The sequence below is a fragment of the Eubalaena glacialis genome, chromosome 17 (assembly GCF_028564815.1).
Source record: "Eubalaena glacialis isolate mEubGla1 chromosome 17, mEubGla1.1.hap2.+ XY, whole genome shotgun sequence".
Classification (NCBI taxonomy): Eukaryota; Metazoa; Chordata; class Mammalia; order Artiodactyla; family Balaenidae; genus Eubalaena; species Eubalaena glacialis.
In genome coordinates, this window is record NC_083732.1 from 45,368,541 (window position 1) to 45,512,719 (window position 144,179).

Below are 144,179 nucleotides of genomic sequence, written 5' to 3' on the forward strand. Positions count from 1 at the left end.
TGAGGTTCACTGTACTATTCTCTCTAGTTTTGCATAATACCTGTGGTTAGTGACAGATGAAAAAGAAAGCAGGTAAGAAGTAAGAGACAGTAGAAAAAATAGGTGAGGATCAATGATGATTCTAAGTAAAACAGTAGATAGAGGCAGTTAATATAGTAAGCACATAGTTAAGTATTACAAAGTACAAGTGAGGTTCACACAAACAGAGAAGGAATGTTCGAGATTGCTGAGAATTTAGAATTGAGGCACATATGTGAAGAGTAGGAGAAATGAGCAAGAGAACTCAAATAAGACGCCTAGAAGGGCACTCACTATCTGAATCACAAATGTTTAGGAACTAGTGTAATAAATGAGTTTTTAATGTCTGGATTATTTCTCTTTGGTCCACCAACTCCACCCACACTCTTGTTTTATGTAAAGCATACTAATAAGGGCTAAGACTATGACCTCCATCTCATGGTCATTATAACAAGAGTTATATTTGGCCATGTTTATTTATAAAATCTTCTTTTAAAAAACTGAAATTTAAGAGACTTTTAAAAATGTTTTTAACCTCACTTTATAAATATGAGAACAACAACAAAAAACCTCTGAATTTTGTATTATCCTAGGATGTACAGAGAAGGCAATCCAATAAGACCTGCCTTGTCACATTCAATAGAGCAACTGCAGAAGCAATTTGTTACAAGCAGATGGATAGTTGAACACTGAAAAGGATGATAAACTAGAACAAAATTAGATATTGAAATCAATTTCTTTTAGGCTCACCATGAAACTTCAGATTTACACAAACAATTGTATTTGAAGAAATCAGAAAAAAATGCCATACTAAGATGGGTGCCCATGAAAACAGAACTTTACACATGCTATAGCCTTTATAGCCATCATTTACTTGGTTGGTCCAAATATTTATAGTTCATTGTTATGACTGCCAAAACTGGCAACCACAAGGATTGTTGTCTCAATTAGGACAGTAAACAGATTGTCTCTTTTTTTAATGAAAAAATCTAAAATGTAATACTTCACAGTTTAACATGTTTATTCATCTAAACGAGCTAAAAAATAATGGTGCGACATCTGTTCGAGAGGCATTGGTACCTCAAATTTTGGCTGCCGCCCCACCATTTTGGTTGTTGTTTTAAAAAATGAAGAATAGGAGGGGGTACTGTCATCAAAAAATCTTCTGGCATGTAAAGTATCTTATTTTTCTTGAAATAAGGATCTCATGTCTGTTGCTAGGGATAAAAAAAAAAAAAAATGTTTAACAAAGAGGCACAATGCTGAATACGACAGCAGTTCAATTGTTTTAAATACATTTACTGACCCACTATAGATATTTCCACACTGGTATAGTTCTTGAAGTGACTCTCCCAGTTCCCTCTATACTTACCTGTATAGCTAAAACCTATACAAAATAGTAAAGTGTTTCTGTAGGCACTGAATTCATCTGCTACAATTTTTACTGTAGGTTGCACTGATTTTAGATATGGTGTCAGTGGAACAAAATCTAGCAAACATTCTATCCAGGCCGCATTGGAGCAATTCTAATAAAAGAAGGCAGTGCTGCTAAGGGAAAAGTGGTGAGAATCTCCCCAGAGAAGCCTCAGGTAAGTGTAAAGAAACCTAATTGTTGGTAAGAAAAAAATAAAAGTTTATCTTAGATAGTCTCTGGCTCAATAACCTTATGTTATGGATGAAATACATTAAAATTTAAGTTTAATTTCTAGAAGTTTATTTCTGAAGCTTATCTAAAGCATAACTTGATCTACTGAATTATCAATGACTATATAATTTTAGACTCTGGAAAATATAACACTTTAGTTTTCACATAAATATAAGCATTATAATGAAAATTTAGTTTTATTTTCAATGGAAGTGAAGATTTAGACTAAGTTAAATTTAAAACAATGAGTATGATTTTTAACAATACTAAGGTGAAAATAGCATATTTGATTTCCTAGAAAAGAGCAACATTTCTGTTCTGTAGCAAATGTAATGCTAGTTGTCTTGATCTTAAAGAGAACCAGGATTAAATGTGTATGTGTCCCAATACAACCAAAGACCATAAATGCTAAATGCTGAGTTGATCAATATTGTGATTTTTAAGTTTTATTTATTAAATGCAAATAATTTTTGATCATCTGTTACATGCAAGAACTGTGCCAGGCTCTGAGAGGACTGAAAGAGATTAACTTAAATTCTAACATGCATTTATTAAAAATGTGCAGACCACTACACTACTGGAATTACACAAATGAATAAGAACATATTCTCAGGATTTTGTAATCCTTGGTTGGAGTGGGAGTATTTCACCTACATTTACAAAAAATTGGAAAAGATTGGAAAATCTTCAAGTATTTTGTCACCTTAAAACAACAGCAAACCTCATTCTGGTACTAAAATAGGCTTTTAGCACATTTGTTTTAAAAGAAATTCTAGATGAGGTTATATTTTTACAACATCGCCTCTCAAATGAATTTACATATTCTGTATTTTTCATGCAATATAAGAACCAGCAACCACTCAAGCTTCATTCACAGTATTCTATAGGTTGTACGTTAAGTCCAGCTGCATTAGTTGAAATTTCTTCTGCAGAAAGAGTATGTTAACAGATAGATTCTAACATTCTGAAAAGTCATTAATTTTTTTTTGTTTTTGTCTTCTGAATTACTCTGAGCAGTGAATTATTGGAGGGAAAAAACCCATGCTTAAAATTTGTATGGTGCCAGTCTCAGATTTATGCCAAATACCACTCACTATTTAAAAGTGTAGTCCCCTGAAACTGCAGGCCGGATATCACCTCTCTGTCTTCAAAGATTCAAACCAGACTTCAACTTGGGATTTCTCTACAGAGGATTGGCTGCTTCCCAGTTAATGTGAGTTTGAAAAATGTGCATTTCACGAAAACATTATTTTGTAAGCATACATTGTCTCACTTTACCTGCTATTTACTAAAATCAGAGTTTAGCCTTTGGGACTTACCATAAGTTAATCAGTTAAGTTAGTTATGTTGTGTTTAGGCTAATATTCATTACTATCAGAAACAATATTTTTCCTCCAAAGAATACCTCAAGAGTAGAACAGGATAGTAAAGTTGTTTTTTTCTTTTTTTTCAGGGTAATGAATTTTCAAACATTTCCAAGAGTATAATCATCTATTTTAAATACTGTAAATTCTGTTATATCTCACTTGGATAGGTATCTAATAGACAATTATTACTTATCCTTGCATTTAAATTACCACTGAAATTAGAAATAATCTTTATTTTATATGACTGTATTTAACACCAGATGGGAGGGGAAATAACTAAATGAAGATTGTTCACATAAATGTGATAGGAGTGGGGGAAAGCAGTATTTCTTGACATGTGGCATGTCACTCAGGAAAGTAAAAGACCCATCATATCCAAAATGCCAGCTTGGATATTCTCTTGCCACCCACTTCACAAACAGACATACCACATGGCATTAAATGCTGCAACCTTTCCTAAAAATGCCACTTGGATTTGTCCACTGTGGTGAGTGTATAGGAACTCTTGGTCTGTCTCTTAAGTTTGTGATTTCAAGGGGAAGAATCCAGGAAATAACACTGGTTAAATTTTGCCCTCAGATGTTTGGCATAAATGATCTGTGAGGATACTGGAACTTTTGGCTGTTTTCACACTGATGAAATAAGTTATGCTACTTGAAAAAATTCTACAGAACATAATGCTACACAACCACATTCAACTATCTGCAAAAGTCTCAAAGACTATCTAGGATATTTATCAATACTTTCTTCTCTTGGAGAGTATGGAAACAATCTTAACATTTTATTTACTCTTTATAAATACAATGTATTTACTATGAAACACCTTATACACATGTTGCAAGCTATTCATTTTCTATACATATTTATGTAAGGTAGTAACTAACAACTCTGCTGTGGACACATATTTTTCCATTTTCTAATCTTTATGTATTCATGTGTTATAAAATTATTTAAAAATTCCATTACCAGTAAAAAATACTGAATACATTAGTTGTTATACTCCAACAAATGTAAAATACCTTGAAAAATCATATAAACAAAAAACTCCATATGTGAGTAATATAAGACATATATTTTCTTCTATTACTTTTCATGAAAGGGTTCTAATTGATTTAATTCCCAAGAGACAATATACAATTTTGTAAAACAAGTTTGTATTGTTCAGATATAAGAGACAACCCAAGAAAATGACTTAATTGATTTAATTCCCAAGAGACAAAATACAATTTTGTAAAACAAGTTTGTATTGTTCAGATATAAGAGACAACCCAAGAAAATGACTCTGAGTAGGTAGGACTTCTGCTATTACCCTTGTGTGAAAAAGACTGCACAATTAGACAACAGATTGCTACATATCTCCTTAACAAGAAGGGCAAACTGATACTGCAAGCAGCCAGGACAACATAATTAAAATAGAATTCCAAGTTTATATTAATAGAGTAATAAGTTAATTAAAATCAAGATCAACTGAACTTTCTATTTACACCAGTTCAGACAGCCCAAGAGGAAAGCAACTCTATTTTAGAGACATATGTGACTCTTTGAGCTTCTGTCATCCAGGTGCCATTTCTGATGGAGCACATGTGCACTGAACAGTTGGCAAAGAAGGAAAAAGATTACTGTAGATGTATGTGCAGATTGTCTCTCTAATGATATAAACTACGTCTGGAAAGAAAGCAGGGCTTCTCGGTAAAATGAAAAATTTCCCATGACTTTTCATTCCTTCTTAGGCTCTGAATGTGACTAGAGAATGTTTCTGTAAATGAGGATATATACTTTTACTTAGAATGTATATGGAACAAAAATAGATTTAGTAATCTGTAAGTGATGGAGTTATACACATAAATTGCCTAAGACATCTGAAGAATTTAGGATCTGTTTTTCACTTTATCTAAATGTACCATGAATAGGTTGCCTGTCAAAGTAGAAAGATTTATAAAAGTATCTGGTAGCACACATACTACATTACTAGGTAAGGTTCTTTTCTTGATATCCTATGCAACATTTTAAAAGATATTTCTACAAACTGAAAATACCAGCAGAAAAAAATCAAGATCTTGCTGTCTCAGTACTTCAGAAAGTATTGGTCCCTAGAGGTGCTTTTATAAAATTATATCCTTTTCATGCATTGATTGCTGCTCAACTAATCTTCATCTGGTTCCAGATCAGGGTCGACATCTGTGGACAGTCTGAGATAAAAGAAAGCATAGAAAGCCAGTAGGAGGGCCAATATAGCTGCAAGTAGAAGGCCAACTTCCTGAGGAAGGAAAAAAAAAGTAGATTTGAAATTCATGAAATGAGGTTGGTTAACGTTATCAGCTTCACGAGATAAAAAACCACAGTCTAGAATTAATAATCACATTCTTTTTGTTTAACACTTCCTGTCATTAAGCAAAGAAACTTTTGTGCTTGACAATACCTAATATAATGGCAGGTACATCAGTGGGTATAATAATAGATGTATATTATTATTTTTATTTAAATTTGTGTTTTTCTCATAGTAAAATTAACATTTATAATTTTAATATATTTTCATAGTTTGGATATCAAACTGTTGGATGTAAGCAATGTAGTTTGTGCCTACACAGTTTATCTTTCTCTATTTGAGAAAGAAATAACATTTGAGAAAGAAATAACATTATTTCTTGCTTCAATACATTTATTATTAGCTATAGCATTTGGACACAGATTCTTTTTTAAATTATCATTCCTTTTCTAATAGGAAGAAACTATTATAACCAGTTTCTAGATTATGTCTCTGTAAACATCCTTATTAAATATTATTTTTTTAAACTCATTTTTAAATTCTAAATTCTATAGTTTACAATGTGGCAGAACAAAACTAAGTACTCTTGGCTCATGAGGCATGATATGATATAATTAACACAACTATGAAGGATGGTCCTGGATACTTCATTTGGTGTTTTGATATGGATTATATTAATCAATTATGTTGAAATAATAGCCAAAAAATTAACACATATCCAATGGCAAAAATCATATTATTTTTCAAAGTCTATAAACTTATATATATATATATATATATATATATATATATACACACACACACACACATACCATGAAGGAATTTTCTCAATATTAACATATCATTTGGCTAAACAGAAAGAAGAATAAATAGTGCCAGTACAGTATCCTAAAGGGCTTAAATATTCCCTTGTAATTCCCACTTGCATATCACACCCCTTCCTGACATTATTTTATGGAGAAGCAATTTATTTGCACTTACACAAATGTAGTTTACATTTCAAAAGAATGCAAAATTAATAATTCAACATATGCTACCTAATAAACTTTAAAAACATTAAAATAAATTTGGTTTATAATCAACATGTAATTTTTACCTGGGTGTTGAAATTACAAATGGACATTTTATACAGATTTTTAGCTTTATAATTATATTTTTTTAGATTTGCAAACTATAAAAATAAATATTAATAAAAAACATGGGGTTGAAAGATTTAGTGTCAACTATTTTTGTAAGATTTGATTTCTCAATCTACTCTATCAATATAATGTCAAATTAAAGTGAATTTTTCTCTGTTGCAGTTGGAATACTTTGGCATCTCAAAAGGGCATGGCAGCATCAGACAGGTTTCATTTATTTTCTTGTATCCACAGCTGTGCTCCCAGACCCATCTGGTTACACAGCTACTAATTTTAAGAGGATGTAATAAACAAGTGACACACAACTGCAAACTCCATCTGTTCTGTACAGTGGACAAAAAACTGTTCAACAGCAGTCACCATTCCCATAAGCTTAACACAAGACTAAAGTTTTTACTCTTGATTAGAGTCTGTGATTCTCGTCTCATTGATAATCACCTCTAATTGCTATTTTTCAACTCCTTCCTATCCTTTCAAACAGCCCTGTATCATCTTCATTGTACATTTTCAGAATATTCAGAGGCATGAAAAAGGGGTTTAAGGGTAGGAAGCAGAGAACATTCATAGAATACAACTTCAGAAGATCCATTAATTCAATTAAGTCTATTCAACATACTATGGTGTGGGGAGTGAGGCTTCCGAAGTATTGGACGAGGAGGTACAGCAAATCATTTGTTTCAGAATGTCCCTATTCTGTTAAGGAGATAAGTATTGTGGGGATTGCATGCTTGGAGGGTTAAAACTATGGTAAAATTTGAAAATACTGCTTTCAGAATTCTGGTCACACTAACCATAACTTAGAGACCTACAGGCATTTATGACTCTCCCCACCCTTGGCCATTTTTAGTTTTAGATCAGAAATAACAAAGAGAACAAAAATAATGCTTCCAGCTGGCTCATCCCAAGGGGTTGTTAGCAGGATCTGGTTGCCATTTGAATATTTTATTTATGTAACAGATAAATCAAATTTCTGATCCTTATTTTTTATTATAATCACTTGTTTCAAATAAACTACTTAATAAACAAATATAGATTATCTTTTTCCTTCTAAATACTAGGAAACACAGGTATTTGCATTCTAAAAAATTTTTCCCTGATGTTGCAACTCTTGAAAAATAATCTTCAAATTGAACAGCAACCAAATAGTAAATATTAGTTGTGCAAATATTTTTTTTAGGTGGTACTCATTACTGGGTCATAAATTATGACATTTTGTTTATATTGGTAAAAGACACGAACTAAAAATAGCACCTCAATAGAAATAATTCCACATTTTGAAGAAGTGATATTCATATCTTATTCTGAATCATTACTGTTCCCTGAAATTTTCTATCACTAAACATACATTTATAAAAAAAAGCACTAGAAGCCCCTGAGGGTAAGTACCCTACTGTGTAATTTTTATATCTCTAATCCATGATTTCTCAATCATGCGATTTCTTGTAGAAATTCCTCCAAGACAATTTTGTCTTATTCATCATTTTTTCCACAGGTTCTACAACATTGTAATGCTCATAGCAATTTCTAAATAAATGAAGGATTGAGTCAGATTTATATAATTTATGTACAAGGTATATTAAAATTATGTAATGTTTTGAAAACTTTACAGCAATAATATCCATAATACTATCTTCACAGCAAAACTAAAAACATTTTGTAATACGTAGTATAGTCACACAAAGCAGACTTAGTTGAAGTAGGGGATCTTTAGGCCAATGACAAACATCCAAGGACAGTCTTATTTATGCAAACCAGTAATAGCTAATTCAAAGAAATATTTATGTTAAGTGTATTATTTAAATCTTCTGACTATACTGTGAGGTAAATGGCATAAAATCCATTTTACAAATGTGCCAGTTTAGACTCAGCTAGATCATTGTAACAGTAAGAGGAGTCATGTGATTCTAGGCCTCTTTCGTGTTCAGTTTTATCATTGCTGTTATTTTTCTATTCCTTGCAGCTGTTCATATTTTCTGTAGATTTAAATTATTTTAAGAGCATAGCAATGATTCATTCTAAAAAATAAGTAGTAAAGTGATAAAATATTATAACATTATGGTCATCCTGTATTAACTAGATAAGAGTCAAACATGTTTGATGTTCATTAATCCTTAGTTGCTTCTCTGACATTATCAACATGGATAAAATCACTCACTGGGGAAATTAAATAGCATTAAATGGCAATTGCTGAAAGAAACTTCGTTATTTAAAATACTATGCTAAAATGACAAGGCAATCAAAGTTTGACAGGGCAAACTAATTAGTATGCCAGATTTGAAATGTAAAACACCTCCATGGTTCTGATTCTAAAAAGTTTCCTATTATTTTAATGGGCTCTTTACATAAATTTTCAAGCAAAGTAAACAGTGTTTAAAGATAAGGTTTTTGTTTTTCACAGGTTTGCAAATCAAAATGGTATGCTAGTTTATTAAAAAGGAGCTGTTTTTGATGTCAGAAACTTTTCTGTACATACTTTAAATCATAAATGAAATCTAAGAACAATGTTTTTCTCATAAAAGATAAACAAATTCTATATTGTTTTTAAAAAGACATTAGATTGCACTATAAGGTAGACTTATACTAGGAATATGGTTATTTCCTCAAGTTAAAACCATAGCAAAAATGATAAGAGCAAATGAAATAGAGGATATATACAGGAAAGTGGTATATATCAATAAATGCATGGCTGCACTATTTTTCAAATTCTAATTTGCAGCTGCTCATTATACTGTGCCACAAGTGGAGTGTGCTACCCCAATATTCTTCTAACAAGACAAAAACAAAGCCCTGTATTGTGAAAGATAAAAATAAGTGACATATTGCTTTCCTGGAAAATGACAGACAGTGCTCTCATTACAAGAGACAATCATCAGGTAACTAACTGCAAAATAAGAAACTAACCACTGGTTTTAGAAAGTTTGTGTCATGGAAATAATTTTAAAGATGAATGAAATTTCACATGAAATTAGAAGAAACTTCAAAAGATTAATCATCTCTCTTTCAAACAAAAAGGCAATTCACTTTTTTTTTTTTTTTTTTTTCCTTTAAAAACTGACACACAGCACTAACTGAGGAGATTGTGCTGTGAAAACATACCACAGTACACAGCAATGCTTGATCAAAATCAGTAAGCAGGAGTAAAAAGAAAGCAGTGTTTCGTGATCATAATAGCAAATTCTGGAAGACAACCAAATATATCATCTGGCAGTTCAACAGCTGTTACAGCTTGGTAGTAATACCTTGGCATTTGCTATAAGCTATAACTTAGAAAAATTGATTTTTCATCTGCCAGATAAAACCCAAAATCTCCTTTTAACATTTTAATATTTAAATAAAATATATGTACTAGTCACTTTACTTTTGCACATTTGACAGTAGAGCCGTCAAATTAATTTTTCTATTTATAGTTTAATTTTACTCTAAACACTTGGCAGAGTTGACATGGGTAATAATGTAAATGTAATTTTGTTGAACTTCATTGTGCTAGCACATTGGATTAACATCTGCTAACATCATTCTCAGTTGCTTTTATCCCTCTTAAGCAGTTAAAACACTGGTTTTCTAAAAGAACAAGTTTGGGAACATCATTAGAATTTCATCATAGAGAGTACTGACAACAAAAATAATACATGTGTAAAATTACATATATTAACGATCTAAGTATATACAATTATAATTAAAAGTTAAACAACCATAACATGAAACTTATTGCAAGTGAGAAAAGTTTTTGATCCAGGCCACATATATCGCTGAAGTGTTTGAACAATAAATACAGTAGCTAGAGAAAAAGTAAGTTGCAACTTTAAGTGTAACTGTTTCTCTTAAGTGACATTAGGTCTTATTCTAAGACCTAATAAAATCTTAGAATGGGAAGGATGTTTCTCATTAAGTAAATTCTCTTTAAAAGCCTTTGATCCTGGCATTTGACTTAGATTTTGAAATGTCATAAAACATTTAGAATTCAACATTTATGCAATCCAGTTTTAGAAAATGAGATGGCATGCAATATAACAAATTTTAAAGTTATCAAATACAGGTACCTTTATGCCTATTGCTGTTTTCTTTGCTTCTGCTTTTAATTTGGTTGCTCGTAAAATAGGTTTGTTTTTTTTATAATCCTGTTTACCTAGAAAGAATAATTTCAGACAATGAGCTATAATTTAAGTTTAACAGCCATCTGAAATGTCAAAGAACCTTTAAATAGAGTAAAACTGGGAGACAAAGTTGCAAAGTAATTCCCAGTTATGGAAACCATAAACTGATCACCCTAAGGTCAATTTTTCCTTCTCTCTTACTTTTTCAGGAAGAAGATTTGACAGACATCTTTGATTTGCTGTGCAGTGAATATCAACAAAGATAAAAAAATTCTTCTAGAGAATAAGATGTTTAAAGCAAAGACAGTAAACCTTTAGAAGCATTTGGAGACAAATGCGGAAATAAATGAAATTACATAAGAGTCCATTAAATAGGTAAGGTTAACTCTGTCTTCATAATTGAAGAATAACAGTTCATTAGAAATTTATTTTATTATGGATATATTAAGTATTCAATAATCAATCTGAGAAGTATCCTCAAAGTTTCTCTAAGTAAGAAACTAAAGACTGATCTGTAAAAAATTAACTTTCAGTTGCTGAATTCTTTAGAAAAAAGTATTTAACTTTTGTTTGCTCTCTGCGGAGGAGAGAATAAATATGGCTAGATAAATGATGTAGGATAGCTATATTTAGACATTAGTTTCAATGTTCTTTACCACATTTAACAACCAAAAATGAACAAAACTGAGTTAGTGTCACCAAATGTGCTTTTTTTGTGTATACCACCTGGTGACCCCACTAATGAGTAACAAAAGAGCTATTACACACCCTGTGAGGAAAACAGATTTAACAATAACAACAACAAAAGCATTGACTAGAATAATATACTTTTTTTGCTAACCAAACTGTTAGCTAAGAATTGGGTCAAATGAGTCTCAAATATAATCATATGTCACTCTGAGTAGGAGTTAACATTTGACCATATCATCTCTTCAACTATTTTATATTCTCCTATTTGGCCTTGTTGTTTCCATTTTATTCCCTTTCCTTTCAATGATCAATTACTTTCCAAAAACTTATCCCTGTAGTCTATCAAAATAATACAACTGCTAACTTTAATTTCCACATCTTCCTCACACTGAAGTAAATCTGAAAGCAGTTTATCTAAAGTATACCATCAAAATTTAATGTGCAATATATTTTTTAATGTGTTTGCTAATGATTCAAAAGTACCTTTAAAATTCTATGTAGATTTTTAGAATTAGAAATGCCAGGGAGAAGTGAGACAAATGGATGGGAGGATGAAGAAATGCTATATCTGTGTTCATTAGACACATAAAAGTATTTATTTGGCTGAAGAGCTATTTTTTTTTTTAAGAAGTGTGTATGCTATTTCCTTAACTTCAATGGTATAGCAGTCATTCTGGATCTATGAGCATGCAGCAGCTTAATAAATATTATTTGATGATGGGGTTTAATGATCCAGAAATGAGCCAATTGTAAAAATGTATATCAAATGATCTAAATTTAAATTATGGAATGAACAAATACAGAAAAATATTACTCTGACCCATTTTAAATTAGCAACATTTAATTTTGCTGAAAAAATCTTGACAAGTGTTCACTCTGATTTCACACCTCAACAGTCAAACTATTCATGTCATTATTCCTGCTGAGATATAAACAGTTCAGAGCAATGAAACTGGTGACACATCAAATGTCTCCACTCAGGGTTACAAAGCAAATTTCTAATGAGAATCTAAAAAGAAATTTCAATATTATAGATTTGAAGCCAAGAAGTCATTTCTTAAGGTATATATGCCCTATAATAAACTCTGGGTGCAACGGGGACAAAATAAACAACAAAAAAAGATTATCTTAACCAATCTGTTTTTGTAGACATATGCAATATTCTGGATGATATGTCTGTCATAAAGCAGATTCAAATATGCTTAAAAGAGTCAATGTTAAAGTGAGATTTTATCATTCTACTTCACTTGCCATTGGTTAAATAATGTGCTCTATTTCAATTTAAGTCCTATAATCTCTTAAAGAATAATACTTCTAAATTTATATTAAAGTTGATATGAACATTTGAAGCAGTATTTATAATAAATAGACAGTTTTAAAAATTATTACACACCTCATACTTCTCCAAAAAGTGCATCTGTCATTAATGTAGCATTCTCCTTGCTGACTATGATATCCAAAAGTATATATTGCAAAACGTGATTTCAGTCTACTAAGTGAAAATGTTTACAGGGGCATTTGTTAAGTTCTTTATAACTAAAACCAGATCTCTCCATTATACCCAAAAAGATATTTAACATTTTAATTTTTTATGGCTTCAAGAAAAATACCTATACCCACATGATTGTAAAAAAAAATATAAAATAAGAAGCGCCTGCCTTCTGAGTACTTACACCCAGGAAAAAACACATTTATGTAATCTAGATTTTATATGTAGACAGCTTTTTAAATACAACTGGATATGATTTTGGTTATATCAATAATACAACAACAAAAGTAGCAATTTAGCAATTGCTTATTACATTTTATATGAGAGAAATTCAAGCCTATGAAGCCAATATGGGGCCTCAATCATCTCGTTTCTCTCTTCTCAATTATACCATTCACCACAGTTCTGTATTTTAATTTCCTATGACATAGTTTAAGTAATAAAAGCTTTCTCCCCCATCTCCACACTTTCTGATGGACTGATTTATGCTTCCTCCCTCCAATATGATCCTATTATATTATTTCATTATATTTTATTTTTTACTTATACAGTGAATATAACATTTTCTTTCCTTTTGGTATACAGTTCTATGAATTTTAATGCTTATGTATAGATCATGTAATTACTACTATAATCAGGATATAGAAAAGTTATATCATTTCAAAAAACTCCCTGGCACTAACTTTCTAAACTCACCCTCCTTCCTACCATAATTCCTGGCAACCACTGATATATTGTCCATTTCTATAGCTTTGTCTTTTCAATAATGCAGCAATAATGTGACAAGGGCTTCTTTTATTCAGCATAAGGCCTTTAAATTTCACCCAAGTTGTATGTATCAGCATTTTATTCTTCGCTATTGCTGGTTAGTATTCCATTATAGGAAGGTACCAGAACTTGTTTATCCATTCACTCATTGAAGTACATTTGGGTTATGTCCAGTGTTTGGTAAGTATGACAAGAGCTACTATAAACACAGGTATGCAGGTTTTCATGTGAACATAAGTTTTCATTTATCTAGGGTAAGATTGCTGAGTCATATGGTAAGTATATATTTAACTTTGTAAGAAATTGCCAAACCATTTTTCAGAGTGTTTGCATTCCCACCAGCAACGAATAAGAGTTCTGATTAGCTTCGCATCATCACTAGCATTTGGTATTATTGTATCTAGGTTATCTAATTTTTTAGTGTACAATTGTTCATAGTATTCTCTTATAATCCATGTTATATGTGTAAGGTTGATAGTAGTGTACACTGTTTTATTACCGGTATTAGTAATTTGTTCTTTTTTTTTTTTCCATAGTCTTAACTACAGGTTTTTCAATTTCATCGATCTTTCTAAATAACACATTTTGGGTTTTGTCGATTTTTTTCTACCATTTTTCTGTTTTGTATTTTGTTTATTTCCACTCTAATCTTTCTTATTTCCTTCCCTCAGATAGCTTTGAGTTTAGTTTGCTCTTTTTTTTCTAATTTTTTTAGATAGAAATTTAGGTTATTGATTTGAAACCTTTCTTCTTTATTAATATAGTCATTAACAGGTATAAATCTCCATCTAAGTACTGCTTTATCATCATTTCATAAGTCAGCAAGGAGAAGAAGAAAGTTATACACAAAAACACTTGTAGATATATTTACCTATGCAGTTACTTTTACTGGTGTTAACTTATTTTTTCTGTTTGTGGATTCTAGTAACTGCCTTATGTACTTTCATTTTAGCCTGGAGGACTTCTTTTAGTGTTTCTTATAGGGAAGGTGTACTATTGACAAATTTTCTGGTTTTGTTTACCCAAGAACATCTTGATTTCTCGCTTTTTTGAAGGACAGTTGTGCTAGATGTAGAATTTTTGGTTGACGCTCTTTTGCTTTCATCACATCATATATAATGAATTACTTTTTACTTTCTGCTTTCAAGATTTACTCTTTATGTTTGACTTTCAGCAGTTTGACTATGATGTGGCCAGGTGTGGATCTTTGAGTTTATCCTTCTCAAAATTTTGTGAGGTTCTTGGATATACAAATTAAAGTTTTTCATCATATTTCAAGAAGGTTTTTATCTTTTAAATATTCTTGTGACACTCTCTCTTCCTTTTCTCATTCTGGAACTATTATTATGCATAGACTGGTATGCTAGATAGAGTCCTATAGGCATCTATGGCTCTGTTCATTTTTTGTCATATCTCATTCATTATTTTTTATTCATGTTCCTCAGACTGGATAATCTCAGTTAACCTCTCTTCATGTTCCCTGTTTCTCCTATAAGTTCAAATCTACTGTGAAGCCCTTCTAGTGAAATTTTTATCTTGGTTATTATATTTTTTGAAGTCCAGAATTTCTATTTTTTATATACATAATTTACATTTATATAATAATATTTTCTATTTGTTGATACATCATTCTCATACTTTAATTCTTTAGACATGGTTTTCTTTATTTTTTGAACATATTTTAAATGGCTGATTTAAAGTCTTTGTCTAGTAAGTCCAAGGTCTGAACTTGCTATTCTTTTTCTGTGTATGGACTGTAATTTGCTGATTTTTTGGTGTGTTTCATAATTTTGTAGAAAACAGTTTTCTACAAAATAACGTTATTTAGCAACAGTTAAATAACATAATATGGCAACTCTGCCAAACAGATCTTCCCTAGGATTTGTTGTTGCTGCTCTTTGTTCTTCTTTTGTTGGTGTTACTGTTTGTTTGTTTAGTGACTTTTATGGTCTAATTCTGTAGAGTCTGTATTCTTTGTTATATGGAGTCACTTAGCTTAATGTTCATCTAATAACTGGACAGGTATTTTCTTAAATGTCTTTAACCAATAAATCTTCCAGGTTTGTTGAACAGGTGTTCCATACTTTGACAGGACTTTATAGTTCTGCGTTAGCCTTCACTTCCTGCTAGCTTCCTCAAGGTCAGCAAAAAGTGAGAGCTTATGGCCTTTCCAGGTCTTTACTGGACATGGCATAGTCCTGCACAGGTTCATGACTTTCTAGATTCCCGAGAATCTATGTCAGGGATTTAAAAAGGCACTATGAACATCTCATTGCCCAGTTTTAAAAACAATTTTAGGTCAGCCTTATGCTAGCCCCAACTAGTAATGCTGCCTCAGGTAGTCGTGACGTTAAATGCTTGCCACTGATTGTTTTTGCCAAATGCCATCAGGAAAGGACTCTTCACACAGAATGAGCTCTAAGTCAGGTCAAATAAAGACAACTTCTGAGAATGGGGATTTTCAGTGAGCTCCCAGATACGTCAAATAGTGACAGTTCTCAGAGGATGGGATTTGGGGTAGCTCCAAACCCATTCTGCCTCTCCAGTGACTGCAGGCTGCTGTTTTTCATGATTACTATTGTTGCAAAGCTGAGGAGAGGAAGATAGGATTAAGGCAAGTTGAACAAAACAAAGCTTGATGTTCTTACTCAGAGTTAGCTGTTTTTCTCAAATAAACACTCTTTGCACTGTTTTAAATTTTTTGAAAATTTGTAGATTTCTGAAAAAGTTGATTTTGACAATTTTTTGTCATTCTTCTTGCTTTTATGGAAGAGCAGACTTTTGAGGTCCTTACTTTCCATTCAAGACTTTTGAGGTCCTTACTTTCCATTTCCTTTTACCTTTAATCTCATTATATTTGAAGTGAATTTCTTATCTACAGCCTATATTTATGTCAGTTTATAAAATTTCAACCTGAAAATCCTCTGTCCTTTCATTGGTATGTTTAAACATATACATTTAATGAAACTATTAATGTATTTTTATTTAGGTCTACCATTTTATCTTTGTTTTCTTTTTGTTTGCTTTGATTTGTTTCTGTTTCACTTTTCATGCCTTTTTAAGTTATTTGAACATTTTTTAATATTTTGTTTAAATCATATATTGTATTTTGATATATCTCTTAGAATAATGTTTCAATAGTTTCCCAAGAGATTACAAAATATACATTTAACTTTTAAGAGTCTAATTCAAATCAATATTTTATTGAATTTCCTATTTTTAAAGATATTCTACATTTAAAAAAAATTTAACATGCACAATCCAATACATTTCACATTCTAATATAATGGAAACAAGCAGTACATTGCTTTGCAGTGCTAGTTTTACTAGTTGTTGTTTATCTCTTCTGACTTTGTTGTACTTATATTTGATCTTCTTGGACATGTGTCATAGGTTAGGAAAGTTGTTTCTATACAGTTGACTTTTAATAATTCAGGACTTTAAATGTCCACAGACAAAGAATTATACACGTGAATATACTATTGTAGCACAGATGCATTTTCCTTAAAAATGCTAGACAAGATACTGGTGTTCCTATTTGATGCATGTTTTTATTATAGCTTAACTGTTTTGCAATAAAAAGTGAAAGGCACATGCATAGTTAGAAGGACTATTATACTTTGGTTACTGAAACTTTATATTCATGATAAAAACTGCAGGTTGTCCTTAGATAATACCTGTGTTTTAGTTCTGGAATAACATTTCTAACTACTCTTCTCTAGAGTTTTGTGTTCAGTTTAGTTGAAGAGTATCCTTAAATTGCTAGATCTGTACTATTAAAAAGTTACATTAATATTTTAACTATTAATTTGTATTAATAGAATTTTCTTGATACCGTAAAACCAAAACAAAGTACAGGAATAAAACAAAGTTCAGGTTGATAAATGATGACAAATGTCACTCTTAATCCTCAATCTCAATTACCTTCATCAAAACAGCCATAACATTCTGTTTGATTTTCTCTAAAATAACTACATATTATATCTTAAACTTATGAGACATATTTATAATAATGAAATGCCACCTTTTGTATGTTTAAAATAAAGTTGCAAAATTAATATTCTAGTAAAAATTCCATGATATGGAAAACTGTTTTTATGGCTTAGTAAGAATATAGATTCTATTATCCATTATGTATAGGTCTTAATAATAAATATATATTTAGATGACTGCGCTATTAATATTGCCAATACAAATAGAAAATTTCTCTGAAATCATGACATTGAAAGTTAAAATTCCTTCAATACAATTTGAGATTCTTAATAGAGAGTGTGTGTTTCTGTCAATATCTCATTATAAAGCTTCTCCCTTTGCATGTAAAATCCAAGATCATTTTGGGGAAGAAATATAAAAGGCCTTCCCCAAATATGTTAATGATACAGTTAAGTAAGGCACTTGGAACAATAAAACATATTAACTTTCATGTTAATGCCTGGACTTACCATAACTTATATAAGGGAAAAATACACTTAGAATGTGTGAACTTTGCTATTTATTCTATAATAGAATTTAGTAATTTTTTTTTCAAAATTAATCTGGACTTAATGCTGAAAACTGGGCATTTCAAAATAAGAAACATTAAAACTTGCATTTTCACACAGGAAATCTGTATTATAAAATTGCTCTTTGAACAAATATTAGCAACTGATTATCAAACCTCTATGAGTATATACACATAGTTATTGAGTACATTGTGTAATCTCTGACATAAGGTTACTTTGGCTAGCAAGTAACAAAATATTGTTATCCATAAGGAAACAAAAAAGTTACACCTATGTGTTTATATATCTATATATAGATGTATTATTACTACTATTATTATTATTAGTTTCACCTGTATCCAAGCTCTTAATTGCATGAGACATTATTTTTTATGGTTAGCAGATAGAGTTGCTAGAATCTCTGAGAATAGTATTGTAAGTAGTATAACATCAGGACATATAACCAATTATAATTTTTCTTAGTTAACCTTGTGCCTAAGCATAACTGAAAATGTTCACTTATTGTCATAAGAATTCTTATATCTTATTTTCTTAAACAGTGCTTTCATTCATTCATTAAAAATTATTGAGCACTTACACTATATAGAAACAGTGTTCAAGGTACTGAAAATAAAATAGTTTGGCAAAACAGACCAAATGCCTATTATCTTGAACCTTGTAAAAAGATGGATAATAAGCAAACAAAAATAATGGTTCAATTTGCCAGGTAATGAAAAGCACTAAAAAGAAGAATACATTTGGCAAGTGGCAGAAAACAAAGGAGAGAGATATATTGTTTCAGATAGAGTGGTTAGGGAAGGTCTTGTTGGTAATATCACTTGACATTATCATTTGATGTCACTTAACCAGATACTTGAATGACGTCAGGGAGGAAGTCATGTGGATAACTGGTGGAAGCAATTCCAAATACTGGGAACATATTAAGTATAAAGAGTCAGAAAACACTAACTTCTGTAGGAGGCCAAAATGTCACTGAAGTCTCCCAAGTCAGAAAGAGAGCTTAATAGGTAATAAAAGTAAGAAGTTCAATTTCTGATGTCAGGCTCAGTGGTCCAGAACCAACTGTCAATATCTGAGTATATAGGTTCAAATGATAACCTTGGAAATAGGCAGGATCTTCAGCTTGGTTCCCTGATATGTGATGTGAGAGCTTTTGAAAGTAAGAGTGAAGTAGAAATATTAATCTCCTTGCTTACTAGAATGGTAAATCAAAGGGAATGCATACTCCTGGAGAAGTTTCAGAAACTGAGTATATCATCAAAAACAAAATATGCAGTTACACTGATTATTTTCGCAGATCTATTTATTTCCTCACTGCGGCTAGTTGGTCTTGGAGACCGAGTACAATTAAATATAAACTTATGGTAGAATTTTTTTACTGTACTTACTGTAGAAGAATATAAATGTCCTTTGCACATGGTCACAACTAGCTAATTAATCTAGCCAATGCATCTTTCTAAATTCTGATCACAGATACCACAAGAGACTATCTGCCTTTACTGGAAGGGACAGCAGTATACTTACAAACCTGCTTTTAAACTATATCAACTCTCCATCTAATGCTATAATCTGATTCCAATAGACTAACTGCCTCACCAACCTGCAATATATCACAATGACAATAAGACATAAGCCCTGGAGAAGATATGAAAACTGCCTGAGATGCCTCATTCATAGCTATATCTATATCTATATCTATACCTATATCTATCTATATCTATATCTGGGAGAAGAAAGAACATTCTGTCAAAAATACAGAGACTTATCAACTAAATCTGATTCATGGAAGTCCACTGATTTAGAGCATGTCAAGATTATCTCCAAGAAGAAAAGGTCAACTTGCTGAGCTTTGTGCTCTATCTACCATTAAGAAGGGAACATAGGTACAACTTCTTAAGAAATTGGCATTACTTGATAATGTCACATATCCATACCTATAATCCAACATTTTTCTACTGGGTATATATTGTAGAGAAAAACTCTTGCACATGTGAACCAAAGAACAGACATGTCTGAAAATATTTATAGAATCCTCATAATAGCATTCATAGGAAAAAAAACTGAGAATCATGCAATTGTCAAAATGAGTAGAATAGACAGAAAAATATTGGTATAGTCATATAATGGAATGCTATAATGCATAGAAAATGAATGAACTATATCAACATTCATCAATAAGAATAAAACTCAAAAATATGTTCAATAAGAGCAAGTTACATAACAATATATACAGCATGATTTCATTTATATAAAATTCATAAACTAAAAAATATATTGTTTAACACATATCTAGGTAGAAAATTCATAAAGGAAGTGAATACAAAATCAAGATATTGGTTATCTCTCACAGGTATAGAGGCATAGAGGGTGTAGCAATTGGGAAGGTGCATAAAGAGGCATCTAAGCTACTAGTATATGTCTAATATTTAACCTAGATGATGGATACATGGTTGCTCATGTTGTTAATTTTTTTAATCCACATGCATATTTTATATATGTAAAGAACCTGAAAAGCTGCTAAGACATGGTACAATAAAAGGTTCTCCAGTAGATTGCTGTATAAGCTCCTCTACTTCTTAGAACTCATGACATGGCATAGTCAAAGGAGCCTGAAGTGCTTTAAACTAACTGAGACATAGAAACAAGCCTTTAGCAGGTCCCAATTAAAAAGAAGTGGCAGTCTCTAGGGTTTTGGAACAACGCCATACATCCTTCAACAGGTAACAGCTGCTAAGAAACAACTCCTGGATTGCTACCAAGCTCTGATGAAGACTGACTACCTGGTCATGAGACTCAGGGACCATCTGGCCTGAGCTACCAGTCATGAATTGGGGGTTATCTAATTCAACAATCATAAAATTGTGTGTACTGTTTTAGTAGTTAAAAAATAATGTATGTGGATGGTTCATTATAATATGCTGCACCAGCTGGAAGTATACTGCTATCTTTGGAGGTGGTCCTAAAACACAATTTATAAGGGAAATCCTCCCAGTGCCCAAAGTTTAAGTAGTACATTTTGTTGTGTACTTTACCTAGAAAGAGAGGTAACCTAAAAAAATACACAATATTAGTTTTCCTGAATTGGAAGCTGAGTCTGCTACCCAGTCAGTTTGGATTATTCATGCCTACGAGTAAACAGTAAAATGGGGACTCACAGTGTTGGCTGGGATAATTGATGCTGGTCATCAAGGAGAAAATGGTTTGTTAATACATAGTGAGGGCCAAAATGAATATGGAAAGATGTGAAGGAACTCCTTGGTTAATCCCATGTACTACCATGACCAATGGTAGAATTTAATGAAATTTATATACAGTCAACTGTAATCTAGAAATGATTTAAAGTATACAGGAAAATGTGCGTAGGTTATACACAAATACAGTTGACCCTTGAAAAATGCAGGGGTTGGGGCACTGACCCTCTGCACAGTCAAAAATCTAGTACAACTTTATAGTCAGCCTGCTGTATCTCCAGTTCCACATCCATGGATTCAGCTAACCCAGGATCTTGTAGTACTCTAGTATATATTTATTGGGGAAAAAAAGTGTGTGTATAAGTGGGCCCGAGCAGTTCAAACACATGTTGTTCAAGTGTCAACTGTATTTCACCATTTTACTTATATAAGGGATGTGAGTATCAGGATTTTGGTATCCATGGGGGTCCTGGAACCAATCTCCCATGGATACCAAGGGTCAACTGTGTGGTATATAAATACACATCTAGCATAAGCCCCATTTGGAAGATGGCAGAAGAATAAGACGTGGAGATCACCTTCCTCCCCACAAATACATCAGAAATACATCTACATGTGGAACAACTCCTACAGAACACCTACTGAAGGCCGGCAGAAGACCTCAGATGTCCCAAAAGGCAAGAAACTCCCCACGTACCCGAGTACGGCAAAAGAAAAAAGAAAAAACAGAGACAAAAGAATAGGGACGGGACCTGCACCAGTGGGAGGGAGCTGTGAAGGAGGAAAGGTTTCCACACACTAGGAAGGCCCTTCGCGGGCGGAGACTGTGGGTGGCAGAGTGGGGAAGATTTGGAGCCATGGAGGAGAGCACAGCAACAGGGGTGCAGAGGGCAAAGCGGAGAGATTCCCGCACAGAGGATCGCTGCCAACAAGCACTCACCAGCCCGAGAGGCATGTCTGCATACCCGCCGGGGCGGGCGGGGGCTGGGAGCTGAGGCTCTGGCTTCGGTCGGATCGCAGGGAGAGGACTGGGATTGGCTGCGTGAACACAGACTTAAGGGGTTAGTGCACCACGGCTAGCCGGGAGGGAGTCCGGGAAAAGGTCTGGAACTGCTGAAGAGGCAAGAGACTTTTTCTTGCCTCTTTGTTTCCTGGTGCGCAAGGAGAGGGGATTAAGAGTACTGCTTAAAAGAGCTCCAGAGACGGGTTGAGCCGCGGCTATCAATGCGGACCCCAGAGACGGGCATGAGACGCTAAAGCTGCTGCTGCAGCCACCAAGAAGCCTGTGTGCAAGCACAGGTCACTATCCACACCTCTCCTCCTGGGAGCCTGTGCAGCCCACCACTGCCAGGGTGCCGTGATCCAGGGTCAACTTCCCTGGGAGAACACACGGTGCGCATCAGGCTGGTGCAACGTCATGTTGGCCTCTGCCACTGCAGGCTCGCCCCGCACTCCGTACTCCTCCCTCCCCCACCGGCCTCAGTGAGCCTGAGCCCCCGAAGCAGCTGCTACTTTAACCCCATCCTATCTGGGTGAAGAACAGATGACCTCAGGCGACCTACACGCAGAGGAGGGGCCAAATCCAAATCTGAACCCCAGGAGCTGTGTGAACAAAGAAGAGAAAGGGAAATCTCTCCCAGCAGCCTCATTAAATCCCAGCAGCGGATTAAATCTCCACAATCAACTTGATGTACCCTGCATCTGAGGAATACCTGAATACACAACGAATCATCCCAAATTGAGAAATGGATTTTGGGAACAACGATATATATATATATATATATATATATATATTTTTTTTTTTTTCCCCATTTTCTCTTTTTGTGAGTGTGTAGGCGTATGCTTCTGTGTGTGATTTTCTCTGTATCGCTTTGCTTTTACCATTTGTCCTGGGTTCTGTCTGTCCGTTTTTTTTAGTTTGTTTGTGTTTTTGGTATAGTTTTCAGTGCTTGTTATCATTGGTGGATTTGTTTTTTGGTTTGGTTGTTCTCTTCTCTTTTTCTTTTTTCTTAATTACTTAAAAATGTTTAATAATTAATTTTTGTTTTTATTTTAATAACATTTTTATTTATTTATTTTATTCTATTTTATATTATTTTATTTATTTTATTTTATCTTTTTCTTTCTTTCTTTCTTTTTTTCTCCCTTTTATTCTGAGCCGTGTGGAGGACAGGCTCTTGGTGCTCCAGCCAGGTGTCAGGGCTGTGCCTCTGAGGTGGGAGAGCCAAGTTCAGGACATTGGTCCTAAAGAAACCTCCCAGCTCCACGTAATATCAAATGGCAAAAATCTCCCAGAGATCTCCATCACAACGCCAAGACCCAGCTCCACTCTACGAACAGCAACCTACAGTGCTGGACACCCTATGCCAAACAACTAATAAGAGAGGAACACAACCCCACCGACTAGCAGAAAGGCTGCCTGAAATCATAATAAGGTCACAGACAGCCCAAAACACACCACCAGACGTGGACCTGCCCACCAGAAAGACAAGATCCAGCCTCATCCACCAGAACACAGGCACTAGTCCCCTCCACCAGGAAGCCTACACAACCCACTGAACCAACCTTAGCCAATGGGGGCAGACACCAAAAACAAAGGTAACTATGAACATGCAGCCTGTGAAAAGGAAACCCCAAACACAGTAAGTTAAGCAAAATGAGAAGACAAAGAAACACACAGCAGATGAAGGAGCAAGGTAAAAACCCATCAGGCCTAACAAATTAAGAGGAAATAGGCAGTCTACCTGAAAAAGAATTCAGAATAATGATAGTAAAGATGATCCAAAATCTTGGAAGTAGAATGGAGAAAATATATGAAACATTTAACAAGGACTTAGAAGAACTAAACAGCAAACAAACAATCATGAACAACACAATAAATGAAATTAAAAATTCTCTAGAAGGGAAAAATAGCAGAATAACTGAGGCAGAAGAACGGGTAAGTGACCTGGAATATAAAATAGTGGAAATAACTACTGCAGACCAGAATAAAGAAAAAAGAATGAAAAGAATTGAGGATAGTCTCAGAGAGCTCTGGGACAATACTAAACACACCAACATTCGAACTATAGGGGTCCCAGAAGAAGAAGAGAAAAAGAAAGGGACTGAGAAATATTTGAAGAGATTATAGTTGAAAACTTTCCTAATATGGGTAAGGAAATAAGTAATCAAGTCCAGGAAGCACAGAGAGTCCCATACAGGATAAATCCAAGGAAAAACACAAGACACATATTAATCAAACTATCAAAAATTAAATGCAAAGAACAAATATTAAAAGCAGCAAGGGAAAAACAACAAATAACATACAAGGGAACCCCCATAAGTTTATCAGCTGATCTTTCAGCAGAAACTCTGCAAGCCAGAAGGGAGTGGCAGGACATATTTAAAGTGATGAAAGGGAAAAACCTACAACCAATATTACTCTATCCAGCAAGGATCTCATTCAGATTTGATGGAGAAATTTAAAACTTTACAGACAAGCAAAAGCTAAGAGAATTCAGCACAAACAAACCAGCTTTACAACAAATGCTAAAGGAACTTCAATAGGCATGAAACACAAGAGAAGGAAAAGACCTACAATAACAAACCCAAAACAACATACATATCGATAATTACCTTAAATGTAAATGGATTAAATGCTCCAACCAAAAGACATAGACTGGCTGAATGGATACAAAAACAAGACCCATATGTATGCTGTCTATAAGAGACCCACTTCAGAACTAGGGACTCATACAGACTGAAAATGAGGGGACGGAAAAAGATACTCAATGCAAATGGAAATCAAAAGAAAGCTGGAGTAGCAATTCCCATATTAGACAAAATAGACTTTAAAATAAAGACTATTACAAGAGACAAAGAAGGACACTACATAATGATCAAGAGATCAATCCAAGCAGAAGATATAACAATTGTAAATATTTATGCACCCAACATAGGAGCACCTCAATACATAAGGAAAATACTAACAGCCATGAAAGGGGAAATGGACAGTAACACAATCATAGTAGGGGAATTTAACACCCCAGTTTCACCAATGGACAGATCATCCAAAATGAAAATGAATAAGGAAACACAAGCTTCAAGTGATACATTAAACAATATGGACTTAATTGATATTTATAGGACATTCCATCCAAAAACAACAGAATACACTTTCTTCTCAAGTGCTCATGGAACATTCTCTAGGATAGATCATATCTTGGGTCACAAGTCAAGCCTTGGTAAATTTAAGAAAATTGAAATCATATCAAGTATCTTTTCTGACCAAAACGCTGTAAGACTAGATATCAATTACAGGAAAAAATCTGTAAAAAATACGAACACATGGAGGCTAAACAATACACTAGTTAATAACCAAGAGATCACTGAAGAAATCAAAGAGGAAATGAAAAAATACTTAGAAACAAATGACCATGAAAACATAACGACCCAAAACCTATGGGATGCAGCAAAAGCAGTTCTAAGAGGGAAGTTTATAGCAATACAATCCTACCTTAAGAAACAAGAAACATCTCAAATGAACAACCTAACCTTACACCTAAAACAATTAGAAAAAAGGAACAAAAAAATCCCAAAGTTAGTAGAAGGAAAGAAATCATGAAGATCAGATCAGAAATTAATGAAAAATAAATGAAGGAAACAATCGCAAAGATCAATAAAGCTAAAAGCTGGTTCTTTGAGAAGATAAACAAAATTGATAAACCAGTAGCCAGACTCATCAAGAAAAAAAGGGAGAAGACTCAAATCAATATTATTAGAAATGAAAAAGGGGAAGTAACAACTGACACTGAAGAAATACAAAGGATGATGAGAGATTACTACAAGCAACTATAGGCCAATAAAATGGACAACCTGGAAGAAATGGACAAATTCTTAGAAAAGCATAACCTTCCGAAACTGAACCAGGAAGAAATAGAAAATATCAACAGACCAATCACAAGCACTGAAATTGAAGATGTGATTAAAAACCTTCCAACAAACAGAAGCCCAGGACCAGATGGCTTCACAGGCGAATTCTATCAAACATTTAGAGAAGAGATAACACCTATCCTTCTCAAACTCTGCCAAAATATAGCAGAGGGAGGAACACTCCCAAACTCATTCTATGAGGCCACCATCACCCTGATACCAAAACCAGACAAAGATGTCACAAAGAAAGAAAACTACAGGCCAATATCACTGATGAACATAGATGTAAAAATCCTCAACAAAATACTAGCAAACAGAATCCAACAGCACATTAAAAGGATCATACACCATGATCAAGTGGGGTTTATCCCAGGAATGCAAGGATTCTTCAATATACACAAATCAATCAATGTGATACGCCATACTAACAAATTGAAGGAGAAAAACCATATGATCTTCTCAATAGATGCAGAGTAAGCTTTCGACAAAATTCAACACCCATTTATGATAAAAACCCTCTAGAAAGTAGGCATGGAGGGAACTTACCTCAACATAATAAAGGTCATATATGACAAACCCACAGCCAACATCATCCTCAATGGTGAAAAACTGAAACCATTTCCACTAAGATCAGCAACAAGACAAGGTTGCCCACTCTCAACACTATTATTCAACATAGTTTTGGAAGTCTTAGTCACAGCAATCAGAGAAGAAAAATGAATAAAAGGAATCCAAATCGGAAAAGAAGAAGTAAAGCTGTCACTGTTTGCAGATGACATGATACTATACATAGAGAATCCTAAAGATGCTACCAGAAAAGTACTATAGCTCATCAGTGAATTTGGTAAAGTAGCAGGATACAAAATTAATGCAGAGAAATCTCTTGCATTCCTATACACTAATGATGAACAATCTGAAAGTGAAATTAAGAAAACAATCCCATTTACCACTGCAACAAAAAGAATAAAATACCTAGGAATTAACCTACCTAAGGAGACAAAATACCTGTATGCAGAAAACTATAAGACACTGATGAAAGAAATTAAAGATGATACATATAGATGGAGAGATATACCATGTCCTTGGATTGGAAGAATCAACATTGTGAAAATGACTATACTACCCAAAGCAGTCTACAGATTCAATGCAATCCCTATCAAACTACCACTGGCATTTTTCACAGAAGTAAAACAAAACATTTCAAAATTTGTATGGAAACACAAAAGACCCCGAATAGCCAAAGCAATCTTGAGAAAGAAAAACGGAGCTGGAGGAATCAGGCTCCCAGTCTTCAGACTATACTACAAAGCTACAGTAATCAAGACAGTGTGGTACTGGCACAATAACAGAAATATAGATGAATGGAACAGGATAGAAAGCCCAGAGATAAATGCATGTGCATATGTTCACCTTATCTTTGATAAAGGAGCCAAGAATATACAATGGAGAAAAGCAGCCTCCTCAACAAGTGGTGCTGGGAAAACCGGACAGCTACATGTAAAAGAATGAAATTAGAACATTCCCTAACACCATACACAAAAATAAACTCAAAATGGATTAAAGACCTAAATGTAAGGCCAGACACTATCAAACTGTTAGAGGAAAACCTAGGCAGAACACTCTATGAAATAAATCACAGCAAGATCCTTTTTGACCCACCTCCTAGAGAAATGGAAATAAAAACAAAAATAAACAAGTGGGACCTAATGAAACTTAAAAGCTTTTGCACAGCAGTGGAAACCATAAACAAGACGAAAAGACAACCCTCAGAATGGGAGAAAATATTTGCAAATGAAGCAACTGACAAAGGATTTATCTCCAAAGTATACAAGCAACTCATGCAGCTCAATATCAAAAAAAACAAACAACCCAATCCAAAAATGGGCAAAGACCTAAATAGACATTTCTCCAAAGAAGATATACAGATTGCCAACAAACACATGAAAGAATGCTCAACGTCATTACTCATTAGAGAAATGCAAATCAAAACTACAATGTGATATCATCTCACACCAGTCAGAACGGCCATCATCAAAAAATCTACAAACAATAAATGTTGGAGAGGGTGTGGAGAAAAGGGAACCCTCATACACTGTTGGTGGGAAAGTAAATTGATACAGCCATTATGGAGAACAGTATAGAGGTTTCTTAAAAAACTAAAAATAGAACTACCATACGACCCAGCAATCCCAGTACTGGGTATATATCCTGAGAAAACCATAATTCAAAAAGAGTCATGTACCACAATGTTCATTGCAGCTCTATTTATAATAGCCAGGACAGGGAAGCAACCTAAGTGGCCATCAACTGATGAATGGATAAAGAAGATGTGGCACATATATACAATGGAATATTGCTCGCCATAAAAAGAAATGAAATTGAGTTATTTGTAGTGAGGTGGATGGACCTAGAGCCTGTCATACAGAGTGAAGTAAGTCAGAAAGAGAAAAACAAATACTGTATGCTAACACATATATATGGAATCTAAGAAAAAAAAAAAAGGTCATGAAGAACCTAGGGGCAAGATGGGAATATAGGCGCAGACCTACTAGACTTGAGGACACTGGGAGGGGGAAGGGTAAGCTGTGACAAAGTGAGAGAGTGGTAGTGTATATATGGACATATATACACTACAAAATGTAAAATAGATAGCTAGTGGGAAGCAGTCACACAGCACAGGGAGATCAGCTCGTTGCTTTGTGACCAGCTGGAAGGGTGGGATAGGGACTTTGGGAGGGAGGGAGATGCAAGAGGGCATAGATATGGGGATATATGTATATGTATAACTGATTCATTTTGTTATAAAGCAGAAACTAACACACCATTGTAAAGTAATTAGACTCCAATAAAAATGTTAAAAATAAATAAATATACATCTATATCTATATAAAAAAAAAAAGGTCAACTGTGTGACTTTATAACAAGAAGAATCACTTAGAACCTTCAGGAACGAAGATTTGTGTTACCCATTAATGGCAAAGGGCTCATCAAACTAAGATTCTTGCTAGAGATAAGAAGATCTGGAATGAATATTGGAGAAGGAAGGTCATAAATTATAACTACTATGACCAGCTAGAATACTGACAATGATAACCTGAACCTATAGTTCTTCACTTGTTCCTAGAGTGTACTGCCCATCCTCTCTACACAACCAATTTCTCCTTAAAACAGCATTATAAAAATTTAAATATTTCTTTTAGGCTGGATCATAATAGAAAAAAGAAGAAAAAATAAAAAGACTAAATATCACTTAAGATCCTAGACTTGGAGAGTAACAGTCCCTGTCTTGGTTGGAAAATATCTGGGTAGTTTTTGAGGATCTTCTTAGATACTCTTCAGGATTATTTTCATGATATAGGACAGAAAGCCAACTTGAAATAACATGAAAATGAGAGAGAGAGGTTAATTGATTACTTCTTGATTCCAGGAGATAAGAGAACAATAAGAGTTTATTTCTTGTTTCACTCTGGATTCACGGCTATTTCCAGCCCTGGCTCACACTTTATAAAACTAAGAGCAAAGTGGAATGGATACTTTTCTTTGGGATCATTTTAATCATCCTTATGCCCCAAAAGATTATCTCTCAAGTTACTTCTAATGACAGAAAACTAAGATTTACCTAATAATATGTGTGTAGTTCCCAATTCAAGAAACTTTAACAAAACAAACTAGTCTGTCTCTGATTTCTCCTGTTAAATATAAATTGAAAACATATACTTGACAACTCATTGTACATAATCACCAGAATTTCCTGTTTCAAGTCTTAAACAGGGATTATAAATATAAACTAAGAGCAAAATAATAACTAAAAAGAAAACATTGATGCAAAAGAATTTTTGAATTATGCCTGAATTTTTTGATAGCAAAGATAATACCTACATTCTCATAATTTTTATTTATATATACTTTGCAAACAATCTGTGTAGTGTCTGCTTTTTTAAACAGAATACTTTAAAAAGCCATTTTCATTTACAATTTCTGATCAGTAGGTATTATATATGTTAAAAATTCCTTTCTTATTCAGTATAATTAAAATATATTTAACTTTAGCATGGGCACTGTTTCTATAAAGAATCACGGGTAGATATAAGAATATATGTTTAATAAAGATCATATTTTGGTATCTCAATATTATCATTTTCCATTCCTCATATTAAATTAATTTAGGAAAGAATAGAGTAATTTATATGCTCTATTTAATTCGACATAAAAACCTACATTTATGCCATGAATTATTTTATATTTAAAATAATAGTCTGTGTTTACTGTGCCACAGTTTTGCTGACAGTTTCCTTAGTTTAATAAAAGAATAGATTACTTAACTGCTTTTGGCTTTTTGCTTTTTAATTCCTTAGCTTTGCCCAGAAACAAGACTGCATCTTTGCCCTTTGTTGATATTGAGGTCTAAGCTCATTATCATGTGAATATCTGGTTATTGTTTTATAAATGTTCATTTTTCAGAAGCTCACTTTTTTTTTCTTTCTTAGAACAGTAGACTTTACACTAGCCACACTCATTATCATCATGTGGCAGTACTGCTCTTCCTCTGCCTTTGCTGCTTTAAAAATTAATGCACTGTTATTTTCTGAATACTGCGTAAGCTGCTTATGAGTACATTATGCTATCAAGCAAGCACATGCAGAAAAGCTTCCTCAACTGTTATTCTTTCAATGAAAATACAGCTGGTTCTGCTTCAAAGGCACATCTTTTCACCTGCAAATGGACTTGCTCCTACACTTATTCCTCAATTCATTGTCTTTTATTTGTGTCTGGAAATCTTTAATTGCCTTTAATTAGAAAAAAGTAAATTCAGTGCTTTAATCTTGCAAACACATTCAATCATAATTCTGTCTGGGATGAATACCAAGTTCTAGTCACTGTCTGATCTCTATAACAAAGATATATAATTTATTGTCCATTTATATAGACCACACCAATTAAGATACAATAGAAAAGCGAAGAGATAAGAGTCAAAATATTTGAAAAGAAAAATTTGCAATCTAAATTTAATTACACAAATGAATTATTGGAAGATGAGTTATTTACAGCATGCCCAAAATACTGACAAATAATAAAATTTGCTAATCAACAATAAAGACTTTTATATTTCCTATAACATCTTTAGAATAATTTCTCAACTGCTTCAAATCCATCCTCCCTTCCTTAAAAAGCAAATGCTATTTGAAATCTTACTTTTCTCATATTACCATAATTACACATAAAAGAACAATACTATTTGGCATATAAAGTAATTTTCCAACTACTATATGAACACAATTTTTAGTTACTATATTACAAACTACAAATAACTATAGAAAACTCTTTGCAAAAGCAAGGGTCAATAGTCTTTCTTATGGAACTCTATAGCAAGCTCCAGTAGCTATGCCAGTAAACAAAAAGTCTGCATTTTGATAGCTGCAAGATGAATAAAATCACAAATTGCATGGTCACAGGCAAAATATAATTAAAATTTTAATCAATCAAGTTGATAAAAAGAAAATTATTACAAAACCAGAAACACAATAAAAAATACAGATCTAATGGATTCTCATCAGCATTGTACACTTTTATACTTAGCTAGTCATACAAAATGATGCCACATATTTACTTAGAAAAAGGAGGTATCTACAAAAGTAAATTTGAAAAAAGTATTTTTCTTAAAATTATTGAGGGGTATCTAGGCTATAGAGAGGAAGCTGGTAAATTAATACTCAGAAACAAAAATCTCACGCAAACTTTTAAAATTATGTTATAGAGGCAACTCAAACAATGATAATTTTTCAATGCTTGCACAGAACAACTTAACATTAATCATACATTAATCAACTTAACATTAATCATCACCATTTAACAGCACATTAAGTCATTAAGTACTAAGAAACAAGTACTTTACTTTGGGTTGCTACAAAGATAATGCAACAAGTTGCTTATGAGATATAAATTAACTTCCCAGAAAAATACATTAAAAATGCTAACCAAGCAACAATTTCATATATGGAGAGCAACTTATACATGTAGGGGAGCAAAATTTGCCACCTCGAAATGTCTCTTTGGCATGCAGATTATTTTGAGCTTAAAACAATCAAGGCCCAAAAAGACTCAGGAAGAAACTTTGACCTTCTCCTGTTTAAAAAATTTAGGTAGAGAGCTTGTTCTAAGAATAGAGTTATCACCAGAGATATCTGCAAGAATAGGGGCTGGGTGTGGTGGGTGAAACTCAGCAGTGCCTACAGATCAGAGTGAACTCTGTGTTTCATTATCTCTGCAGGGCCCAGCAAACATTTGTTTACCAAAAGTTTGCTTTCCATCTGCATGTGAATTACCTTCCTTTCTTTTAAAATTCCAAACTACTACCCCCAAGTCCTCCTTTATTTTTAGCTGAAGATGGTATTTAAGGTGAGGGTTTCAGCCATTTTGGTGAGTTAATCAGTTTTTGCTGGGTCTTTCCTATGTATACATGTTATTTAAACTTTTGTTTGATTTTTCTCCTATTAATCTGTCTCATATCAATTTAATTCTTAGACCAGCCAGAAGAACCTAGATGGATAGAGGAAAGTTTCTTCCTCCCCAACAGAGGGAAATGTAGTTAAGTAAGAGGTATTATAAAGTATCTCAATCTTTAGTTTGTATTTAACCACCACTCCCCCCCTCAAAAAAAAAATCAACAAACATTTTTTTAAGTAGCTGCTATGTGTAAAGTGCCCTTGGGGATACAGAGATAAAATTAAAGGAAAACAACAAAAAGTATCACACAGAAGATAAAAAACAAATTCCAGAAAAATTAAATAACAGCATATATCAATGAGTTTTCAAGTTAGTTAAAGATACTGCTTATTATTTCAAGAGGAATTACAAAACAATAAATAATATAAACAGAGTAGGTTAAACAAAGGGCATATAGAATTTTAATTACCTAAGAATTAGGGAGATTGTTTTATTGATTATTTTAACAAATAATTATTAAGTACCTTCTATCATTAGGGATGATCATTAAGGATGCAAAAATTAGATAGAGCTTCTGCCTGCAAAAATGTTTAAATCCTAGTAGATACAAATAAAAATATAAATACTTAAACAAGGTAGAAAGGAAGCAGTATGTGCAATCAGCAAAGTTAAATGTTAAAAGGACTTCCAGTTCTGAAAACATGGTAGAATGGGCTGAGATGGACCCTTCTCTGATATAAGTACATAGAAACAGTAGGAAAAAAACAAACAAACAAACAAACATTCTATAAAGCTCTTAATATTAGATGTACACATATTTACATACACACATACATACATATATTTATAATAAAATAAAGGAAATAGAGAAAATGTTCAAATGCCAGAAACAAGGAAAAAACTCAAAGCAAGACAGCTAGTTCCAGCTGATGTCCTGGTGGTCCTGGGTGCAGAAGTCGGGGTGGTCATATTAGTGCCTGTATTAGACGTCAAGAGGCTTGCACATTAGATTTTAAAGGCCCAGGCCTGTATAGTGCCACTGTGAGATATATGGATAAAGTTGAGGTTCTCAAAGGACTGACCAAAACATACAAAAAATAATTCTGTGCTTGTTTGGAGAAATAGCAAGGAATCTTTCTGCTTCCTCTAAGTTCTGGGTGTGGAAGATAGATGTGTCTCCTGTGAGAAATACAAATCTTAATACTGTTAGACCCAAAACAAGGTATGAGGTCCAAATTGTGGGAATCCTAGGCCAAGAAATAAGTCCAAAATAATAGTCCAAAATCTATAAAATCCCCATTGTCAATAAATAAATAGAACACTGTTCCATAAGAATATTTCATAATTCAGACTGCTGGGACTCTCACAGAGGGAGAAAACAGAAACAAAAACAAACCTCTGTTGAAGCTGAATACATACACACAAACTCAGAACCATAAAGCACAAAGAGATCAAAAAAAAGAAAGAAAAAGAAGAAAATAGCATGACATAGAATAAATAAGCCAATACAACAAATGGGAAAGTTGGTACCATAAGAAGAAGGAATAATTAAAAAAAACCTGAAAGAATATATAAAATTGGTATTTAAAATAATTAAAGAGGAAAAAATTAAGGAACAGAATGATTTTTTAAAATGATTAAATAGACCTTTTACCTAGGACAAAAATGTCAGTGAAATGATACATCTATGGGTGCAAGTTAGTCATAGTAATAAATAAATGAGAGAGAGAAAAAGAAGGAATTTGTGAATGCTAGTCAAAGGGAAGGTAGATCTGAGAAGTAACCCAGAGTAGGACAGTGATATAAAATATAAAAATGATTTTAAGACATATGGATGCTATAATGTGAAGACTGAACTTATATATAATAGGAATTCCAGAAGGAGAGATTAGAGAGGAGGAAAGTCATTAAAAAAAAAAAAAAAAAATCAGAGATTGAAGTCCTTCTGATACTTAAGAAAGACGAGAATCCCCAGGATGAAGAATCACACCAATTCTGAAACCCACCCCCTTTCTTTCTTTTTACCAATAAAAATAAACATTTGCATTAAATTAAAGTTGAAAAATATGTTAAAAAATTCTTAATGACAGGAAAAAAAATACACCAAAAAGAAATGACAATTAGCCTAATGGATGAGTTCTCATCAAAAACACCTGAAACAATAATTCAAGTGTGAGTACAATGTAACAATATTGTCTTTTAAGCAGAGACAGAGGAATTTTTCCCTAATAGATATTTGCATTCAGGCAAAAGGAACAAGGAAACTTCACCAGGAGGAAGATGTAAAATATGAGGTAGTGGTTAGTAAAGAGAGCAAACATAAAGTTAGATCTAAGTAATTATTGGTGATTAAAAAGTTAAAAATAATAACTATTATCCTGTTAAAAACAAGAGAGCAAGTAATACATACAACAACATGAACAACAGGAAAAAGTAATCAGATATAAAGAGTTAAAAATCTTTATATTGTTTAGGATAAATAAACATATTGATACACTTTAGCTTTCACTAAGTCAAATATACCAGATAACATTTGAAGGATGAAAAAATTAAACAAACAAACAAACAAAAAAAGAAAATAGAGAAAGAAATGGAAAGTAAAACTTTAAAATTTGAAAGAAAAAAAAAAAAGACAATCCAATTTTTTTTGGAAAGAAGGTTAGGGTAGAGATTAGCAAGGAAAAACCACCACAGATAAAAAATATAAAATAAAATTGTGGAAATATATTTAGATTTTTTATTCACAGTAAATAATATACGATTAAATTTGCTTGCCCCAAAACAAAGATTCTTAGGCTGTATCAAAATCATAAAATATAACATTAAAGTCTAGATGAAAGTAAAAGGGTAGGAACAAAAATGTCAATCAGAATACTAAACAAGAGAAAGGTCTTTACCAACATTAATTTAAGACAAAAAAAGATTCTCTGAAAAAAAAATTAATAGCACTTTATAAAGACCAGCATTTAATAGAAAAGGGGGAATAATTATCAGAAATATATACCAATTTAGAAATGCTATGCAACAAAAACATAACCTCAAAATATACAAAGTAAAAAATGACAGAATTACAAGAATTGACAGCTTCATGGAATTAGTGAGAATATTTTAATTATTCTTTCTCACAGAATGACAGCTCATACATTCATATTAAGTACAAAATAGATTTGAACACCACAATTAATATAAGCAGTACTGCATCCCAATATTAGAGGATACCTATCCTTTGCAAGCACAGAGAGAATGTTAACAAAATTGACCATATATATAGTAAGCAATAGAGAAGAGCTTAATATCAAAAACTAACATTATTCTAAAAACATTTTCTGAACAGACAACAATAAGGTTAAAAATCAATTTGAAATGCATATATATATACACAGTTGACCCTTGAACAACATGGGTTTGAACCATGCAGGTCCACTTTTAGAAAGATTTTTTTCCAGTAAATACAGACAGTACCACACAATTCAAGGTTGGTTGAATCCATAGATGCAGAGCCATTAATACGAAGGTCAACTATGGGACTTGAGCATCCATGGATTTTGGTACCTGCAGAGGGTCCTGGAACCAATCCCTGGCAGATACTGAGGGATAACTGTATATAACTCAAGAAAGCTCTAAAATAATATAATAGAGCCAATAATGTAGTGAAGAAAACTGATCCATTAAATGAATACATTAGTAAAAAATGTTTGAAAAGCAAATAGCGAAGAATTCAACTGAAATAATTATAAAAGAAAGAGACAAGTTAAAGAATTACAATGAAAGAAATCAGAGACAACAGTAGAATTATGGAAAAGGAAATAATAAAATCTAGTAACAAAAGCTAATTCTTTAAAGTGTCTAAAAAATTGAAACAAATCTCAAGTGATGATGAAAAAAGAGATAGAGTAAAATTAAATAACATCAATTAAAAATAGAAATTACAGTTATAATTTTAAAATATTAAGAGAATTTTATGCATAACTGTTTATGAGTATATTTGAAATTTTCCATTCAACTTTATCACTGAATATGTTACCCAAATTGGCTGAAGAAAATATAGATCTATTAACTGATGGAAAAAAAAGGTAGTTAAAAGTCTACTCACCTAAAAAGCTTCAGACAGGGGTTTTGCTAGGGAGTTTTATAAACATTCCAGAAAGTCATATTTCCAAATTTATATAACCTATCCTGGTGCATATAAAAAAGATATTTCTCCAATTCATTATAGAACTCTTATATGACTCTGAAACTAAAACTGAACAAAGATGGCAAGAGAATGGAAAGTTATGTGCCAATTTCATGCATGAAGAAGGATGTTAAAAAAAATCTTAAATTATTAGTAAACTAAATTCAGCTGTGTATTAAAAAATATCAAGACAAAGTAGGATATATATCAGTAATACAAGGATAGTTTAACATTTGAAAATCTATAAATACAATTTGCCAAAATAACAAAAATATCCTTCCAACAGATACAGAAAAAAATTCAATAAAATTCAACATACTTTATTATTTTAAAAAAGAAAAACAAACTCTTAGCAAACTAAGAACAAAGGGGAATTTCCTTAGTCCAACAAAAAGTATGTACCAAAACCCTAGAGCTGTATTATACATAATGGCAAAACGACTGAAGTGTTTTCTTAAAAGTCAGTAATTTATATCCACTACTTGAAAAGCACAACATAACAAGATATGAAAGATAAAATACAAAGGTTAAAAAAAATTTAATTATGTCTATTAGAAAATCATCTATATAGAAAATAAAAAGAAATTACAAATTATTATTACTACTAATAAAATGCAGTCAGGCTGCTTAGTACAAGATTAATAATTAAAACTCATTACCATGTTTATATAGCAGCAAGAGCCAATTACAAAATATAATTTTATATTAGCAAAAAAATTACACAATAATAGCAAATAAATTATGTATCACTTCTGTTTAGCTCAAAAATACTCAATAACTTTATGAAGAAAATAATAAAAAATTATTGAATTTACCAGCCATAGGATCATTTCAAAAGATAAAATTGATATGAATTTTCACATATAAAGACATAAATTCTCTGCAAAGTAATCTACAAATCCCATGGAATTCAAATTTGACTACCAGTGGCCTTTTTCATGACTATTTAAAGTTAATTTTAAAATTCACATGAGTGGATAGAGGACCAAGAGTAGTTGAGACAAGTTTTAAAAACAACAAATAAGGGTGAGGATTTGTCCTACCACTTCAAAGACTATAAAAAAAAGTATAAAAGTATAAAAGCTATAGTAACTAAACAAGTAAGGTATTTCCAAAGCAAGAAGCAAATTGGATAATGGAATAAAGTAACAGAGAATTATTATCAGTATAAATAAAGAAATGAAACAATGCAATGAGAGAAAAACAACTCAGTAGATTTCATTCAGCTTCATCCCAGGATGTTACACAAATTGGTTCAAGAAAATATAGATCTATTAACAGATGAAAAAAAGAATGAAAGAAAAGAATAGTAGTTAAAAGTCTACTCACACAAAAAAAAGAAAAAGAAAAATGGCAGCAATAGATTTGCCAAAGAGAGAAATCAAAAGATCAATAAATATATTAGATGATTAATCTTAGTAAGTAATAAAATGAAAACTAAAATAAGAATGAATACAGTTTCATGTGTATGAGATTGGCAAAAATTTTAAGTCTAAAAAGTAACAAAGAGATATGGAGAAATAGACAACATTTTACATCGTTTCTGTGACTGTAAAATAGTGAGTGCATCCACTTTAGAGAGTAATTTACCAGCATTTAGTAAAGCTGAAAATGCACCTTTCTATTGTACAGCAATAGAATATCTGGTATTTGCCAAAAATGAGAGAAAAAGAATGAAACTGGGGTAATATTTTCAGGAAAAAATGGATAAGAATATTCAAGAACATATTTAAAAAAATGAATCTACAACAACAGGAAGCCCAGTAAACCCCAAATAGAATAAATGAAATCAAACCTATACTTAGACTCATCTTAGTGAAACTGCAGAAATCCAAAGACACAGAAAATCTTAAAAGGAGGTTAAAAAAAAAAAAGATTATTTTTAAAGAAGTAACATTTTGATTGAGTTCCTAGGAGTAAAAATAATAGACAAAATGCAAAGGAGTGATATTTTCATATATTGAAAGAACACACAATGAAATAAAAACAAAATCTTCCAAATGCAAATTCTATAGCCAGAGATAACATATTTCAGAAATAATGGTATATCAATATCATTTTTTAAAAAAAGAAACTGAGAATTTGCCACAAGCAGGCATATATTCTAGGAAATTCTAAAAAATGATGTCTACCAGGCACAAAAGAAAATGATTTTAGATAGAAAGTCTGGGACATAAAACAGAATTAGGAATAGAGGAAATAGTAAATACGTATATCATTATATACGAATTTTTACTAAATAAACTACAGTAATAACATTAGGAGTTTTAAAAACATAGAGAGAATTAAGAAATACCAGAATTTATTTCGGACTTTGTATTTCTAAATTATGACCATAGTTTCCTCAGACAGTCATAACAGCCATAGTGCTATTATACTGCCAATTCCATGAACTCAGATCTTATGACTTAATTATTTTTGCATCTGCCAGTACCTAATATAGTCTTTGGCCCCAGGGAAGCAGTATAGTGAAGGGATTCTGTGGTCAGTTTCTTGGAACGGAGTCCTGGCTCTACCTCTTACCAAATGTAGCACCTTGAGAAAGTTCTTTAACCCATTTGTGCTGTATTTTCCTGATCTGTAAAAAATGAAGCTAACAATAGCTCCTATAGGACTACTATGAGGATGAAATAAGATATGCGTGGCACAAGATGCCTATAATACTTCTGTTATATAAGAAAATAGGAATTTATAAGTAAATTAGTTATAATTTTTATATGATTTACCTAGCACATGTATTATTTGGCCTCATATATTTAATAATATCTATTTATAAAATATCTTAATTATGTTAGAAGTTTTAAAAATTCTATTCTTTTCCAATTTTGAAATAATTTATCTCTAGAATAATACATGTAATATTAGCCAGTCTCACACTATCTATTTTTAAAACATTATTTCTGAAGAAATGTAAGGCCCAAACCAATTTATTTCCCCTTGCAGTCAGCAATATTTCAGAATATTCAGTTTTTCTTAGTTTACTGCCTTGAAAGTGAGAAGGGTATTCCATCTCAGTTCACTACACATTTCAAGATCATGATACAGTAATTAACGTAGTGTCCATTTAATGTGAAAATTCTCTATCTACGAGGTGTTTCCAGTCACATTGTCAGCTCATTTGATTCTTACCTGAGCAAAGACTACTGTAAGAAAGGCTTTTTGTGAAAGCCATTAATCACTGTCATTTATTACATAATTAAAAAGGCAAAACTTTTAGTGGAAGACAAATATTAAACAGTGATATTGAAATCATCATTCAAAAATGGCACTGGTTTTGCCAAGTACAGTTACAGACTGACCATACAAAAATTACGTAAATAAATGAGATTTAGTAACAAGTGAACACTGCACACATACAATGCCTCTATTCATTGTGAAACTTTATTAGCAATCTAAATTAGCTTACTAACAGCTTGAATACTAAAAAAAAACACTGTGATACTCAGTTTATTTGCTATTTGTACTTCGTTTTTTACCACCAATACTGAAATATCTTCTTAAAATAATTCTAGTTGCTTTATTCCCTCCTCACATTTTGGATCGTATCTGGGAAAACGTCTACATAGAACTCCATGTAAGGAAGACAGTGTCGGTGATAGACCATCTATCATCATTAGTATGAGTTGAGGCTTCTGGTACTTTCTAACTCTGACACATTAAGTGAGAAAAAAAAATCTTTCCTTGAGAAAATTCTCGAATTAGTTAATATCCTAATTAATTAACTAATTAATATCTTTTCTATTTCATTTTTTCTCTCTTTACAAAATCTTACATATTATTATTATTTACATAATATTACTATATTATTCTCTAGTATATACATGAAAATCTAAACACTGCAGTGCATTATCCTTAAAAAGAGTAAACAAAAGTATACCCTCGCTATTTTAATTTTAGTATATTTTGTTTGATCATGATTACTGTATTTGCAAAGTATACCCAGGATAACTCATGTCCATGCAACACTCTAGTTTATAAACTGCTCTAACACTTTTTATGGATCTCACAAGCATCCTGTGAGAAGGGTGGATCTTGTGCCTGCTTATATTTTCAAGAGGAAGTGAAACAGGAAAGAGAACTCTATATGGGAACATAATGCATAACACAGAATCCTCAGAACAATTTAGTATAAGAGGGCTGAGACTTTACAATTATATTACTTTCTCTGTCCTATTCTTTCTTGGCTCTTATATGTATGAATAGAACTAAATCAAAGGAAAGATATGCAATGTTTATAGAACAGAATACTTTAGATTTTTAGGATGTCTATTCTCAAAAATTGATCATTAGATACAATTCAATTTCAATAAAAATCTTAGCTGATGCTTTATTTTATTTTTCTGTCATCAGTGATGATAGAAATCAGAACAGTGGTTGCATATGGGGGGTGTGGGTAAGGACTGACTAGAACTATCTGAGAAGATGGAAATGTTCTATATTTTGATTGGCATATGTGGTTACATGGATATATACACTCGTCAAAATTCTAAGAATTGTTTATTTAAGAGTTGGATGTGGATTGATCCCCAATATGGTTATTCTTTATTTATGTGGTTTAGCACATCCCATTTGATCACACTTCAATCTGGTAAGTCAGTCCTTCTGTTTAAACACATAAATAATATAACAACCCACACTATTTACTCATGCTGCATCCTATAAGTGAAGGAAAATATATACAAAAGAAATCAAATATCATAAACCTTCTCCTAAGAAATAATATAGTCAGAAATACTGTTTTTTAATTTGCATTATCCATCAGTTAGGTGAGTTAAATCTTTCATAAGATTTTTTTGATTGCATTTTTTTTTGTAATAGTTGTTTGGTTTTGTGTATTTTGATTTCCTCTTTTATGAATTGCCTGCTCATATTTTTTGCACATTTTACTATTGGATTTCCAGGTTATTTTCTTTATAGTAGGGCTTTATTTTTCTACATGTAAATTTTTAATTGGTTACATATTTTAAATATTTTTCACTTTGTTTTCATCTTCTTTGTTTTGCAGAAACATCTTTTCCCTTATGGAGTGTACCTTATGTATCATATTTATAAAACAGGTATATACTCTATTGTTATCAATTACTTCTACTTATTTTCTGACTTGTAACTTCTTTGTTTATCTGTCAGTTATTTACAAGAGGTTTTATTATTATTATTATTTTAATTTCCAAAAGAATGGGAACAGGTGGCAACAGGAAGGAACATGTAAGAAGAGAGGGTAGCAGGTGGGGAAGGGGAGGTTAACTTTTTGGCTTCCAACTGATTTCTAATTTACTACACTTTGTTCAAAGTTGTGGTTGCAGGATATTGATTCTTTAAAATTGAGGGGACTTGGTTTGTGACGTAGTATGGAGGTAATTTTTTGTAAATACTCCATGCATCCTTGAAAAGATTGGGTAGGGAATCCTGCACATAGAGCATAGTCTAAAACAGAGCAGCTTCCTGTTATCTTCCTTTGCTGTTGACTGGACTTCTCTCTAGTCCACCATTTTACAAAGTTAAAATTTTAATGGAGAATTTTGAGGTTATCACATTATTGTCACTAAGAGTCAAAAGAACTGAAAGATTTTATAAGGATAAAAATAAATAATTAAACAGATGTTAATATTAAAAATACTGATTATACACAAGCACCTTGCCTTAAGAATAACAATAAAAGTATTTTTGCTTTACCAAATTAAATAAATCTATAAGAGCTTTGAAAAATCATAAGTACAAAAAAGGTATTTCTTCATAGGTAAACAGGGCTGCACTGATTTTTGTTCCTTAAAAATTCTGTGCAGTCCTTTGTTATTCATATTCTGTGCATCATATGTATTAGGGAAAAGTTATTTTCTTAATATCACACATAATTGCTTTTTTTCTTCATCTTAATTCACAAGAATGTATCAAAGGGAATTCATTGCTTACCAATTTGCTTTCTGTACTGATCAACAGGAAGTTTTATAGTGGAGGCATCTTTTCTCCCCATCTTTGATCTCCAAAATGCCTGCTGCAAAGAAAGAAAATAATTATGATGAAGTCCTAAAAACTCAAAAGAACTATCTACAAACTTCAGGAATAATTTATTTCACAAAATCCATTTTTAAAGCAACAGGTAAAAATGCATTTGACTTATTCCCATTAGATATTGGTAAAGAATATAAAATTCGAGAGACCTTCAAGATGGCAGAGGAGTAAGACGTGGAGATCACCTTCCTCCCAACAAATACATCAGAAATACATCTACATGTGGAACAACTCTTACAGAACACCTACTGAACGCTGGCAGAAGACCTCAGACTTCCCAAAAGGCAAGAAACTCCCCACGTACCTGAGTAGGGCAAAAGAAAAAAGAAAAAACAGAGACAAAAGAATAGGGACAGGACCTGCACCAGTGGGAGGGAGCTGTGAAGGAGGAAAGGTTTCCACACACTAGGAAGGCCCTTTGCGGGCAGAGACTGCGGATGGCGGAGGGGGGAAGCTTCGGAGCCATGGAGGAGAGCGCAGCCACAGGGGTGCGGAGGGCAAAGTGGAGAGATTCCCGCACAGAGAATCGGTGCCGACCAGCACTCACCAGCCCAAGAGGCTTGTCTGCTCACCCGCCAGGGTGGGCCGGGGCTGGGAGCTGAGGCTCGGGCTTCGGAGGTCAGATCTCAGGGAGAGGACTGGGGTTGGTTGTGTGAACACAGCCTGAAGGGGGCTAATGCACCACAGTTAGCCAGGAGGGAGTCCAGGAAAAAGTCTGGAACTGCCTAAGAGGCAAGAGACCAATGTTTTGGAGTGAGCAAGGAGAAGGGAATCAGAGCACAGCCTAAATGAGATCCAGGAATGGGCACAAGCTGTGGCTATCAGCACAGACACCAGAGACGGGCATGAGATGCTAAGGTTGCTGCTACAGCTACCAAGAAGTCTGTGTGCAAGCAGAGGTCACTATCCACCCCCCCACCCCTGGGAGCCTGTGCAGCCCGCCACTGCCAGGGTCCCATGATCCAGGGACAACTTCCCCGGGAGAACACACAGTGTGCCTCAGGCTGTTGCAACGTCACACTGGCCTCTGCCCCGCATTACATACCCCTCCCTCCCCCCCAGCCTGAATGAGCCAGAGCCCCTGAATAAGGTGCTACTTTAACCCCGTCCTGTCTAAGGGAAGAACAGACGCCCTCAGGCAACCTACACACAGAGGCGGGGCCAAATCCAAAGCTGAATGCCAGGAGCTGTGCAAACAAAGAAGAGAAAGGGAAATTTCTCCCAGCAGCCTCAGGAGCAGCTGATTAAAACTCCACAATCAACTTGATGAACCCTGCATCTCTGGAATACCTAAATAGAGAATGAATCATCCCAAAATTGAGGCGGTAAACTTTGGGAGCAACTGTAGACTTGGGGTTTGATTTCTGCATCTAATTTGTTTCTGGTTTTATGTTTATCTTAGTTTAGTATTTAGAGTTTATTATCTTTGGTAGATTTATTTATTGATTTGGTTGCTCGTTTCCTATTTTTTTTTTTTATATAGATATATATATATTTTTTCCTTTTTCTCTTTTTGTCAGTGTGTATGTGTATGCTTCTTTGCGTGATTTTATCTGTATAGCTTTGCTTTTACCATTGTCCTAGGGTTCTGCCTGTCTGGATATTTTTGATTGTTTTGTTTGGTTTTTGTATAATGTTTAGTGCTTGTTATCATTGGTGGATTTGTTTTTTGGTTTGATTGCTCTCTTCTTTCTTTCTTTCTTTCTTTTTATTATGTTTTATTTTTATTTTTAATAATTTTTAAAATTTATTTTATTTTATGCAGTTTTCTTTCTTTTTTCTCCCTTTTCTTCTGAGCTGTGTGGCTTACAAGGTCTTGGTGCTCCGGCTGTGTGTCAGGCCTGTGTCTCTGAGGTGGGAGTGCCGAGTTCAGGACATTGGTCCACCGGAGACCTCCCAGCTCCACATAAAATCAAATGGCAAAAGCTCTTCCCGAGATCTCCATCTCAATGCTAAGACCCAGCTCCACTCAACGAACAGCAAGCTGGACACAATATGCCAAACAATTAGCAAGACAAGAACAAAATCACACCCATTAGCAGAGAGGTTGAGTAAAATCATAATAAGGTCACAGACACCTCTTAACACACCACTGGACGTGGTCCTGCCCACCAGGAAGACAAGATCCAGCCTCATCCACCAAACATAGGCACCAGTTACCTCCACCAGGAAGCCTACACAACCCACTGAACCAACCTTAGCCACTGCGGGCAGACACCAAAAACAATGGAAACTACGAACGTGCACCTCAGAAAAGGAGACCCCAAACACAGTAAGTGAAGCAAAATGAGAAGACAGAGAAACACACAGCAGATGAAGGAGCAAGGTAAAAACCCACCAGACCAAACAAATGAAGAGGAAACAGGCAGTCTACATGAAAAAGAATTCAGAGTAATGATAGTAAAGATGATCCAAAATTTTGGAAATAGAATCGAGAAAATACAAAAAACGTTTAACAAGGACCTAGAAGAACTAAAGAGTAAACAAACAATGATGGACAACACAATAAATGAAATTAAAAATTCTCTAGAAGGAATCAATAGCTGAATAACTGAGGCAGAAGAATGGATAAGTGACCTGGAAGATAAAATAGTGGAAATAACTACCGCAGAGCAGAATAAAGAAAAAAGAATGAAAAGAATTGAGGACAATCTCAGAGAACTCTGGGACAACATTAAACGCACCAACATTCGAAATATAGGGGTCCCAGAAGAAGAAGAGAAAAAGAAAGGGAATGAGAAAATATTTGAAAAGATTATAGTTGAAAACTTTCCTAATATGGGAAAGGAAATAGTCAATCAGGTCCACTTCTCACAGAGAGTCCCATACAGGATAAATCCAAGGAGAAACAGGCCAAGACACATATTAATCAAACTATCAAAAATTAAATACAAAGAAAACATATTAAAACCAGCAAGGAAAAACAACAAATAACATACAAGGGAGTCCCCATAAGGTTAACAGCTGATCTTTCAGCAGAAACTCTGCAAAGCAGAAGGGCATGGCAGGACATATCTAAAGTGATGAAAGAGAAAAACCCACAACAAAGATTACTCTATCCAGCAAGGATCTCATTCATATTTGAGGGGGAAATTAAAATATTTACAGAAGAGCAAAAACTAAGAGAATTCAGCATCACCAAACCAGGTTTACAACAAATGCTAAAGGAGCTTCTCTAGGCAGGAAATATAAGAGAAGGAAAAGACCGACAATAACAAACCCAAAACAATTAAGAAAATGGTAATGGGAACATACATATCGATAATTACCTTAAAAGTAAATGGATTTAATGCTCCAATCAAAAGACATAGACTGGCTGAAAGAATACAAAAAAAATACCCATATATATGTTGCCTACAAGCGACCCACTTCAGAGCTAGGGACACATACAGACTGAAAGTGAGGGGATGGAAAAAGATATTCCATGCAAATGGAAATCAAAAGAAAGCTGGAGTAGCAATTCTCATATCAGACAAAATAGACTTTAAAACAAACATTATCACAAGATACAAAGAAGGACACTACATAATGATCAAGGGATCAATCCAAGAAGAAGACATAACAATTGTAAATATTTATGCACCCAATACAGGAGCACCTCAATACATAAGGCAAATGCTAACAGCCATAAAAGAGGAAATCGACAGTAACACAATCATAGAGGGGACTTTAACAGCCCACTTTCACCAATGGATAGATCATCCAAAATGAAAATAAATAAGGAAACACAAGCTTTAAATGATACATTAAACAAGATGGACTTAATTGATATTTATAGGACATTCCATCCAAAAACAACAGAATACAATTTCTTCTCAAGTGCTCATGGAACATTCTCCAGGATAGATCATATCTTCGGTCACAAATCAAGCCTTGGTAAATTTAACAAAATTGAAATCATATCAAGTATCTTTTCTGACCACAACACTGTGAGACTAGATATCAATTACAAGAAAAAATCTGTAAAAAATACAAACACATGGAGGCTAAACAATACACCACTCAATAACCAAGAGATCACTGAAGAAATCAAAGAGAAAATCAAAATATACCTAGAAACAAATGACAATGAAAACATGACCACCCAAAACCTATGGGATGCAGCAAAAGCAATTTTAAGAGGGAAGTTTATAGCAATACAATCTTACCTCAAGAAACAAGAAACATCTCAAATAAACAACCTAAACTTACACCAAAAGCAATTAGAGAAAGAACAATAAAATAACTCCAAAGTTAACAGAAAAGAAGAAATAATAAAGATCATATCAGAAATAAAAGAAAAAGAAATAAAGGAAACCATAGCAAAGCTCAGTAAAACTAAAAGCTGGTTTTTTGGGAAGATAAACAAAATTGATAAACCATTAGCCAGACTCATCAAGAAAAAAAGGGAGAAGACTCAAATCAATAGAATTAGAAATGAAAAAGGAGAAGTAACAACTGACACTGCAGAAATAAAAAGGATCATGAGAGATTACTACAAGCAACTATATGTCAATAAAATGGACAACCTGGAAGAAATGGACAAATTCTCAGAAAAGTACAACATTCTGAGACTGTACCAGGAAGAAATAGAAAATATAAACAGACCAATCACAAGCAATGAAATTGAGACTGTGATTAAAAATCTTTCAACAAACAAAAGCCCAGGACCAGGTGGCTTCACAGGCAAATTCTATCAAACATTTAGAGAAGAGTTAACACCTATCCTTCTCAAAATCTTCCAAAATATAGCAGAGGGAGGAACACTCCCAAACTCATTCTATGAGGCCACCATCACCCTGATACCAAAGCCAGAAAAAGATGTCACAAAGAAAGAAAACTACAGGCCAATATCACTGATGAACATAGATGCAAGGATCCTCCACAAAATACTAGCAAACAGAATCCAACGGCACATTAAAAGGCTCATACACCATGATCAAGTGGGGTTTATCCCAGGAATGCAAGGGTTCTTCAATACACACAAATCAATCAATGTGATAAACCATATTAACAAATTGAAGGAGAAAAACCATATGATCATCTCAATAGATGCAGAAAAATCTTTCGACAAAATTCAACACCCATTTATGATAAAAACCCTCCAGAAAGTAGGCATAGAGGGAATCTACCTCAACATAATAAAGGCCATATATGACAAACCAACAGCCAACATCATTCTCAATGGTGAAAAACTGAAACCATTTCCTCTAAGATCCGGAACAAGACAAGGTTGTCCACTCTCACTACTATTATTCAACATAGTTTTGGAAGTTTTAGCCACAGCCATCAGACAAGAAAAATAAATAAAAGGAATCCAAATCAGAAAAGAAAAAGTAAAGCGTCACTGTTTGCAGATAACATGATACTATGCATAGAGATCCTAAAGATGCTCCCAGAAAACTACTAGAGCTAATCAATGAATTTGGTAAAGTAGCAGGATACAAAATTAATGCACAGAAATCTCTTGCTTTCCTATACACTAATGATGAAAAATCTGAAAGAGAAATTAAGGAAACACTCCCATTTACCACTGCAACAAAAAGAATAAATTACCTAGGAATAAACCCATCTAAGGAGACAAGACCTGTATGCAGAAATTATAAGACACAGATGAAAGAAATTAAAGATGATACAAACAGATGGAGAGATATACCATGTTTTCTGATTGGAGGAATCAACATTGTGAAAATGACTATACTACTCAAAGCAATCTACAGATTCAATGCAATCCTTATCTAACTACCACTGGCATTTTTCACAGAACTAGAACAAAAAATTTCACAATTTGTATGGAAACACTGAAGACCCTGAAGAGCCAAAGCAATCTTGAGAAAGAAATACAGAGCTGGAGGAATCAGGGTCCCTGATGTCAGACTATACTACAAAGCTACAGTAATCAAGACAGTATGGTACTGGCACAAAAACAGAAATATAGATCAATGGAACAGGATAGAAAGCCCAGAGATTAACCCATGCACCTATGGTCAACTAATCTATGACAAAGGAGGCAAGGATATACGATGGAGAAAAGACAGCCTCTTCAATAAGTGGTGCTGGGAAAACTGAACAGCTACATGTAAAAGAATGAAATTAGAACATTCCCTAACACCATACACAAAAATAAACTCAAAATGGATTAAAGACCTAAATATAAGGTCAGACACTATAAAACCCTTAGAGGAAAACATAGGCAGAACACTCTATGACATAAATCACGGCAAGATCCCTTTTGACCCACCTCCTAGAGAAATGGACATAAAAACAAAAATAAACAAATGGGACCTATTGAACCTTAAAACCTTTTGCATAGCAAAGAAAACCATAAACAAGATGAAAAGACAACCCTCAGAATGGGAGAATTTTTTTTCAAATGAAGCAACTGACAAAGGATTAATCTCTAAAATTTACAAGCAGCTCATGCAGCTCAATATCAAATAAACAAACAATATCAAATAAACAAACAACCCAATTCAAAAATGGGTGGAAGACCTAAACAGACATTTCTCCAAAGAAGATATACAGATTGCCAAGAAACACATGAAAGGATGCTCAACATCACTAATCATTAGAGAAATGCAAATCAAAACTACAATGAGGTATCACCTCACACCAGTCAGAATGGCCATCATCCAAAAATCAACCAACAATAAATGCTGGCGAGGGTGTGGAGAAAAGGGAACCCTCTTGCACTGTTGGTGGGAACGTAAATTGATACAGCCACTATGGAGAACAGTATGGAGGCTCCTTAAAAAACTAAAGATAGAGCTACCATATGACCCAGCAATCCCACTACTGGGCATATACCCTGAGAAAACCATAATTCAAAAAGAGTCATGTATCACAATGTTCATTGCAGCTCTATTTACAATAGCCAGGATATGGAAGCAACCTAAGTGTCCATCAACAGATGAATATATAAAGAAGATATGGCATATATATATATATATATATATATATATATATATATATATATATCTCCAATGTAATAGTACTCAGCCATAAAAAGAAATGAAATTGAGTTATTTGTAGTGAGGTGGATGGACCTAGAGTCTGTCATACAGAGTGAAGTAAGTCAGAAAGAGAAAAACAAATACCGTATGCCAGCACATATATATGGAATCTAAAAAAAATAAAATAAAATAGTTCTGAAGAACCTAAGCGTATGACAGGAATAAAGATGCAGACATAGAGAATGCACTTGAGGACAAGGAGAAGGGGTAGGGTAAGCTGGGACAAAGTGAGAGAGTGGCATGGACATATATACACTACCAAATGTAAAATAGATAGCTAGTGGGAAGCCGCCAATAGCACAGGGAGATCAGCTCGGTGTTTTGTGACCACCTAGAGGGGTGGGATAGGGAGGGTGGGAGGGAGATGCAAGAGGGAGGAGATATGGGGATATATGTATATGTATAGCTGATTCACTTTTTTGGAAAGCAGAAACTAACACACCATTGTAAAACAATTATACTCCAATAAAGATGTAAAAAAATAAAAAAGAATATAAAATTCTTTCAAATAAATTATCAAGGATACAATTGTTGATGCAAATAAATACAATTAAATACAATTAAATTTCCCAATTATTCATTCTTGGTAACATTCATTTTATCAAGTACTATTAATGCTCAATGAAAGCACACTGTTACAGAGCTGGAGATCAGGGTATTTAAGGTGAGGGTTTCAGCCATTTTGATGAGTCACTCTGTTTTCCTCGGTGTCTCCCATGTATACATGTTATTAAAGTTCTGTTTGATTTTCTCCTGTTAATCTGTCTCATGTCAACTTAATTCTTAGACCAGCCAGAAGAACCTAGAAGGGTAGAAGAAAATTTCTTCCCCCCCCACACTACATTATATGCACTGTTTGTTTTAATCCACAAAATATCTTTCAAATCCTATTTTTTTTTACTGAATTTAGGTACTGTAGCGGAGACTGCAACCTACTAACCAAAATCCATATTGTCCTTTTCTTCCTGGCACTATTTTTCCTAGCCTGAAATCAAACATTTAATTGAATTCTTGTCAACAGAATATGAATGGAAGTGATGTGTGCCACTTCCAGACCCGAACACTAAAAATCTCCCTTGTTGAATCCTGTGTTCTTTTTCCCCTTCCAATTGGCTAGAATGGGAATAATCCCCAGAGAAACCGTAAGGGTATCTTTGTAAGAACACAGAATCTTGATCTGCCTGGGATGGAGGAGGGTATTCTGTAACTTATTTACTATTGTCGGCTGAAAAAACTGCACAACCTAAAAGTTGAGAGTTATGTTTTATTCAGCAAACATTCTTAGGACTTCAAGCCTGGGAGGAAGCATCTCAAATAACTCTGAGAGACTGCTCAAAGAGGCAAGGGGGGAAGCCAGGATATACAGGAGTTTCTGCAACAAAGACCAGGTAGTTGGAACATCAAAAGATTACTATTAATTAAAGAAAACCAGATGGCTCAGCTTAAGGAATTTAGCTCTTTTCTAGGTATGGGAAGATGCAAGAGTCTGGGCTCACTGAAATCATTCCTTTGATATGCACTTCAGCTATCTGGGGCCAGTATCCTGTGTTTTCTCATCCTGAGTTTCCTCTGTTGCACTATCACAGGTGGCTACAGTGGCTGACTGCTAGATGGGCTTGGCAGTGGGCAGCCTGTTTGTCTCCATCCTGAGTTTCCTCAGGGCTCACCATCCAGTGTCTGTAATGTGATAGCTTGATGGCTGCAACATCCTTTGTTTACTGACATGGCAGGCAATATTTTAGTTCAAACTATCATTGTACTCTATTGAAAAAGAAATGAAATTCTACTGTGATTGAATCATGTATGTTGGTGGGGTCTATTACAGACCTAAGTGTTCCCCAGAGGGTGCCTGGAAGTGTTCCTCAATGCTTCGAGGAAGGAGCTACAAGATAAAGATGAAGTCAGGTAAGAACTGGCCAGTTCACAAGCAAAACGATGAGGGAATAGAGAGCCCAGTAATTTGGGAACAAGATTGGAAAAGCCAACTTCTAAATGCCAAATAGCAGTAAATGAAAGTTAAAGAGAAGCATTGAATCTATAGATTGCTTTGGGTAGTATAGTCATTTTCACAATATTGATTTTTCCAGTCCAAGAACATGGTATATCTCTCCATTTGTTTGTGTCGTCTTTGATTTCTTTCATCAGTATCTTATAGTTTTCTGCGTACAGGTCTTTTGCCTCCTTAGGTAGGTTTATTCCTAGATATTTTATTATTTTTGTTGCAGTAGTGAATGGGATTGTTTCCTTAATTTCTCTTTCTGATCTTTCATTGTTATTATATGGGAATGCAAGAGATTTCTGTGTATTAATTTTGTATCCTGCAACTTTACAAAATTCATTGATTAGCTCTTGTAGTTTTCTGGTAGCATCTTTAGGATTTTCTACATATAGTATCATGTCATCTGCAAACAGTGACAATTTTACTTCTTCTTTGCCAATTTGGATTCTTTTTATTTCTTTTTCTTCTCTAATTGCCATGGCTAGGACTTCCAAATCTTTGTTGAATAATAGTAGCGAGAGTGGGCACCCTTGCCTTGTTCCTGATTTTAGAGGAAATGCCTTCAGTTTTCCACCATTGAGAATAATGTTTGCTGTGGGTTTGTCATATATGGCCTTTTTTATGTTGAGGTAGGCTCCCTCTATGCCCACTTTCAATAAAAAATAAAATTAAAAAAAATGCAATGAGGTACCACCTCACACCAGTCAGAATGGCCATCATTAAAAAGTCTACAAATAATAGATGCTGGAGAGGATGTGGAGAAAAAGGAAACCTCCTATATGTTGGTGGGAGTGTAAGCTGGTACAGCCACTTTGCAAAACAGTATGGAGCTTCCTCAGAAAACTAAAAATAGAATTACCATATGATCCAGCAATCCCACTACCTGGCATATACCCAGACGAAACTATAATTCAAAAAGATACATGCACCCCTATGTTCATAGCAACACTATTCACAATAGTCAAGACATGTTAACAACCTAAATGTCCATCAATAGGTGAATGGATAAAGAAGATGATGAGATATCTATCTATCTATCTATCTATCTATCTATCTATACACACACACAAAGTGGAACATTACCCACCCATAAAAAAAGAATGAAATAATACCATTTGCAGCAACATGGATGCAACTAGAGATAATCGCACTAAGGGAAGTCAGAAAGAGAAAGACAAATACCATATGATATCACTTACATGTTGAATCTACAATATGACACAAATGAAACTATCTATGAAACAGAAACAGACTCAGAGGGGGTTGGGGGAGGGATGGAGTGGGAGGTTGGGGTTAGCAGATGTAAACTATTATATATAGAATGGCTAAAACAACAAGGTCCTACTGTAGAGCACAGAGAACTATATTCAATATCCTATGATAAACCATAATGGAAAAAATATTTTAAAAAAAGAATGTATATATATGTATAACAGAATCACTTTGCTGTACAGCAGAAATTAACGCAGCATTGTAAATCAACTATACTTCAATAAAACTTTTTAAAAATTTTTGAAAAAAGTTAAACAGATTTTGAAGAACAAATGCTCATTAAGACATCTCAGTTAAAAAAGAGAGAGAGGGGCAAAGAGCAGATCAAGGATGTTCCTTTCTCACCTGAACGTAATGTTCCAGATCACCTAGAGGCAGCCACTATAGAAAGAGAGGCGTAGGAGATCTGATGTTTATAAAGAAAGCAGACTTGAGAACCATGTCTAGGAAAGAAATCGCAGTATGATTACTGGCACATGGAACTAACTAGAAATGATAAGAAGCTTACTAAAATATGAAGGAACTATATTTACAGGGAAACCAGAAATTCTGTTTAAAAAATTCTGTGAATGAAAACCAATCCTTGGGCCTCTAAACTTAAACCAGCAGAGTGTTGTCCCCAAAGAAGGCAAACTTTGTGGATTTGTAACACTCACTTCATATGTGACCAGGAAGGAGAACCATCCAGAAGGCAGAGCCATGACAAGGGAATTTCTCTAAAAAAGACCATAACTAGGGTCTAAGCAAGAAACTTCTACTGTCAGTATAATGGGCCTTCTCAGCGGTATCCTGCACAGCATGGATCAATGACCCCTGTGTGTTTCCCATTCTTCCCTTTCTAAATGGGAGTGATTATTGGAGCTATGAGGCAGTTATCCTTTGCTTTGCTGTTATTTATTAGAGGCCTGGTGAGGCTGGGAAACAGTAGGTAAATTTCATAGTCTGTAAACCTCAAGGAACCACAGACTGTGCATTGGCTTGAGATCCTTGACTTTGTGCGGGATTCAGTAAGTGGGGAACTTTAGGATCTCCCTACTGGGGAGGCAGGAAAAAGGATGTGCATGGCTATATCATGACCAGAAAGGTGGAATGTAGGAAAAGCTGTTTCCTAAATTACATGCTCTCCTTTTTTTTTCCTGGTCACACTCAATTACATTTTCCAGCCTCCTTTGCTGTTAGTTGTGGGCATGTGACTGAGTTTCAATTAATGGAATATGAATAAATTAATGTTTGCTACTTCTATAACTAACCTATAAAAACTTTTCATATGTACTCATTCATCTGGCTGGAATGGAGATGACCTCCAGAATGACCCTGTTAATAATGTGATGAAGATGGCAGAGCCCATGACATCCTGGATCCTGAATGACTGCATGGAGGACAGCTATTCAACCAACTTGTTTTCCCTTTCATACTGCTATGAGCACAAGAAATAAACTTGTAGCATTTGAGCCTCTATACATTTTGCATCTATTTGTCACAGTAGGTAGTATCACCCTAACTAAAACAAATAGATGTATAGATTTCTCCATATAAACTGATGCAATTATCAAACTGTAAATGAGCATTATTAACAATGCCAAACACATTTGAAATCTGTTCAGACCAAACTGTATTGTTTATTTATATTTATGGTCACCCAGATAGAGCAATGATAACAATGATCCCACTTTATACAGTAAAAGGCATTTCCAAAGTAATAATTTCTACTTATATATAAGAAAATTATAAATTCAGCTAAAAATTTATTTTTATATTCATAATAATCTTCAGATTTAATATTATGGTAATATCTAGGAATGTACAAAGCAAGACAAAAAGTCAAATAAATTGTCTTCATCTCTCATAAACCATGTAGTTATTACATCTAACATAACACACCCTTAAAATTTCAGAATTGAAACCAAGACATCACCTAATCCTATATTCTCACTTGTTGTAATTCAGAATATCAAAAATAAATCTGATAATACAAGTACCATAAATAATGTCAACAGATATATTATAATGTATTCATATAGCAATTCCATTTGCATACTGTTTTGCATTTGTTAATTGTAGAGAGGAGTCAAGTTATTTTAATCTTGATTGTGTGGGACTAGACAAGATATCACTACATTTTAGGAGAGAAGTTAGTTTAAATGAATAAATACACAAGATATTATTCTCTCTTCAATTTGGTTTTGTTTTTTTACCTTTATGGAATAGCTTACATGTTTAAAAAGCAAGTTACTAAGGTGACCTACCAAAACAGTCACTAACTATGTTTCCCCCAATTCCTTCCTGGTCATTTAAACAAACAACCAAACAGAGATAACACTTTAGACGCCAGTATTTTATTCATTCATTATCTGTAGTAAATAAAAAAGTCAGGAACTCATAGAGAATCTTTTCACCAAAGTAAACTGGACTTTATTTACTTTAAAATGTACTTTAAATACACAAAATTATATCAAAAAAAAAAAAAAAGCTAAAGAACCTAAAGGTTTATAAGGGCCTACACTCTATAAATGACACATTTTATGTGTATAATAACCTGTGAATATAAAAACTTTAAGAGAATTTCAACCTAGGAGATACATTAAAGAGGAACTAGTTTTAAATGTTTGTTCCTAATTATTTTGGTGATTGATAACCCTTACGCAAAATTTCAAAAATTTAAACTTTATTCTTATCTTTGAAATTATTATATTCTATTTTTTAAGCAAGGTTACATTTTAACAAATGTTGAAACAAACAAAAAAATGCCTAGAGAACACACACATGCACAAATGACTCACATTTTATTAGTTGCAACAAACACAAGAAGGTAGAAAATATTTTACTTTCCTAATAAACACATTGGGGCTATTTTAAATGATCTAAAGAGAAACCCATTCATGTGTATGGTGCAAACTGTCAATGCCTCAGACATCTAGAACCTCTAAAATGCTCTGACTTTTCTTTGTTCTTCAAAGCCTTGCAGTAATCATCATTCATTTCTATTGCTTTGATGGTTAGAGAGCAAACCCCCAAGAAATCCAGGGAGACATTAGCACATACAGCCACGATTTCTAATAAGACAGCTATTTGCATACAAGATCAGCCACAATTTAAAATGTGTTGTGATAGATGCAGAAAGGGAATAACAGATTTATATTAGCATGTACAATACCAAGACTGTTTTCACAATTTAATTCCTTGGAGATTATACCTCATCACCTTCTTTTATAAAGAAGACTACATTCCCTGAGGAACTAACTTGCTCTGAGACCCAGCTAAACTAAAATATGGATTAATAAGATAATATTTATTATTTATGAATTTTGCCGTAAGAATTATTTTGGATTAAATCATCAGAGAAGTTTTTAACATTCTTGAAACTTTATAACACATTCTTAAGGAAGAAAAAAAAGTTAATTTTATTTAATACCTAAATTGCATATTAAAATAATTCATAATTAATTTTTACTCCATTAAAACTGTACACTCTTTAGGACTTTTAAAATTAAAGAGAATACTTTTGTTTTTAATATCCTTTCTTAACCTGAATTTTGTACAGCAATTTGCCATACATATTTTTAAGCATAATATGTGACCTTTAAAAAAGAAAACAAAGGTAGTGTTATATTTAATCACATTCCAACCAACTTATTTTATTGCTCATTTATACCTTTTTTATGAAATCCAAAAAGAACATGTAAAGAAATAAGAAACCTGAAGAATTCACATATGTCTCTGCTTCCAGAAAAAGCATTCAATCCAGACTGTGACATTTAAATACAGATCGAAACACAGGTTATTAAAAAAAAAATCAACCCATAACCACAAAAAATTAACCATCTCAGTTTTTAAGGCTACAAGATAGACCCTCACTTAAAAAAAAAACAAAAAAAAAACCTCTTACCTAAGTATTAAGTTATAAACAGGCAAAAAAGATGTTTGGCTATGGCTTGATCAGAATTGAGAACCAATCATGAAAATACAATCTTATGCTAGAAGCTGAATTGAAGAAAGTAGTAAACGAAGAAGATAAGGGTCCCTGATCTAACATTCCAGAGTAATGTTTTAAAAATTCAAAGCTGATCATGTAACTAACATACTTAAGTCATCCAAATGATGGCCTTTTTCCTATATAAAGCAAAAATCCTTGGTATAAAGAAGCATTAATGATCCAAGTTTGTCATTTGTTTCCTACTCATGTTCCAGTGCACTATCAAATTCAGCTTTTAGGTCCATGATTTTGAAACTCTGCAATTTACTTTAAATGTCACTTCCATACCCCGCCCCCCCCCCCCACTCATGGAATCTATATTTTAATATTTCAAGCAAGGGTACATGATTCAGATCTCCAGAGATAATTCTCCACAATTGAGGAAATGAAAAATAGGTAATTAAAAGACTATCAAAATGTGACACAGCATCCAAGTAGACAATGTATACCTTGACATAAGTGTAAGAGTGAGATAAGTCTGTAATAGGAACAAATTCCTATTGTATAAAACTGGAGAGCTAAACAGTGGTCTTCCTTATATTTTCAAGGATCAAAGTGACCATTTCGTCTTTACTTTGCCAAATTAATTTCCTTTGTAGCTGCAGAAAGAGTATGTAAAAACTCGAATGTGTGAAAATGTGATTTCCAAAATCCTGATCACTTGCCAACATTGATATAAAAATTCATTAGAAAGGTAACTACAAGACAGTAATCTGTATGACTCCAAAAAGTCATGTTCCAAAAGAGGAATCTTAGTGATTGGGACTACTCTTCATCTATACTTAGAACTAAAGTAATTACAGTATCAACAAATAGTGCTGGAACAACTGTATATCCTTATGGGGAAAAAGAAAAAAAAAAACAGACCCCTATCTCATACCACACACAAAACTCAATTGAGGATAGACCATAGACCTAAACAAAAGAGAAAAACAATAAAACAATGAAGCTGCTAGGAAAAAAGAAGATTATTTTCATGACCTTGGGGTAGGCAAATAACACTTAGAGAGAACACAGATGGTATGCACCATAAAAGCAAAAAGAAAAGGATGTACTGAACTTCAACAAGTAAGAAAATAAGTAGGTGAGTTACCTATAGGAAGTAAATATTCATAATACCTATATCTGACAAAAAGAACTTGCATCCAGAATGTATAAAGAACTACTCAATAATATAAGACATACAACTCAACAAAAAATGGGTAAAAGACTTGAACAGAGACTTCACCAAAGAAGATATGTAAATAACAAACAAGCACACGAAAAAGTTCTCAACACCATTAGTAATCAGCAAAATGCAAATTAAAATTAGAATTGAAATATCACTATACCCCCACTAGAATGATTCAAATAAAGATTTACCCTACGAAATATTGGGAGGATGTGGAGCAACTGAAACTCTCATGTATGTAAGTTGTAAAATCATACAACCACTTTGGAAAATTGTTTAGCAATTTCTTACAAAATTAACTACCAACAATTCTACTCCTATGTATTTATCTAAGAGAAATAAATACATATGCCTACAAAAAAAGCTTTGTACAAGGATGTTCATAGCATTTTTATTCATAGTAGCCAAAAAGTGGAAACAGCTCCAATGTTGATCAATAGAAAAACTGATAAACTGCGGTTTATTCATAAAATGAGATACTACCCAGCAAAAAACTACTGATAGTATGCAACAATGGAAATAAATCTCAAAAATAGTATGCTGAGCAAAAGAAGCAATGTCTCCTTTGGACCTAAATTGAATGGGCATTCATCAGTTTCATTATAAGTGGCCTTATAATATGATTTAACAATGGTCATCCCTGCTTCTTCCCTGACACATACACTGAAACACTTAATTCCTATGGTCTAAGGAATATGTACAAGGTGAGAAAGCAGAGATGGAAAGCCTAGACAAATCTATTACAAAATAAGTAAAAGGAAGGAGAGATATAGGATAGTAAGTAGAGAGGAACTGAGGTTGAGGGAGTTTTTTTGTTATGCTTTGCTTTGTTTTACTCTTGAGGGCATGTTTGTTTTTGAATACAGATGGAAATTTGAGTTGGTCTAAATAGTAAGTAGACGGAACCAGCACAAAGTGAGGAGGTGAAGACACAGGAAAAAAACCAGAAAATGATTGAGGTTTCCAAGTAGATAGGAAGGGACAGAATTCAGTGTACACTTGAAGGAATAATCATAGCAGACTACCTATTTCACTTCACAGCAGGAAAGAGGAAAAAGGATGAGTAAAAATCTATGTAAGTTTTGAGGTTTGGCTGCCAAAAGCAGAGGGAGCTCTAAGTGGTAGCTCTCCTTTCACTATGAATTAGGAAGCAAGGTTATCTCCTAAGAGTGAAACAGAAGGTGGGAAGTTTGGAGATTTGAGAGTGCAGAGGCTGGAATTTCTGCTGTGGAGAAATGGAAAGAGGTGTCTAGGGAAAACCGGATTAATGAGAAACACTAAGAGACCACACTAATTTGGTAACCATGAATCCACGGTAGCAGCAAGCTACATGATTGCAAATAATACATTTCTGAGTGTTCAGCTGTGCATTGCTGGTCTAGGGAAGGGGGTAGAGAGCTGGATTAAGCAAAGTTTCATTTTTCCCGGACAGGCATAACAGAAGGGCAGTAGGGCAAAAAGATTAGGGTACTATAAAAAGTGGGTGAAATGATGTACCATGGAGTTTAAAGATAGAGAAAGAAGTGGAGACAGTGGGGATTTAAGAGTTAAGCAGAAAATAGATCGATTTTTGGACTTAAAGATTTGTATGAGGTCCAATAACCAAAGTCTTCTTTTACTCTAGAAGAACTAAAGGTTATTAATAGAAAGTGTGAGGTGATTGATGTTATTATTGGGATGAAGCACGTTAGTCACCCATCATGGAGGGTGACTAAAATGATAGAAAAACAATATGGCAGAGAAGGAAACGAGAGACCAGAATAATATATACTTCATACATATGAATAGTGAAGGCACTCAGGAGGGTGTAAAGATTTGGGGTAGGATGGAAAGAAAACTCTAAGTTAGGGAAACTCTGTGACCTGAATGTCCACAGATAACAGCTAAGAAGAGAGGTAAAGGGCACTACAGTCTAATGCAATGAACCACAAAGGAGCTGTTTTTTTTTGTTTCATTTGTCATTCTATATGCATGGAAAAAGAAATGATCTGAAAGTGGTAATAAGGAAATGAAAAGATAACCACCAAAATCTTGATCCATGGGTATGTGGAGGGTTAAAGGAAGAACAGTCTCCACTGAAGAAAGCTTCAGGGAAATGGTGTCTCTGAGAAGAATAAGGTTTCAATTAATGCCAAGAGGTAAAAGTAATAATCAATTTCTTGAGAATGGATGGGGTTCAAGAGGGACATAAAGAAAAATATAGGAACATAAGGGAACAGCAAAAGAGTGGTCCATGAAAAACAAAAACAAAACCAAAAAAACCCACAAAATAATGGGGAGCATAAGTGTTAAGGGGAGGAAAAATGGCCAAATAGGTCATCTTAAAAAGTGAATGAATATAACAGGAATGTGTAATATCTCGAACCAGCTTAACTCATAACTGCATGGAGTACTCAGGCGTCCCTCTCAGGAGGCAGCTGTGGCCTGGGTAAAATGGGGAGATCCCAGTCCCTGTGGAAAGGGTCAGCTGCCCAGAACTGAGCATCTCAGTTCCAGAGGAAAAGGCTCAGGTTTCCTGTTTTCCACAGGAAACCATAAAAGGGTATTGTGCAGTGAGGTAACCAAATCAGACACTTTCTAATGATATTAGAAAGACTGGAAGGTTTGAACATAATTAATACGTTTAAAAAAAAATTTAGTTATGTTCAAAGGCAATCCACTAAGGGAGGAATGCAGCAAGTAGAAAGGAAGTGACGTTTTGGTGCTTGACTTTTAGAATTTGGGAACATCCTGGATGGGGGTATGGGGCAAAGGAAGAGTTGAAGATGACTATGCTTTTAAACTGAGTCATAATTAAAATACAAAGTCCCAGGTCTTACTCTTCAGAGACAGCATGTCAGCAATGTCGGGGTGGGTCCAAGGAAGCTGCATTTTAAACAAGCACCAGCTCCCTGCCACAGTTTTCAAACTCAGGTGGTTCATGGCCCATACTTGCAAAATACTGGGTTAGCGAGATGGTAATGTCATTAACAGAAATAGGTAATATAGCGGGAGAAGAAGGTATGGGCTAGGCGATGAGGATAGAGCAGTAGTATAAATCCACACCATAAAATGTTTAAAATTGCTGTAAGAAAACAATGCACTTGTTTTTCCTGAAACTTAATAGAATTAGTTAATCCAAACATAATTGTATCACAAATTCCCAGGTCTTCATAAAAAAAATACCTACAAATATTTTACTTACTTTTATTTTAATGCCTTTTTAATTCACAGATTGTTGTGGCATCTGGACACATGGCATACTTGAAAACAACACATTAAATTTATACTGCCCAGAATAGACAAAAAGCTGCCTGCATGTACCATCAACAACGCTCATCATTTTGGGGTGGGGGAGTTACATTAGCTGGGTCCCATGGAATTATTTTTTAGAATTCTGAATTTCGCATAAATATCAAAGGAATAGGCACTTCAAATCTGACAGGGAGAGGATTTCTCTCTGGACCATGTTCCTAAGCAGAAAAATGATCATTACGATTTGCAGGGTTTAAATTCAGCAAAACGGGAAATGCACTTCAGTTAATTTCTCGTATTACATTTGCAAAAGAAGATAGGTTAATTAAGCTAGGATTGGCCTATGATATAACTTTTAATAGTTAATTAAAAAGTCATAAACTACACTCTTTCAAATAAGGGGTTTTTTGATTGTAAACTGTACTTTCAAAAAGTTTTTATAGGTTACAATAATATGGTACCAAATAAATAAAACTCCAGACCCTGTTTTTACTATTACAAAGTGCTGATAAAAGAAGAGACACATATCCAACCATGTAAAAAGAGCAAAGACACCTACAGTTCTAGTATAAAATCAGTAAGTCAGGCAACGTGTACACTGCATGCTAAGAGCTACTAACAGTCAAGAGGAATGAGAGGAAGCAAGGCTATATTTGGCTTCAGGGACTCAAGCAGAGAAAAGGCAGTTTCATATCTTTGACCTTTGACCAACACACCTACAGACTGTTTTTCCTGAAGAGACGAAGAGTAATTAAAAATAGGGTTCTAGCTCTAAAGGTCACAAACTTTGATTTTTCAATACTTATAATCCCTTTACACGAGGGATTATTTTAAGGGAATTTTATGAAACCCAAGATTGTTTCAATTATCATATCAATAACAAAAAACTTTATTCCATCCAGATGCTATCAAAAACTGGTAGCTAAAAGATGAGGGAAAACAATAAGCTCTAAATGCAAACATCTCAGATGGCATCTATTCTTATCTCTGAAATTCCTAAGTAAACAGATGTATATCTATTTTATCATAATTCCTCAATATGAACTCCCTTTCCTTGGTTCTGAAGTAATATTAGCAAATTCTTATTCAGAGCTTTCAATAAGTTACCTGAGACAAAGGTTTACTAGCAAAAAGTACGTTTTTTTATGTTTAGCCCAAAATAATATGTATCTGTGTAGATGAAGTGTTCTGATTCACTCTTAATCTATCAAAATCACTATTTATAACCAAGTTTGGCTTATTTCAAACAAAGTTAAAATTTTTATTTTTCTTAATTTACATGTATTTTACATTGAAGTAAACGTGAACCAAGTTCCCAAAATGTGGTAGTTTTAGGACAAGTTTACTGCAAAGCTTTACATGTGTCTTGTCACATGTGTCTTGTCAATCTCTGAGAGGACGTGAAACTATGTTTCCAATGTTACTTGTCCAACTTTTCAAATTTTGCACATTATCATCCCATAAAACCTCTTTTTCATGTAAAGTTTGTTGAATTAAAGGGATTATTGGAAAGTTGATTTAGAAGGATTATAAGGGAAGGGAATAAGCATCTGGTCAATGAATAAAAGATATTAAGAACTGGTTAAGAGACATGCTTATCAATCAGCTCCCCAGCTTCAGATGTGAAAGGAATATTGGAGGAAAAGAAAATCCTTAACAAGCTAGATCAGATATATAATAAGCTATTTTGAAAAATACAAATAGGCACTATAAGGACATTATGAGAGTGAAAAATCATAAGCCAATCTCAATTATGAAGAGAGATATAAAAATCCTAAATATAACATTATAAACTAAACCCAGTATGTATAATCATAATAACAAAATTCACCATGAAGAAGCTGGGCCAATAACAAAAATGGAAGGATAGTTTAATATTAGATAACACATTAATAATATTCTGCATGTAACTGTTTAAAGAAGAGAAAAAAAATGAAAGTCCTCAATCAATAGATGCAAAAATAAAAGTTACATCTACTACCCATTGATTGTTAAAGAGAGAGAGAAAGAAAATAAAGAAGAGTTGGGTGGGAGCAGGGGAGAAAGGGAGGGAGGAAACAGGAATAGAAAAGAACTTTCTCACTCTGCTTATAAATAGGCAAACAGATAAAGATTATCCTTAATAGTGAAAATCATAAACAAGACAAATATAGTCATTGTACTGAGAAATCCAGGTAATATAGTGAGACAAGGGGAGAGAGGATACAGGGATTGGAAAGAAAAAAAAAAAACTTATTATTCACAAATAATATGACTGGGGAGAGAGAAAGGAAACTACAGGCAAATTATTAGAATGTGTACAACATTCTTTACAAGGGCTCAGCAAGACTACTGTATATTAAATGTAGGTACAAGGATCATAATTACTGTAACAGTAAAATCTATAAAATACCTGTAAATACTATGAATACCTCTAAAATGCATGCAAGATCACTTACAGAACTTTTTAAAGAAAATAGATTACTGTAATAAAATAAGAGCAGTAACTAATGAGTATTTTGGGGAGTGATGCAGCAATATCTAGTAAAATTTAAGATATGCATTCACCAGAATCATCAATTCCTCTGCTAGTTATATGAATTAGAAAAACAATTCTATATTTACATGCACAAAAACACTAGAAAGAATGTTCAGTGCAACATTTTTAATAACAGCAAAAAAAGAAAAAAGCCCTGCATGTACATCACAATTTATTCATCAATGAAATATAAGGCAGTTAAAACATATGGACAAAATACATGTGTTAATACATTTATATAACATTTTAAAACATTCAAATCAATAGCTAATATTATTTAGGTAATATATATACAATATTATATATATGTATATTCATGCTTCCTAATAATAAACACCAAAACACCAAATTCTTTAGTTATTTGGTGGGAACGAGGAAGGAAGATAACAATTGAGATAGCTTGCACAGAGGTATTTAATTATATCTGTTGATAGCATATAGTTGCAGCTTGTCTTTTTACCCAGGCTGAAAATACCTGTTTCAAATGGAGTTTTAAGATAATTTTGTTTATTGGACTTCATATATTTCTGTTTATACCTACTATCATGCAATTTGTTCTTTATTTGTTCCATCTGTTCTTTTCCTTGTTCTTCTTTACCTGCCTTTTTGGGATTAACTGAACATTTTTTAATATTCTATCTTCACTTTTAATTTATTAGTTATTCCTCTTTATTTTACATTGTCAGTGGTTACTCCAGAATTTATAACCCACATATATAACTAATCACAGTCTATCTTCAAATAGCATTCTACTACTTAACATAGTATAAGGCCTTGCAACAGTACACTCCAAGTCATAGTTAATATGTTTGCTTTAAACAAGCATCTTTTTAAAAATTTATGAAATGAGAAAAATACATTTTATATTTACCAACATATTTACTATTTCCAGTTCTCTTTATTCCTTGTACAGATTGAGGTTTCATTTTCATTTTTCCAAAGAACTATCTATCTTTAATATTCCTTGTAATGCAAGTGTTTGGGTAACAAATTCTCTAAGATTTTTTTTACATACAGAAGTATTTTTTTGTGTTTCACTTTTGAAGAATATTTTTGTTGGGTATAGAATTCTAGGGTCACAATATTTTTTCAGTTTTCTGGCTGGCATAGTTTTGATGAACACTCTTCAAATTCACCATTTTTTCTTTGCTTCATATTCCTCCCCTGATCTAGCTAATTTAGAAGATTTCTTAAATCCTTGTTTTCAGCAATTTGATGTGTTTGGGTGTCTGTCTAATTTTTTTTTTTTTTTTTTAATCCTGGTTAGGATTCCTTGAGTTCTTAGATCTGTGCGTTTAAAGTTTTCATCAAATTTTAAAATTTTTCTGCCATGATTTCTACAAATATTTTTCTGCCCCCCACTTTCTAGGACTTCAGCTACATATATATTTGACTACTTCATATTGTCTCATAAGTCACTGAGGCTCTGTGGGGTTTTTTGTTTGTTGTTTTGTTTTTAAGCAATCATTTTCTCTCTATTTTCCATTTGGGGCTTATTTTACTACAATATGTTCAAACTGATCTTGTCTTCTACAGTGTCTAATCTATTAATATCATACAGTAAAATTTTTAATTCATAAACTGTATTTTCTATCACTAGAACTTTCTTTGATTCTTTCTAATACCTTCCATTTTTCTATGTTCATGTTTTCCTCCAAAAATTTAAAAATATTCATAATAACTAATTAAATTCCTTGCTGGTAGGTCCACCAAATCTGTCATTTATGAGTCTGTTTCTATTGACTGTTTTTTATCCTGGTTGTGGATCACATTTTCCTGCACCTTGACATGTCTAGTAATTTTTATTGGATGATGAACATTATAAATGTTACATTGTTGAGTATCTGGATATCATTTTCTTCCTTTGAAACATTTTGGGTTTTTTTTTTAGGGGGAGGATGGGAAAGCAGTTAAGTTACAAATCAGTTTGATCAGGTTTTATTTAAGTTTTTCTAGGCTGGGTCTGGCACAGCCTTCACTCAGATCAGTCCTACTTCTAAGGCATTATAATCTCTAGAGTCCCACTAAATGCCCTACTTGACAATGAGGTCCCCCCATTCTGACTGGCCAAAGCTCTAATCTTCCCACTCTGTGTAAGCTCTCATAATTGTCCAATTTAACACACCCTTCCCATGCTATGCCCAGCCAAATAGAGTTACATACTACACATGTATGGCATAGCACACAATAAAGATGCAAGGGAACCCCTATGTAGATTTCTGAAATGCTCTGACTGCATAGCTCCATCCAGAACTCTGCCCCACAATATATAGCCCACTCAGCTTCTCCAAACTCCAATCCGTATCAGCTAAATTCAGTGAGGTGGCTGGGTTCTGTTTGGGTTCCTCCTCTCTATACCCACAAGCAGGAAATTAATTCCAGGAAGAAATCCAGTGCTCACCTTGTTTGTCTTCCTTCTCTTAGGAATCACAATTCTACTGTCTGTTGTCCAATGTTTAAAATTGTTGAAATATATCAGTTTGTTATTGATAGTTGTTTAAAGCAGGCAAAGTGTGGCCCATATTCCTCCGCCATGGCCGTAAGAGGAAGCTTTCAATTTGTAATTGTATTTCTTAATCTTGGGTGTGAGACATAGATATTTATAACATTGTTTTATAACATTTCATTTGATAATGAAATATTTCATTATAAAACAGATAATATGCTTTTCATGTACAATTGATAATGAAAAGGTACTTGAATTATACAAACTTAGTTTGGTTTGTTTGTTCACTCAATCAACCACAAAATTTAGAGAGCTATTATTTTCTTCATAGTTAGAATTTTCCAAAAGTCAATCAAAATATAGTCCCAGAGATTAATATTTGAGGTTAGTTTGAAAGAAAAAAAAATCTGGGACGAACATGGTAGTTAAAACCACAGAACTTAACTAAAAGATATATGAATATACCTCAATTTTTGAATGAGAATGGTAGTATTAAAGCCATGGAACTTACCTTAAATATATAAAAGGAAGGATCTGAGTGTAACTAGCCAGCACAACAGTTTATTTAGTACAACAGAATCACAGAATCAGAAGAAACCTCAGAGATTAAATACATCTATTTGTCCTTAACCTTTATACCTTGGACAGTCCAACAAGCCTTATCAGAGAACCTGGGTTCAATCCTACCCTGATCCTAATAATAATAACAGAAAATAAATAATAACAAAATCTTTGTCTAAGAAGACCACGTAAATGTTAATCTGAATTCTGCTGTTACAGTAATGGTGTGAAAATTAGACAATTGGCTTTTGTAAAGAATATTGACCTGGTTGAATACTCATATTTGAAAGGTAACAAATCCACAAGATCAATGACTTTCGGTATAACTCTAGGACTCAATTAACAATGGATATCCAAAGGAATGATATCTATTGCTACTCACATTAATTATGCTTGATTATTTCCCCATCTATTAAAAAATAAACTATCTAAATTTTGAAAAGACTATCTGATGACCAAGGAGACGATGTTATCTAAAAATTAAGCTTCATAAACATTTAATGAGTTTTAACTGTGACATAGGTACTATCAAAGGCACATTTACATATTATAAGGAATCTTTAAAGAAACTGACCAGATGCAATCACTACATGTCATTCTATGTTAGACCCAATTTATGTACTTCCGCAGATTCACTGCCTCCTGGATCTTCAGTCACTTGCCCAATAGCACCAGCCATTAACCTCAACTAATCTTCTAATACCACTGGCTGACTTGGCTTCCTCTGGGGGTGAAGGTGAAGGTACAGCTTTCAACACTACCTCCACAGCTACAACAATACCTACACCTAGACCCATAGGAAGCTTGGCTCCTCCTGCCACTTCCAAATCCCAAGCCCATAGCACAACAACAATCTGAAAAGTACAGGGATAGTAATAAACCATGAGGTGAGCTTTGACCAATGAAAAATAAGAGATAGGAAGATGCTGGCAGATAAATTACTTTCTTCTCCTCAACCCAACTAATTGGTTCTATACAGCTGGCCTGGAGAAGTCCCACATGACTACACAAAAGTCTACATTTTCTCTTGCACCTATGGCCAGCTTAGTAACCACCTTGTATTTGTTTTTCCTCCTTATCTAAAGTTTTTCTTTCTTCCATTTTTCACTCACTCTTATCCCACTAGTATTGCACTCAAGGTTAAGCTGTGCCTCAGAATTTGTTGTCTGGGGAACCTGTGATAATATATATAATTCATTACTCTATTTCTGCCCCATCAATTCCTAAATACATTACAGCTTTTTGCAATTAACTGTGTTTTCTCAAAACAGTTTTGAATGTCCAAAAGAGACCCAGAATAACTCTCCCTAGGAATTCATTAGCTGCTTTTTAAAAGTAGAAATCTCAATGTGTGGGTTCCATGTCTCACCTGTTCTAAACACAGATAAGAAGAAAACTATGATAATGCAGCAGAGATGTAGGAAGTAAAATGTTAGATGTAAATACAAAAATTTTAAGTGAGCAGAGCAAGAAAGACCTGGTATTAGCTACAAAAATAATGAGGTAATCCTGGAGCACACCGTCGATTAAAAGTTATCCATACACTCATATTGATAAGTAATGCCTACATCAAATGTGATTGATAGAATTCTAAGATGACCTCCAATATGGTCTTCTTTGCAAATCTCTTCCCCTCCTTAAGTGTGGGTGGAATCTGTGAATATGATAAAATATAACTCCTGTGATTATGTTACATTAACAACAAAGGGGTTTCACATATGAGCATTTTAAATCTTGGTCTAGAGGTCAAAGCCAGAGAAGTCAGAGAAATTCAAAGTCAAAGGAATTCTGTGTATAAGAAATTCTCCATTGATGGAGGGGGCTATGTGGCAAAAAATAAGGCTGACCTGAAATAGAGCAGTTAGCCAAGAAGGAAATGAGGATTTCAGTCCTACAACCAGAAGAATCTAAATCCTGCCAAGAACATATAAGAGGTTAGAAGTGGATTCTTTCACAGAGCCTTGAACAGCCTGGTTGGCATTTGATTTCAGGTTTGTAAGACCCTGAGCAGAAAATCCATCAGGCCATGTCGGACTTCTGACCCACAAAATTGGGAGCTAATAAATGGTTGTTGTTGCAAGCCACTAAGTTTATGGTAATTTGTTAGGCATCAATAGAAAACTAATACATACCTGGAAATTAATTATCTAATATCTAGTTTATTGAATCAGTTAAACATAGCCATGTTGGTTATTATTAGTAATTATTATTTTATTTATTGTTTGTTTGTTTGTTTTTTGTTTTTATGGCTGCGCCACACAGCTTACAGGATCTTAGTTCCCCAACCAGTGATCGAACCTGGTCCCCACAGTGAAAACGCCAAGTCCTAACCATTGGACCACCAGGGAATTCCCAGTAATTATTTTTAAAGACAAAAGAATGTGTAACCTTTGTTAGATCCTTCCTAAACTACATTCTTATTAAGAAATTAAAGTGTCATTATATTTAGAATCAATTTTTATTCACTATAAAATGGCATTACTACTCTACAAGCTTTCTCTCTCTCCCCCTGGTCAATTTTCAACTGTTAATTAAATCCTCCTTCACATAAGCTAACATTTTACCTTGCAATCAGGTCCTCTAGAAGGATATTTCAAAAAAAAAGGGTGATTATTGTGAGCAGTTTGCTATTTTCCCCATGAACTAATAGAATAATGATCACTAATGTTCAAAATGAAAGGCTGCAAGCCTGGGAAACACATAAATGCTTTCTGAATTAAAATTTCAATTATTTTAATATAGTTTATAAATATATTTTACTTCGCTTTCTTTTATACACTACTACTTCTACATGACTAAACACAACATCTCCTTCAGCCATATCATATAATAAAAGAATGTATTTTATTTCTGCCCTATCTCTTTGTATTTGAACTTATGTGAGATTTAGATGTATAAGGTACTGATTGAAAGAACACCCTTTTATCTTTATTATTTTTATTATTTTCAAAGAATTTGAGAAATATATACTTTGGATCTCCTGGCTAAAGAAGTAGAAAATGAATATAGACAACCCCAGGTCACAGGATCCTTAAATGCTCACTCATATGGTATCCATTGGGAACATGCAGCAATAATAATAAAACCAGGAATAGTAAGGTAAAAGACTTTTGTTTGCAGTTTCATACATTTTGTAGAATCATTTGCTTTGTTACATGGTGAGAGTACAGAATAATAGAATGCTAGCAGCTTTCACTAAGTGTTTCAAGTCAATTTGTTTATTTTGAGAATTCCATTTAAATTTTTACTAAACCCACATTAGGCAAACATTCATGCAAGGAAAAAATGGCATTTGTACAATGAACTAACATACTAGAGTGAAAAGCATTCCTTACAAAAAGATAGGGAGAGAGGTGACACACCAATAAAGAGTTCACATATTCTTCACTTAACACTTTTAACTGTGATTATCATTATAAAGAATAAAGGAAGAATAAAGGGAGGTGTGGAATAAACTGAACTGATAAAATCTACTAAAGTTACTCATGTTCTATGTGATTAAAGAGAGAGATTGATTATTTTATGGATCAAAGATTGAAGTTTAAAGGGTTTATTCAGAAAACAGCCAGAAACTCTCTGGAAATAAACTGTTTACTACTAATAATGGTTGGGATTTTGTAAATTTAAGCAATATGCTGGTTTTCATGATATTAAATAGTTTAATTGTGAGTGCTGATAAACACTAACAACTTTTAAATAAAAGTTTCAGCTTTAATTATTAAAAAGGAAAAATATATGCCTGACATAATCATAATTTGCATAATATTTCATATTCAAGAAGTTAATCTTTATGAAAATAGTGGGGCTTGCTTTAACTTGACAAGCCAGCTATGTAAGTTATGTCCACTTAAATCAATAATCACATTTATTCACAATAAATCAACATATATATTGATAAAATATCCTTCTTTATGGAAAATTTTGTACATGTGGGTACATAATAAGAACACATATGAACAAAGATTATGTGTGTGTATAAGCTTAGATATTCATTCTAGTGTCATCACATGCCCAAAAAGATAGCTCCATGTATTAAGTTTAGAGTTTAAAATATAATTAATTTTCTATTAAATTATAAAAGAAAGCTTCTAAAATATGTTCAGAGAAAAATAGCAGCATTTATAATTGAAAATAGAAACAAAGAATAGAAAGTAAGAAAGAAAAACATATCTTACAGAAAATACTATAACTATTAAAAAAGAACAGAAAAAGTTGATTTCCCAATGAAAAATATACTCACTCTGGGCAGAAAGAAAATGACTAACATATCAAAATGGACAGTTAGAAAATAGTTTGTTTAATAATAAAGGCTAACTCAGCGAAAATCTACTACACTTCCTAGAATACTTTGATGATAGGAAAAAGATGAGTAAATTATTTCTCAAGTGTGATGTATCTAGGAAATAGATCAGTGAAACAAAAAGAGTAATATCATCACAGCATACAAACAGAAAATCACATATAGAAGCAAAAAATCACAGTTTACATTGCATTCATGTTTAAAATCAAACATCACTTTTTCACATTCTGAAGATCCCCCCCCCCAAATATGGAAAGAAAAACAAGCCAGGGCTTTAATATAATATTTTTTTCAACCTGGAACAGCTGCAAAAAACAAATCTTGCTGGAGATAAGCTTGGTTATAAATATCAACATTCCCTTTAAATAAGGGAGTCCAGTTTTCATACCATCTGCCTCTTTCTAAAAGGGAAAAAGATATGAAAATCATAAACCAGGGCATTCTCTTTCAAATAAGGCATTTAGAAATGAATGTAGTGAAAGGGCTGTGAACTGTTCTGAGTCCCTGCCTTTAAACTTGCCTTGTTTAGTTCAGATCGGAAAATGGAATTTTATGAAAGTAAACAACTCTTAGTGCATGAATAAACTGATGAAGCAATTAATAAAGAAAAAAATATTGTTTTCCAAATTTTTCACATTATTGGCCATAATCACAATCTCTGGTTGGTCCAAAATTCTCCCTAATGAATCATATTCCTTACTGCTTATTTTTTAACTACACTTGTCACTTTTGTTACCTTTACTTTTTCCAAAACTTTTTCACAGCCTGTTCCAAAGACTTTCATGTTATCTCATTCAGTACAAAAGTCTAGTTCCTAACAGAACTGGACTTTTAATACAGATTATATCCTCTGCAAAAATCTTTCCTATGCCTCTCTCAACACAGTGGTCTTTTCATACTTGAGTTTCGATTTTATCTTAAAACCTTTTTTCATCTTTTGCCCTTAATTATTTTTCATTCTTTGTTAATGACCTTGTGATTGAACATTTTAATTTTTCACTGTACCACATCATTACTACTTCAATAATGAAGTTCATAAACTATATCCATTTTTTAACTCCTTAAAGCATACACAAGAAAGAATAGATGTAAGATGGTCTACCAAGTAGATACGGAGCGGTATACTAGAGACAGCTACATAAAAGAATATCCAGTATAGTAATACTGAGACCACTTGAGAGAAAATAGAAGAAACATAGAACAGAGAAATGGCATCCTTTACTTTAACAATATATGTAAATGTGTAGTCAATTCCCTGAATTATAGAGGTAGAATTCTGAGAAGCTACTAAAACAAAAGCACCTAGGGAGCTTTGGCATTATTCATTCTCATTCTCATGTTTATTCTTTCCCTTCCTCTTTTTCTCATACACACATAAACATACCCCTATATATTGCAAACAAAAAGATGATGACAGTTATTTTGGTGCTAAAATGCACTTAAATGTGTCCTTCATAGGAAAAATATGTCCTAAGATTTTCACTTTCATTCTGTTTAAGCCATGGAGCACTGAGTTCTGTAATTATATAAAATAAAGTTCTTTTACAAATGACATTTAATTGTTTTCTTGGAATGTTGCATCTTCAGTGTGTAAGGAGGGAGGAAAGGGAGAGATTTCTTCAAAGTAATGGTCAATAATATTTAAAATAAATAACCATATTATAGCAATCAATATTTCACCTTTTTCATGATTTGATGTAGGCATATAAAATATGAACAATTAGATGATCAGTGTTGAAACAGAAAAGTTATTTTTACCTTAGACCTATCAACTATTACTTTTAAAATGTTAAAAAGCTCTTTTCATATTAAATTTAGTCTATTGCTTATTTTCTGATTTCCCTCCACTAGAAGGTAGTACCACAATTGTTTGTACACTAAATAATCTCAAACAATTAGAACACTGTGGACATAGTAGACAGTATATTTTTGAGTAGATATTTTTCAGAAGACTGTTACGTTAAGTTAAAACATCCACATTTTATGCTTAATTATTATAAACTTAATTTTAAAATGCTTTGAGTTTTAAAACATTACTATAAGTTCTCTATCTTTTATAAGAATATGAGCCTGATAAAGTATGGGTTAACTCTTCCCTGTTTTAACTCGTTTCCTTTCTGGTTCTGTTACTTTTTAGTTATTTACGAAGCTAAGCTCATTTACCATTTTTTAAAATCAGTACAGTAAGAATTCCTATCTCATGTGGCTGCTGTTAAGCATTAAATTAAATAGCTAGTTCATTTAAAGTACTTAACATGGTGCTTCTCACATAGTAAGTGCTCAATAAATGTTGTTAGTATCATTACAACATTCTGGCTTAATCAGTTACTCACTGTTGAGGCACCATACAGTCCAAATAAGTTTTTTTAGACAAAAAAAAAATCACCTGACGTTGATGACCTCACATTCATTTAAAAGGCCAATGAGATACAAAAAGAAAAGAATGGTCTCATAATATGTATCTTATGTGTAACTTAATTACATATAAATTGTACCCTTTCTGCTATTATTTGGTCTCCTAACCATCTTCTATCACCAGCTAAGTGGTTTCACCAAAAGTATCTTTGGATAACTTTTAAAATGCCAAATTACATATGCTGTCTTCTTGTTAGTGTGTTGAAAACTTTGAATAAATAGATTATCACTTATATGTTTACAGTATATGTACATAATCAGTATGCAAAAATACTTTCTAAAATGGAAGGCTTCTGAACAACAACAAAAATCTTAAACACTAGTCCCCATTTTTTAAACTAACAACTGAATCTCTTATCTTTGTCAGAAATCTCCAATTATTCTCCAGTCTAAGAAAAGAATCTTCTCAGTTCAACACTTCCACGACTTCTTTGATATTCTCTTATCAGGAGTTCAGAAGTTGTAAACTCTTGATGTTATTTCTAAGTCTATATGTCACAATTTCTCTCATATATCCACCACGTGCATTGGGCAGGTCGGTATGGTTCTTTCTACTAGAGCAGTAATCTGACATTAGATAAAACTGGTTCTGTCAATGACCAAAACTTGAATTTGCAGTAATAAATTTAGCATCCCAAATATTTAAAATGACCATGGGTCTAACATACAATGGCAAACAAGAAATACAATTTCAGAATATCTTTAAATTATAGTACATTCCAATGTCTTCCAAAAAACTTTAAGAAAAATATAATAAGTATTCCAATAACTTCTCTATTTTCTTTTTGAAAATTAAACTTCACTATAACATTATAGTATTTTATTTCAGTCTATCATAAAAAATGATTTTATAAAAGCACTGGATAACTACCTCACTAATTTTAGAAAATTTTCCTCTATTATAAAATGATTGGGTCTTCATTATCACATTAACCAAAATTTGGGAGCAGGGGATAGGTTATATATCATGGGCCCCTCTAATGGAAATAGCATACACAAATTCATTTAAAATGTTTATTTTCAAATTATTGCTGAACTCTAAACAATTTAAAGAAAACAGCAACTGAACTTCCCAAAGCAATTTTTGCTGTAAAATGTGTAATCTGATATTTTACAAGTACAGAACACTACCCAGCAACTTCTCAGCCCCAAGGTGATCCCATCTCCCATTTGACTCAGTAGCCATTCCAGCTTGCAGGGCTCTCCTGAAACCCATCTTCGTTTCAGTCTGGGCACATGAGCTTGTTTACCAAATCACAAAGAAAACATAGATCTTTAGGTAACGTCAACTGACTCTGCAAGCTCACTCTCACTCTCTCACACATACCAACATACACATTTACACACACACTAAACAAAAATCCACATACACATGCTCAGGCACAAACACTGCTATGTAAGAAGTATCCTACTTCCTCTGTGCCCTGGAGTCCACCCCATAAACACTTTCCTGCCTTTTTACCTTTTGTTCCCCTCCTTTTCATCTCCTCTGTCATTGTCTTTATCCAGGGTCTCACCAGCATTACTGCATTAGTATCATAATTGGTCTTACTGTCTCCAGTTTTTCCTCCCCTCAAAGCCATCCCCCACACTGATTCCAGAATAATATCTCACATGAAAACTCTAATTCAAAAAGGTACCTGCACCCCAATGTTCATAGCAGCACTATTTACAATAGCCAAGACATGGAAGCAACCTAAATGTCCATCAACACATCAATAGATAAAGAAGATGTAGTATACATATACAATGGAATAATACTTAGCCATAAAAAGAATGAAATAATGTCATTTGTAGCAACATGGATGGACCTAGAGATTACCATACTAAGTGAAGCAAGTCAGACAGAGAAAGACAAATATCATATGATATCACTTACGTGTGGAATCTAATAAAAATGATACAAATATGGGATTAACATATACTATACTACTACATATATATACTACTATATATAAAATAAACAACAAGGACCTACTGTATAGCACAGGGAACTATATTAATATCTTGTTATAATCTTTAATGGAAAAAAATCTGAAAAAGTATATATATATACACACATATGTATATGTATATATACATATATATATAATCACTTTGCTGTACACCTGAAACTAACACAACATTGTAAATCAACTATACTTCAATAAAAACAAAAAAAACAAACAAAAACAGGAATAATCTCTCACAAATTAAATTTAATCAAGAAATTCCTCTGAGGTATATCATTCAATGCTCCCTAAATCCTTTAGGATAGAGTTCTAATTCCACAGTGTGTTATAATCTAACCCCTGTTTTCCCACTAATCTCTTTATCTGTCTTTCCCCACGCATGCACTATGCCCCAACTAGTTTTAACTACATGTAGTTTTCTGAAATGATCATAATATGTAACAGCTTACTGGCTTTGCCCATGCCCTTCCATTCTCTGAAAATGCTTTCAAATACTTCTTTATTTGGGTATCTTATACTCCTTTAAAACAGTAGAAAGGCATGGTAGCCATTAATTCTGTTCACATATCTTCCAATTTTCCTTTCCCTTTGCGTAGAGGCCAGTATTGTACTTCACAGTCCCCCATTTGAAATAAAGCAATTTGCTTTGACCAGTGAAACTCTACATGCCAGTGCATAACTAGCCACTCTTCCTTCTCACTTCTGCAGTGATCATGGAAGTACATTCAGATGAAGTCTTCAATGTCTTTGGTCACTGTGAGTCCCTACCAGTCCAATTTGGACATGTAGTCTGTGTGAGAAATAAATATTTGTTGTGTTAAGATTGGGAGAATGGGATTGACATGTACACTGCTATATTAAAAATAGATAACCAACAAGGACCTACTGTATAGTGGAAGGGAACTCTGCTCAGTATTCTGTAATAACCTAAATGGGAAAAGAATTTGAAAAAGAATAGATGCATGTACATGTATAACTGAAGCACTTTGCTGTACACCTGAAACTAACACAACATTATTAATCAACTATGCTCCAATATAAAATAAAAATTAAAAAAAGAAAGATACTGAGCTTTGGGCTTCTTTGTTCTTACAGCAAAACCTAGGCTATTTGAGTGATTCAAAGGGTTACATTTTTCAGGAAGACTTTCATGAGCCCAACACAGTCTGATTAAATGTTGCTTCCTCAAGTAATGATAAAGTTCTGTTCATACTGCTGCAATTTCTACCTCTCTTCAAATTGTACTTCTGAGGGCAGGAACTGTGTATTTCATTTCTGTATCCTCACCAACTAGTACTGCTCATGGTAAGTCCTTAAAAAATATTTGCTAAATTAAGCATGCATTCATTCACTCATCAAAGGCCAGGGACTACTCTGGTTGCTAGAATAAAACCAGAGCAAACAAAAACCCTTGCCCTCATAGGAATAACTAATATTCTTGCAAATGATAATGACAGTAAGCAAGACAAATAAGTATAAAATACATAGTTTATTAGATAAGATAAATGCTAAGTAGAAAACACAGAGCAGGAATATTTTGGATGGTGACCATGTAAGACCTCATTTAGAAAGTGACCTTTTAATAACAACCCAAAAGAAAGTAAATAAATTGGTCATGCAGATATCAGGGAGAAAGCAATTCAGTAGAGAAAATAATGGAAAAACCCTGAGATGGGAACACGCCTGGCATGTTCAAATAACAACAAGGGAGACAGTATGGGTGAGCAAGTGAGTAGTTAGGGATGAGATTAGAGAGGTAACAAGGAGCCAGGTCTTTCAGAGACATACAGGCCAGTTTCAAAGCTTTAGCTTTTATTTTGAGTGAAATGGGGAGCTATTGAAGAGTTCTAATTAGAATGAGGGGTGGAAGAAGAGAGTAGAAGATAGGGTCACAGATATAATGGGGCCTATTTTCTTCCGTTTTATAACATATTTCCTCTCTCCACAAAACATGTGAGACATAGATGTACCAATTAATCAAGAAAGATTTAAAATAATGTTGAATAATAGATATTTTATGATGATCTTAATTTGTTCATTACTTACTATGCAGGAACATTGTTTTTAACCAATATATAATTATCAACATATAGTTATGTATCAAAGTATCATAGTTTATCAAACATCAAGAGAGATCAAATATTTAATGTGGCAACAAATTCTCATAGACAATTAATAATACTAAACGATTTAACAAATTAATCAGATAAAAATTTATAGTTTTATGGATCTTGCTTCATTTTCTTGGATTTACCCAAAATCATAAAATAAATCCAAGTAAAAACACTTCCCCATTGTAATCCTGCCTCCCATAAAAAAGAACTAATTCCAAACTCAAGTTCATTGCCAAAAACAAACAAACCAAAACAAGAAAAACAAAGTGAAAGAAAACAAACCACAAGTCAAAACACCTTTTGCCAAATGTTAAATCAAATAAACACACCTTGTGTTGTGTCCTTGAGGCTGCCAAGTCTTAACTCTGGAGAGATGTCAAGGGGTAAAATGTTTCCAAAGGCAAGATCTTTACTGAGGAAGCTGTGCTCGCATTCCTGGCAAATTCAACTCCAGATACCAATAATAATACTCTTGGTTGCTTTTTCTTACTGGAATTCAAAATAGAGTATATGGAAATATTAAATGGATTATCTCCAGTTCCTTAATGTCCACAAAATAAAATCACTGTGGTAGCATTTTCCAAGTTGTGGTTTGTGGTTTGCTAACTCTGTTATATGTTCATTCAAATTAAGTTTCTATGGCCATGTATACTTGAGAAACATTGCATACTATTCCCCCTTTACACAAGGCACACTTTCATAAAAAAGCTCTGAGAAGTCCTGTAATAGAAAAGCCTATTCAAATTTACTTGACCCAATGTGTCCCAAATTTATTTAAGTAAAGACCTCCTTCCACTGTAAAAAACAGTAACATTATTTCTGCAGATCACACTTGAAGAATGGTTCATTGTATAGTGATTATCTGAAAAGCAGTAAGAGATGTTTCCACTATATTTCAGACTTAAATATGAATGTAGAGACTAATTTGAATTTATTTTCTGTTATTGCAATTTGTAGAGTTGACCTATAAATATATTTATTCAACCATAATTGTTAAGTACATGTTACTTTCTAAACCAAATGCCAATTAAAAAGCAACAAGGAAAACATTCAAATAATGTATGGTTTGTTCATTTTTGTTCAATGAATATTTATTAAATACTTATTATGTGCCAGGCACTGAACTTATCTCTAGCTTTATGCCACAATTGCTCTCACATAGATAAGAGTATCAAATTTAAGTGGTTCCAAACTGCTGTCTAACAATAATAATCAACACAAAATTTAACTCAAAGTATTTGAGAATACAAGTTTTACTAATTGTAATTATATCATTAAAAATAGCTTGCAGAGGTGGCCAAGATGGTGGAGTAGGAAGACCATGAACTCACCTGGAGTTCAATGGACACACCAAAATTACAACTACTTACAGAGCAATTCTCCATGAGAACAACATGAAGACTAGCATATAGGATTTTTCACAACTAAACATATAAAGAAGGGACCACAAGAAGATGAATAGGAGAGGCAGAGATGTGGTATAGTCAGAGCCCACTTCCTCAGGTTGTCAAACCGCAAATGAAAAGAATATCAAAATCTTAGAGTTCCTCCCCAAGGAATAAGAGGCCTGAGCCCCACACTAAGCTCCCTAGCCTAGGGGTCCTGCACCAGGAAGACAAATCCTCAGAATGTCTGGCTTTGAAAACCAGCAAGTCTTATGTTTGGGAGAGCCAGACAGCTATAGGAAACAAACTCTCTGCTCTCAAAGGGCATGTACAAAACTTCACATGTTCTGAATCCCAGCACAGAAGCAGTAGTCTGAGAGGAACCTGGGTCAGACCCACTTGCTGATCTTGGAGAGCCTCCCAGAGAGGCAGGAGGTAACTGGGACTCCCCATGGGGATAGAGAAGCTGGCAACAACCATTTCTGGGAGCTCATTCTACAGCAATACCACCATCATTGTCAATCCCCATTTTGGAATCCTCCCTCAAGCCATCAGTGGGATAGCAACAGACTCATGCCTCCCTGGACTGTGTGGACAGCCGCCCGGAGACTTGGCCATGCTCACTAGCAGGCCAGTGCCAGCTCAGTGCCCACCTGGACCATGCAAACAGCCATGCTAGGACTCAGTCCCACACACCAGCAGGCGAGCGGCAGTCCTATTTCCCTCAGGCTGTACAACCAACTGCATGGGGAGCTCATGCCATCCCCTAGCAGGCCTGCAGCTACCACACAACACGTGGCTTCGCAGCCAACCGGGTTGGGGCCAGCCTCACCTACCAGCACGACCATGGTAGTCAGCCCTGCCACAACAGAGGGCACAAGCAGCCCATGTATGGGACACCCCTAGGACATATAGTTCTGGTGACCAGAGGGGAACATGCTGCTGGGCTACATAGGATATCTCTTACATAAGGCCACTTCTCCAAGAAGAAGAAACATAACTGACTGATCTAACATGTAGAAATAAACACAGAGAACTGGGAAAAATGAGGCAACAGAGAAATATGTCCCAAATGAAGGAACAAGTCGAATCTCAGAAAAAGACCTAAACAAAGGGGAGATAAGTAATCTACCCAATAAAGAGTTCAAGGTAATGATTATGAAGATGCTCACCAAATGCAGGAGGAGAATGGATGAACAGAGTGAGAAGTTCAACAAAGAGCTAGAAAATATAAAGAAGAAACAAAGAGAGCAAAGATTACAATAACTACAATAAAAAAAATTTACTAGAAGATATCAATAGTAGATTAGATACAGAGGAACAGACCAGCAAACTGGAAGATAGACTACTGGAAATTACCCAAGCTGAACAGAAAAAAAAAAAAGAATTTTTAAAAATTAGGATAGTCTAACAGATCTCTTGGGCAACATCAAGCAAACTGACATTCACATTATAGGAGTCACAGAATAAAGAGAAGAAAGAGCAGATAACTTATTTAAAGAAATAATAGTTGAAAAGTCCCTAACTTGGGAAAGGAAGCAGACGTCCAAGTCCAGGAAGCACAGAGATTCCAAAACAAGATGAACACAAGAAGGTTCATGCCAAGACACTTTATAAATAAAATAGCAAAAATTAATGATAACAGAGGATATTAAAAGCAGCAAGTTAAAAGCAACAAGTTATGTATAAGGGAACTCCCATAAGGCTATTAAAAGCAGCAAGTTATGTATAAGGGAACTCCCATAAGGCTATCAGCTGACTTTTAGCAGAAACTCTGAAGGCGAGAAGGTAGTGGCACAATATATTTAAAATGATGAAAGGGAAAAACCTACAACCAAAAATACTCTACCTGGCATGGCTTTCATTCGGATTTCATAGAGAGATCAAAAGTTTTACAGACAAGCAAAAGCTAAAAGACTTCAGCACCACCAAACCAGGTCTAAAAGATATATTAAAGTGACTCCTTTAATAAGAAAAGAAAAGGCCACAACTATAAATATGAAACTTATGAAAGGAAAAAAAATTTCACTGATAAAGGCAAACATACAGTAAATCAACCACTTATAAAGTAGGAAGATTAAAAGACAAAAGTAGTAAAATCATCTATATCCACAATAAATAGTTAAGGGACACAAAAACAAAAATATAATATCAAAAACATTAAACGTGGTGGTGGGGGAGTAAAAATATAAGGCGGTTAGAATGCCTCCAAACTTAAGAGATCATCAACTTAAAATAATCACACACATACACACACATACACAATACATATGTGTATATATATGTATATAGGTTGTTACATATGAACCACAGGGTAACCACAAATCAAAAACCTAAAATAGATACAGACACAAAAAAAGAGAAAGGAATCTAAACATAACACTAAGATAGCCATCAAATCAAAAGGGAAGCAAAAGAAGGAGAAAAAAAAAAAAAAAACTACAGAAACAACCCAAAAACAATTAACAAAATGACAATAAGTACACGCATATCAAGAATTACTTTAAATTTAAATGGACTTAATGCTCCAATCAAAAGACATAGAGTGGCTGAATGGATTAAAAAATTAAGATTCATACATATGCTTTCTACAAGAGTTATTACAGTTCTAAAGACACACACAGACTGAAAGTAAGGAAATGAAAAAAAGTACTCTATGAAAATTGAAACAAAAAAGACTGGGTTAGCACTGACAGACAAAATAGATTTTAAAACAAAAACTGTAATAAGAAACAAAGTATGACATGACATAATGATAATGGGATCAACCCAACAAGAAGATATAACAATTGTAAATATAAATGCACCCAATATGGGAGCACCTAAATAAATAAAGCAAATATTAACCACTATGAAGGGTGAAACTGACAGTAATACAGTAGTAGAAGACTTTAACACCCCACTTATATCAAAGGACAGATCATTCAGACAGAAAATTAGTAAAAAAAACACTGGCCTTAAATGACACATTGGAGCAGATGAAATTAATAGATACATATAAAATATTCCATCCGCAAACAGCAGAATACACATTTTTTTTCAAGTGCACATGGGTCATTCTCCATAATAGATCACATGCTAGGCCACAAAATAAGTCTTCATAAATTTAAGAAGATTAAAATCATATCAAGCATCTTTTTCCATCAAAACACTATGAGACTAGAAATCAATTACAAGAAAAAAAAATACTACAGAAAACACAAACATGGTGGAAGCTAAACAATATGCTACTTAAACAACCAATGAGTAATAGAGGAAATCAAATGAGGTAAAAAAAATACTTGAAGACAAATGAAAATGGAAACACAGCAATCCAAAATCTGTGGGATGCAGAAAAAGTAGTTCTAAGATGGAAGTTGACAGTGATACAAGCCTACCTCAGGAAACAAAAAAAATCTGAAAGAAACAATCTGGTCTTGCACCTAAAGTGATAGAAAATAAAGAACTAACAAAATCCAAAGTTAGTAGAAGGAAAGAAATAACAAAGATCAGAGCAGACATAAATAAAACAGAGACTTAAAAAAAAAAAAAAAAAAAAGAGGGAGAGAGAGAAGCTCAATAAAACTAAGAGTTGGTTTTTTGAAAAGATAAACAAATGGATGAACCATTAGACAGACTCATCAAGGAAAACAGAGAGGGCCCAAATAAATAAAATGAAAAATGAAAAAGGAGATGTTACAACTGACACCACAGAAAGACAAAGGCTCATAAGAGATTACTACAACCAATTATGTGCCAACCTAGAAGAAAAGAATAAATTTCTAGAAATGTACAATCTCCCAAGACTTGATCAGGAAGAATTTAGAAAATATTGGGTTGGCCAAAAAGTTCGTTTGGGTTTTTCTGTAAGACGTATGGGAAAACATACATCTTTTTCTGTAAGGTGTAATGGAAAAACCCAAATGAACTTTTCGGCCAACCGAATATGAAGCGCCCAATTACAAGTAATGAAATTCAGTCATTAATAAATAAATTAATATTAATTTACTCAATCATTAATTAACAAATTCAATCAGTAATAAAAAAAAAATACTCTTAACAAAGTTCAGGCCCAGATGGCTTCATAGATGAATTCTACCAAATATTTAAAGAGTTAACATCAATCCTTCTCAAACTATTTGGAAAATTGAAGAGGAAGGAACACTTCCAAACTCATCTTACATGGCTAACATCACCCTGAATACCAAAACCAGAAAAAGAGACCACAAAAAAAGAAAATTATAGGCCAACACCACTGATAAACATATATGCCAAAATCCTCAACAAAATATTAACAAATCAAACAATACATTAAAAGAATCATACACCATGATCGAGTGGGATTTATCACAGTGACACAAGATGATTCAATACTCACAAATCAATCAATGTGATACATTACATTATCAAATTGAAAAAAAAATGATCATCTCAATAGATGTAGAAAAAGCTTTTGACAAAATTCAACATCTGTTTGTGATAAAAACTCTCGACAAAATGGGTATAGAGGGAATGTACCTCAACATAATAAAGGCCATGTATAACAAACCTATAGCCAACATTATACTCAATGGTGAAAAGCTGAAAGCATTTACTCTGAGATCAGGAACAAAATAAAGATGCCCACTCTTGCCACATTTATTCAACCTAGTATCAGAAGTCATAGCCACAGCAATGAGACAAGAAAAAGAAATAAAAGAAATCCAAATTGTAAAGGAGGAAGTAAAACTGTCCCTGTTTACAGATGACATGAATATACATATAAAAATATATATATACATATATATAAAATATGTATATACTATATAATTTATATACATATATAAATACATAGAAAATCCTAAAGACACCACCACAAAACTATTAGAACTCACCAATGAATTCAATAAAGTTAATATACAGAAACTGTTGCATAGCTATACACTAACAGTGAACTATCAAAAAGAGAAATTAAGAAAACAATCCCATTTATAATTGCATTCAACAGAATAAAATACCTAGAAATAAATCTAACCAAGGTGGTAAAAGTCCTGTACTCAGAAAACTCTACGACATTGATGAAAGAAATTGAAGCCACACAAAAAATTGAAAAATATACTGTGCTCATGGATTGAAATAATTAATATTGTTGAAATGACCATACTACTCAAGGCAATCAACAGAGTCAATGCAGTTCCTATCAAATCCCAAAGGATTCTTTACCAAACTAGAACAAACAATTCTAAAATTTGTATGGAAACACAAAAAGACCCAGAATAGTCAAAGCAATCTTGAGAAAGAAGAACAAACCTGGAGATATCACCCTCCCTGATTTCAAACTACACTACAAAGCTACAAAAGTATCAAAACAGTATGATACTGGCACAAAAAAAAGACACACAGATCAATGGAACAGAACAGAGTCCAGAAAGAAATGCACACTTATACGATCAATAAATCTATGACAAAGGAGGTAAGAATATGTAGTGGGGAAAAGACAGTCTCTTCAATAAATGGTGTTGGGGAAACTGGATAGCTACATGCAAAAGAATCAAGAGGGTATTATGCTAAGTTAAATAAATCAGGTGAAGAAAAAGACCAATACTGCATGATCTCACTTACATGTACAATCTAAGAAAACAAACAAACAAACAAAACAAAATGAAAAGAGACTCATAGATGCAAAGAACAAATGGGTGGCTACTAGAAGAGAGAGAGGTGGGGAGGTGGGTGAAATAGGTGAAGGGTATTAAGAGATACAAACTCCAGTTATACAATAAATAAGTTACAGCATAAGGAATACAGTCAATAATATTTTTGTATAGGGACAGATGGTTACTAGACTTATTGTAGTGATCATTTCATAATGTATGCAAATGTCAAATCACTATACAGTACACGTGAATCTAATATAATATTGTAGGTCAACTGTATTTCAATAAAAAGTAGCTTGCAATTTTTAGATTATTTGAAAATAATGATGATAATTCAGGTCAAGAGTCACAATATGAAAGCATAGTCTTTTTAAAAAAATGATGCTGCAAAAGAATAAAGTTGAACTCCTACTTCATACCATACACAAAAATTAACTCAAACCAAGTCATAGACCTAAATGCAAAGGCTGAAATTATAAAATGCTTGGAAGAAAACACAGAAGTAAAACTTAGTTTCTTAGAAAAACTTAGAAAAACTTAGAAAAATAGTTTCTTAGAAACAACATGAAAAGCACAAGTAACAAAATAAAAGATAGGTAAATTGGACTTCATCAGAATAAAACAACTTTTGTATTCCAAAAGATATGATCAAGAAAATGAAAAGACAACCCACAGAATGGGAGAAAATATTTGCAAATTTTATAACTGATAAGGGTCATATACAGAGAATATATGAAGAACGCTTACAACAGTAAAAATACAAATAACAATTTTAAAATGTGCAAGGGATTTGAATAGATATTTCCTCAAAGAATAAATACAAATTGCCAATAAGCACATGAAAAGATACCCAGTATCATCAGTTATTAGGGAAATTCAAATCAAAATCACAATTCAAATCATACCCACTAGGATGGCTATACCAAAAGACAGGTAATAAGAAGTGTTGCTGTGGATGTGGAGAAACTAGAACCTTCATACACTGTTTGTGGGAAAGCAAAATGGTGCAGCCATTTTGGAAAACAGTTTGGTTGTTCCTCAAAAAACTAAACAGAATGGCCATGTGACCCAGTAATTCCACTACCAGGTATATACGTGAGAGAAATGAAAATGTATGTTCACATTAAAATGTGTACACAAATGTAAATAGCAGCATTATCCTTATAGCCAGAAAGTGAAAACAATCCATGATAAATAGATAAACAAAATGTGGTATAACCATACGATTGAATATTATTTCAACATAAAAAGTAATGAAATATTGATACATGGTACAACATGGATGAACTTTGAAAACATTATGCTAAGTGAAAGAAGCCATTCACAAAAGTCCAATTAATGCATCATTCCTATTGTTCTCTTTATATTAAATGTTCAGAATGAGAAAATCTAGAGAGACAGAAAAAGTTTGATTAATGGTGAGGGTGAGAACAGAACAGATGGGGAGTGACTGATAGTGGGTACTTTCTGAGGTGATGAAAATATTCTAAAATTAGATAGTAGTCATTGCACAACTCTGTGAATATGCTAAAACCCACTGAATTGTACACTTTAAAATGATAAATTTTATGATTGTGAATCATATCTCAATGAAGCTGTTATTAAAATAAAAGAATCATAATAATATAGATCTGTAGTCCTTATCTAAAATGTTTGAGGGACTTCTCTGGTGATCCAGTGGTTAAGACTTCGCCTTCCAATGCAGGGGGTGAGGGTTCGATCCCTGGTCAGGGAGCTAAGATCCCACATGCCTCGCAGCCAAAAAACCAAAATGTAAAACAGAAGCAATATTGTAACAAATTCAATAAAGACTTTACGAATGGTCCAGATTTTTAAAAGAATTTTAAAGTCTTTTTAAAACACTTTAAAAATTCTTTTAAATTTTTTTTAAAAAAATTTTTTTAATTCTAAAAAATAAATAAATAATAAAATAAAAATTAAATAAAATAAAATGGGCGAGATGTGTTTTGGAGACTATAGAAAGGTAATATGTCCCATATCTACCATAATTACATGACACTCTTAGAGGAGTATGGGGGCAGCACATCAATACTTCATAGCAAAATCTTATCAATATTTACACTGACTAGAAAAATAAATACTGTATAAGTAGTACCTTGTCATTTCAAAGCTGGTTTGTCTCAAATGAGTTTGTGAAAACTTGGAAAAAAAATAATTTTTCAAAACTTTTGTGTTTTGAAAATGTGAATGGGTGTTGAAGCCTTATAATGATGATGATTAATATTAGTAATAATAATAATATCAGCAGTTTCCATTTACTGTGTTAAGCATGTCACATGCATTATCAGAAATTCTCATAATATTCCTGTGGGATAAGTACAATTAACCCCAACTGGGAAAACTAGGTTTTCTAATGATTAGGTGACTTTTCCAGGCATGCAGTTAACAAGGTAAGGGTAGAGATTTGAAATCAAATCTGACTAATCACAGAGCACACTCACTTTCCTCTACAAGGAAGAGAGTGTTCAGATCATTTATCTGAGATATAAACTTTACATCTGTAAAATGGAGAAAAGAAATTGGAGGATTGTTTATATATCCCCCTCAAAGGAAAAACTGTTATAAATATAACATAAATGGGTATATCCCAAGGCAACTTTTGCTTCATGAAGGTATAAGTCATAGAATTAAAGAATTTTAGGGAGTGCTGTACTTGAAAAATTTAAGAACCATTATTCTAAATACTAATCTGATCATGTTGCTCTACAGTTCAAAAATCTGAAATGGATCCTCATTGCCCACAAGATGAGACTGGCTTTGCATGACATATAATAGCCTTCTTGGCCTGGGCTAGCAGGTCTTATTGCCTCAACTCCAGCCACTTTTTTTTTCCAAATTCTGTTCCAGCTACTGAATTTTTTACATTTCCCAATCACATGACCCCACTGACAGCTTAGTGGCTTTACAAATCTTGTTCTCCATGTTACCTTAGCCCCAGCCTTAACCACCTTGAATTTACAAATATCCTTCAAAACTTTGTTTCAATGTCACTTCTTCTGAAATAATTCACCTATACTTGCCAAACAAATATTTGATTATTAAATGATTGACATACAACCTACTTATTTCTTCTTACAGTATTGCAGTATTAACTGATTTTCGTCTTTGGAAGTGATATTCTAAAATCTTTACATGAATTTTTTTCTAAAGCACAGAGATGAAAAAGAGAAAATTTGGATTATTAAATATAAAGAATAATAGATTCTTGGTTTTAACCCAAGTCCATATAAGACCAAAGAGTTGCTAGGGTAGGTAGAACATTGAAGGGCAATAACTGAGTAAATCTGGGTACCGTGAATTGAAAAGAAAGTTTCAGTCTTATACACTAAAGTCCATATATATAGTTTAGGTTAGGAGTTGCAAAGTTTTTCTGTAAAGGGCCAGATCATAAATATTTTAAGCTCTGCAGGTCAAGAGACAAAATCAAGTTATAACTCAATTTTGTCACTGTGATTTGTAGCGCTCTGAGAAGCAATGCAAAGCTATGAGAGCACCACATTTATATCTCTGTTGCAATTACTCAACACTGCTGTTTTAACACAAAAGCAGCTATAGACAATATGTAAACAAATGAGTGTAGCTGTGTTCCAATAAAACTTTATTTATAAACAATAAAGTTGGAATTTCATATAATTTTCACATTGCAAAATATCATTGTTTTGATTTTTTTCAACCATTTATAAACATAAAAACTATTCTTGGTTCATGGGTCCTACAAAAACAAGCCAGATGTGGGTGGGCTCCGGGTCATAGTTTGCTGAGCTATGGTTTATTTTTTAATCCATTCATACTCTTGAATTACCAGGTTTCATCTCTGGCATAAATAAATCAGAAAATCACAATGTTTTATTTAAATTTAGATTGCTGTTACTGAATTAATTTTTACATTATATATCTTCTCATGCAGTTTTTTTGTTACATTTGAATTTTTAACTAGACTTAACGTAATTATTAAAGCCACCTCTATATTCTAGGGCTCTGAGATATATCATCTGTTTTGTTCGTTTTTTAATATACCATCGCTTTCGTATTTATATTGTATCAGCTTCTTATAAATTATTGTCCTTTTTCCCCCCAAAGCAAAAAGTATGTAGTTTAGAGTTCTTTATATACTTAAGAGTGGTTTTCTGTTGCTGTGTGTGAACAAGACAGATTGCATGGAATTTTGTTTTAAACTTTAAAAATGTTGCTCTGTTGTCATTTGGTATTTAATACTACAGAAAAGAAGTCTGAGACCAGCTTAATTTTTGTTTCCTGATAATAATATGCTATTTTTTCTCTCTCTTTCTATACATATGAAAATTTTTTTTCCTTTATCATTATAATTTGAAAAAAATCTTGATATTGTGTCTCTGAGTTGTCACATCTTATATAAGAAATATCCTTTCTGCATACATTGGTAATTTTTTAGTTCATAAAACTTTTATTTCCTGTTATCCCTTTGTTTATTACTTTTTTTCAAATGTTCTGTTCTCTTGTTTAGGAACAATTATCTATTTTCTAGTCTCTCCTTCAGAAATTCCAAATGTTCATATAATGGACTTCATTCATCTTTCTCTCTTTTCATGCATTCAGTATTTCAGCTAGGACATTTTTTCAAGTCTATTCTCCACACATTAGATTTTCTACCATAACATCAGTTCTGCTCTTTACTGCCTCAAATATGAACTTTTAATACGTTATTGTGATAGGCAGAAATGTCCCTCCTCAAAGATGTCCAAGTCCTAATTCTTAGAACTTGTGAATATGTTACCTTACATTGCAAAAGGAACTTTGCAGATGTGATTAAATGAAGAACCTCCTGGATTATCCAGATGAGTCTTTAAATGTTGTTAAGTTTTCCTAGTTGTGGTCATAATGTATTTGACCACAGAAGAATAGTCAGAGAGATGCAATGTTGCTGGCTTTGAAGATGGAGGAAGGGAGCCATAAACCAAAGAATGTGGGCAGCCTCCAGAAGCTGGAAAAGGCAAGGAAACAGTCTCTCCCAGAGCCCCCAGAAAGGAATGCATCCCTGCCAATACCTTAATTTCAGCCCAGTAAAACCTGTATCAGACTTTGAAATACAGAAATTATACAGCATGAATATAAAACTAATACAGTTCTCACATTTTTCAGTTTCTTTGTCCTCTTTGTATCTTATTCTCTTCCTAGTGTCACTTAATCATTGCTCTTTTTATATGAAGTTCTCCTATCCATAGAGGCTATGCATTCTTGCATGTGTTAGATATCAAAAAATTCCCTCAAATGTTCTTCCTTAGCTTAAAATTCTTCTCAGATTTTCACAGGTATGCCTATCAGTATTCTGCCAATTTCCTTTTCCTTGGTTTTGTGGGATTTTTTTGTTCCACTTTATTCATTTCAAATGCTAAATTTATCCAGAAAGTTCTGGCATTGAAAGAGCCTGTATAGATCATTTCTACATAGCCCAGTGTTTTCCAAATGTGTGCATGTGTGGAGCATGAGGGGGATGTTGAGAAAAGGAGAAGAGACAGAGAATAGACCTCTATGAACAGACAAAATGATATCAGGAACTGGGATATTCTTTTTAAAATTATACCTAAAAAATATCTAATACACTCCTGCCCAGAAAGATTCAGTGCTATAAACTGCTATAAGTGAATCACTGTGAATAATGAGAATTTTCATAATACTCAAGCATATTCTTCAGAAAAAAACTAGAAGAAAACCATAAATCTTCAACTCTTTCTATTCACAAATAAGGAACTTGATGCCTGGAGACATTATAAAACCCAACAAATGATGTATCTACTGCTGGAGCCAAGTCTAAAACTTTCAGTCCAGTGCACCTTCTAGCTGGTGTAGGTTATAAACTGTAATCTACAATTAGGATTTTGTCACAGGTATCCATATAATTTCTTATTCTATATCTTGCAATATTTGAATATTTTAAAATTCAAAGTATGTAAACAATGCTTTTTGTATTAAACTATCTTCCCTTCGTCTTCCCCAAGATTTTAAGTTGTTCAATCTAATTGGTCTGCTGTTTTTGCAACTTTGTCCTACATAATACTACTATAGAAGAACTAAGCTACTTTATTCCTGCTTCATTCTCCATGTTCAATGGCTTGAAAACCATGAAATTGAAAAGATCCTCTCATTTACAGAACTGTCTCCACCTTCTGATTCAACACAACAGAGTTTGTTAAACCACTGAGTACAGAGTATTTATCTCTCTATCGTTGTTAACATTTCAAAACTAAAAAGTAAGCTAAGAAGTCATCTTTTCTTTTTGATGAAAATATATACTTACTCACTCTATTGTTGCAAAGATACTTAACACTTGTACCATATAAGAAAGAATTAAATGTACATCATAGGGGTGAAAAAAATTTAGCTCTAGGAGTCTATGATTCTTATATGTTCAGTAAGGATATATTCAGTCTTAAGGATATTAAATATGATGAACTATGTATTGCTATTTTCCATTAATGTAATTTTAGTCATTCTGAGAGAATACCAAAAAATAACTACATTCTAAGCACTGTTTTTATTAAGACCTTCAAATTTAGAGTCAAATCTATTGATATCAAAAACATGGTAGATACTCAATAGATGAATGGATAAAGAAGATGTGGTGTGTATATATACAATGGAATATTACTCAGCCATAAAAAGAATGAAATCTTTCCATTTGTGACAACATGAATGGGCCTAGAGGGTATTATGCTTAGTGAAATAAGTCAGACAGAGAAAGACAAATACTGTATATTACCACTTACATGTGGAGTCTAAAATATAAAACAAACAAATGAATATAATGAAACAGAAACAGAGTCACAGAGAACAAACTAGTGGTTACCAGTGGGGAGATTGGAAGAGGTAGGGGCATGATAGGGATAGAGGACTAAGTGGTATAAACTACTATGTATAAAATAAATATGCCACAAGAATATATTGTACAGCACAGGAAATATAGCTAATATTTTATAATAACATTAAATGGAGTATAATCTATAAAAATTTTGAATCACTCTGTTGTAAACCTAAGACTAATACAATATTGTAAGTCAACTACACTGCAATTAAAAAAAATAGAAAGAAAGAAAGAAAAAACATGGTACATATGAACAAAGACTAGGGGGAAATTTGGCCTAGTTTCATGTTTCTATATGGAGGAACTTCCACTATAGTCTAGAGATGATTTTGGCGTTGGAGTAGGGGAAGGAAAGCTTTCATTGAGCTGGAGGACCTCTACATTATACAATATTCAGCATCCTTAAATCTCAGGGTCCTAAAAGCCAGTAGCTTTTAAAGATATCGTAATAATTTAATAACACCTCCACGTATTTCAAATCGTCCAGAGGTACCATCCAGGATGAAAAACCAGAGCACTAGATTAACAGTCCTGGCCTCAGATCCCACTCTGTATTCACAGCCTCCCAACAGGGGAGTTACATGATCCATAGCTGAAATCCTTCGGTCCATATTATTCCAATGGGTAGAGATAACCTGCTATAAACCTGTAAACACTAGGGGTTTACCTTCTTTTTCTTCCCTCTCTGCCCTGGATCATACAGACCAGCAATTCTGAGTAAGTGCATCTGTTCTTTAAACTGAAATTTTCTCTCACTGGACTAAAGCCTAGGTTCCGAGAAAGGGAGTGGAGCTAAAAAGGGGAAGGAAGTTCTAGTACTCATTTTTGGTCTCCCACTGAAAGCACTATGTCCAATCAGCTCTGTAGTAATGAAGCAGATCTTGCCAACTCCACCTGTTTACAAATTCAAAAGAGCTATTATTTATTGAGGCCCTAAAACTTTAATTCCATTAGAATTCTCACTGCAATCAGTTCGTCTTTATTCTAGTTTCTCCACTAGAAATGAAGTGAGTTGAGTAAACAAAGGAATAAATACTAAACAGTTCGAATAAAATTATAAGTGCTAAAGAAACTATCAGTGCTCCTAAATACTCTTATGTTTATTACAAAAGCTATATATTTTTCCTTTTCATTGTTTTCTCTATCTAATGATAGTATCTACTACTGATGCCCACTTTTACTGATAAAGCTAGATAAAGGTACGTTAGCAAACAAAATATCTCTATTTCTAGCCTTCTATTTTAATACAGAAATCGGGAAAAGAGCCAAAGTGGAGTCAAACACAATATTTTTTAGACACGGGAAATTATAATGTTATAAAAGATCATTTATTTAAATTAAATAATTCTAGTAGCATACACTAAAAGTAATCAGCTTTTCTTTGTCCAAAATGGACTTTGATAGAAGAGAGAATTACAAAAATACAATTTAACATTTTCCCAATATTTGACAATAATTTCTCTTTTACTTGCTTAAATATAAGAATATTCTTTAAGAGGATGATCAAAGGGCATTTGGAATAAAATACAATTTACATGTTTTTGAAAGACAGCAACAGTTTATTGATCATTGGTAGCTCATGTTTGTTAAACACTAAAAAAAGAAAAGAAAAGAAAAGAAAAAGGATTCATTGAAGACCATGAACTAAGGTAAGCTACAGTGAGATGCATTGCGGAAGAAAGGAAAGAGACCCAATTCTGCTCCCAGCCAAGTAGTTTTGGATATAAATTACTCACTCTTTGGAGTGAGGTAAGGTGGGAGAGTAATTTCCTTAACCCTCAAGAAGTTGATCAAAAACAGATGTTCTTTATCCAAGGTCCACTTATGCTTGTAACTGTGTCTTTTTCTAAGGGGAGAGTCAATAGCTTCCCTTGGCTTCTTACAATGGTATATGACACCAAAAAGGTCACTCATCGTTGAATTAGAAAGTACTCTTTACCAATTCTTTCAGGCTATGAATATACTTGAAAAAAATCTAGTGATGTCAATGGAAAAAAAAAAAAATGTCATGCAAGACATTTCAGGTACTATCTAACAAGAACTAATACAGAATCGACAACAGAGATCATGGAGACAAAAAGATAGATTAAAAGTGTAATCAATAAGTTTACATCCTTGTAGATCATTACTTTAATAACACTTGCACAACCAATTATTCCTCCTTACTTTTTAGAAATAAAGGGCACATAAGTATCTCCACTTTCCAGATGAGAAAACAGTTATGAGGGTTACTACCTAAGGGCAAATATTTCCAAACTCTGCTAGATTCCTGACTTTTAGGCCAGTCTTCTTCCCAGTGGTAACAAGTAGTACAAGCTTCCTTCTTGGGGATTTATACAGTAAACCTAGCAGAAGGAAGTAAAAGCAGACTTTTAGCTCCTTTGTGTTTTCTCTCTGGAATGTTTGTTCTGCTGAATCATTTGGGGCCAGCTGATTGGGGCAAAGAAGAGATTTGAAATGGTTATCTATCGTTACCATCTCATAGTTAATCATTAAATATGGGACAGTGAAGCAAAAGAGGGCTTTATAGGCTTAGTACCACCCTTCTCCATAATAGGGTCCGAAAGGGAGATCATATATTAGGGCATGTCCAATAATGAATTGCCTCAACTTCCTGAGAAGCTCACTGAGCTCAAACAGCAACACCGATTAAAAAGAATTCCAGGTGGAAGAAATCAGATCTTCTATCTCCCTTTTCCTAGTCATCCACATGGACACCATGTGGGTTCAGGGATTCACCAAACACCAGGAAAAGACCCAATCCCGCCCCACCATCCTGGCAATAAAGCCACCTCAGGCTGCCTGAAGCCCTTCTCTGCACATGTTTTGGTCTGCAGATATTTGTTCATTTTAGAAGGGGAGGCGAGGAAAAATGTTGAGAGGGGTAACATGAGAGAGGGAAGCCTGAGCGGGAACTATAGACGCAGAGATCAGGACAGTGAAACGGACGCGAATTAACTGACAGCACACGGGAGCCAACCCCTACCCTAGCGGAAGGCCTTGGGAGGTGGGTGGGGTTACGGTTTCTAGGGCCCAGCAGCCAGCGCCAGACACGCTGGCAGGGCGGGAACCGCGCGTTCCTTAGCAACCACGGCGGCCACGCCCACCCACCGCCCGAATCCCGCGCCCGCCATCCCCACCCCCACCGCGATCTCCCTGCTCGCCGGGAAGGGTCCTCAAGTCATTACCGTACCTACTGGGTTTCCCGGGCTCTGGTTTCCTCCTCTTCCAGAGCCCCCCTCCGCCCAGCCCGCCCAAGTGCCGCTCCCAGGGGCGGATCGAACGTCTCCTAAACGCATTGGGGGCCCACTAAGGAGGTGCGCCTGCGTTCAGTCCCTGACCCCCAGCTTCCCGGGCAGGGCCTCCCCAATCCCCTCGCCCTCGCTGGACACACACACCTCAGCTCAGCCAACGCAAGGGCCAACAAACTATGTGTCCGGCTGGAAATGTTGCTGTCCACGCTCCTGTCACTCAGAGGAGGGGGCGGGACGAGCCTGCTGCACACCCCTACTCCCAGAGGGCGGTACGGAAAAGAGGCGGGGCTCGACGGAAAGGGGCGGGAGCAGCCTTAACTTGCGCTCCGATTGGTCATTCTCTCTCCCGCCTCTGCGCGGGTCCTGGAAGGAAATGCGCGGAACCTGTGGCGTTTCCTTTTGACGCAATTCCCAAGGTCTGATACCTGTCTCACAAAGTGACCGTGGAAACTGAAAATAAGGACTGCGACTTGTTTTTCAATATAAAGCACAGAAATACGTTCTTTTGATTATTGAACTTTTCTCATGTAACACACATACACACACACACACATCCCCATCCACACTCTCTGGGGGGGCATCCCTGGATGGAAGAATGAACTGTCTGAAAACAATGTTGTTTGCAGATTCAAGCTTTTAACAGATTAACCAGTTTAGGAAAGGTGATTCCTGAAACCTGACCAACAACTAAGATTTGGAGATATGTCCAGGTACCCAGTCTTCACACCTACAAAATTGGAATGAAATATTGTTATTAGTTATTATTTGCAAAGCATCTGACAATTGAATGATTTATACCTTATATAATCCTCACAACACCCATTGAAAGATGTTATTATCCACAGCTTAAGAACGAAGAAACTGAGGCTGTGAGTGACGTTTATTCAATCGTTCAACACATGAAAAAGTGCCTGCAGTCATTATTTTTATACTGTAGTAAATTGAACTAAAATTTATTTTAAAAAATTATGTGACTTCCAATTTAATTTTTCTCTTGCTGAAATATAAGTCACTTTTCTCTAGGACAGCCCATCAAATCTTTAAAAACAAACGAACAAACAAAAGAAAACCTTGAGAAAGGAAATAGCATACAAAAGAACTGGACAAGTATAAACAGACTAACTAGAAGATTCTCTGAAATCTCCCAAGATATCACGGCCAGGAATTGAATCTAAAAATGTAATTTTATTTTCTGTCCTTCTAAATCCTTTGTTGGTCTCCAGTTCCTCTTCCAGAAAAAAAGGTAGAGTTAAATGATATTATCTTAATACTCTTGACCAGATTTGCATGTGTGCAGCTTTAAAATAATAAAATCCTTTTTCGTTCTATATTATACCAATACCCATAAGTGTTTGTCTTGTCAGATAAGGTAGTAAGAAAGAAAATAAAAACAAACAAACAAAAACAATGTCTCTGGATAAGTGCTTTGAGATTCAATTAAAATGGCCGCTATACTATGATAAAATTATTAGAATAAAAGAAACACATTCCAATTGCAAATGCTTTTATTCTCTTGTCCTGCTGAATTTCCAAATTCTTCTGAAAGTTTGCTAGCTATGAATACCTCTGTACAAAAAATTTCTTCATTTGTATGACTCATGATCCCGATTGTTACTTTAATCTTTTAAAAATATTTGGTTTTACACTAAAAAGTGCTCTGATTGTATATTAATAAGTACATTATACAAATAAATACAGTAAGATTTAAATAAAAATGGTGAATTATTTATTTGAATCCTTTTTCAATTGCATATTCAAATAAGTACAGCAAATGTGTTTGAATATTCTCACATATATAAGAAATTATACATTTAAATAAAGGTATTATATGCATGTAAATGTGTAATCATTGAAATAAACACAGCTGTATATTCCCCATATGTATAACTCCAGATGTTTGAAGCATATATTCAAATTTCTGGAACTCTACACCTTGGTATCTATTTAAACATCTCGTAGAAAATAGTGTGTTACACATACACAGGAATAAATTTTCAAACTGTATCCCCAGTGAGGAAATAAAGTTAGAACTGTGAGTAATGAGTCTCTGCCAATGAATTTCTTATCTTGAACACATCCTTATGAGACAGCTTTTCCTTGCAAATTGTCTGCAAGTAGTTTACTGATCTATAAGGTGGGCACTAGCCAACTTACCTTCCATGAATATGGCTATTCTAAAGTAGTCTTGCAAGCATCTTTTAAAATAATTAAACTCCAAAAAATAATGTTTCAAATTAACTTTTAATACTTTAAACTTTTGGTGTGAGAGAGTCTCATGTTATCCAGACCTCAATTATTTATTTTTCAACTCATGCTTGTTCTCCAATACTTGGAACATGTATAATTTAAAATTCCCTCCTAGGCACAAATATGTATTAGAATAAATTATGAGGAATATACTAACCAAATACCAAATAAAATATATCTGGGGACATTGAACAAGAAATAAATGGCTTTACATAAAATTAAACATCCAGATATATGTTATGAATATGCTTATTTCTTTATTATATAGTGGCAGATATGTCATTTAGTTAAATTTGTGGTAAGTTGAATTGTAAACTAGAATCTAATAATTATATGTGCCATCATCTTTCGTCTAGATAAATGTGCATATAGATTGAAATTTGGGAGAATCATTTTGGATCAATTTGCAGAAATTATAATCCTGTCAAGATGTATGAAATTCATTGAATATATTAAAATAAGAAATATCATATCAAATTACTTAATCTTGTTAAGCAGTCTTTTGCCTTAGATTTTAAAAGTTGAATTATCCAAATTTGCTTTCTCAGTAGCTGGAATTGGCTACTTACTAGGTCAAACACACATATTATTATTTCTGTGGGATTGTCCTAGAACAACATCAGGGAGGTGTTTAGGGTGAATTTTGTTTAAAAATTTAAACGAATGATTTTTCATGTAAGTTCATTTAAAAACTCTGTGATCCTCTAAGTCTGTACTTGAAAGTCTTGGTTTTAATCTATTGTACTATATTTAAATCACTTAACAAAACCTGGAAAATGGGTATGTTTTCTTAAAGAAAGCCTTCCTTTTCAAAACTCAGAAAATTAATAAACTTTAAAAAATATTTTTATTGATTTCTATATTTGAAATTACAGTTATATAGCACATATATAGAATGAACTCCATGAAGAGAACTGACATGTTATTAAACACATATTTCAGTGTTTGTTTGCTTTTTGAATAATTGAATGCAATATTGTCTCTGAAATCTAGAAGAAAATTATGTCAAAAAATTCTTCAGATGATTAATAGTGAGCACATATATAGAGAATTATTTTATGTACACAGAAGAAATATGGACCATATATTACAAATATTTTGAGTATATAATTTCAAATGTAGAGTTGCCAGCTATTTCTTTAATCATCAAATGACATACATAAAAAGCATACCTTGTAGTGAGCTGAAAATGTTCACATTTACTTCTTTTTTTCTGCTTATTGAGCATTTAACCCAAAATGTCAATGACATATTTCACAAACATTTCTCAAATCAGGATGCAGCTCATAAATAATTCCCTGATAGCATTTTCTCCTTCTTAGTGGTACACATAGTATTGATAATATGCTCCCCTTGTGTATTACCTCCTCAGTTTCTCCAACTCAAATTCAAGTGTCCCCTTACCATGCTTCACTGGTTCCTTTGTTAATAGTCATTCATCAGTTTTTAGTATAATGTATACATAATTTACTTATATATTATGTAAATTGTTTATTATCTTTCTTCACCTCAGAATGTAAGTTGCTTGAGGGTAGAGATCTATTCTGTCAGTTTTATTAATTGACGTATCCCAGGTGCCTAACACCTAATAGGTACACAAGAAAAGTTTTAATTAAATTAATTGCTGTAATAGATTCGTTTTAATTCCTTATACTATTCTAACTCATGAATATGCCACAATTCCTATATCTATTGTCCTGTGATAGTGCTTTAGGGCTGTTTCTAGGTTTGTTCTATAACAAAAAGGGTGCTTATAAATATTTTTATATGATTTTCCTGGTGTAGATTCACAAGAGTTTCTCTTTGGTTTATAACCTGGAGTAAAATCACAGATTTGTAGAGCACGTGCACATTCTAAATGAAAATATAATATCAAAGTGTTTTTTCAAGGTGTTGTATTTTGCCCTCCTAACAGAAGTATTTCTGAGATTCAAATGTATTTCTTTTCAGAAAACCAAATTTTGTCTTTGTTAATTTTCTCTAATGTCTGTTTAATATTTCATTGATTTCTGCTCTTTGTTATTTCTTTTTTTCTATTTAATTTTCTTATTTTTCTATGTCTTTAAGGTGGAAACTAAAAAAAATTGATTTAAACTTTTATTCTTTAATAATATAAGCATTTAAAACTAGAAAATTACCTCTAAGAACTGCTTTAGTAATATCCCATAAATTTTGATATGTTGTGTTTTAACTAGAAGTCATTTGGAATTATTTTTAAATTTCCCTTTCTGTGAGTTTTTCTTTTATCACTGTTATTTGTTTAGAATTCTGTTGTTTAGTTTTCAAGTATTTGGGTGTCTTATAAATATCTTACTGTTACTGACTTTTAATTTCATTACCATTTGTTAGACAATATACTCTATAAGATTTCAAACTTTTGAAAATTATTGAGACTCATTTTATAGCCCAGCATATGGTTTATCTCAATGATCGCTCTCAAGAGAATGTGAGAATACACTAGAATACACACAGAATACACTAGAAAAGAATGTGTATTCTGCAACTGTTAGATGTAGTGTTCTACAATTCTAGGATTAATAGTATGCATACTTAAATAATTGCTAAGATTCATCAATATTATATCCATTAATATTACATATTTAGGAGGGATCCCGCTATGCTCTTCTTTCATACTACCCTCAGTTTTCTCCCCAACTCCAGCATTCCAGAGCTGGAGTTCACAGTTTCACATTTCACACACAATACTTCACACCTCCTGTTCATAAATGATACTTCACAAATGTAAAAACCTTGTAAGAGTGTAATTCTATTTTCACACTCCCACCCTATCTTTTGTATTATTTTTGTCATGTATGTTTCTTTTAAATGCATTGTAAAACCTCAACTTAAAATTTTTACTCTAATATTTACCATTTCTGGTGTTTTGTTCTTTCCTACATCTCCAATGGAACCAATTCCCTTCATATTGCAGAATTAGCAGCACCAAGTGTGTTGGTGATACTTTCTCTCAGCTTTACTTATCTGAAAAGGTCTTTCTTCCCTCTCTTTTTTGACGGTTATTTAGAATTCTGGATCTTCTTGCCTCCATGTTTCTGATGTGAGGTTTGCCATTATTTACCTAACTAGTCCTCTGTTGCAATCTATCTTTTTTTTTCCACCTCACACTGCTTTCCACATGTTACCTTTGGTTTTCAGCAGTGTGACTATCACATATCTAGGTGTGTAGGTGTGCTTCTCTTTGTATTTACCCTACTTTGATTTTGTTGAACTTCTTGGATTTATAAGCCAATACTTTATATCACTTGGAAAGCTTTGGATATATTTTTTTAAAATAATTTTTCTGGCCCATCATAAGTGTTCTTTCATGCTGGGATTCCAGTTATATGGTGATAATTGTGTCACCCTAAATCCCTGAGGCTCTGTTAGTTTCCAAGCTTTTATCCTCTGTTCTTCAGATGGATTCCCACTTCAACTGTCTTTATTCTGCCCTGAAGCTTATTCAGTAATTTTTAAAAGTCATTTACTGTAGAATTACTAAATTTCAATTTAAGTGTTATATTTCTATTTCACTGCTGAGATTCCTTAACTCTTCACTCATTATGGCCATATTTCCCGTTAAGTCCTTGAACATATTTATAATAGCTATTTTAAAAACTTCACCTTGAAATTAAACATTTCCACCTTCTCAACAACTGTTTCTATTGACTGCTTTTTTTCTTTGTGTTGGTCGTATTTTCCTGTTTCTTTGCATATATGGTAACCTTTCATTGTGTACTGGATGCTGTGGGTGATATGCTGTAAGGACACTGACTTCTGTTATATTCCTCTGAAAAGTGTTGTTGTTTTTTTTTCTTGCAATCAGTTCAATATATCCAATCAACTTGCATTTATGTAGGCTTGGCTCTATACTCTGTTACAGTGGATCAGTGAAAATTCCAAAATGTTTTCCAAGACCCTCTACATTGGCTATCTTCAAATTCCCTCCTGTTCTTGTCCAGGCTTGATTTTGAGCTTTGTTAGTATAGGTCTCCAGTAAGCCTTAGTGGTCATTGCACCTAAGCTATGGCCTTTCTGGTGTCTCAGTTTTATCCCTGAGTGTTTCTGAGGTTTCCTCACTCTACTTGGATGGGAATTTCATTTCCCATTTCTGACCAACCTCTAATATCTTTATTACTCTCTCAATCTCACAACAACTAGTCTTCAGTAAACCTTGTAAAGTTTTTCATTGTATATGCACAGCCTAATCCTTGAGTAAGGACTTATAGGGAACCCCAAAAGAGACTTTTGATTCCTGCCTTATATGCATATTTCTTCTTTCCTGCCTGCCTTGCAGATTGCAGCTAATTTGACAGCCCCAAATTCTGAAATCTGTCTCCACAGGCAAGTGGAACTGATGTGCTTTGCTTGTTTTCCAGCTTCGTAAGCTGTGATCAGGAAATTGACCTCAGACAGAGAGCTGCAGTGAACATGGGACTTTATATCATGTTTTTTCCTTCTCTCAGGGATGACAGCTATACGCTGACTCATGCCCAAGACCTGAAATGTTGCCTCACATATCTTGTCCAGTTATTTAAGTAGAAGGGCTACTCTGGTACTAACTACTCTGCCATGGTTTAAAGCAGAAGTCTACATTGACATTTGTATTTTAATTCTGTGTCTTGCAATTCTGCTAAACTTCTCTTTAAATTATCTGCATTATTTTTTTCTACGTAATTATGTCACCAGTAAATAATGACTATTTTATTTTTCTTTTTTAAATAATTTTTATGTCTTTTTCATGCTAAAATGTTGAATAGAAGTGATGATGGCAGGCATTCTTACATGTTCTGTATTCTCAAAGGGAAAGCTTTAAATATTTTATCCCTGAATATTTGTTGGCTGTAAATTTTTAAAAATTCTTTATTAGGTTAAGGAAGTTCCCTTTTATATCTAGATTTCAAAGACTTTTAAAAAAAAAATCACAAGTGGATGTTAGTTTTATCAAATCTTTTTCTGCACATTTTGAAATGATCATAAAGTTTTTCAAATTTTCCTATTGGTGTTATGAATTAAATTAATACTTTTCAATGTTGAATTTAACCCCAGTGGCTCCCCCACCATCCTATCAGGTACAGCTGAAGCCCTGACTGGTGGCCCAGGTGAACAGCTACCAGTACACAGGGCTTCAGTGGGTCATTGGACACCAGAAACTTTCTACATCTTTTGGCACCATGTTACATGGGATAACAAAACCAGGAGGGTGAAAACACTACCTCTGTACCTGTGCAAGGTATCAGGGAAGTGAACAGAAAAAGAGGCAATAAGGCCAATCCCACCAAGTGGAAGGCCAACCAGTGCTCAGCCCTTAACATAAACCAAGACTTTCACTCGATCTTTACTGAGTTCCAGGATGTATCACTCAGGGCCAGATTTATGGCATGAGAACCGTGCAGGCACACAGAACCTGCAGAAGGGCCCCTTGTTTGGTTAATGCTGTTCTATTGCCTTCATGAAATTCTTAATAATAATTTTATCTTTGAACTTGTCCTTCGTTAAGGAAGTTGAATTGGATACAGGAGTATGTGCATGAGCAGAGGAGATAAGCACAGTATGTTTGGCACCATTCCTGGGCATCCCATGTGCATACAGAGTTCTGGATGCCCCAGAGGCACAGAATTCTGGTGGATTCCAGATGTGTGGTAGTTCAGCAAGACTAAAAATACAAGACAGACAGACAGAAGACACTGCTTCTTCCTACAGAAGCTGAGGGGGAAACAAAAAAGTCTTTGGTTTTGGGGTTCTATTCTCCTTTGAATCTACCTCTACTGGGCTATTTCTAGCAAGCCTGACTCTTACAGACATCCACCCTCCATTGTATGTCCCCCTTCCCCAGTCAGCCCCAGTGAGCATGTAAGGAACTCCCACAAAGAAGGATACCTGGTGTATAAGATGTGTTACCCAGGTGGCCTGCTCCTATGGCCACCTCAGTTTCTGCTGGTAAGAAATGAGTGATAGCATATCATTTCACATACAGTAAAAGAGCCTTAAGACTGTGTACTTCCATTTATTCAGCCTTTGTGATACTGTTATCATGCATTTTATTTCTTCATTTGTTATGGCCTTGATAATATATGTTATTATTTTTCCTTTAACAATTTAATTTTCCTTCAGAAAGGTTTTAAAAATATGCAGAAGTTTTTTACATTCACCCACATATTTATCATTTGCAGTGTTCTTTATTTCTTTGTGTAGATGCATGTTTCTATCTGGTATTATTTTCTTTCTGCTTGAAGGACTTCCCTGAACATAACTTATGGTGCTAATGATGAATTATTTTACCTTTTGTATGCCTGAATAAGTCTCTATTTTGCCTTCATTTTTGAAAGATATTGTTGCTGAGTATAGAATTCCAGGTTGGCATTTTTCATTTCAGTATTTTAAACGTTACTCCACATTCTTCTGCCTTGCATTGATTGCAGAAAGAAGTTTTCTATCTGCAATCATCTTATATTTGTTTTTCTTTAAGTAATGATTCTTTTTTCTTTGGCTGTTTTTTTAAAATTTCCCTTTAGCAGTTACTTTAAGAAATTTGATTGTATGTCATGATATAGACTTCTTCATGTTTCTTCTGTTTGAAGTGTGTTGAGCTTCTTGGATTCTTGGTTTTATAATTTTCATCAGATTTGTAAAATTGTCAGTCACTATTGCTCCAAATATTTTTTCTATTTCCCTCTCTTCTGTCTCCTTCAAGTACTCCAGACACATACATTGGACTACTTGATCTGTTAGTATGTTTTAATATTTTTTTCTCTGTATATATAATTTTGGATAGTTTTTATTGTTTTAGGACAGTTTTATTGTTTATTGCTTTATATTTCAAGTTCATTTATATCTTCTGCTGTTAATCCCACCCAGTGTATATTTTTAACATCAGACTTTTTATGTAACTAGAAATTCAATTTGATACTTTTTTGATATCATTCATCACTTTTCTTAATATATTCATCCTTTCCTCTACCTTATTGCACATTTGGAAGATAATTATATTAACTGTTTTATTATCCTTGTCTACTAATTCTATCATCTGTCACTTCTGAGTTTGTTACTGTTGATTGAATATTTTTTTCATTATATGGGTGATTTCTTTGCATGTCTGGCAAGTTTTTTATTGAATGCCAGATATTTTGAACTTTACCTTGTTGGATGCTAGATATTTTTATGTTCCTAAAATATACCTGAGATTTCTTTTTGTGGAATGCAGGTGCTACTAGAAACAATTTAATCCTTTTCAGGGTTGTTTTAAGTTTTATAGGCAGAAGCAGAGGAGAATTTGGTCTATTAATCTTTCTCCACCACTGACCTAATACACTTGTGTTTATTCTAACCCTTTGAATTATGATGTTACTACTATTGAATTACTACTTTGGTTTGTAAGGACACAAACTTTTCCTGACCCTGTGTTAACCCTGCAGATTTTTCTCTCTGTTTCTTCCAAATAGTACTTTTTAAGAATTCAGGTTGTTTCCTGACACTGATTCACTGATCAGTATTCAGTTGAAATTCAAGAAGTAGGGATTCCCTGGTGGCACAGTGGTTGAGAATCTGCCTGCCAATGCAGGGGACACGGGTTCGAGCCCTGGTCCGGGAAGGTCCCATGTGCTGCGGAGCAACTAGGCCCATGAGCCACAACTACTGAGCCTGCACGTCTGGAGCCTGTGCTCCGCAACAAGAGAGGCCGCGATAGTGAGAGGCCCGCGCACCGCGATGAAGAGTGGCCCCCGCTTGCCACAACTAGAGAAAGCCCTCGCACAGAAACGAAGACCCAACACAGCCAAAAATAAATAGATTAATTAATTAAAAAAAAAAAAAAGAAGTAATCGCTGTATCTATGCAGAGCTCTCACTCTATAAGACTCTCCTGTCTGGTATTCGACCCTGTGAACTGCAGCCGCCTTGGCCTCACCAGTTCTCAAGTTCATTATCTCAACTGAGCAACACCACCAGGCCCCACCTAGGTGTCTTCTCCCTGAACTATGGGCTGGAAACTCTATCCAGGGTGTAAGTAGGGCAGTCATAGCCCTCAGTTAATATTTTTTTTCTCCCTCAGAGATTACTGTCCTGCTGCCTAATGCCCAGTGTTTAAAACCATTATTTGAGATGTCCAATTTTTGGTGAGAAAATGGCGGCCTCCAGGAGGGCTCACACCAATGAGTACTCCCCAAAACTACCGCCACCAGTGTCTTTGTCCTCACAGTGAGACACAGCTGACCCCCGCCTCCACTGGAGACCCTCCAATACAAGCAGGTAGGTCTGACCCAGGATCTTATGAGGTCACCGCTTTTTCCCTTGGGTCCTGGTGTGCCTGAGATTTTGTATGCACCCTCCAAGAGTCGAGTCTCTGTTTCCCCCAGTCCTGTGGAATTCCTGCTATCAAACCCAACTGGTCTTCAAAGCCAGATGGTCTGGGAACTCCTTCTCCCAATGCCAGGCCCCCAGGCTGGGGAGTCTGACGTGGGGCTCAGAACTTTCACTCCTGTAGGAGAACCTCTGTGATATAGTTATTTTCCAGTTTGTTGGTCACCCAACTGGCAGGTATAGGATTTGATTTTATCATGACTGCACCCCTCCTACCATCTCATTGTGGCTTCTTCTTTGTCTTTGGATGTAGGATATCTTTTCTGGTAGGTTCCAGCATTTTTTTGTTGATGGTTGTTCAGCAGTTTACTGTGATTTTGGTGTTTTTGTGAGGGGGGTAATCTCAAGAGTTTCTACTCCACCAAGTTTGTAGTTGTTTTAGGTGAAGCTTAGATCTGATCTTTATTACTTAATCATAGCTGGGAACAGAAGTTTTGTGCTACTCCATTTTATTTGAAAATTAATTATCAGAATTTTTGGGTGTAGGAGGAAGGAGTAATATTCCAGAGAGGATTTGTATTACCACTGTAAGCACTTTAGGGCAGTAAGGATGTAGAATCATTTCAAACTTAATTGAAGCATAAGAGTCTCAATTTTTGACTGCAAATATATTCAAAGTCCACCTTGTGGGTACAACTTCCCAGGGATTTTTTTTTTTTTCCTTTCTCTGCTCAGAGTCAGGACAACCATAGTCCTTTGAAGATAGAGGCATGCATATATTTACTTCTGCTTCCTCCTTGCATCGAGGTTCCCAACTCAGGGTTTGAGAGTTTCTTATTAGATTTCCTACCTTGGGTGCTCCCTGACTCATGAAGGCTGAGAAAACCACTGAAGTTTCCAGCTTCTGCATACACATCAGGGCAAAAACAGTTTCTGTATTCCTGCTACTTGCTGAAATACAGCTGTTTCAATTAACTGTTATTATAAAACATACCACCAAAAATCTAGTGATATAAACAATAGTAATTTTATTATGATCAAAAATCCTATGGGTCAGGAATTTGGACAGGACTCAACAGGAAGTGCTTGTCTATTCCACAATGTCTGGGGTCTCAGCAGGGAAACCTAAACTCCTGGGGAATGACTCAAATGGCTGGCTATTGGAATCAATCATCTTTAAGCTCCTCTACACAAATGTCTGCTACCTGGGTTAGGATGTCTTGAAAGCTGGATTGCACTTAGCTGGGACTATTGACAAGAAGACCTGTACATAGCATTTCAGTGGCTTGGAATTCTCACAGCAGGTTAAGGTCACCTTGCAGATCTGTGAAATGGAAAAAATTATTGTGTCCATCTTTGGAAAATACAACTTGCCATACCCTCTATTACATTTGTGATTGAAAAATGCTTTCTTTTCATTAGGTCTTTGGAGATATGTCTATATCTATATCTATATCTATATCTATATCTATATCTATATCTATATCTATATCTATATCTAGTCTTCAGCATTTTTATTTGTTTTCAGCATGAAGAATTCCAGAGGTCAATCTGGATATTTAGGTTCAATAAAATATCACTAGATATGGAACTCTTAACTTTCATATGTATTTGAGAATCATTTTTTCAAGTTCCACAAAATTATTATTGGTGTTTTGGTGGGTATTTCAATGATATTCATTACAGGCATATTTTGGATATACTGTGGGTTTGGTTCCAGAATGCCACGATATAGTGAGTATCACAGTAAAGTGAGCCACACAAATTTTTGGCTTCTCAGTGGATAAAAAAAGTTACATTTACACTACAGTTTCTTAAGTGTGCGATAGCGTTATGTCTAAAAAAACAATGTGCATACCTTAATTTAAAAATATTTTATTGTTAAAAAATGCTAACCATCATGTGAGCCTTCAGTGAGTCATACTGTTTTTGTTGATGGAGGCTCTGCCTTGATGTTGATGGCTGCTGACTGATCAGGATGGTGGTTGGTGAAGGCTGGTGTGGCTCTAGCAATTTTTTTAAACGAGACAATAATAAAGTTTGCTGCACTGATTGATTCTTCCTTTCATGGATGATTTCCCTGTAATATTCAATGCTGTTTGACAGCATTTTACCCACAGAAGAACCTCTTTCAAAACTGGAGTCTTAACCTCTTGAATCCTGCCCCTGCTTATGAATTAAGTTTATGTAATGTTCTAAATCCTTTGTTGTCATTTCAACAGTGTTCACATCTTCACCAAGAGTAGATTTCATCCTAAGAAACCACTTTCTTTGCTCATCCATAAGAAGCAACTCCTTGTTCATTAAAGTTTTATCATGAGATTGCAGCAATTCAGTCACATCTTCAGGCTCCACTTCTAATTCTACTTCTCTTGCTATTTCCACCACATCTGCAGTTACATTAGTAACATCAAAGATCACTGATCACATATCATCATAACAAATATAATAGTAATAATAAAGTTTGAAATATTGCAAGAATTACCAATGTGACTCAGGGACATTAGATGAGCAAGTGCTGTTGGAAAAATGGTGCCAGTAGACTTGCTCAATGCAGGGTTGCCACAAACCTTAAATTTGTAAAAAACACAGTATCTGCAAAGTGCAATAAAGTGAAGTGCAATAAAATAAGGTTTGCCTATATTGATTTTTAGATGCCTTTATAATATTGAGTGTTCTTGAACACACATAGTATGTCTTTTTTTAGATCTCATTAACTGAAGTTGCATAATTTTTTCCATTCAGGTCATGCATATTTATTTTTAGATTTTTTTTGAAATATTGTATTTTTTGTGGTTTTATGAATTGCATTTACTACATGCACTATATTTTCTAATTGCTTACTACTGGTTTGTGGGAAAGCTATTGATTTTTGCCAACTGATCATGTATACAGCCATTCAACTTGGTTTAATTTCTTAGCTGTTACAAAAGTTTGTCTGTTGATTCTCTTGAAATTTAGAATCATGTACAAATAATGATAAACTGTCTTGGAATTTGGAATCATGTATGACTGATAAGAGTTTTTTCTCCTTTACAATGTATATACCACTTTATTTTTATTATTCCCTTATCTAGGACTTCCAATATGATGTTGAAGAATAGCAACAATAAAGAGAATCTTCATCTTGGGTATCAACTTTAATTTGAAATATTTCTAATGTTTCAGCATTGTGATATGACATTCACTTAAATCTCTGGTACTTTATTAAGTATGTTCTAGTCTAGATTTGTTTTGTTAAATATTTTTATTAGGAATGAATATTTGCTTCTATTTAATGTTTATCATTACCCATTGAAATAAACAACAGCATTTAACAGTTATTAATCAATAGATATTCTAATGTGAGAATATATTTTATCATGGAGAAACACTACTGAGCCGTGCCTTTTTTTCTTTTTCTCATGCTGCCTAATTTGGCTGGTTAATACTTTATATATTTTTTGTACCTATTTAGGAAGTGTAATTGGCATATTGTGGGGCATGTATATGTGTGTGGGTGTGTTTGCTATCATTTCCCAGTTTTGGTAACTGTTGAGTATATTAGGTTAATAAAATGAGGTAGGTAGCTTCACCTTATTTTCTTTGCTCTGGGAATCTTTTGCAGAAGTTGGAAAATTGTTTATTTTGTAAAGTCTTACCAGAACTCGCTATCTAGGGAAAAATCTTCTGGTCTTGATACTGCTTCAATTTACTCTGGGGTTAAAGGTTTAATTCAATTGTTCTACTTTCTCTTGAACACACTTAAAAATTCATTTTCCCAAAAGCATATGCATGTTACATAGGCTTAAAAATTTATGGCCTAGAATTCTACATTCTCTTGCAATATCTTAAATAACTTGTAAAGTTATTTTAATAACTTTGTCAATTTGAGTTTCTAATGTGTTCTCCCCTTTTTCATGACCATACTTTCCAGTTTTTTTTTTTAATTGGAGTATAATTGTTTTACAATGTTGTGTTAGTTTCTGCTGTACAGAAACTAACAGAAAGTGAATCACCTATATGTATACATATATCCCCATATCCCCTCCCTCTTGAGCCTCCCTCCCACCTCCCTATCCCACCCATCTAGGTCGTCACAAAGCATCAAGCTGATCTCCCTGTGCTATGCAGCAGCTTCCCACTAGCCATCCATTTTACATTTCGTAGTGTATATATGTCCATGCTACTCTCTCACTTCGTCCCAGCTTCCCCTTCCCACACCGTGTCTTCAAGTCCTTTCTCCACATCTGCATCTTTAATCCTGCCCTGTCACTAGGTTCATCAGTACCGTTTTTCTAGATTCCATACATGTGCGTTAGCATATGGTATTTGTTTTTCTCTTTCTGACTTACTTCACTCTGTATGACAGACTCTAGATCCGTCCAACTCATTACAAATAACTCAATTCCATTCCTTTTTATGGCTGAGTAATATTACATTGTATATATGTGCCATATCTTCTTTATCCATTTGTCTGTCGATGGACATTTAGATTGCTTCCATGGCCTGGTTATTGTAAATAGTGCTGCAATGAACATTGTGCTACACGTATCTTTTTGAATTATGATTTTCTCAGGGTATATGCCAAGTAGTGGGACAGCTGGATCATATGGTAGTTCTATTTTTAGTTTTTTGTTGTTGCTGTTGTTGCAATATCTTCTCTTTTTTATTTTATTTATTTATTTTTAAACACTTTTATTGGAGTATAATTACTTTACAATGTTGTGTTAGTTTCTGCTGTATAACAAGTGAATCAGTTATATGTATACATATATCCCCATGTGCGCTCCCTCTTGCGTCTCCCTCCCACCCTCCCTATCCCACCCCTCTAGGTGGTCACAAAACATGGAGCTGATCTCCCTGTGCTATGGAGCTCCTTCCCACTAGTTGTCTACTTTACATTTGGTAGTGTATATATGTCAGTGCTACTCTTTCACTTCGTCCCAGCTTACCCTTCTCCCTCCCCATGTTCTCAAGTCCATTTTCTACCTCTGCATCTTTATTCCTGTCCTGCCCCTAGATTCATCAGAACCATTTTTTGTTTTTTAGATTCCATATATATGTATTAGCATATGGTATTTGTTTTTCTCTTTGTAACATACTTCATTCTGTATGACAGACTCTAGGTCCATCCACCTCACTACAAATAACTCAATTTTGTTTCTTTTTATGGTCGAGCAATATTCCATTGTATATATGTACCACATCCTCTTTACCCATTCATCTGTCGACGGATACTTAGGTTGCAAGCATGTCCTGGCTATTGTAAATAGTGCTGCAATGAACATGGTGGTACCTGTCTCTATTGAATTATGGTTTTCTTAGGGTATATGCCCAGTAGTGGGATTGCTGGCTCATATGGTAGTTCTATTTTTAGTTTTTGAAGGAACCTCCATACTGTTCTCCATAGTGGCTGTATCAATATACATTCCCACCAACAGGGCAGGGGGGTTCCCTTTTCTCCACACCTTCTCCAGCATTTATTGTTTGTAGATTTTTTGATGATGGCCATTCTGACCAGTGTGAGGTGTTACCTCATTGTGGTTTTGATTTGCATTTCTCTAATGATTGGTGATGTTCAGCATCTTTTCATGTGTATAATGGCAATCTGTATGTCTACTTGGAGAAATGTGTACTTATGTCCTCCACCTATTTTTGGATTCGGTTGTTTTGTTGATATTGAGCTGCATAAGCTACTTGTTTATTTTGGAGATTAACCCTTTTTCCGTTGCTTCGTTTGCAAATATTTCCCCCATTCTGGGGGTTGTCTTTTCATCTTGTTTATGGTTTCCTTTGCTGTGCAAAAACTTTAACATTCATTAGGTCACATTTGTTTTTATCTTTCATTTCCATTACTCTACGAGGTGAGTCAAAAAGGATCTTGTTGTGATTTATTTATTTATTTATTTTATTTATTTTTATTTTTGGCGTGTTGGGTCTTTGTTGCTTCACGCAGGCTTTTCTCTAGTTGTGGCGAGCAGAAGCTGCTCTTCATTGCAGTGCGCAGGCTTCCCATTGGGTGGCTTCTCTTGTTGCAGAGCACGGGCTCTAGGTGCATGGGCTTCAGTAGTTGTGGCACTCGGGCTCAGTAGTTGTGGCTCACGGGCTCTAGAGTGCAGGCTCAGTAGTTGTGACACATGGGCTTAGTTGCTCTGCAGCATGTGGGATCTTCCCAGACCAGGGCTCGAACCCATGTCCCCTGCATTGGCAGGCAGATTCTTAACCACTGTGCCACCAGGGAAACACATTGCTGTGATTTTCATCATAGAGTGTTCTGTCTATGTTTTTCTCTAAGAGTTTTATAATGTCTCACCTTACATTTAGGTCTTTAATCCATTTTGAGTTTATTTTTGTGTATGGTGTTATGGAGTGTTCTAATTTCATTCTTTTACATGTAGCTGTCCAGTTTTCCCAGCACCACTTATTGAAGAGGTTGTCTTTTCTCCATTGTATATTCTTGCCTCCTTTGTCAAAGATAAGGTGACCATATGTGCATGGCTTTATCTCTGGGCTTTGTATCCTGTTCCATTGATCTATATTTCTGTTTTTGTGCCAATACCATACTATCTTGATTACTGTACCTTTGTAGTTTAGTCTGAAGTTGGGGAGCCTGATTCCTCCAGCTCTGTTTTTCTTTCTCAAGATTGATTTGGCTATTCGTTGTCTTTTGTGTTTCCATACAAATCGTAAAATTTTTTGTTCTAGGTCTGTGAAAAATGCCATTGGTAATTCGATATGGATTGCATTGAATCTGTAGATTACTTTAGGTAGTGTAGTCATTTTCACAATGTTGATTCTTCCAATCCAAGAACAAGGTATATCTTTCCATCTGTTTGTATCATCATTAATTTTTTTCATCAGTGTCTTATAGTTTTCTGCATACAAGTCTTTTGCCTCCTTAGGTAGGTTTATTCCTAGGTATTTTATTCTTTTTGTGGCAATGGTAAATGGGAGTGTTTCCTTAATTTCTCTTTCTGATTTTTCATCATTAGTGTATAGGAATGCAACAGATTTCTGTGCATTAATTTTGTATCCTGCTACTTTACCAAATTCATTGATTAGCTCTAGTAGTTTCCTACTGGCATCTTTAGGATTTTCTATGTATAGTATCATGTCATCTTCAAACAGTGACAGTTTTAGTTCTTCTTTTCCAATTTGGATTCCTTTTATTTCTTTTTCTTTGATTGCCATGGCTAAAACTTCCACAACTATGTTGAATAATAGTAGTGAGAGTGGGCACCCTTGTCTGGTTCCTGATCTTAAAGGAAATACTTTCAGTGTTCTACCATTGAGAATGATGTTGGCTGTGCGTTTGCCATATACGGCTTTTATTATGTTGAGGTAGGTTCCCTCTATGCCCACTTTCTGGAGAGTTTTAATCATAAATGGATGTTGAATTTTGTTGAAAGCTTTTTCTGCATCTATTGAGATGATCATATGGTTTTTTTCCTTCAGTTTGTTGATATGGTGTATCACATTGATTGATTTGCAGATATTGTAGAATCTTTGCATTCCTGGGATAAACCCCACTTGATCATGGTGTATGATCCTTTTAATGTGCTGTTGGATTCTGTTTACTAGTATTTTGTTGAGGATTTTCGCATCTATATTCATCAGTGATATTGATCTGTAATTTTCTTTTTTTGGACATCTTTGTCTGTATTTGGCATCAGTGTGATGGTGGACTCACAGAATGCGTTTGGGAGTGTTCCTCCCTCTGCTATATTTTGGAAGAGTTTGAGGAAGATAGGTGTTAGCTCTTCTCTAAATGTTTGATATAATTCGCCTGCGAAGCCATCTGGCCCTGGGCTTTTGTTTGTTGGAAGATTTTTAAGCACAGTTTCAATTTCAGTGTTTGTGATTTGTTTGTTCATGTTATCTATTTCTTCCTGGTTCAATCTTGGAAGGTTGCACTTTTCTAATAATTTGTCCATTTCTTCCAGGTTGTCCATTTTATTGGCATATAGTTGATTGTAGTAGTCTCTCATGATCCTTTGTATTTCTGTGGTGTCAGTTGTTACTTCTCCTTTTTCATTTCTAATTCTGTTGATTTGAGTCTTCCCTTCTTTTCCTGATGAGTCTGTCTAATGGTTTATCATTTTTTTTATCTTCTCAAAGAACCACCTTTTAGTTTTATTGATCTTTGCTATTATTTCCTTGATTGATATTTATAAGACATTCCATCCAAAAACAACAGGGTCCACTTTCTTCTCAAGTGCACATGGAACATTCTCCAGGATAGATCACATCTTGGATCACAAGTCAAGCCTCAGTAGATTTAAGAAAATTGAAATTGTACCAAGTATCTGTTTTGACCACAATGCTATGAGACTAGATATCAACTACAGGAAAAAAACTGTAAAAAATACAAACATATGGAGGCTAAACAATACACTAGTAAACAACCAAGAGATCACTGAGAAATCAAAAAGTAAATCCAAAAATACCTAGAAACAAAAGACAATGAAAATACGATCACCCAAAACCATGGAATTCAGCAAAAGCTGTTCTAACAAGGAAGTTTATAGCAATACCATCCTTCCTCAAGAAACAAGAAAAATCTCAAATAAACAACATAACCTTACACCTAAAGCAATTAGAGGTAGAAGAACAAAAAGAAACAACAGCAACAACAGCAAAAAACCCAAAAAAAATTAGCAGAAGGAAAGAAATCATAAAGATCAGATCAGAAATACATTTTTTAAAATGCAGTTTTTTAATATTAATCTCTCCAAAAATCTTGCTTTTAATTTCTGTTGATCAGCTTTAGAAATTATTTTTTAATTTTATTAATATATATTTAATTTTATTGACTTCTTTATTTTTTTTCTGTTTGCTGTTTTTATTTATTTTAGTCTATTGTTTTCTAATAGTGCATTTGGGTCTATAAATTTTTCTCTGAGTTCTGTCATGGACATAGAGTATACACTTTCATAAATAGTGCTTTTTATCCTTTAAAAGTTTATCATTAATATTTCTTTTCCTCTTAGAGTTATTTAGAAGCATTTTCTTTAATTCATAGGTTTGTATATTTGGAGGGAGCCTGAAGAAGTGTTATGATTTTGTGATCGATTTCTTATTTTCTTGCAACATTCTCAGTAAATATGGCCTCTATGATAACATTTTTTGGTAGCTTTTTTAGATCCCTTTTGTGATTAGTACATAGTCACTTGATTTCTGTTTTCTTTTGGTGTTCCATTTGTGTTTATGTCCTTTGCTGAGTACAATCTTATATAAAATTCTACACATATCTACTACATCATTAGTTAATTGTGTTATACAAATATTTTATATCCTAACTTATTTTCACATTACCAGTTCAACAAATCAAATTTTCTAAAGTTTGTCACTATGATTATGGATTTATTACTTTTTTGTGTGTATTTATCAGTTTCATTGTATATATTTTGTAGCTATGTTCATTGGTACATAAAGAACCATTACTACTATATACTGCTAAAGTTCCTACATTATACTTAATCAGTATGAACTATCCCTTTCACCTCCTTTAATGCTGCTTACCTTAAATTCTGTTTTGTCTAATATCAATGTTGCTATTCATTTTTTTCTTAACAAGTTTCTGGCTTATCTGTTTTTCTTTATTTTTTTATTCCAATAGTTCTCTGTCATTTTGTTCCAGGTGAGGTTTCCTACTCCATTGAATTCAATCTTCTTTGAATATTTTAAATTTCCAATAGTTTCTAGACCAAAATGGGATATGCTTTTTGTTTTCCAGTGCAATAATGAATATTTTAAATCTATTTTTAATACCAAATCCAATAAATTGAAACAGAGGGAGAGGATGTAGCATTTACCTAGTGTGCTATTTTGATCTTAGTGCATTATAGTATTTTTAAGTTCTGCAGCACTTCATGACATCTTAAGAGCATTATTTTTCCTTATGAAAATATAACTTTCATTGTACATTTCAGAACATACACTAAAGCTTCATTTTTATGCTATACAGAAAAAAGTAAATAAGGTTTTCTATTTTTGTAAGAATCTTAGAAAAAGAAATTAATAGAGACAAAACAGAAATGCTTAAATTAGCAATCACTAGTAAAAGACATTATGTTTTGGAAATTTGGCTACTCTTTGGTCACCTTTTATTTGAAATCTGCCAAATCAGCAATTTCATAATTTGCAATGCTACCTTATTTTAATTTTTTTATAGAAAACATAATTTTGAGTTTCAATTAGACTTAAAGAAGGAAAACATAGTTGGCCCCCTGTTAATTTCAGTCATGTACATTCCCTGTATGTTAATGGAAATAAAGATTTTATGTATGATATATGTGTTATGGAAAATTAAAACCTAGCATAGATTTAGCATTGTTCCACACAAAACATTGAAGGACCCAAATATGTAGCAAATTCCATGGCAGTTTTAAAGTTGAGCTGCTATAGTAAATAACTGGACATTCTTGATACTTTAACATGGAATATGTGCACAAGGAAAGGAAATAACTTTGCACTTTATAAGCAGTGTATTGTAAGTGGAAAATGCAATGTCTTAAATAAAACTGTATTTAAAATAAATAAATAAATAATGTTTTTTTGTCAGTCAACCAAATGCATGGATACTGGACAAAAAAAAAAAAAAAAAAAAATCCTTTAGCAACCTGCCATTCACTGAATTAACCATATATTCTTTACTGGTGGGGAATATCCAGGATGAGGGATAGATCATGACTGACTGCTTTCTAGACAATTTTCTCATGCTGTAATGTCTACCAGAACTGACGCCAAAATCAGAGATAAATAATTGTTTTTATTTTTCAAATAGTTGAGTAGACTAAAGGTATGTTGGTCTTTTAAGTGTTCCTGTAGAATCAGATGCCCCAATATCAATGGGAACTATTATATTATCTTTTTCATGTAGCCAGCTGTCTTCTGTTATGCTTCCTGAAGAGGGTCACATTATAAGCCCAGAAGTAGGATGAAGTTGTGATGTGATATTGAGGTTCTTCTTCCTCCTCCTAGGTAGGGGTTGTGGTGCCTTAATACTAAAAGACATTTTAAGAGAAAATTGGACCCTGCTGCAATCCATTTTGAAGAGCTTTGGGGCCTTTCAGAATTGAATTTAAATGCTAGGTCTATCTAATCTATATGTGACAGATTGCAAAAGTTATTTAATGTCTCTGTGCCTTAGAGTTCTCATCCATAAAATTAGTCTAATAATATCCAGTTCACAGTGCTGCTGTAAAAATTATTATAAAATAGTGTTTGAAAGGTTATAAATACAATAAGGCCCAAGGTATGAATGATATGATTTCCTAAATTTAAATTTACAATAAATTACTTTTATTTACCTTAGAAGTGCTGGACAAAGGAGAGGAACAGGGTTGCTATCTATCCCATCATACAGATACTAGTCCTATCAGACAGCTCTCTTGGAAGTAATGCCACAGGAGACACAAAGTAGAAGCAGACAGGAGATGAAATATCTTAACTTCAGGTCAAATCAAGACAAAATATTTTGTGATTGTTTATAAGCACAGAGTAGATTAACTGATAAAAGTAACAAGTGCCAAATTCCAGTGGTTTAACATAGTAAATTTTATTTCTTGCTGACTTTGCAATTTCTTTGACTCCGATATAGGAATACAGTGAGACCTCTGCTCCATGAAGTCATCCAGGGAATGAATCTTCTTTCATCTAGAGGTTCCACTATTCCTAGAGTCTTGAGGATCACATGTGAATCTATTGCATCTAGCAAGCAAGAGAAGTAAAAAAGAGTAAGAATAGAGAATAACATGGGTGTATCTTTAGGGAACATGAATAAAAGTAGTATGTGTTATTTCCAAGTTTTTCATGTTGCATTGGCTAGAACTTAAGTCATATGGTCCCATCAACTAGGTGAGGGGAGGTTTAGAGGTATAATCTGTGTGTCCAAAGGCAGAAAGAAAATAGAGTTTGGTAAATACATAGCATTGTTTCTGCCTGCCAGAGATGTCATTTGGTCAGATGCTAGAAAAAGGGCAGGGAGCCAACTGAATTTTTCTTTTGAATTTCCTCACCTAAGTTTTTTTCACACTCCTTTCTTACAGTCTTAAAAGTAAACATCCAATTTTTGCTTAAACTTAAGAATAAATGCAGGAATAGTTTATGATTTGCTAACCAGTTTAGCTCAGCAGATCTTGATTCAATGCTGGATTCTCATACCTAGCTCTTTGTAAAGTTCAAGTCATTCAACCTCTTCCAGTTTTGGTTATCTGAAAAATGTCTATCTAAATTACAGAAATGGAAAGTTAAATTGAGATATACATAAAAATGTGTTTATAAATTAGGAAGCACGAGGCATTATTTTTACTAATGAAAAGATGGCTGAAAAATTACTATAATAATGACTTGGCATTCCATTCTTCTCTGCCCTGTCTTCATCAAGTCCATTAGCAAATCTGTGCAAATCATGCTGTTTAAATGTCAGAAGTATATTTGAATTTCACCTGTATTATACAGCTGGAATCTATGTTTAGTTAACACTTTCTTGTACTGACATGATTCGAATAAACTATGACATAAAAAAAAAATGAAGTCATCACAGAGAACATCATACCATTACATATGAGCCAAGGATGTGGAAGACAAAGATTCAGAAGGAGATAAGAAAGGAGTTTTTAAAGGTCAGGTTGGGCTGGGGTCTGAAAAGTGGAGAATTTAGTTGGTCATCAACATCATATTAGATATTGGAATAATAGAGAAACCTAAGTATGGTTGGTTTTGTTTGTTGTTATTTTTTTAACCTCTTGAATTTATCCTCTAATTTTGTTTTATTTTTTTATTGAGGTAACATTGGTTTATAACATTATGTAAGTTCAATGCATACATTATATTTCTACTTCCATATACACTACAGCATGCTCACCACCAAAAATTTAGTTTCCACCTTAAGCTAATTCTTCATCAAAGAATTGAAAAGAGGAACTTAATTCTTTAGTTCCCCTTTTATTCTATTATAGACATTAGTCTAACTTTCAAAACATATTTCCTTTCCAATAAGTTTTTGCTTATTTAACATTCACAACCCTGTCCTTAATCATCTAAATTGCAACTTAAGATCAAATTGTTTTTCATTCAAATTAGAAGATATGCCAGTTCTATGAAGGGCAACATTATAATTTTTAGGTAGACTGAAAAACGATTCTTTCTTTTCTCTTTCCTCTCTTACTTTCCATTTTGCCTTTCCCTCTCTTTTTCCTACATTTTGTTCATGACTTTTCCACAAATTTTCTTGATTTTGTATATTATGTCTTTATAAAATCTGGAAATCATGAAAAGGATATTCAACAATTATGTATAATGCAGGGCTTGTTACCTCTAACTGAACTAAATTCCATGTAAGAATAAAATAGTCCTTCTGTCAGTTATCATGAAAAAGTTCTCTCAACCTATCATGTGTCCAAAGGTTAATAAACACATTATCTTAATTTCTTTCCTCGACTCAAGTCAGATACTACTATATATTTGTTTCATTTAGTTTTCTTTGTCAAATTTGACTGACACTGTGATTGACTTTGAATGACCATTATTGATCTCCAAAATTGTATGAGATCATTTCTTAAGCACATAGCTTTTTTTGCTAAAACGTGAATTGAAATGTGTATGTGTATTTGTGTATGCAAAAGAGAGAGGGAATGTCTGTAGGGTAAATGCTCATTGAAAATTTTGCTAAGGACCATGAAATTTTCATTCCGTGTGACCACGCCATAGCTTCTAGACTCCATCCCCTATTTCTTCTTCCACTTACTTTTTGATTTCCTAACAATTCCCATCGTATAATAAGTGGTAGGTGAAATCAATGGACCAATCTTTTCCTACAAGAAATGGGGGGATAGCTTAATTTAGAGACATTAGAGGAGATTTGGCTTCACCCTACTTTCAGTTTCCATTTGCTGTGGGAAGCCAAAGGCTAACATTTAATTTTATATATTTATTTTTTGTCCATGTCTGACATGTCTTAAAGCCTCCAAGTTTTCTTTTCATTCTTTATTCTCTTTATTGTCACAAAAGGAAGGAGAGAGGAAGAAATGTGTGTTTGTATAAGTATGTGAGTTTTTAAATTCCATGCCACCTTTTCTGGCATTTAAATCAAGAAGAGCACTAGATTGATGGGGTATACTTTTTTTTACTTTCATATCAGAAAACATAAAGTCAATTTTATTTTCAAACATTATAATTTGTCTAGTAATTTAACTCTTCTAAAATTATTCTATTTCAGATTGTCTCTGTTCTACCTAATCTCCAACATTTACTTGAGTAAAATTTACCCTTAACAGATTGGTCATCTCAAACACCATCTGTCCCCAAAAGCTTTCCAAGATTCCCAGTTTGGCCCATATATCAGTTCTCTGTGTTCTCATTACACCAGAAGACTCTTTTCCAAACACTTAGCTAATTTTATTGACCATAAATTTCTGAAAATCGGGGATTATATCTCATTCAACTTCTTATACCTTTGGATGTTATATGATGAATACAAGTTGAAGTGAATATTATAAAAATTTCTACCCCTTTCCCCCAATTTGTAATTTTAGTTCCACTCCAACAGCAGTGATTTATTCACTTTTGACAGTGGACATGCAAAAACTATTTTAAATATTATCTGGAAAAGTAATGAATGAGAGCTAAGAAAATTAGTGCATTACAGATGCAAAAATATGTGGACAAATCAGTAAAAAAGAACAGACAATCCATAAACAAAATTTTTAACCATGAAGATTTAATTTAACATGTCACAAATGTAATATTACATGTCAGGAATGAAAAGATTAGTAAGCAAAATATGTTTCTATTTTAAAATAATAAATTTAGAGCTACAATTCAACCAAAAAAAAATAAATTCCAGGTATATCAAAGTTAAAACTAAAACATAGAAGAAATTATGACTAGAATAAAATATGGCATAATATCTGGATAGTCAGAACCATTTAAGTATAAAAGTAAGTGAACAAATGATCAAGGAATTTACAGAAACATTTGACTACGTAAGAGTATTTTTTTAAAAAACTTGTTTGTCAAAAAAAATCAGGCAAACAAATAATGGGAAGATTGCCCCAAGTTTAATGATTTTAATATTTTAAAAAATACTAATACCTCAAGAACTAAGGTCATTAAAAACAGATTAAAAATATAGTATTGGTATAACAATATTCAATATTGGTCAGAATGTGGTAAGATTGAAACATAACACTGGAATCACCAAAGAAATTTTATATTATGCTCTTTATATTGCTTATTAAAACAATAAAATGAAGAAATATATTTCATAAAGATTTTCACAAGTGTTGAGAACTTCTTTTTTATTTGTCAATTAATAAGAAAATTAAACTAACCAGAACACCTGCTTCTCTAAGAATTTTAGTCAACTTGGCACTAATATTGAGGCTATTTTTGCTGTGATGACCCTTCTGTTTTATTTTCTATGATTTCTCTTTGTGCTTTCTCTGTATTTTTTTTTTATTAGACTTGCCAAAGATCTGTTTATACTTTTGATCTTTAAATTAAAGAAAAACATAAAAATCAAGTTTTACCTATTGTACCAGGTAGTGCAACCAGGTAGGATTATTGATATCAAATGACAAAAACTGACTGATTAACTTGAGCCAGAAAAAATTAAATTTACTGCTGGGTCATAGAATTGAGAACCACGAGTTAGAGGAGCTTCAGAGATGTCAGGAGCAAGGGCCCAGGAACTGTGTATTAGGATACAGTTAACAGAATGACACAATTCCAGTTGTAGCTACCATGGTGAAGATTTACGTACCAGTCCAGATTTAAATTACTGGAAGAAAGATTCCACCTCTTACCAAACAGTTCATTAGTTTTAGTAGCTAAAAAATTTTAATTTGTGTCCTTAGGTTTTCTTTATGTACACAATTGTCAAAACAAAGAAGTAATTTTGTCTTTTTTAACACAATTTTCTTATCTTATTGCATTAGTTATTACCTCAAAAGTAAAATGGAAAAAATTACTTATTTCTTATTTTATTTAATTCTTCTTTTAACTTCTTATGCCAGGCACTGTTCAAGGATCAGAGGATATAGCAAAGAAAAACGCAGACCAAAACTCTGTCCTCATGGACTTTATCAAGGTCAATATGACACAGACAATAAACCAGAAAAATAAGCCAAATATACAGTATGTTATACAGTTTATTTTTTTAAATTTTTATTGGAGTATAGTTGATTTACAATGTTGTGTTAGTTTCAGGTGTAAAGTGAAACAGTTATACATATACATATATCCACAATATTTTTTTAGATTCTTTTCCCATATAGGCCATTACAGAGTATAAAGTTCCCTGTGCTGTACAGTAGGTCCTTATTAGTTATCTATTTTATCAATCCCAATCTCCCAATTTATGCTCCCACCCTTCTTCCCTGGTAAACATAGGTTTGTTTTCTTTTTTTTTAACATCTTTATTGGAGTATAATTGCTTTACAATGGTGTGTTAGTTTCTGCTGTATAACAAAGTGAATCAGCGATACATATACATATATCACCATATCTCCTCCCTCTTGCATCTCCCTCCCACCCTCCCTATCCCACCCCTCTAGATGGTCAAAAAGCACAGAGCTGATCTCCCTGTGCTATACAGCTGCTTCCCACTAGCTACCTACTTTACATTTGGTAGTATATATAAGTCCATGCCACTCTCTCACTTTGTCCCAGCTTAAACTTCCCCCTCCCCTTGTCCTCAAGCCCATTCTCTACATCTGCATCTTTATTCCTGTCCTGCCCCTAGGTTCTTCAGAATCTTTTTTTTTTTTTAGATTCCATATATATGTGTTAGCATACAGTATTTGTTTTTCTCTTTCTGACTTACTTCACTCTGTATGACAGACTCTAGGTCCATCCACCTCACTACAAATAACTCAATTGCATTTCTTTTTATGGCTGAGTAATATTCCGTTGTATATATGTGTCACATCTTCTTTATCCATTCGTCTGTTGATGGACAATTAGGTTGCTTCCATGTCCTGGCTATTGTAAACAGAGCTGCAACGAACATTGTGGTACATGACTCTGTTTGAATTATGGTTTTCTCAGGGTATATGCCCAGTAGTGGGATTACTGGGTCATATGGTAGCTCTATTTTTAGATTTTTAAGAAGCCTCCATACTGTTCTCCATAGTGGCTGTATCAATTTACATTCCCACCAATAGTGCAAGAGGGTTCCCTTTTCTCCACACCCTCTCCAGCATTTATTGTTTGTAGATCTTTTGATGATAGACATTCTGAATGGTGTGAGGTGATACCTCATTGTAGTTTTGATTTACATTTCTCTAATGATTAGTGATGTTGAGCATCCTTTCATGTGTTTGTTGGCAATCTGTACGTCTTTGGAGAAATGTCTATTTACGTCTTCTGCCCATTTTTCGATTGGGTCGTTTGTTTTCTTGATATTGAGCTGCATGAGCTGCTTGTAAATTTTGGAGATTAATCCTTTGTCAGTTTCTTCATTTGCAAATATTTTCTCCCATTCTGAGGGTTGTCTTTTTGTCTTGTTAATGGTTTCCTTTGCTGTGCAGAAGCTTTTAAGTTTCATTACGTCTCATTTGTTTATTTTTGTTTTTATTTCCATTTCTCTAGGAGTTGGGTCAAAAAAGATCTTGCTGTGATTTATGTCATAGAGTGTTCTGCCTATGTTTTCCTCTAAGAGTTTTATAGTATCTGGCCTTACATTTAGGTCTTTAATCCATTTTGAGTTTATTTTTGTGTATGGTGTTAAGGAGTGTTCTAATTTCATTCTTTTATATGTAGAAGTCCAGTTTTCCCAGCACCACTTATTGAAGGGGCTATCTTTTCTCCATTTTCTCCATTGTATATTCTTGCCTCCTGTATCAAAGATAACGTGAACATATGCACGTGCATTTATCTCTGGACTTTCTATCCTCTTCCATTGATCTATATTTCTGTTTTTGTGCCAGTACCATACTGTCTTGATTACTGTAGCTTTGTAGTATAGTCTGAAGTCCAGGGGTCTGATTCCTCCAGCTCTGTTGTTCTCTCTCACGATTGCTTTGGCTATTCGGGGTCTTTTGTGTTTTTATACAAATTTTGAAATTTTTTGTTCTAGTTCTGTGAAAAATGCCATTGGTAGTTTGATAGGGATTGCATTGAATCTGTAGATTGCTTTGGATAGTACAGTCATTTTCACAATGTTCATTCTTCCAATCCAAGAACATGGTATGTCTCTCCATCTTTCAACAATGTCTTTTAGTTTTCTGCATACAGGTCTTCTGTCTCCTTAGGTAGGTTTATTCCTATCTATTTTATTCTTTTTGTTGCAATGGTAAATGGGAGTGTTTCCTTAATTTCTCTTTCAGATTTTTCATCATTAGTGTATAGGAATGCAACAGATTTCTGTGCATTAATTTTGTATCCTGCTACTTTACCAAATTCATTGTTTAGCTCCAGTAGTTTTCTGGTAGCATCTTTAGGAGTCTATATATATAGTATCATGTCATCTGCAAACAGTGACAGTTTTACTTCTTATTTTCTGATTTGAATTCCTTTTATTTCTTTTTCTTCTCTGATTGCTGTGGCTAAAACTCCCAAAAATATGTTGAACTATGTTAAGTGGACAACCTTGTCTTGTTCCTGATCTAAGTGGAAATGGTTTCAGTTTTTCACCATTGAGGACAATGTTGGCTGTGGGTTTGTCATATATGGCCTTTATTATGTTCAGGTAAGTTCCCTCTATGCCTACTTTCTGGACTTTTTTTTCATAAATGGGTGTTGAATTTTGTTGAAAGCTTTTTCTGCATCTATTGAGATGATCATATGGTTTTTCTCCTTCAGTTTATTAATATGGTTTATCACATTGATTGATTTGCGTAAACCGAAGAATCCTTGCATTCCCGGGATAAACTCCACTTGATCATGGTGTATGATCCTTTTAATGTACTGTTGGATTCTGTTTGCTAGTATTTTGTTGAGGATTTTTGCATCTATGTTCATCAGTGATATTGGCCTGTAGTTTTCTTTCTTTGTGACATCTTTGTTTGGTTTTTGGTATCAGGGTGATGGTGGCCTCGTAGAATGAGTTTGGGAGTGTTCTCCCCTCTGCTATATTTTGGAAGAGTTTGAGAAGGATAGGTGTTAGCTCTTCTCTAAATGTTTGATAGAATTCGCCTGTGAAACCATCTGGCCCTGAGCTTTTGTTTATTGGAAGATTTTTAATCACAGTCTCAATTTCATTGCTTGTGATTGGTCTGTTTATATTTTCTTTTTCTTCCTGGTTCAGTCTCGGAAGTCTGTGCTTTGCTAAGAATTTGTCCATGTGTTCCAGGTTGTCCATTTTATTGGCGTATAGTTGCTTGTCGTAATCTCTCATGATCCTTTGTATTTCTGCAGCATCAGTTATTACTTCCACTTTTTCATTTCTAATTCTATTGATTTGAGTCTTCTCCCTTTTTTTTCTTGATGAGTCTGGCTTCTGGGGTATCAATTTTGTTTATCTTCTCAAAGAAAAAGCTTTTACTTTTATTGATCTTTGCTATTTCTCCTTCAAATCTTTTTCATTTATTTCTGATCTGAACTTTATGATTTCTTTTCTTCTGCTAACTTTGGGTTTTTTTTTTTTTTGTTCTTCTTTCTCTAATTGCTTTAGGTGTAAGGTTACGTTGTTTATTTGAGACGTTTCTTGTTTCTTGAGGTAGGATTGTATTGCTATAAATTTCTCTCTTAGAACTGCCTCTGCTGCATCCCAGAGGTTTTGGGTCATCGTGTTTTCATTGTCAGTTGTTTCTAGGTATTTTTTTGTTTTCCTCTTTGATTTCTTCAGGGGTCTCTTGGTTATTTAGTAGTATATTGTTTAGCCTCCATGTGTTTATATTTTTTACAGATTTTTTCCTGTAATTGATATCTACTCTCAAAGTGTTGTGGTCAGAAAAGATACTTGATATGATTTCAATTTTCTTAAATTTACCAAAGCTTGATTTTCAACCCAAGCTATGATCTATCCTGGAGAATGTTCCATGAGCATTTGAGAAGAAAGTGTGTTCTGTTGTTTTTGGATAGAATGTCCTATAAATATCAATTAAGTCCATCTTGATTAATGTGTCATTTAAAGCTTGTGTTTCCTTATTTATTTTCATTTTGGATGATCTGTCCATTGGTGAAAGTAGGGTGTTAAATCCCACTACTATTGCTGAAAGTGGGGTGTTAAATCCCCTACTATGATTGTGTTACTGTCAATTTCCCCTTTAACGGCTGTTAGCATTTGCCTTATGTATTGAGGTGCTCCTGTGTTGGGTGCATAAATATTTGCAATTGTTATATCTTCTTCTTGGATTTATCCCTTGATCATTATGTAGTGTCCTTCTTTGTCTTTTGTAATAGTCTTTATTTTAAAGTCTATTTCGCCTGATATGAGAATTGCTACTCCAGCTTTCTTTTGATTTCCATTTGCATGGAATATCTTTTTCCATCTCCCCCTCACTCTCAGTCTGTATGTGTCCCTAGGTCTGAAGTGGATGTCTTGTAGACAACATATATATGGGTCTTGTTTTTGTGTCCATTCAGCCAGTCTATATCTTTTGGTTGGAGCATTTAATTCATTTACATTTAAGGTAATTATCAATATGTATGTTCCTATTACCATGTTCTTAATTGTTTTGGGTTTATTATTGTAGGTCTTTTCCTCCTCTTGTGTTTCCTGCCTAGAGAAGTTCCTTTAGCATTTGTTGTAAATCTGGTTTGGTGGTGCTAAATTCTCTTAGCTTTGCTTTTCTGTAAAGGTTTTAATTTCTCCATGGAATCTGAATGAGATCCTTGCTGGGTTTATCTTTGTTGTAGGTTTTTCCCTTTCATCACTTTAAATATGTCCTGCCACTCCCTTCTGGCTTGCAGAATTTCTGCTGAAAGATCAGCTGTTAACCTTATGGGGATTCCCTTTTATGTTGTTTGCTGTTTTTCCCTTTCTGATTTTAATATTTTGTCTTTTATTTAATTTTTGATAGTTTTATTAATATGTGTCTTGGTGTGTTTCTCCTTGGATTTATCCTGTATGGGACTCTCTGTGCTTCCTGCATTTGACTGACTATTTCCTTCCCATATTAGGGAAGTTTTCAAGTATAATCACTTGAAATATTTTCTCAGTCCCCCTTTTTTTTCTCTTCTTCTTCTGGGAATCCTATCTTTAGAATGTTGGTGTGTTTAATGTTGTCCCAGAAGTCTCTAAGACTGTCCTCAATTCTTTTCATTCTTTTTTCTTTATTCTGCTCCTCAGTAGTTATTTCCACTATTTAATTTCCACATCACTTATCCATTCTTCTGCCTCAGTTATTCTGCTATTGCTTCCTTCTAGAGAATTTTTTATTTTGTTTATTGTGTTGTTCATCATTGTTTATTTGCCCTTAGTTCTTTAGGTCCTTGTTAAACATTTCTTGTATTTTCTCCATTCTATTTCCAAGATTTTGGATCATCTTTACTATCATTACTCTGAATTCTTTTTTGGGTAGACTGCCTATTTCTTCTTCATTTGTTTGATGTGGTGGGGTTTTACCTTGCTCCTTCATCTGCTGTGTGTTTCTCTGTCTTCTCATTTTACTTAACTTACTGTGTTTGGGGTCTCCTTTTCACAGGCTGCAGGTTCATAGTTCCCATTGTTTTTTGTGTCTGCCCCCAGTGGCTAAGCTGTTTCAGTGGGTTGTGTAGGCTTCCTGGTGGAGGGGACTGATGCCTGTGTTTTGTGGCTGAGGCTGGGTCTTGTCTTTCTGGTGGGTAGAACCATGTCCGGTCGTCTGTTTTGTGGTGTCTGTGACCTTATTATGTTTTAAGGCAGCCTGTCTGCTAATGGGTGGGGTTGTGTTCCTGTCTTGCTGATTGTTTGGCATAGGGTGTCCAGCACTGTAGCTTGCTGGTAGTTGAGTGGAGGTAGGTCTTAGCGTTGAGATGGAGATCTCTGGGAGAGCTTTTGCCTTAGATATTATGTGGAGCTGGGAGGTCTCTGCTGGGCCAATGTCCTGAACTCGGTTCTCCCACCTCAGAGGTACAGGGCTGACACCCAACAGGAGCACCAAGACCCTGTCAGCCCCACGGCCATGTACATGGGGAGTTTCTTGCCTTTTGGGAAGTCTGCAGTCTTCTGACAGTGTTCAGTAGGTGTTCTGTAGGAGTTGTTCCACATGTAGATGTATTTCTGATGTATTTTGGGGGAGGAAGGTGATCTCCATGTCTTGCTCCTCCACCATCTTGAAGGTCTCTAGAGGTATTCTTAAGAGATCTACCATCATCCAGTTGTGCAAGCCTGTATAATCCTGTCTCTCTCTTTTCTTTCAGAGCACACCCATGGTGCCACCAGCAAAGCCCACTGGGGTCCCCGGGAAAAGTACGATGGAATCCAGGTGATAAGGTCTGCCTTCATTTGTGCTTAGTCTATTTTCACTTGTCTATAGAAGCCGTGTGCAGAAGTCTTGCACCTAACACATTGGATTAGTGTTCCCAACATAGAAACACTGTGCCGGACACTTTGACAGCTGTGTGCAGAAGCCCATAAGTTTGTTTTCTACATCCTTGACTCTACTTCTGTTTTGTAAATAAGCTCATTTATATCCTTTTTTTAGTTTCCACATATAAGTGATATCATATGATATTTGTCTTTCTGTGCCTGACTTACTTTACTTAGTATGACAGTCTATCCATGTTGTTGCAAATAGCATTTTTTGGTTCTTTTATATGGCTGTGTAATATTCCATTGTGTATATGTACCGCATCTTTATCCATTCTTCTGTTGATGGACATTTAGGTTCCTTCCATGTCCTAGCTATTGTAAATAGTGCTGCAATGTACATGGTGGTACCTGTCTCTATCGAATTATGGTTTTATCAGGGTATATGCTCAGGAGTGAGATTGCTGGATCATATGGTAGCTCCATTTTTAGTTTTTTAAGGAACCCCCATACTGTTCTCCTTAGTAGCTGTACCAATTTACATTCCCACCAACAGTGTAGAAGGGTTCCCTTTGCTCCACATGCTCTCTAGCATTTACTGTTTGTAGATATTTTATGATGGCCATTCTGACTTGTGTGAGGTGATACCTCATTGTAGTTTTGATTTGCATTTCTCTAATAATTAGTGATGTTATACGATTTTAAGTGTTGGTGATTAAAATGAAACATGGACGATCATGAACAATGTTGCAGGTGGGTTGAAAATAATGGCAACAGGAAGAATCACTATCTTTTATAATATAGAGTCTCATGGTTTAGAACAAATGTTATTTGTTGCTGTGAACTCATCCTTTTTTATATTTAATTAGTTTCTTTCAAATTCAGTTTTTAAAAATTAAGAATGACAACTAAATTTGATCACATTCTCTTAAACATTACTGATATATTCATAAGGATGTCCTCCTTTAATTCATTGGTGATATTAATTATATTTATGGATTTAAGTTCTTCCTGGTTTCCTAAAATAAATCACATTTTGTAATAATGTACAACTATTTTTAATATACTAGATTAAATTTTCTAATATTATACATAGAGTTTTGCAGCTCTATTTATAAGTAAAATCTGTCTACAATTTTCTATTCTGTCTTATCATAATCAAATATATGAATTATTTCCATGAAGATTTTTTCATCTTTTTTCTACAGGCTGAATCATTTAAATAGCAATACAAAAGCTAACATTTTTATGGAACAACATAATACAGGCAATTTTAAGCACTTTATGTAGATAAACGTAGTTAATCATCACAGCAACTCTATAATGTAGGCATTATTATCCATATCTTACAGATGGGAAAACCTAAGCACAGAGAGATTACACAGCATATCTAAGTTCATTTGATTGTGATGCATTTTTTAATGTTGATATTCAATATACTTTCCAGTTTATTTTATGATCATTTGATCTATTCATGCTTTCTACTTCTTGGCTTGATTTTACTAACTTAAATTTTGCTAGAAAAACATCCATTTCCTCTAATTTTTCAAATTTGTTGCCAAACATTGCAATTTTTTTCTTTCAGAAATATTTTATTGTTAAGATATCTCTGATTATGTTTCTATCTTATTCAAATAATATATATTTCTTTGTCTCATAACTGTGCCTTCAATCAGGCTCATTAGGGGATTTAACTATTTTATTGGTCTTTCCAAACACCTCACTTTAAAAAAAAAAAGTATTAATCTCAGCCTATATTTTTCTAATGCCATTTTCCTACTATTTAAAAAAAATTTTAATATACCAATATGAATGTTGTGTTCCTTTATTTTAATCTTTTTTAAATTGATATTAAAGAGTTTTTAAAGCAATAAGGTTTTTTTTTTAATTTTTTTTCTCCATCCTTTCACCTTCAACCTGTTTGTGTCTTTGGATCTCAAGTGAATCTCTTGTAGCTGAGACTGCTCTCTTTTATCTACAGATCCCTGGTATATATTTGCTCACTCTTTTGTTGTTTTTTTTTCCCTTTTTTTATCCCTTTGTTTCAATTGTGTTTTGTAAAAATTAATCACAAAACAGGTTTCCCCCCCCCCAGGCTGGCAACTGCTCTCTTCAAGAGGGAGAACTCATATTTAGAGGAACAACTGATATATTTACTTTTACTCTTTCCATTTTAATTTATCTTTACTATTTATTTTATTTCGTTGCATCCCTCAATTCATCTACTAAGATTTGTTTAATTTCAAAATCATTTACATTTGTTGCAGAAAGTCATCTTTAAGTTATAATTTATTCTACTTAAAAGGACTTATTTTCCTTTTGGTTGAAGTTGTTTAACATTGTTTGGTGTATATCTTGCAATTCTAGTTCATAGGTACCATCAATACTAAAGGTTCTTCTTGGCTCCTTTAGGGGAACCAGTATTTTCCTTCACTTACTCATGTCTTTAATCCTAGTGGCTAGGTCAGGTTTCGTGAATTATTTATGTGATGGAAAATCTAAGAGTAATAGAAGGTATACAGGTTGGCTTCCTGTGAGCAGGTGATGTATAACTTATCAACTGTCAGGTCTCTGTTGAGGCACCAGTAGGAGGCTTCACTGATCCATGTTCTCTTATGCATACCAAGTCTTAATGCATACCAGTCTCAGGCATAAGAATTATTCAAGTCTATCTGTGTGGCTTCCCTATAGTCCTTCTGGGTCCTGGAATATCCTGAATTTCAGTGCTCCCTGCCCCAATGACCAGGATAATATATTCTTTTTTTTCTCCTTCAAATATTTTGGCAAACCCCTTGAACACGTACAAATTGTTCCAGGTCTGTCAAGCTACCTGCCCTATTTCCTGCATTTCAGAGGAGATGTTGTTGATAGGAAATGGGGAACATGGGTGTCCTGGGCTTGAGTTCAGAATGCCATTTTCCAAGAACCTCCTTGAGTGAGTTTATAACAATGTAAATCAGATCATATCATATTCCCTGATTAAAATACTTCAATGACTTTCCCTTGCACTTGAAATTAAATCTGAACTCCTTTTCATGGTCTACAAGGTTTGTAGGATTTAGGTGTTGTCTATGTCCCCAGCTTCAGCATGCACCACACTAGACCTTGTCCTTCTCTTATGTTTTCTATTCTCCCCCAATTCTTTTAAATTTCTGGTCTATTGATTGTTTCCTTCATTATATTATAAAGTTATTATGGCATTTTTGTTATATATATATATTTTGTTATTTCAATATATTTGAGAAGGTAAATTAATGTGTTTAGCCTACTGCCTTGAATCAGAAATCAAGACACGCTTATAGGCTAAATTGTGTGTTGTGTCCCTTAGATGCTATAATACTAATATGTAAGGAGTAGTATTGGCCATTAAAGAGCAAGTAGCTACTTGTATATGGGGTGAAAGGTTATAAGAAAATGGTTCACAAAGGAGGTGACATGAATACACACACTGTTATCACCTTGACATCAAGAACTGTGAATAATTCTCTGAATCCTGTCAATACTGGTTATTTATTAGTATAAGATGGTAGTACATATTAAATAGTGAAATAAGTCAGATCCTGACCCCTTCTAAATTCTTGGAAGCTTGTACGTTTTTTATTACTACATTTACAAGGATTTGGACCTTGGATAGACTTTTTTTTTTTTTTTAAGCTTAGTAAGGCACCTTTTTGAATTTGTACAGAGAGACCCAGAATTAAGACTGGAGTGGATATTGAGAGCTAAATTAATCTTCAAAATAAATTAACAAAAATCCTTAATGAGCAATAGAAAGAGTGTTAATGGAAGAAATGGAGAAATGGGAAAATAGACTTTGATATATATTTGTTGAATGAATGAATGAATCAATTAATCAATGCATGAATGAGTGATAGAATTAATGACCAAAGGAAAGAATGAAATGAGGAGTCAAGGAACTGAGTTTAGTACTGGTAATACCTTCAGGCTTCAGCCTTCTTATCCATAAATGTAGAGAGTTTGAATTTGATCTCTGAGCATCTTTCTAGCTCTAATAGACCAAGAAAGAGTATTAAAAGATTTCCAACAATAAGAAAAAACTGACAAAAATAGAATAAAGTGAAGTCTAGAAATGTTATAATACTCATTAATCCCAACAAATTAATTGGTTACAGTATTAATTATCTAAATATTTAAATAAATCAGGTAAATTTTTAAAATAAATAAATAAGTAAAATTAAAAGAAATATATCTATACACAGATATATACAATTATATATATGAAACAAGAGTAATTATCAATACAAATGAAAAAATATAAATTCTCAGTCAGTTGGCCCCAAGGCAAAAAGTTTTGTGCTAAAACTTCAATAAACAGTAACTTTAAGTTTTCATGTTTTATATAAAGCCCCCAACACAGTGTTTTGCCCTTAATGATCCCTCAGTAAATGTTTGTAGGATAAATGAATGAATTATTAATGATTGTATTATGTAATCAAATATTAAATATTCAGCCTACTTAATATCGATATATTTTAATTCTCTTTCCATATTCATTTTAATTCTTTCCATTTACAGTTATAATAAAAATGTGGAGAGAAAGGAAAATGAGTTTAAGCTTCAGTGTGAGGATTTATATTCAGTTTATGAAAGATAATTGGCAGAAATGATTGTTGGATATTAGAGCAGTTTACTAAAAGAGATCAGGAAATCTCTCAGGGATTAGTGTTAGCACAGTAAAAAGGCAGAAAACTAAGTTAAATCAATACTTTTAAACCTCTGTATTTTATAGCTCATCAACAACACTGTCAAAAAATTTGAGAACTATCATGATAAAAACAAAACTTCCCCAATTTGTGAAAAGGACAAATATTTTATGTATAATATAAGGTGAGTTATAGGTAAGCATAAGATTACGAAAGCATTTTTGGAAAAATTATTACTGATATCTTAAATAATGAGAAAGTAGTAATTTCATTAGTTTGTATTTATTTCAAAAGATAGTTATAGAGGCCCTACTCTTGTTACTATTTTAAGCATAAAGCTACAAAAATGAAATGGCAACTTTAAGATACTAATGCTTCAGTGGTCAAATCAGACAAATCAACATTTCCAAGAGAGCCTAATATGCTTTAATTGGTGAAGATCTAGGCGCACTGGGAGCCGTGAAGAAAGAACATCTCAGAGTTTACGGAAAGATTTACAAAAATGTCTCTAGAGACCATTAGAAAAGCTGTAAGATAGGAAAAGAATGTTTTTGGCAGAGGGACATAGAATTGTAGGAGTATCAGGTTCAAAATCATAAAGACATGAAAGAGCATGGTTCATCCAAGCACAAAAGAATATTTATTTAGTGCCTACTGTGTTCCAGGTGTCTGAGGTGCTAGATATACAATGAAGAACAAGTCTCTAGCTTCAGGGAGCTACAAGCTAGCATTTACAAAGAGTTTGGTAACACAATAAAATTCAGAGTTCTTTGTGTGTGTGTGTGTGTGTGTGTGTGTGAGAGAGAGAGAGAGAGAAAGAGAGAAAGGAGAGGGATATGAGCTAGATCACATTCTTCTAAGGAAATGTTGAATAAATAAATATAATTGCCTAAACAGCATTTCCCTGCTGCATTCAAAAGTAGTCGTACACTCAAATTAGTCTAAACCTAACGTGCATTCTCTTCCTACTATCCTTCTACTAGAAACTGCAAATATATTAAAACCAACTATATGCAAATGCTGAGAGCAGAAGATAGGAGTGGATGATGGAGAGTTGAGGGGAGAGAGAGGAAATATTTGTAAACTGGAGAAAAGTATCTCGAGAGGACATAAAACAAATGTTTGGCATAGGACTATGAAGGCAAAACAGTGGGAAGCAGCCGCATAGCACAGGGAGATCAGCTCAGTGCTTTGTGACCACCTAGAGGGGTGGGATAGGGAGGGTGGGAGGGAGATGCAAGAAGGAGGAGACATGGGGATATATGTATATGTATAGCTGATTCACTTTGTTATAAAGCAGAAACTAACACACCATTGTAAAGCAATTATACTCCAATAAAGATGTTTAAAAAAAAAATGGATGGGAGGACAGATGAGCTAATTTTGGACTCTTGAAATTGTATGGATCAATCATACTCCTGTAAGTCTTGAGCCCAGAATTTTGTTGAGAGGGTAAAATTTTTTTCCACTTTTTCTTTTACATTAAAATGATTACCATTCTGGCTTTTCTTTGTACCAAGAAACATCCTAAATCCAGCCAAAGGCATAGTTTGAACTATGTTTGTTGGTGATCAGGTGAAACACAGAGTGTCCAAGATTCTGTCCACCTGCCAGAATCTCATGAATGTACAAACTGGAGGGAGAAGTTGTGGTTACAGGTAGACACGGTGGTTTCAGGAAAGCAAATTCTTGGCCATGGTTTTAAATATCCAATGCCTCATTTGTTTGCCCTCGGAAACGGTTAAGGAAAACTAAACTGGTAAATTATTGAAAAGTTTTCCTGGTCTTTAATTTTTTAATTTTAAACCAAAATTTAGATATATTTCATAGTTTGCCAGTAATTGTACATTGTTACCAAGGCAGAGTATAAAATAGCAATAATTTGCCATCTCTTAACAAGGTGATGCACCTGCTTAAGTCTTGAATTCCAGTACCAGTTTGTCAGGAAGTTTGATTTCTTTACCAAACCCTCTCAATTAGGAAAATATTCCTAAATGATATAATGCAGCAGTTCTCAAAATCAAAACCAGATTCAGCAGCATCAGTATCACTGGAGAACTTGTCAGAACAGGCCTGGCCCTGGACCTATTGAACCAGAAACAATGGAGATTGGGGCTAAGAAGACTACATTTTCACAAGCCCTCAAGGTGATCCTGCTGCATGCTAAATTTGAAAATCACTGGTGTAGTGGATCTTTGTGTGTGTGTGAGGGGAATGTGAAGAAAGGTGACATCATACACAAGAGGAATCATGTAAACTGTCTTTGCTAAAACTCTTAAGAATTGTCCGGGGTATACCAAGAGAAGATTTCTAAGACCTTTACACTACAAGAACTTTTGATTACCTTTACATTACAAGAACTTTTGATTACTCAGATCTTTGTGTGTGTGTGAGGGGAATGTGAAGAAAGGTGACATCATACACAAGAGGAATCATCCAAACTGTCTTTGCTACAACTCTTAAGAATTATCCGGGGTATACTAAGAGAAGATTTCTAAGACCTTTACATTACAAGAACTTTTGATCACTCAGTGGTGGTTAGAGAGAAAGTCTCCCCAAGATCCCTTTCACAGAAAATCCTTAATTAAAGAGCATATGTGCTTATTCAATAAGGCTTTATTTAGTAACACTTTGACTATTTAGCTTGACTCTTATCCAACTTAAAAAAAATTGTCATTGTCCATTTATATATCTCTCTTCCTTATTAGATGGTGAGCTTCTTGTAGTTAGGGACCACGTCTCACTGACTTTTACACTCTTTGTCAGTGACAGAGCCTGGAACACAGTAAGCTATAATAATAATAAATAATAAATGCTATTGGAAGGAAAGAAGACTGTGGGAAGGGAGATTTGGAGGGAGGGAGAGAAAGAAGAACCAACTTGAATAAGATAAAGGAGTTAAAATACGGTTTTCAGACACACAAATTCAATAAAGATTTTACTACGGTGCATGAATTTGATTTTCAAATAGTGTGTGGTCCGTGAAATAGAAACATCTCTCAAATTACTCAACATATAATAAAACTACAGAATATAAATATGCGGTTAAGCAGATGCTGTCACTGTTTGTAGGTGCCAATTTTTACATATCCTTTTGTAACATTATTCATGCAGTTTTCCTAAGTGTTTCCCCCCAACAAAACAATCCATTTTTCTTAAATAATAATAATTGCTAGCAACCCAACTATAATAAACAACCATACAATAATAAGTCAGTATGTGCCCATACAGAGGAAAGAGAAAGGATTACTTCAGAAAACAGATGTCAGCTTCAAGCTTCCAAGGATTTATTATAAACAGAAATGAGTAAAGAACATGAAAAATACTTTGGCAGTGCTATTTGAATACAGAGCTAATGAAAGGCTATATTCACCATCAAATGTATGCTAACAGCCAAATTGCCAGAAAATCTACTGTTTCAGGAGTAGTCTATGCCAAAACACAGACTACAATTATACATAAAAAATGGTTAAACAAAATGTGGAACAGCAGGATTAACTTTCTACTGGGAAATCTGTTTCAGTATAATTGTGCTGTGTTGTGACAAATGGGAAATATATGCAAATAATGAATTAGAAATCAATTATGGATAAATAAATAAAGGTTACAGAAAAAAAAGAAATTCTAAGAGTAAAATTTGTAAATTAACCATCATTGTGAAACAATTTTTTTTCTTTTTAGTATGCATTTCAATAGAGTAATGATATATATGTAAGCCCATTATAGCTAACCCTGAAAAATTCTTTTCACTTTTTTCATACAAATCATTTTGCTATATGAACAAAATACTAAGAAAAAGTTTTAACATTTTAATTGGAAAAATCCAATATTTTTTAGACACAAGCCTGTCTAGGAAATTTTTTAAATAAAATAAATATGTTTTGCAATTTTGTGGATCTTACTTTTTGATTTTTGTTTGTTTGTAATTGTTGTTGTTTCGAGCAACAATCAAGTGATACCATAAAATGTAACTTTATAACTTTTAATCACATGTATTTCAAATCTCAAATAGACTATGCAGAGAATACATTGTTTAGAAGACCCTGTTATACTAAACACTAGTGTGGGGTGAGATGCTACATTTATTTTAAGAGAGGAGGAAAAAAAATCTGTATTTCATTTGTTACACTGCTAACTTCACTTTAGGTAATTGCATTCAGCTTTATTATTGCCCAGAGCAATAACTGATTGTTAGTTATTGAAGTCTGAAATGATTTTCTCATTTCCCAGGAGACTCTAGAGATTTACATGGTGCACAGCAGTAACTAATAGATATAATCTGGTCATAATGTAGCTATACAGTGTGTTATTTACTTGCAGAGAACATAGATGTTCAACATTTTAACATTTCCTCAAGAAGAATGGGATATTTCACTCAGTATAAATATTAACTGTATACTGCTCTACCAGAAACTGACCAGAAATAATATTTTGTTAGAATTTATGAAATTATGCATATGTATGGACATGAAGTAATATATAAAGAAGTTTTTTTTTCTTTTGTGATTTTTAAAATTTATTTATTTAGAGACTTTTCAAAAAGTATATTATTTTAAAACGCCTCTCCAAAATTCCAGCATATTTCTAAAATTCCAGCTAAATTATAATATATAACATATAATCAAAGAGAGACAGTACGGCAAAATAAATTTAGTGTGAGGTTATTCTGCAAAAATATTTCTTTTATTTTTGAAATTGACTATTTTTTCCCATTATAAATTTTTAGTTTTATAGGTTTACTTACCCTTCACTCAGAAAGTTAGATAAGGATAAGCTTTCTCAGCTTCTTTTTCATATTAATTTGAGGCCGAAAGCTTGAACAAAGATCTTGGAATCCATACTAGGGATGGCATACACATAAACTCAGGACAGCAGAGAAACGTGCAAGTTTTTACCAAAATTCTCACTTTCACTGTGCAGAAGGCTATCTTTATTTAACATGAGGGCACTGGTATGTTCTCATTCTTTACAAAATGTACATGTAATGCAAATTTATTACATGTGATTCTTGAATAAATAAAATTTTAATGGCAGCATAGTGTAATGGGGCAAATGTTTTATTAAAGGAGATTTTTCTTTTCTTTTTTTTTCTTTCTATCCAACTGATATAAATGTTTTATGAAGGTTTCAGAGTATTCCTCCTGGAAACATTATGGGGCCTGTACTTCTCACAAAGCAGGAGAGATTTTTGCATCTTACTCCCATTAACCCTAATGAGTGTTACCCACAAAACACCTTGTACATCAGAAACAAAAACATCTTTTTTCCCAAATAAAAATTAATAAAATAAAACAAAAAACTTCCCTGGGCTATGCACACAGATTTATATTCCTCAGAATTTAATTTATTATGTATATTATACCCTAAACACATACTAATTCTTTTACTAATTCTGGAAATCCTCACTGAAAACTAGTGATCTTCAAGGCTTCTTAGCAAAGATTTAATAGCAAAGAGCTTTAGTGAGGACTCATATTACTCAGACTATAAAATATAGTATAAAGTATCATCATAAATAATTTAAACTAGAGTACAGCCATCACAATAAATGAACAAAGTACATTTTGCAAAGCAATGCCTCTTATTTAAAACAAAATGCTGCCCACTTGCTAATTCAAAAAAGACCAATTTTTTGCTTTTATGTGTGTCTTCTGGCATTGATCTCACTGAGAGATTTTAAATCGGGGGTATTTTAAGATTCTAATTAGAAATTATTCAGTGTGATATGTAGAAAAGAGAGTATGAGATGCACATTTGGCTTCATTACCAACTAGTTTTTCTAAGCTAGTCTTGGAGAAACAGACTTACCAACAATGGAGCAAAGTGTAATTTTAATTTTAATTTTGCTGAGATGTAACACAGAGAATTTACAGAATGAACCTCGCAAATACTTCTCTTATATAGAGAACTCAATCCAGCTTAGAAAATACTTTCAAATTCAGGCCTTATTTTTGAAATGTGGATCCCTATGATCTGGGCAAGGCAAAGCCTGATTCAGATTAAGGGAGACTTCATGAAAGAATAGATGTCTGAGCTGAGTCCTAAATACTGGAGTTGGTCCATGGGCATAGGGCATGGGGTTGGGGGATGGGTTGAGTAGGGGCAGGTATTCATGGCAGGTGCAAAGGCCGAGAGCTGAGTACACTGTGCATCAGGAGACCTGTAGTACAGCTAGAGCAAAGTCAGAAGGCTAGCTAAAGAAGTCCCATCACAGAAGGAATGGGTAAGAAATTTATGTTATATTTATATGATGTAAAATTATACAATGATTATAGACAAACTAGCTATACACAGATTAGCATGAATAGAATTTAATAACAAAATTCAGTGGAAAAAAACAGGATACTGAATATATATCATGTGGAACACTTATGTAAAGTTTAAAAATACATAAACTAATACTTAATTTTTTATGGTTATATGCAAATGTAGTCAAAAAACAAAACAAAACAAAACCACAGACCAGAAGAATATGAACCAATATTAGAAAGTTATTGCTCTGGGGAGATTGGAAGAGGAATATGATTCAGGCTGCTTGAGAGGTCTCGATAATTGACTCTCTCCTTTACTAATCTCAGGATTAATTAGCAAACAAACAAACAAAAAAATTGGCAACTGAAGGGCAAAATATTGCCTCTATTTTGATCAAGTCTAGGTTGAGGACTGTATTGTAGAGATACAGAAAAATAGATTTCTTAATATTGAAAGTAGACTTAGACAAAATTGTCTACACTGTCACTAGCAGCTCTGGACTTATATAGATCATTCCTGTATGGTCATATCTTTCTCCCGGTAAAACTGATGTGTTTTTGGAGAGCAATACTGTGATTTTACTGTCTGAGGAGGAGGAGCTGAACACCCAGGCCCAGTTTTTTTCTCCCAGATTCACCAAGATAAGCGGCCCCTTCTCAGAAGTGAGGCAAGAGGTCAGCACTGCTGTGCTAATGACAGTTACCTCTATGTATAAGGAAACAGCACATGTGGGCAGTAAGATTTCCTCCTCTAGAAGATTTAAAAATAACTTATGAAGAATGCAAACTTCCCACTAGCAGCTATTAGGGTCTGTTTTGCTCCCTGATGTAGCCTAAACACCAAGAAGAACTGCTGCCTCAAAGTAGGTGTTCAAGAATACTTGTTGAATAAATGAAAAACTTATTTTCTTAAAAAATGTTCTGAAGAAAGCACCACTGAATGTTAACACTCATTTACTTTTGATGAAGGATACATGTGTATTATGATACTTGCTTGATTCTTCTATAAGTTTGGAATATTTCCATACACAAAGTATGAGGCTGGACATAATGTTAGCAGTAAAGGTAGACTAGGAACAGATCTTGAAGACACTCGAATGCCTTGTAGATGGGTTAGGTTCTAAGAACAACTGACAAAAATTTATTGAAGCCACACTGCTTCTGAACTTAATGAGCCTGAGGTTCATTTCCTGGGTTAAGGATCACTTTGAACAGAAATGAGGGGAAAGAAAAAGAAATCTGGTGAAGGAAAAAATTTGGCACAAACTATAGTACTATTTTTGCAACCTTCCAGTTCTATTCTTGACATGTGTTTATGGAAAATCCCTCGTGATGGAAACCATGAATGGAGAAAGATGTTGCCCCTCAGAGCATCTGATTTCATATAGGTATTGAGACAAAAATACTGTTAATGTAGCCAAAGTTCAGTTTGTATGTTTAGTTTTTTAGGTTTAGTTTTGCTGCAGGGTTTCTTCAATATCCAATATTCTAGCAGTGGTAGGAGAAATAATCTGCTCATTAAAGAGAGTTATTTTACCCCAAAGACAAGAAAGGCAGGTTTTTACAGTTAAATAAGTTGAATAAAATGTATGGCTTTGACAGTTTCCTTTATCCTTGCCTTTCAAGTAAGCTTAAAGGTGCTTGAGTGAAGACTCATTGGCATTGTATTTAACAGGCAGTTTTCAGAGTCCCAATACTTCATAGAGATCCACCCCCCCTAACACACACACACAATTACACGTATAGCCTTGCTCACTCCTGCTTTCCCCAGTTGTGACACCTCAAAATGGACCTAGCATGAGTTTAACCAGAGTCAGCTTCCCTTCCACAAGTTGGGGAACACAAAATCTCATAGTACTATGACCAGATGGGACAGAGGCATTGACATGTACAAAAGATGACTTTTTAACAATTAAAATTAGTGAACAGTTTGTTAGTAACAAAAATAGTGGGAAAGTACTTTCGGTAGTATAATATGTTTAGAGCATGAAAACAAGGGAGAATCTTAATATTGGCAGAACAATCCAATCTTTCTAAAAATTAATCATCAGCATCAACTTCCTTAAGTGTTTCCTGCCTTTTTTTTTTTTTCTTCCTGAACTTTTGATCACCTAGATATTTAAAGGTTGAAAGAAAACTCTATTTCCTCAGCAGGGTCACACAAGGAAGCAAAACTTCTTCCAAAGTCAGGATTATCTATTCATTTAAACATTTCTCTTTAGGAGCTCATACAATGATGATGTAGAAAATGGGCTTCTGGACCCAGTGTGCCTGTCACAAAATCCTGGCCCCAACACTCACTAGTTTTGAGTTGACCTTGAGTAAATAATTGAACCTCTCTATAATATAGTTTTCTCATCTGTAAATGGCAAATTAATATTTGCTAACTCACTGGGCTAGGATGTTAAATAAGTTAATATATCAAAATAGCAGAGTATATAACATAATAAGCAGTCAATAAATGTTGGCAAATGGGTTATTGACATTTTAAATTATTTATAACAATTTACATGACTTTGCCCATTTGCAGCATGTCTATTCTAAGTGATAGGTGTATAACACCAAAACACAAAGGTAACAGTGAAAACATTGAATAACTAACACAATGATTTGAGTTCATGGTTCTTGACCTCCTATTTTAGTTAATTCAGTGAGGCAACTGTTTCATTTTGTTTTGATAAATCTTCATCGGGTAAATCCCTAGAGACTTAAATCCTATTTTTATTTCATCCACTTTATTTAATACCAGATACTGACTACTATTTTTTTTTAAAGTTGTTTGATGCAAAAGATAATGTACTTGCTTCTGGTTTCAATTTTGTCTACATGCTGCTCATGTTTCCTGAGAAAACTGAAGCTCCTGGAAAGTAATCCACTATTTTATTGCATAAAGAGTGCTCATGTCAGCATACAACAAAGAAGCTATGTCACACACTAAAAGTGTTAAAAGTAACTATTAGTAATTTAATAAGTCACCTGAAGTGAGGACTCCAGACAGCAGCTTGGTCATGGGTGGTCATGTTCTCTACCAACAGACCCTGTGATCTTGGCCACAGTGATTTATTACAGTGGCCATCTAACTTCAGGGTGTCCAGGGGCTTTTGAGATGACATGAAGTGAGAGTGTTACTTCACAAGGACACTGATACCCAATCTTCTTCCTGGGTAGGATTGGACTGGGAGACACGTAAAGAGGTAGCTCATTGGTGGTGGAAATGGAAGCGAAAACATACCAGAAGGAGCCCAGACAAGGCAGAAACTGGATGCTGACTGGGGGGGATGGGGCCCAGGCAGCTGAGAAAACAATGAGACAACTTGCATTGGCGCAAAGGCTGCATTCCAGTTGCCACAAGGTCTAGCTGTTCAGTGTTTCTTATTCTTGCTTAAAACGGCTTTTTTTCTGGCTTTCCTCGGAGATTGGCTAAGATTCCTGTTTCCCTTATTTTTTGTAAGATTCCGTGTATGAGGTAACCTGAATGAATCTGTTTCTTGCAAATAAAAGAACCTATATAAGAATCAAAATAACACAAATAATGGTTAACTTTGGGACTTAAAATATGAACCATATTAATGCAGTTTATTAGTGTACATATGTTCAATAATGAAAAAAATTACATTTACAGGATTTTAATACTGGACAAATCTTTTACATTCTATAGCAAGATTTTTTGTTCGTTTTCCGTCCCTAATCTATGGGGGGATGTATGACTATATTTCCCTAAACAGTTCATATTTTGAGCATTTGTGTGGATATAATGCATTGGGGACTTGATGCTAATTTCATATAGCAATATTACAGTGATTATTATAGCCTTATTTTAAAATAATATCCTTATTTACATTGTTCATATTAGAAAACTTTAAAGATATAGAATTCTTTAAAATATCCATTGTGCTTTAACTTATATATAAGAAAAATGATTAGTCTTTTCAGCTATTACAAAATATATATTTGATAATTTGTATTGGACAGTAACAGTTTGAGTTTTTGTTCACTTGCTTAAAATTATTCTCTAGATATTATTCTATTTGAATAGCTGATGTTTTCATTTTCCTATATGAAGTGTATGAAAACATTTTATTTTTAAATAGCCAAAAAAAAACCACTATTAGAATAGGTTGTCCTCCTAAGTGCTCCCATACGCATTCTGTGAATATCTATCTTTTCAATTAATTTATTTGCCTGTTTGTCAGTGTCCCTCACTAGCTTATAAACTTCTAGAAGAGAAAAACTACATCTCCTGTATCTTATATCCTCATCATCAGGAACATAGTAGGCATTCAATAAATATGTGTTAAATTACACAAGTGAAAAACAAACAAAGCCTATAAAACCACCTTTTAAAGTACTGTAAAAGATACATTAACTTATGTGCTTATGGCAAAAATTAAATGTTTCCATCCAATATCCACTTAAATTACTTTTAGACTTATAAGGTCATTATGCTCTGAAGATGATGAAAGCAGATGGGATAGTTCACTGCTTTACCCCAGGAAGGGGAAGGAAAGTGATGAAAATTTATCAGCAGAAGTATAAATCAATAAACATTTATTAAATGTTAAAACGTTTGAAACTTAACACAGTATGCACTTCCTGTGACCATTAAGTAATTTAACTATTGATGATAATTTTGATACTACCGACCTTTGATACTGAAGTGAAAGCATAGTAAACTCTGTCTTTTCCTGCCCTTTCTTTTGTGCATTTAAATGTGAAGCACTAAGGCTTGTGCCACTTTATTCTGATGGAGGTGGAAGGGGAGATGGAGGTGGAAGCCTGCCACTGAATTTGAATTATGTAGGGAACATTGCCGTGTTGTACTCTCTTGTCAATATCTCCTTCCAGCTGGTGCTGACATAATTAGGCACATCAAGCACAGAAGAAGACATTTTAAATTCAAAGCACTGTTCCAAGTCCTGTGAGTAGCTGTGAAAGGTGCCTGAAGTAATCAATAACACATGGTAAGGTGTGCAGTTGTAGTAGGTTATCCACCCACCTTGGGTCTATTATAAGACATAAAGAAGTAGAAAAGCCAAGATTGTTAACTTCTTAAAAAGTAGCCTTGTTTAAAGAGTTGACTTATTAGTACTGAATTTTCTTTAAAAACCTACAAACTTAGAATTGAATCTTTCATCACCAGCATAAAGCAGATAAATGTAAACTACCTGAGACAAGAAACTTTAACTTCCTTTGTTTTCCACTATACCCTCAGTATCTAACATGGTGTGTGTCAATTAATAAGTGATCAATAAGTATTTGTCTAACAGAATGAATATGTAAATGGGGAGCACTGGTCTTACTTACCCTTATTAGCCAAGTGAGAATATAGTGTACATTATGGGATTGTTATGTGGATTAGAAATATATTAGATAAAGCCTCTAAGCATCTGTAACAACAACTGCTGTTCCATAAAGTAGGAGATCCATATAAATATAATATATAATTGAAATTTTAATAGAGTATGGTATACATTTTGGCTTTTAAAAATATGTCCCTCACTGTCTTGCCTGACTTTCACTGCATCTTCTCTCACCAAATCCTTCTTCCTCATTCTTTTCTGGCCCTCTACATCCTAAA

The 144,179-nt window shown here is 33.9% G+C and overlaps 1 protein-coding gene across 5 annotated transcripts; it reads right to left on the reverse strand.

The window, feature by feature from the left end:
* Positions 1 to 4,187: 4,187 nt before the first annotated feature.
* TRIQK (triple QxxK/R motif containing) lies at positions 4,188 to 95,026 on the reverse strand. Of its 5 annotated transcripts, none has more exons than XM_061171801.1 (5): positions 94,909 to 95,026; positions 77,984 to 78,143; positions 42,609 to 42,687; positions 10,476 to 10,561; positions 4,188 to 5,287 (listed from the first exon to the last, which is right to left on the reverse strand). In XM_061171801.1, exons 3-5 carry the CDS (start codon positions 42,667 to 42,669, stop codon positions 5,174 to 5,176), a joined length of 261 nt encoding a protein of 86 aa, XP_061027784.1. In that variant the 5' UTR covers positions 42,670 to 42,687; positions 77,984 to 78,143; positions 94,909 to 95,026; the 3' UTR covers positions 4,188 to 5,173. The 5 variants fall into 5 exon arrangements, with proteins under 5 accessions (XP_061027784.1, XP_061027783.1, XP_061027786.1 ...); XM_061171800.1 differs by having other exon boundaries at positions 42,609 to 42,690; positions 94,907 to 95,026; XM_061171803.1 differs by lacking the exon at positions 77,984 to 78,143.
* Positions 95,027 to 144,179: the final 49,153 nt, after the last annotated feature.

Coding starts and splice junctions, on each gene's coding strand:
- TRIQK (XM_061171803.1), bottom strand. CDS start 42,669: ATGGGGAGAAAAGATGCCTCCACTATAAAACTTCCTGTTGATCAGTAC. Junction 10,562..42,608: donor TCAGTACAGAAAGCAAATTG/GTAAGCAATGAA, acceptor TATTCTTTCTAG/GTAAACAGGATTATAAAAAA. Junction 5,288..10,475: donor AAACAGCAATAGGCATAAAG/GTACCTGTATTT, acceptor TTCCTTCCTCAG/GAAGTTGGCCTTCTACTTGC.